A 144,179-nucleotide genomic window follows, 5' to 3' on the forward strand; every position below is an offset into this window, starting at 1 on the left:
AGGGGACAGAGCACTGGAACACACTGCCCAGAGAGCTTATGAAGTCTCCTTTTCCAGGGATATTCAAAACATACCTGAATAAGATCCTGCTGAACTTGCTCAGGTGAACCTGCTTTAGCAGGGAAGGTAGACCAGATGATCTCCAGATATCCCTTCCAGCTCCAGCCATTCTGTGATTCTGCATGTTATAATCTAGAGACCAGCTCTAATGCACCAAATAACACATATGCATCCTTGTTTGGGTCATGAAACTCCATCTTATGGTGATGGTCCTTTGATGGGCAGATGTAAGAGGTACCTATTTGTGCACAGATGAGGTCAGGTGCCAGAATGTGTTAGGCATGGCACCGGTACTGCAGGTACAATTAGTCTCAAGTATGTCTGAAGATGATTTTACAGAGAGGGCAGCAGGAAGACAAACAGGATACAAACTATGAAAGGTTGAGGGATTATTGCTCTGATCATAAGCCCTGGATTACTTAAAGCAAGTGTAGCATCTGGTTTAACCAAAGAGAATCCTAAAAGGAACACAAATAATGGCTAGGATATGTCACCACATTGGGAAACTGCTTGGAAAGAGACATGTTTTCTGACTGCTCTGTAAATGGTCCCAAGACTTGCATAAAAGCACTAGCTAGCATGACTAAACAAACCCTTTACTGGCAAAGGCAAACAAGATAAGGATTTTCTGTTCTGCTGCCATTGAGTCTTCAAAGCAGTTGTAGTCTTGACAAACCAAGTTTTGCTTAACCTCCTATTACAGATAAAATAAATATATCTAGAAGGAGAATAGATAAAGTTACTATATTTTAACTATAGGGGGGAAAAACAAAGTAAGAATAAAAACACATCACATACAATTCTAAAGGGTTTGTACTTCTCAGAGTCTGTGGTCTGGCAGCTTTTTTTAGGATTATAACTACTGCAAGGAAACAACTGATTTGTCTCAGAAAAGCAAGAGAGTGTAAGAAGAAAATGGGTAATACTTTGTATTGAATCCAGGCCTTTGGTCTTTACATCAGTGAACTACCAAGTAATACACACCTCTGAAACCATGCCAGCCTGCATTGTAGCTTCTTATCTAGCTGAAATGGAGCACTGCCATTGTGTTTTTCTAATGGAAAAAATACCTTTTCATACCTAGATGGCACCTCCTAAATTGATCAGGCAGCAAATGTAACAATGCACTGAATGGGCTGAAAAGGGATTTGGCAGATACATAAAAGGAAGGCCCAGTGTGGGTCATTAAAGTTGATTATTGGGAGACAGATCCCAAGATGCTGACTGTCAGGGAAGGGTCACCTTGCCTCGTAACCAAATTCCTTACATCTTTTCCTAAAATATTCTCCAGTGGTCAACAAAAGAGTCACAACACTGAGCTAGCCAAAGTCAGTCTCATGCGCTTCAGCAGTTTTGCTGCTGCCTTATCTGCTATTTCTCTAGCAGTTCATGAAGATGATTTTGAAATGCTGGGTTTCAGTTCAGGGCCTGCCTCATCCTCTGCTCCTGAAATATTTTCTGCTTTTTTGTTCCTGTTGGGATTTCTGTATGTTGCCTGATGAGGTCTGATTATAACATAGAACCCCACATTTATACAGGACAAAAATGCCTCCAAGCTGGCATTCAACATATGCCTAACAGTGAAGCAGAAGAGAGATGGTTTTGACATACATATGAGGCCAATGAAAAGAAATCGCTTAACTCACAGTTTAGTTTATCTGCAATTGAACTCGATTCTAGTAAGGAGGAAAAGAAGATCATTATTTAATGTGTCATAAAACCATGGAAATACCTGAGCTGGAACTTGCAATTTCTTTTTAGTATTTCAGCAGACCCATCTCCTAGATTACAGGGAAATTATAAAAGTGTTCCACCCTTCTGTTTTGCTGCCCTAAAACCAGGTTTCACCTCCACAGTGAAAATGTCTTCAGTAGGAGACCAATCCACATCACTCCATGACTTTTTCCCACAGGATCCATCTCAAGTAACCAACTCCTACAAAGGGTTTTTCCAGGACCTCCTGGGGGAAAAAACTGCCTCTTTTTTTTATTGATCTGTTTTTTTTAAAAAAAGGTAATCCACTACCATTTCCATATTTACAGTTTTGCAGTTTCAGAGTAAGCCTTGTTTGTTTATGAGTCAGAAGTTAATAAATATCCTGCTTTTTATGTACTCATAAACTTCCTCAGGACCTCTGCATGGCAAAGCTGACAATCGGCTGGTTCAGGGCTGAACTGGGAAGGGAATTAAGCAAGCTGGAAAGTGGATTTTCTCAAAAATCCACTGCATCAGGGAGATGCATATAAATAATTGCAACCTTATCTTTGCTATTAAATACAGAGGAAGTTTTTGATATTTTGATTTTTGATATTATCTTCTTTTCATGGAGACAAGGTAGTCACAGAGGAACTAAATTGGTGCTCGTAGTTCAAGATGCACAGGATCCAAGTTTTATCATAGTACCTAAAGTTTTTCCTGCACCTTGATTCCAGGTCAAATGTGGTGAAACTCTTGTTTGATCCTCCAGTCTTGAATTTGGAGTAAAATTGTGTTGTTATGCAGCAAAAGTGCTTTGTACAAGGCAAAGTGTCTCAGCACCAGAGACATCATGGCTCCGCTTCATGTTTCCAGATGTGGAATTCCTTCAGCTGGATCCAAAAGGAATGGGGAAATGGAAGAAAAGAGAGACATGTTTCCAGATGTGAAATCCCTTCAGCTAGGTCTGAAAGGAATGTGCGAATGAAAGAAAAAGAGAAATTTCCTTTATCTTCATTCTTCAGGGCAACAGCTCATCTTGGGATTTGCTAACAACCATTATTCTTCTGAAGGAATAGAAAAAGAGAGTAAAACTTCCTCTTTCCTTCACTGTGATCTTGCTGCAGTTTTCTTTTCTCCCTCATGCCCAAAGAACATAGAAATATTAATCCTGAAAGTAACATAACATATCTTCCACTCTTTTTCCTACACACTTTTCCATTCTATTCTTCACTGTTTTGGGGCTTAACATTAATACTAGTATCAGAATTTTCTTGAGTCTTTGACATGTAAGTTTGAAAAATGTGATGCCATGCTGAATTTCACAAATATTTCAAGTGTCACTGATTTGGTTCCCTTCCCTACATGTTTAGGGTTTTTTTAGTGCTTTTGGGAAGTGGCAACAGTGACTTGGACACCTTGACTCAAATCTTATCTGCTCTACCTTTGTGTTATCATCTCCCATATATTTTTCTCATCATGGTGACCCAAAATTCTCTGTGATATGGGACAGCTGACAGCAAGGAAGCACATGCTGAGAAATAAAGTGCATGAACAGAACTATAATCTGTTGGTCATACACCTCTGTCTTACTTATTTAGTGCTCGTCGTTTCTTTTTCTGAGTCACTTCTTGCGTTTTTCCTACATTTCCAATTCCCACTGCTGTGGGGGTTTAGGCCCTTTTGTTTTTCTCCCTGAATACTCTGCCATACTTTTTTCCCTTATATTCTTCACTTTGCAATCCTTTCTGCAGGGGTCCTTGTGCAGAAGATTGATACTCTCATTGCAGTTAATTACCATACACTCAACTCATGCACACTTGCCCACAGTGCTGCCTCTGATCCATAGCCAAAGCACTTCTTCATATTTCTCCATAGCCTGTCCTCTGCATTATCTCCGGACGGACAATCTCTGTCCCTCCAAATTTTTCTTCATAGTTACTATTCTGTTTCTTTCTCTTCATCTCAGACATTTTCTGGAGGTAACTGTGTGATGGGAATGAGGTGTTTTCATTTCATCCCTCTCGAGTGCTGTTGTTTGTCTGTGCCCTGAGATGCGTGGGATGGTTCTGAGCAGCTCAAGCTTTGAAGGATGAGACTGGACTCTTCAGTTTTCAATCTTCAGGTTGTTTGTTATTTCTTATCTACAAAGTTTTTCTTTCTGTCCAGCCAAGGTCTGAACAGCAAGGCAGCTAAAGGCACTCTGACCGCCCCTGAGGAGGCAGCGTCTTTATATACTACAAACATTGTATATAATATTTACTTTTATGTCCCAACACCTATCACCTGTGTTAGACAGTGCACTTCTACTCTAAATCAATCCCCAAGTGCCAACATCATCACAGAAAATGGATGACATGAAGAAGAAGGATGAGACACGCCCTGATTCCTCCATCTTGTCTCCATAACCCCCCTCTACCAAAACCCTAAAATCTATGTTTTCACCCTGTAAATATATTATTCCTGCACCATTCAAACCCGAGTGCCTCTCATGTCCTCATACACAGGTGGCAAACCACTCGATAGATCAAAGTCAAGCCACCAGGTGCTTCTGGCAACATTCCAGGTCTTCCAAGCCCCCCAAGAGTGTTCCCGGCAACTCTGGACATCCGGAGTGATGTGCTGAGTTCCCACACATCCCTAACTATTTCTTAGTAAGATAAGTAGGAATTGTCCCTGCCTGAACAACTCCTGTTCTTGTATCTGGATGAGCCACTGTTCACTCTGCCTCCTGAGGAGCTCAGGCCAAGCTCATCCCTGAGATGCAGGAGAGTCAGTCAGGGTTTTGCTTATGGAACCCAAAGCTCCAGATGTGGCTTAGGCAGCTGCTATAACCTGCTTGCTATAGGGAAGTTATTCCTGCTGGGGACTGGAGGCAGGTTAGCTAGACAGTGAATTTGCTGTTGATGTCAGAGCTCTGATAGCTTTACATAATTTCAGAGCTCTCATCCAGTGAGGAGATTCTCTGTGAGTCTTACAATCAATTGGCAGCTTTGACTCCTAAAGAAGCAGGTCCTTGTGAGAATCTTCCCTTATAATTATTCTATCCTTGTTCATTTCCCAAATATGAAATAATTAGGCTATGCTAATAAAAATGCTTTAAGCTGCACATGAGGAAATACCATGTCTTACTTCTCCTTCACTAAAGGTGTTTACCCCACTTCTTCACACCTCTCCTGCTTTGACCATCTTCCTTTGCATCTAGTCCTGAGATATAAGATCCACTGCTTATTTTGCAGCATCCTGATTTTCTGCCAGAATCTTTGTGTTTTAATTGATCCTATTGTGCCATGGTAAGTTTTTCTTCAGCTGCAGCTCATGAGCTATGAATCCTTTTTTTGCCAAGTGCAGAACTCATACTTTCGCTTGATTTACTGGCACTAAAATATTGTCTGATCAGATGTCTTAGCACAATGCTATTCTCATCTAAGGATGACATTTTTACCTTTCAAAGAAAAACAGAGCTTCACTTGAAGATAAAAAGGCAGAGAGCTGAAGAATGTAAACAGAGTCTAGATTCTCTTATCACAGTTAAAGAAGAAAAAATACCCCAAACTATTTTAAACAGAGGCCCTATATAAGGAAGTCTGCAAAACCACTTCCCATTTCATAGGACAGGATACACCAAAGAAATGATGCAACTTGGCACAAATAATGAAGATAATTTCAATTTTATTTAAATACAACAAGGACGTTTAAAGACATCTCAGGACATAAATCCCATTTTGATTACATTCTTCAGCTTTGCTTTAATGTTCATCTTTTTTTCTGAGTAGAAGGAGAAGCTAGAAAGATAGTCAAAACTTGTGGTTTGTAAAAATTATGAGCATCCTGTAAGCAGGTCTGGAAATTAAAACCTTAAATTTCTTCCCCCTAGAAGCCTGGAGAAGGAAGCCAGCATGTAATCTTCTTCCCTTTGCTTTACTGGAATACTTCAATCACTCATGACTGACCTGGAAGATGAGAGGTAATTTAAACTCAAATTGTCTCAAAAAGAACCAAGCAAAGAAAACAAAACTATATTAAAACAAACAGTCTGCAGTCACTGAACCTATCCTCTGTCAGACTTATCACCCTGGGGACACTGATGGATGGGTCAGAATTCAAACACTGTGGGCAGGGATCACTGATGAGAACAGCCTGTGCTGGCTGCTGAACAGATGGGCACCCTCCAACATCCACATATCCTCAGCTGATGGAAATCAGGACTTCTCTGCAGGGGTCAATAAAGAAATATCAACATTATACTGCCAGGAATCCAGCCTATACAATTTTCAATTTGGATTAAGCTCAGGATTCACAAGTGTTGAATCCAAGAGCAAGGCACGAGAAGTCCCTCAGGATTTTGCCATTTGCAAGTGCCTGTAAAAACCACACAGGTGTCAAGTGAACCTGCACCTATGCAAAGCCTAATGTCCTGCATACATGCAAGGTTCAGAGGAGAAAAGACAATTTGAGAGAACTGTAAGAATTTAATTAGGAGTGCAAACCTATATTCATTTTGCTCTTGAAGCACTTACACTAGACAGATGAGTCATGATATTAAAAGCCGGTAGCTGGTGTCCCATGGGGAATTTTTTAATGTTGAGGAAAAAAACCCATCTGCTTTCCATTAGGGAATAGTTCTTCAATGTGCCACAAAGAAGTGTGCTTGGTTTAGTTCATCCTTCTATACTGGTTTCAATTTTAGTCCTACAATGAAACTCTTTAAAAATCATTGTGTTAAGAGAGTAAGGGGAGGCAGTATCAGAAAACTCAAGGCAAAAAGAATGTATATACAAATCACAGGTTCTGCATAAATCTTATGCTTCCAGTCCACAAAGTGGAGAGAATTATTCAAGTCAAGGGGAAAACTCAATTAGGCCTACTTGATATACTTTGTTTAAATAAATCAAGCTGCCTCTTCATTTTTCTTCAATGTCCAAACACAAACTGAACGTAAAGCAGAGAATCAACTTCCATGTTCTAGAAGATGATAATAGAAGTTTTGCCAAGCTTTGCCAGCTTCTGAAAATTAGAGTGGATGGCATCTATCTGGAAAGCCTCCAGACTTCATACAGAATGCTGATCAAATAAATTCCAGAAGTTGAGTTGGACATTTTAAAGTATTATCCCTTGTTAATATATATGTATACCTATATATAGATAGAATTTTTAATATAAATATATAGAATATCAGCATAATAAATCTCCCAAATATTCCAAAATCTTCCAGAATAATCCACAGAAATATTTGTAAGGCTCAGACACAGAGGGAGGCCTTCAGTCATTCACCCCTGTTCTATGGTGTCATTGGACTTTAAAATGATCCAAGGACTTCCTCCCAGGTGTGCACTGCAACATCTGCAGGGCATGACATGCATCATGGCTCATGCTGTGCAGATTCTGGTGACATTTTCAAAAGTATCTAACACATGAGTTGGAGCTGAGAATCCAGATTCTTTAGGTAAATCACCTGTCTTTAAGTGGGAGATTCTTCAGACTGTGCCCAAGGGCACAAAGGAGGAAAAGTTGCTTGAAAAATATCATCTCCAACGTTGTGTGTGACCCTGGGCACAATTTGCTTCCAAATTATTTGAAGAGAAAAAAGGATATTTGCCAGAGAAATATTTTCAGGACATAGTTATACAATAGCAACTAGAAAGGTCATCATAGGGCATTGTCTGGTGTTTGTTCCTGTGCCTTTCATGGAGAAATCTTAAAAAAAAAGTTGGTTTCATATAGGTAATAACTCTGCCAATTAAAAAAAGAAAACTGAGAAGAGTCCTGTACACTGCCACCTTATAACTTGAGGGAGCTGATGCAGAGATCTTATTGCAGTTCACTGATAGCATCTTTGCTCCTTATGAAGCCAGCCAGATAGTAGAAACCACTGCCAAAAAAAAGTCCTGTCTCTCCAGGCAAGGACACAACCCTAACTGGGACAATGGAGGCAGGCTAGAGTGTCTGAAAAGTGAAAGGAGCAGAGCAGTAATCAAAACAAGTTTGTTTTGTTCTCAGCCTGGGTGTGTCCTCATTTTGACTGAGGAAGTAACTTCGTTTAACATCCCAATCAGCTGAAAAACCTCAGCTTTACCGTAAGTTCAGTTTTTCACATCCCGTTGCTCTTCTCTCACTCTCTGTTGCATTTTCATAACTGACCAGCAGTGTCTCTTCAGTGCTGTTCAGACTGCTTCATTTGATGACCAAGGCCACCTTCCTTGTGAAGAAACTGGTACCAAAAGGCTGTTTCTGCATGTGTGCCAACTGTGCCTGCACATGTTGCCTTCCCATTACTCCTCAAACACCAAACGTGGACAAACATGAACTATAGGCTCTCTGGGAATTTTAATGGACAAAAGAGCCTTGTAAAGCAAGCCAGGAAAAAGTATTATTACAGTGGATAAGAAAATAAAAGGCTACAGAGTCCTCTGTCCTTGTTCCCAGAGCTTTTATATCCAGTCCAAGCCCCACTGCACAGGGGGCACCACAGATGCTATGCTGACCTTTCTTCAAATACTTCTCAACTCATAGACATCAACCCTTCTGCTTTGAATCTGTCAAAAGAAGAAATTCAGCTCCAGATACACAAATCTTGATGGAGCCCATGTTTGGGAAGGCTGAAGTACAGTGGTTTTTACCGCTGCTATTTCTTCTCAAGGATTTTTGGAAACAATATCAGCAGGTAAAAAAGAGAGAAAATATCATCATGTAGTGCTGGTGTGAAGCTTTGCTGTGTCAGTCTCAACTCAAGAACAGGAGGGGCAGACTGGAGGAAGATGTTACTTGCTTGCTAATGTAAAGAAAAGATGAGAAATCACTCATGTGGAATTGATAGCACCGACTCTTGAAAAATGAATTTGCCATGCACACCCTGTAGAGCCCAGCCATTTAATCTGTTGAAAATTTGAATTAAACTGTCCAAGGGAAACTTCTGGGCACTGTTTGGTTATGGAACCCTTGAGAGTTTTATGACCAGTCAAAAAAAAAAAAAATTCTTTGTTTTCTTGGGGCAATGGAATGTGTATGGGGAATGTACCCAGCAGTTGTAGCTTTCATCTTCTACAGTGTCTCCTCAGCTTTCAGCTACTGACAGCTGCTAGAAGGGAGACGACACGTTATGAAGTTGTACTGCTAAACTTTTATTTCCCTCTACTTCTTTCCCAGGAGGAAAACCAGTCCCTGTACTGGGATGTGGTGCCTTTGGATGTCCATCCTGAACAGGGGATACAGAAAGGGCTGCTCCTGAAAACAGGAACACGTCATGAACAGCTGTACGTGCAACACCAAGGGCAGTACCCAACCCAGAAACCCAACACATTTGAAACACCTGACACACAGACACCTGAGGCTTTGCTCACTTTTAGATGCTTTTTTAGGCAACAACCAAAGCACTGCAGGTGGCAGAAATAATAGCAGTAACAGGTTAATCAGAGCTAGGTGGTTAAAAATAAAACCACCTATTTTGCACAGGTGTTCTGTCTTAAACAGGATGTGGGGTAAGCTGCAAACATCATCATAAAAGGCTTATTTTTTGGGTGGAGCTAAGAATATTGACACTTAGTGACTTGTCTATTAAACCTGTGTGGTTTCCTGAGGACTCCTTTTCTGTGACTTCTGAGAAGAGTGTACAGGTCATAGGATAGTTTTGTTTATGAACATAGGATTACCCCCTGTTTAAACTGCACAGATAATGATCAAGGGCTAAACCACATCAAGGCAGAGTCCTTCTCTGACTTCTGTGTCCAGAACTGAGTAGCTTATTTTTCTTGACAGTGGTGCTGCTCTGAAGGTTGGATATATTTCCAGATGCAAGCACCTTTTCTCTCTCAGGGTTTCAAAACTTCAGTTTCCTATTTTTTCACTGTGAACTGTGTATTAAACATAATCTTCTTCCTCTTCCCCACAATTCAGGCACTGCAAAATCTCTATACAAGATTGTAGCAGCAATGCAAATGAAAATCCATGATGATCCTTCTAGTCACAGGATCATCCACTGTTACCAGGAAGAATCAGTCTCTGAATTACAAAGTTTATTGTTTTAGTTTACTAGTGGTTGTGGTTTGAAATTATTTGACTGTTGTGCAGAAATCACTGTCATAAAAACACAAGCCACTGAGCTTTTGATACTCTACAGCAGGGAATGAAGCCAAACATATCAACTTTGAGCTGTGTACTTTTCTGCCCTTAATCTGATCTCAGCAGAGCAATGACATCCCTTCTAGAACATCTGAGCCATTGTGTCTCTGACCTGAAAGGAATACTTAATAGCAACCTTTATAGTGCTTTTATTGAGAACGGAGAGACAAGTGGCTAAAAGGGCTTTGAAAGTTCATCCTTTGGCCCTTCCTGCCACCCACCTCCTTTTATACATTCTCTAGAAGATATAATAAACATACCTGATACCTGAAACATTTATCAGATGGTATCATGTGATATGTTTGCCATTTATGTTGGCAAATCATCTCCATTTCTTCACATGCACAGATATAGGAGATACCTGCTAAAGATTGTATTGTTATTTCTTATCTTGCTCACGTTTTACTCTAATCCCTAGAGTGAATAGGACACATAGCAAAATATGTATATTTGGTAGCTGGGAACCTCTGAGATTCTCAGGTCTCAATATTTTGTAGTTTTGAAGAACTGGATAGCAATGTTGACTGCATAAGAAGCAAATTTCTGCCCACGGGAAGGGTGTGGTGCCCAGCAGCTTCTGGGTCATAGATGCAGAAAAAATGCATGTCTCAGTTTTGATCATCACAACCCTGTAATACTATTCACACACAAAACCAGGAGTTTGTAAACTACTTTACAAACAACCTCATGTTTGTTACAGCCAAGTGGATCACAGAGAATAATTTCTTTTGTTGTTTGGCCTCAAGGTAAATAGTATTGCTAATGGCAATGCTACGAAAATTCAATACATTGACAGAACAATTTTCCCTGTGAAGTACTTTATGACCTAGAAATTTGGCTGTGGAGAGTCTGATATGTCATTACCCACATTTCTACAAGGAGATGTGGCTGGTCTGAAGGGAAAAGTTGCTATCAACAGGTAATAAGGAGACTTCAGAGCAGCAAGCTTCACAAGTTGCCCAGAGACTTTTGCAGACAGCAGAAACACCAGACTTTTTTTGCAGACAGTGTTAAGGTACTATTAATGATCATAGCTGTGAAGGCCTCAGGCTCCTCTTTCACAGAAGGAATGACACCTTTAAAACCCCTCTCTGTGTCCAGATGAGGCCCTGGGTCTGAGGAAGGATGAGATGTGCTTTACTACTGACACTGCTCCCAGCCACATTTGCACACCCTCCATTCCCTGCTGTCACCCAGAAGTGACCTCTGTCTTCTGAGTTCAAATGTAGTGCAGTGTCCCAAAGCAGGGAAGGGAGTGTGTGATTTAATGAAAATTTGCATGAGATACGGTTAAAGGCTGACTCACAACTGACAGAAATTGTCTTGAAATATTGTCAGGAGTGTTGTCTACCTCAACTTCAGCAAGGTTTTTGACACTGTCTCCTGTAGTATCCTTGTAGATAAGCTCAAGAAAGGTGGGTTAGATGAATGGACCGTGAAGTGGATGAAGACCTGGCTGAATGGCAGAGCTCAGAGAGTTGTGATCACAAGAGTAGAATTCATCTGGTGGCCAGTGGCATTCCCCAGGGATCTATACTGGTCCTGCAGCCAGGAGGGATAACCCCAAGTATCAGTGCAGGCTGGGTGCTGACCCACTAGAAATTATTTGCTAGACCCACTAGCAGCTCTGCAAAGAAGGACGTGGGAGCCTCGGTGGGTGACAAGTTATCTGCCAGCCAGCACTGTGCCCTTGCAGCTGGGAGGGCCAGGGGTGTCCTGGGGTGCATTGGGAAGAGAGTGACCAGCAGCTCCAGGGAGGAGATCCTGCCCCCTACTCGGCCCTAGTGAGGCCGCATCTGCAGTGCTGTGTCCAGCTGCGGGCCCCTCAGTACAAGAAAGACAAGGAGCTACTGGAAAGGGTTCAGTGGAGGCCACAAAGGTGATTGAGGGAATGGAGCTTCTTTCTCACAAGGAGAGACTGCAGGACCTGGGACTCTTTATTCTGAAGACTGAGAGGAGATCCCATTAATGAATATAAATATCTCAAAGGCAGGTGCCAAGAGGGTGGTGGCACCTTTTTTTGTGGTATCCACAGACAAGAGGAGGAGAAATAACCATAAACTTATATACAATAAGATCCATCCCAATATGAGAAAAAGCTTCTTTATGTTGAGGGTGACAGAGTCCTGGAACAGGTCACAGAGGTCATGGAGTCTCCCTCTCTGGATACATTCAAATTCCATCTGGATGCATTCCTGTGTAACCTGCTCTAGGTGACCCTGCCTGGGCCAAGGGGTTTTAGTGGTTGATCCCCAGAAGTCCCTTCCAACCCCAGCAATTCTGTGATTCTGTAAAATTGATTCAGATGTCTGTGGGACTGGAGTGAGCCATAAGCAAGGAGAGGCCCTTCATATTGTAGACTTTTCTTGACTTTTATTGGCTATAAATCATTAAGTTTTGAATGGCAATGCCTCTCAACACTTGACTCTTTACACAGCTCTTATATCAACAAATATTTTCCCCAAAGTGTTGCAGTAATTAACATATAAATAAACCATGTCTTTTCAAAGCTGGTGACATATGTTAGCAAGTGTTTGCCAACACAAAGCTTAGCATGGCAAATATAGAGAGATTCCATTTCTTCATCTTTTCAGGCAGACTGTTGCTAAAGAAGGTCATTAGCAAGTTGCAGAACCTCCAGTTGTGATCCATATGGCAGGAACTAACAGCTATCAGCTACATCCATCCCACCAGCCTAACCAGTGCATGGGCAAGGATTTTCAGGAATGTAGGTTACAAGGTACAAGAAAGCATTACAGAGGTGTATCCATAGCTGGTGTAATTTGACATGGCTAAAATAATAGAATCACAGAACCAGAGGCTGGGAAAGACCCTTAATGTCATCAAGTCAAACCTTTAAACCAGCACTAAACCATGTCCCCAGGTGCCACATCTGCACATCTTTTAAACACCTGCAGGGATGGTGTCTCCACCACGTCTCTGGGCAGCCTGTTCCAATTCTTGAAAACCCTTTCCATGGAGAAACTTTCCCTGATATAAACCTCCCATGGTGCAACTTGAGGCCATTTCATCTTGTCCTATCACTCAGTCCCTGGGAAAAGACACAAACCCCCACCTGGCTATCTCCTGGCTCTCTCCTTCAGGTAGTTGTAGAAAGCAATAAGGTCTCCCTTGAGCCTTTTTTTCGGACTCTGTTCTTGATGTTGATTCTTACTTCTCTCCAGACTTGTTGCAGAGGATTTAGTCCTCACTATTAACATTGTAACTCTGAAGATTTACATCTTTGTCATGATGGATTAATGCAGATCGTGTCACTGAGCTGAGAGCTAGAGGTGTCCTATCTGTCAAACCTAAATCATCCTTGTAAAGAACTGCTCCATTGTATAAAATATTGCAGACTTCATTCCTTGGCATGGGAAAATATTTGATAAAATAAGCTAAAATACTAGAGTAGCAGTTTAAACTAGATAGATGGATTTCTGCTGTCCCTCTACAGTATAACAAACAAGAGTATTGAGCTTGATTACCAGATCTCCTGATGGAGCCATGGACAAAACTAGAGTAACTAAATAATTAGTTAGCTTTTGGTGGATGAAATTTTCGTTGTAAATACTTGTGGATATTCCTTCTACCTTAGCAGTCCAGTCCAAACAACTTGAAAGCCTCTGGAGTGGCAATTGCAAAGAAACTGAAATAAAAGTCCTTCATTTTTGCTCTGTCCACCCAACAGAAACCCATCTCAGGTTCATGGAGAGGTGTCAGGAGATTTCATGAAAGAAAAGAGTAGTTTGGGGAACATGACTGCAAAAGCACTGTGCTCTGAATTTTTTTCCCAATATCCTTCCCAAGCTGACTAGTATTTGTCATCCACCAATGGTACCCCTGCCTCTCTCCATATCACAAACTCTCAACAGTGAATTCCTTAATTTTTATACATTAAAAAACAACAACAACAAAAAACAAACAAACAAAAAAGAAACAAAAAAACCCCAAACAGTCTTAATTCACATACAAGCTATAGTTAATATATTTACCTCATTCTAAACAGAATAGCAACCAGACTACCTGGTGTGCTCTGCATCCACCTTAGCTTGAAAAAAGCCAAGTCTGATATCAGAGCATGAGAAAGCTGGGCTGGGTCCTCTCATACTGACTGTACCCCATCAAGCATCTAAAATCCTTAAACTCTAAAGATCTCACATGGGAATGAGAATTTTTGGGCCTGTCTACAGCCTTTCATCTCCTGTGCCTGATTAACTGTGTTCCATGTCTTGACAGAAGTCACTATCCTGATCTGTCACAGCCACTTGCAGAAGCAGTAGCTGAATGTACTAGATTATCAGACACTGAAAAAACAAGAAACCTAAAATACATCGTAGATAGAATTATGGTGCTGACGCATAAAATCATGGCTGATCACTTCTTTGCCTGAGGCATCATGGACACATGTTTTTGTCAGTAGAAACCAGATTCTTCTGTCTTGCTCTGGCTGGGTGCTCTATTGCAAGTGTGAGATTTGCAGGTATTCAGGAACTGAGAGCTAAAGGGGTCACTGATGAGGCAGGGATGCTCAGACATATTGAGAACCTGGTACTGAGACCAAAAACACAAGCTTTGATTTTAGAACTACTTGTTTAAAAAAAGCAAAAAAAAGGTAGCCTTCCCCTCTCTAGCTCTGAAAACTAACAAAACTACATATAATAGCAAAAAGTAAAGTTCAGGCTTGAGCAGTTAAAAATCCTTCAAGGAAAGGGAGATAATTCAGGTCTGTTTATGAATGATCTCTAATATCTCTTCCTACACAGCACTTGAGATGTTTTAGCAGCACAGAGCAGAATGCACCATTTTTGCCCCAAAAAAACCACTCAGCTCTAAGTCACAGGGATGTCCTCTGTCATTTTCTCTTTGCTTCTGGCCCTTTGAACTTTGCCCTTTTTTTCTGCCCACCACTACTTTTGCAAGGATGGTGAGCAGGAATATCCTGGTGCTCAGGGCCTAACCCTAAAAACGTCAGGCTGAAGTGAGCAGAATGCAGATCTCCCTGTGTGTGAGCACTGAACAATGCAGGAGACAGCCATGACCTCTTCTTCCCCCCACAGGGCAGCTACTTTTCAAAAGGAGAAAGTGATTCATTTCCTTGCTACTCAGCCTGATCACTTAATACTACATGTTTAGGAAACAGCTCTGGACTGTGAATCACAAAATATTAGAGGTGGAAAGTCTGAGCTGCAGAGGTAACATTTCAGACTCTCCTCTCAAACGTGTCCTATAGGAACAATTTGTTTAGGTGCCCCCCTGCCCTGTGCTGGGATTTCTGGCTTTACAAACACAAATATCCCAGACTGCTGCACACAGGATGTACACTGGGACCATCTGAGGACTTTCTGGTCATTTTAAAAGTGGAGCTTTAATGTGAATATGAGGCACTGTAGAGGATATACATCCGTTTAGGACTTTGGAAAAATGGAAAAATGAACTCAGAGGAGCATTGTGGCACAGCCAACTGTGAGGAGAAATAAGTGTTACTGACTGACAGACTTGTCAGGCAGCCAGGTATAATAAGGCTCTAGCTCCATGTGGAAATAATGGCTTGTGAGTGTTTATTTACTTTCCATTACTTTCAATTTTGATATTCTAGGGAATGTTTTGGATGACAAAATGCTTTAGAGTACACTCTTCCCTGAATAATGGAATGGATTCAATTGACAGAACAAATAAACTTGAATACTGAGAGCAAAAGAAAACATAAATAGGCAAGACAGAAAAGTGGTGGGAGGCAGAACAGAGAGACAAGGGAGGGAAATTGCATGCCAAGGTCACAGAGCAAGACAGTAGCTAAGACAGAAATAGAATTCAAAAGACTAGCTTGCTTAGGTATTTTTTAAAGCTTAACAAGTTATATCCTGTTTATTAAGCTTAAACAGATTTTTTTTTATTTGTTCAGCTGACTGCAATAGCAATTGTAAATATGAGTCAGGTCTCTTTTCAGATCCTGAATGTTTCTCTGTGCCAACTTATTCTAAATTAACAACTTATTCTAAGTATTCCCACTCATAGTGGGAGCTATGTTTTTAAAATCAGAAAGCAGCCAGTAAGAAGTCCCATTCTGCTGCCTCTGAGCCATCAAAATGCCCTGGTTGCACATAGAGATCCACTGACTCCAAAGTCTGTAGCATACAGCTTGCTTTGGGAGATGCATCTTCCCAAACTATTTGAGCAAAACCTGGGAAACTTTGGGCTGAGAGCTGAACCAACTCCATTCTGTGTTGATCCAACTCCCTTGCAAAGCCTCAGATTGAGCCAGGGCTCCAGGACCATCCTGAAGGGCCCAAGTCTGGGATGCTGCAAGGCAGGAATGCTAGAGTCCAATAAGAAAGAAAAATGCAAAATAGCAATGAGCTCAAATATAGTTTATTTCAAATTTTACTTTGATTTCAGATGGTTTGAGTTACACTGTGATCCATCAGCCAGGTATCTCTCTCACCTGAGAAGGGTACCAGAGAAAAGGAGGAGGTTGCATCTGTGCATACATCTGATGGAGAGGGAGATGGAATTCCTAAAGCTTGTTTCTGCAGAGAACAGGATTAAAATTGCATTTGATAAGGTTGTGTCTTACTCATTTTAGAAAATTTACACTGTGTAGAAATAAACAGACAAAAACTGGTCATCAATCTTCACTGAATCTTTTAAAAATTCTTCTTAGGTATTATGGATGGAGTGAGACCAAACCCTATCCTGTTAATCTCTTCCACTATCAAATATGAAGATATGCCACTCAGTTTACTGTGCTCACCAGTGCCACTTTTGATTCTTGTAGTAGCTGGTTTGGGTTCATGCTTTGCCTGATGCTACCTGCTGACTTCACAGGTTCAGCTTTGACTGTTTGACTGTATAGTTTTGGGTTTTGTTTTGTTTTCTTTTTAAACATCTTCAGTTGAAAAAATAAATACCAATTACTATGCATCATGGGCATATTTGGATTTAGAGCTGAAATTGAGGTGTCATGGGGGCACCTGCTGAAAATGGCCACACAGACCAGCTTTCCTGCACCTCAAAAAGTCCTTGCAGTTTTCTAAGTACTGTGAAACCAAGGTCTCAAAAACCAAATTTTTAGTGTGGTTTCAGTGGAACATAGAGTTTTTCAGTATATGTGAAAAATATCATATTGCTTCCCTTTAATTGCTGAGCCATGAATTTCATGGGTCTAATTTCACATACTCCCACATTAGAAAATGCACTGTATAATCTCTCTCCATCTCAGCTTCTCCATCAATCAACTGGGAATAATAGCAACTGATTTAGGAGTACTATGGACTTTAATTAATATGTGTACAGTATGTTGAGATCCCTGAAGAATAAGATGCTTTAGAACATCAAAGAATAAACAATGACATTCTTTGTCTTACGTCCTGGAGTCAAGAGACTTTAACATTAAGCTTCAGACCTATAAGGGATTCAGACAGAATCCCCTTACAGCACTAAGTAAAACCAAAATGTGCAGCTGCCAACAATTCTATATTTAAAAAAAAATCACAAGCACTTATTTCCTATAGTCTCAATCTGAGAAAACATTTCTGCATGTTTTCCCACTCCTTGTTCTATCTGTAATCTTACTATTGCTGACATTTTCAACTGCAGACTACTAGAGGATGATCCTCATTAGCTCTGTGATGTCAAGGAGTGATGCTTGAGGTTCTCACATTAACATCACCAGCACAGGCAATATATCTGATAAATCTCAGCTGATCTCTGGATGTCCATGAAGCCTGCCCACAGTTAGAATGGGAAGAATATGGTACATAATGTGCCCTAGAGCAGAGCCAGTGCAGCCAGCTTTGGAGCTGAGTGGTCACACTGCAGTGCCTTCCCAAGTCAGCCATCACTAGTGCCATCCTCCATTCTCGCCCTGCTGGTCCTCCACACAGCAGTGGATTCTGCTAGTGCAGCCAAATTTGGCTTCTGTTGAAGGTTTGTGAAGGTATTGGAAGACCCAAAGAACTTTTTGGTTTCTGTATCCTCACTACAAAGTGAAGAAGTAATCCTCTTGGAATTACCGGCAACCTGAAGTCATGACTTCCTTCTTCCACCCACCCATCCCCAACACTCTAAAGAGAAGTGTGAGATAAAATGTCATTTATCTCTGGAGAAGATTCTCTCTTTGAGAAATAGGAGGCAGGCAGAAAGCCTGAGTGAGGATCTCCACTATATCTACAATTAAAGCAAACCTACAGATCAGGTATCACACAGAAACAAGAACAGGGTGTGTATATATATATATATATATATAGTTACTGCTGCACCCATAGACACAAAGTGCAAAGTGCTCCAAAATTGTGTATTTTTTTCTGAGCAAATTATAATTATCAGCAGTTTTAAGTTAATTTCATTAAGTTAATTTCAAAGACTCAGAACCTTAAAGTTTTCCTTACATCTGCATCATTTATGAATACCATATAATTATAGATGTGGTTCGTTCTTCATAAACAAAACTACATTTCCCAAATCCTGTGAATATTAACTAAGATTTCTTATAATTTTCAATGCTTCCAGAACTTAATTCACTTGTCTTTACAAAGACTTTCCAAATGCTTAATAGAAATCACATTTTATGATCACTAAAAGTGTCATTACCCTTTGAAGTCTATAGCTGAGACAGCAAGTTTCTGAATTTTATTTTTTTACAAGCATAGGCTTTTCATTCATACTTCTCCTTAGTTTAGTTTTTTCATTTTTCTGCCTCCTTATTTAGTGTCTGCAGAGGCAGGGAAAGACATCCACAAAGCCAAAGAGACCACTGGAGGTGACAGAGGATTAGCACAGAGCATTTTTGAGTCTCAGGCTAGACTCTGGGCTTGTGCAAGTCAGCAAAGCTTGACTAGCCAAGGATATGCAGCTGGAGTTTGCAAGGCAGCAAAACTCTCCAAAGAGAGTACAAAAATACACCTGGCATCTACATGATGGTATTCTTCAGGGGAATAGATCTTATCAGTCTGGGGCTGGAATTTCTGAAGACAGAGGGAAATGTTTTCAGGAGTGAGAATGTGTTGCACTGGGAGCTTCAGTCTCTCACAAGACATTAAAAAATGCAGAAAAACATAGAGAAGAGTTGATTTTTCATCCAAAGGAGGAATTGTAAATCTGTAGCTTTCCCTTCCCTCCCTCTTTTCACTGCATTGTTGTCTCTTTCCACTCCCAAGCCCTAAAGTGAGTCACCACTTTGCCCTGCCCAGGTTGCTGCTCTGAGAGAGGGCTGTACTTCTTCCCCATCCCTAAACAGTCTCTCTCTTATGGCTCCCTTTCAGATGTATCTTGATTCTATTGAAACATTTGAAAATATTAGAGGGAGAGGACAGATGTTCTCATTTTCCTGGCTATCACCGTTTGGAGTGTGCCAATTTCCAAAACTGGGATTTCTGGATAGCCACCAGTTATCTGCACTCTGCCTGTGCCTCTGTGGTGTAAAATCTGCCTCCTGGTGACTGCAGGAAAGGTCAAGGACAGGGCTTGTCCTTGCGGTGAAATGGAGGCCACTGGAGCCTGAGGGCCCTGAGAACGGTTTGTGAATGAAAACATTAGTCAGATGTCATGACTGAGGGGAAAAAGGAAGGAACAAGACTCTTCTCTAGGCCATCACACGCATATGACAACAAAAAATTACTCTGCATTATTCTGTGGTTTTTACTAACTTTAAACCATGTTGTCCTCCAAAACATCTGTATGCTACCAATGACTCACAGAGTGAGCACTTGAAGCCATGACCATTGCAGATAATTGTGCTGCTGCCCTTTTCAGAAAAGGTTTGAAAAAGTTTTCTCATATATGAGATATTTTGCTGAATGCAAATCTGAGGGATAGTCTGATATTGAAGCTTTGCTGGAAGAATTTTTAGGACAACTGAATAAAATAGAAGAAATGAGACCCTAGGTCTTGACAGCATTCATTCACTCATTCATTCATTCATTCATGAGTTTTCAGGAATTCAGTTGTGAAATTGCTGATCTGCAGTATGTTTCATTTTGCATAAATAAACTTTGTTGTCAACGTTAAGAAAGATGGGAAATATGACAGTCACCTTTAAAAAGGGTTCAGGGATAAACTTTGTCACAATTCACAGTCAAATCAGTAGAAACAACAAGAAAAGTTGAATTAGTAGATGTGGGTGAACAGAGCCACCAAGCTCATAGTGGAAAACATGCTTCAGCTAAAATAATGGAATTTATTTTAGAAAGCTTTTCATGAGGCCCTTCAGTACAGTCTTAGAAAAAAAAGTAAATTTTCACAGGACAAAGGAACAAATCATCATCACAACTTGAATAAACTTAAAAGACGGAAAGGAAAACTTAGGGATAAATGTTAAATTTATATAACTGAAGGGAGCTCACAGTGGAAATCTACAGAGATCCATGCTCTTAAAGCACATAAAAAACAGTAGAAAGAGAGTGAAAAGCTCTATGGCAAAGACTGAAAATTAAGCAATGTAATGAAACCTAGAAAAAACTGGGGAGTTATAGTAAAGTCTCATAAGACTGAAGGAGAGGGGAAAATGGCAGATCTAGTACATATATCAAACAGTATCGAGAGAAATCATATCTGCACAGCAAAGGTTTGTACTTCAGCTTTACTCAGTCATGGTAAAGGTCTGGGAAATGCTGAGTGCAATACCCAATAAAACATCCCTCCAGTGCTCAAGGGCAGTCCAAATTTAAGCAGAGAGCTAGCAGAAGGGTACAGGCAAACATAAAGCATCTATCTCTATGCTCTATATAAATTCACAAGATATGAATTGATGAAAAGCCTTTAAATCTAGTGTCTAGTCCCGATGACCCCATTCTTTTCTTATTTACAATCATTGTGAGCAATGGGTTATTAAGGTAAATGGACTTTTGTTTTGACCCTGAGGGGTGGCTCTTGTGTTAAGTAACATGAGTAACAGCTGTTAGACATTTGTTCAAAGTCCATATCCCAAGAAAAATTACACTTAAGAATAGGACAACAATTGGATATTGACAGGCAGGCGTGATGACATAAGTTTTGCAGAATGAATGATTTTTGAGTATTCACAGTAACCTGGTCTTCAAAGGGTCGATTTTTCACTGGTATTGTAAATTAGACCCCCCATCAAGTCCCTCAGGCTGGACAAGCAGAGACACTGATCATTTCTGAGCATTTCACTCACCAGATGCATCATTACTGACAATACAATCTTTTAAATTGTTTTACAGACTCCTTAATTTTAGGATATCCCGTTTTCTTCTCCATTGCTAAAAGATATTTCTAATCAATATCCAGGTTTGTTGAATTCTTTTCCCCCTCCCATGCTGGATTTTACTAGCAGCATTTAGAAAATGCAGCTCTCTCTTTCCAATGATTAACAAGCACAGGGACCATTCTCACCATTTTGAAAGCAACTCACTGGCATCCTAAAATCTAAGTAATTTTATAATAAGGAAAAGATGGCCCCAGGCTCACAGTCAACATTTTCTTGAAGGGCAAGCTTACCTTGGAAGTAGGAGTGCATAATGCATAATGCACTGTTGGACCACAGGCTGAACAGGTGGGAAAATCAAGAGTGACAAGGAGCACAGCATGGGTACATGGACTTGGAAGGTCTCTTATCTTCCCAGTGGGGTGGACACAGGATCCCATACAGATTGAGCTCTACCTGTTCTTACACCTCTTCCCCTCTCTGGCAGGAAGGCACCTGTGTGTGGCTGGATTAGAGTCAAGGCTGAGGGCTGTGAGAGATGTGATGGTGCCATGCACACTAGAGAGTGGAGCCCACATCTCCAGGGTTTAGGTGACATGAAGGACAACTGACAGCAGAGGCAGTGCAGATTCAGGGCAACAGAATCATGTTAGAGGCAGAAAATGGATGCTCAGGAGCACAGACCTGCTCATGTTGCTGTGGCTGCTGAACTCAGGACTGCTCTGCCCACCTTTGGCCAGAGGAGACTTCAGGTCACTTCAGTCAGGTAAGCATGTGTGGATGGACAGCAACCTGACCTCTGGGAATCTCCCTTTCTGTTTTTCTCCAGGATAAGCATGGCCATTGAATGACTGTTTTGTCAACTCTTTAAGGTCTGCCCTTAATTTTGAAGAACAAAATATTGCTGCTGTTACAGTGAGAAGAGCAGAGGCAGCTTGGCTTCTGTTTTTACACAGACTGCAAACAGCAATTCTGCTGTGCAGGGCACTCAGCTCAGTGCATCTTCCTCTGAGCACCTTTCCGCCGGGGCTCATTGGCAGGCATCGGCTCCCTGCCTCCCTGACTGAGTTTAAAACTCCCTGGCACGGTCTGGAGAGCTGTAACTCAAAGGGCAGCTCCCCTTGGCTGGGGCAGTCGTGTCAGCCCCAGCCCCCTCACCTCTGGAGCTGAAATTATTTGATAAAAATGCCACTGCAGCAGCTATGGGCAGACAGCTCTGCCCCTCCCTTGTCAGTCACAGCTATCTGCCGGCTGCCTCTGCGCTTTTCATCTCCCTTGCAAGTTGGAGAAAAAGAAATAATACATGGCTCAGCTGTTTCTGTCTGTAGGCATTTAAGCTGGTAAGGCTCAGCTGTATAAATCTTCCCAGCTGTGAGAACCTCAGTGCTTTTATTCCCATGATAAAGCCTTTGGCTCTAAATGTGTTTCAGGGATATTCAAAGTGGAAATCTTTCTCTCCATCTGGGGAATTGCTTGGTGTCGACTGACAAGGAAATGGAAGGTCAGTAGCATTAAAAAAAAAAAAAAAAGCACCCTGGGTTATAGAATTAACTTTATACTAAACCTCAGTGTGTGTTTTAGGAAGAGAGGGGTGGGAAGGAGGCATGGGGGAGGGGAGGTTCGACTTGCGCAGAGCCTTTCATTGGAAAACTAATGCAGCCATCCCCAAGGCGCTGCGCTGCTAAGATCTGGCATTTTCCTGCTGCAGTGGAAAAGGAAGACCAATACTTTCCTTATGGTAACCTTTGCTGAATAATCAGTGTGGTGACATTGAAGTCAGTTCCAGTGGGAAATAATTGCTGTCGCTCTCAGACACAATATGGAAATAAGATGCCACGGTGACAGCGGCGGTTTTGAAGGGCTGGCAAGGAAATACCGATCAAAGATCAATGTCTGGCAGGCAAAATGTTCACTTCAAGTCAAGGAGAGAATAGTTTAGGCAGAGAGGTTTCTCTTGAAACTGATAGGGTTTGGGCAGAGAATGGGCAAACTCAAATAAAAACCTGGATACAAGGAAATTTTAGTTCTGCAGATTGGCTTGAAACCCAGAGCTGCACAGATTGCAGCTGAGCACAGGCAAATCCTAATCTGAAGGGTATTTCAAAGGTCAGCTGCTCAGATGGGTAAGACAGCATCCTTGTTATGGCGCTAGGATTTGGCTTCCACTCTGAGTTCTGTTGAACCTTTTCCCATTGGTAACCATGAACATGACCCCAGTCTCTTTTTCTGCCTCAGTTTTTCACGTATAAAAAGAGCAATGAGCTCTTTCCTTTCTCCAAGGCTGTTGTAAAGGTATCAAAATGCCCATTGCTCAGACAATAAAGTAATAAGCTGAGATGGACTTGAAGCCTTTTTGTTGTGCAGACTTAGGTTATTAAATAAATATGTCTCATTGTTATATAATTATAATTTTCTTTCAAATAAGTCACAAAGAGTTCTGTTTGTGGAACTGATATATATCAGTTTATACCTGGAAAAAATTATGGTCCATCCAGCTAAGTTTTATTCTTGGGTCCTTGAAAGTAGTCAGATTTTCTCTTTCTTCACCACCCCAATAAGACTGAATATCCTGGTGTGATCCATGTCCTCAGCAGAAAACTCTATGGGGAAGCTAAAGGAGTATCTGTCCCAGAGATAAAAAGTGCACAACTATGTTAATCTACTGACAAATTTGATTTTAAACATGTAGTTGAGAGTTTCCCAAGCATATAATAATCCAAATGACTGGCTTCTTATGTAATAATAAAAAGTAAGCAAATAACTCACCTAACTCTAAGGAGTGATATGTTATCAGCATTAAAAATACCTTAATGATATTTCTCCTCTGGGAATAAATACATGGTTTTGAATAATATACAGAGCTATCAACAAAGCAGAAGCAAATACAGCACCTACCATTTCCCCTGACTCTCATATTTCTAGGAAGTAAATGAAAGCAAACCAAAGCAAATCACTGTGATCATGAAAACATATGGCATCAAAAGCAAGGGGCTTCCACATGGCTTACATGGGAAACAGAATCTGCCTTCCATCAGCATAATGAGAATTTGTTTCCATGCTGTTCTGATAAAGCAGGCCTCAGCTAGGAGAATAAATATGTTGGTGTCTAGGGATAAATTTAATTATTTTACATTTTTCATTGGTTTTATATGACCAAGGAATGCAACTTCTTGTTTGCCATTAGCAGGACTTGGATGGCTCACAGCTGCCTGCAGTAAATGACTCTAGATAAGCAAGATCTCACAGGAATGAGCTGTAAGAAGGGAAAATAAGGGCAACCTGAGAATCAGCACACATTGTGTTGGCAATAACAGCCTGCAATAGAACCCCCAGCTGTACAGATCCAAGGGAGGCTGAACTGGGAAAAGAAGTGGATTCATCTGGCTGGGAAACCTTGACTCAGAGTTTAAGCTTCACCACTGATGCCTCATTTCTAAGACATTTAAAGATGTGTCTCATGAACTTATGAGCCCTCTTACAATCCTGGTGTTGTTTCATATGCAGTGCGTGAACCTTAAGTCTTGGTGCAAAATCCAGCCAGATCAGCTGGGAACCTTAGAGAGGTTTTTAATTTTACTCACCACAGAGATGGCCTGAGCAGCCAGTAAAGATATAGCTATTTCTCTCTCCAAAGGAAAAATAAAAAAAGATGTAATTCTCTAGTAAGACTTGAAAAGCTGCTTGTTCTAGCCCACAAGCTACCTTTATGAGGAACAAACCAGTCCACTTCTCAGGGCAGCCCACCCAGCCCTTTGCCTGCTTTGATCTTTTAGACTGTATGACTCAAATTCTCAAAGTCATTAGTACACACTACACCTACTAATGTGATTTTTGAAAATTGATTTTAGTGGGAAATGGCATCCAAATTCTGATGATGATGGAAGCTGAGTTCTTTTTGAGACAAAATATGGTAGTATAGAACATCTGCCACAATGAGGAAATGAGGCTTTGCTGATGGTTAAAGCAATACTGAAGGATAATCTTTTCACTATCATTTTAATTGTCTTTCACTCAGAAATTCCTATAGCACTTCCTGTGTCCATGTCCTTTTTTTTTCTCACCTATTACGTCAGATGAAAGACGACCATCAATCAATATGAGTCATGTGCCACAGCTTGTTTTTGCCAGCTCTGAGGAGGCTGTGCATTAAAATGGGCAGGAAGAAAATTAATGACCTATCGGGCACAAATCACAGTTGCAGTGTTTCAGAAGTTGTACAGAGAAAAACTAATTAAACTGACTGCCACATACCCAGGACAGGAAACTGGGAAATGTGCCAAAACAGTTCCCAAAATAGCTCCTTTCAAAAATGCAAACTTTTTTTTTCTCTTCTTTCCTCACTTCCCTCCCCTTTTTAGCCACTCTGACATTTATTTCTGCATAGAACATCCAGGCAGTAACTTTCTTCCATCTAGTCCCCAAAAAATTCTGCAGATTAGGGTTAGTGTTCCATGCACAGAGCAGCTATTCCTCATTGAAATCCATCACATTTCATAAAAGAGCATATTACATCTGATACATCTGATAAAGAGCCACCTCTCTACCAGCATTACCTGTGGATGGGCCTCAGCCTTGTCCCAGTGTGGCCATCCTCATGCTCTTGTTGAAGAAATAGGCAGCAAGATGGAGTTTTGCCAGAAACAGACAATGAAAAAGGAGATTAAAAAGTCAAAATACATCTCCTGAAAACTGGTTGGAGAGAAATGACACATGAAAGAAATTCTCAAGGAGGACTCTTCTTAAGGTCGGTTCTGTGCCTGTCTCTGTCCCAGATTTTGACTGGAAGAGTCACATTTTCTGTATGTCACTTCACAATGAAGAAAATCATGTTTTCTTTTCCAGTTAGGCCCTATAGCTCTCCAGGATAAGAAAATATCTCTAATTACCCATTTATCAAACACCATAGATTCTTTAGGAATATAAATTGTATGTTGTCCTTTTGTGGCTCCACTATTTCTTTATTTGCATTTAAAACCAAAGTATCATGGAAAGAAGCATCTTTGGTGTACATTAGAGAAACAGATGCATAAACCCTTCTAAATATGGCATAAGTGCTTTTGGTTAATTACAACCCAGAACTAGAGCACAGACATGCAATGAATGGGAACTTTAGAAGTTTCTCTTATATCCCAGCTGTCAGAAGGTACCTCATTTCCAAGCTCCTGTAGATAGGAATTCCATCTCTAAAAACACTGTAGTATGTCAATGTGTTAATTTATTATTCTGTGAGATTAATATGTAGTAGTGGGAGGCTGCATCCCTTTATCTTCAGCAGTCTTATGCTGATTTATGCTAAAGAAGCCCTACAGAGAGGAAGAGATATAAAATGCATGTTACACTGTAATCAACATTAAAAGGAATAAAGTACTTTGGTTTCTACTATCAAGTTTGGCCAATGATAAAATATTTTTCAGGAGAGCTGACAGCCCCTTGCTGCTTTTTCCCAGGAACTGATGGTTCTGACACTGGGGAGAAACTTCATTCACCCAAGTGCTGCATCATTCTCATAGAGGCGCAACACAAAATTCCCACCTGCATGACAAAAAGTTCCTTGAGTATTATCAAGCTAAGCTCAAAGTGCCAGGATAAAAGTGAGCAGCAAAAAGATATTGATCACAGGGAAAAAAATTCCAATAGCAATTTTAAACCAGTCTTTCCAGAAGGCAGCTGGATTCCAGAGACTGTGATACCAGCTACTCCATCCTTCTGTATCATGCCAGCAGATTTGGGAATCCTTAGAGATCTTTGATGTCAGTCTTTATTCACCACTCAGAAGAGATGTAGCTGGGTTTTTTCCTTTGTTTCCCTTGTTGAATTAATCTGTCAGTTCTTTTTGTTTATATGAAAAAAAAAAAGTGATTTAAGTGTGATCCCATTTAAGGATATATGTGCAGACTGACAATTTAGATGTTGTTCATCAGTTCCCAGATAAAATACTCAGAAGAAATAAAGTGACTTAGGATCCTGCTTCTCAGTTGTAATTAAAAAAATTAAGAATTTACATTGCAGTGGAAGTCTGAGCCAGCCATGAACCTAGATGGCTGTTGGGAGTTAATTTAATTTAGGTCTCAGGGTCACCTAGGCTTTTTTGAAGATACTCTAGTTATTTTTTAAATTGGATGAGATCCTGAGAATGGGCTGAGGGAAGACTGAGTAGTACTCCATACATCTATAGTCTGTGCTAAATACTGTGCAGTTTGGTCATTTCTCCAGAAAGTAAGAAATTTGTTAGACTAAGATAAACTCAACAATGTCAAAAAAGTTTGCTTATGGGTGAAGAGCAGTAGCAGTTTTGAGGATAAAATTCCTAATCCTTTATGCAATAGATCCAGGGCACAGTGAACTGAATGCCATTTCTCCAGCCTTTAAACATATATGCACTTAAATCAGCCTTCTGGGATATAGGAGTGTCTGTGCTGGAAGTTCGCCTGAAGTTTAAAGCACTAAAATAGCATTTCAGACGTAGCAGAAGTCAACTGACTTTAGAGAAATTACGACCATAGGATTAACTATTGCCCTGCCAAACTTGCAGCAGCACAGTATTCTCTGTTTGTCATAGAGGAGAGAGCTGAGGTGTGCTCAGAACTGCATGGTCAAAACAGCAGTGGATTTGAGCTGCCCTTTTGCATCCTAGTTTTCAGCATTAAGGAACAACTGCATCAGCAGCTGGGACCAGTAGGAGGCAGGGATGGAAATGTGTGCCAAGTACACATCATGTCCTCTATCTTCAGAAATCTGGCATATGCTTGCACAGACCCTTGCCTCCTAAGCTGGCCCCGATTTCCTTATCCTGTCCTCCTCATATGTGCTGGCTGGGATGGTAGTGGGGGAAACCTCAGTTAAGTACAGACCAGCAGGGAGACACTGGGCTGCTGCTGACTGTGAGCTGCTAATATCCCATGCCTGGAAAATGGTAATTATTATGTCATGCTTGTCTGCTTAAATTTTTGCTCTATTCATGGGTCAGCCCAAAAGCCAGAGCTGTGAGCTGGTTTATAGCTCAGGTCCATTTCTCTCTTGGCTGCATTTTGCTCAGTGCGTGTAGTTAGTTTCTAACTGATCAATCTTGTCAACAAGAAATTAGGAAGTATTTAGCTTCTCATTTCTCTGGGTATAATGATAGATTCATAGACATTAAGTACTTACAGCTACCTCATTTTAGCTTAAGCTGTGGCTAAAGCACCACATTTTGATTGTGAGACATAGGATTCAACCTCATGGCTCCAACTGTCGTGTCTAACTCAGGTATATATCTCAAGGGATGAAGACAAAATTAAAACAAATTCTACTCCTAATACTGTGAAATCTGATTAGTGCAGAAAGGGCAACTCTGAGCCGATATTTGATATGGTGATGATCACATTTAACCCCATTAGTCATTCCTGATTTGCTTAGCATGTGCATCATGCTGGACAAAAAGAAATATTCAGAGACCAAATCAATATGTTTCTTTTAACACTGGGTGTGCCCTTGGTTCTTTCAGTTCACAATGACCTCAAGTGCTGACATCCAGATTTGATCCAAGTTTTTATTCTGCTTTACAGAGATAAGCAGAACAGGGAACTCCTGATTCCAGCACTAAGGGAAGCAGGAGTTATGGCCATTCTGGGAATTTAATATAAGATATTTTGGGTAACACAGTGTATCCAGTGGCACCATTAATTGTTCATTGATCCTCTATACCTAAAAGGTTGCAGCAGGGTTGTTTGCCAGTATCAGTTAAGCAGAACAATGGCTGTGATTGGAAAAATATTGAACACTTTCTATGTTAATGTTTTGCCTTGTCACAGTTCTTTTTCTGCTGGGTTACTCTGTTCTGACCTGTCATGAAACACCTGTTCTTTAAGTGGTGTCTTTGCATGTTTTCCCTGTTAGTCTCTTTTTCTCTGTCTTACCTCTTTGTGCAAACATAGTTCTGACAGTGACTTTGGAAAACTTCACAGCTGTTTTTCTTATTCTGAAAAAAGTCACCCCACCACCCACAAAGGAACCCACTTGGCTTTTCTTTATGTCACTGCCATTGTGTGGGTCTGTAAAGAATCCTGCTCCTTAAAAACTGTGCAACCAGCCACTGTTGTGTCATTTTATTAATCTCTTTGTAATTTTGGTTTTGGATGAAACTGGATTTTTTTCTCTAGGACAATGATGCGGGGGAAAGAAGGGAGCAAAATTTTAAAAAGAGAAAAGCCTGATGGTCAGTAAATAATGAAAAACACTGACGTAGTTAAAAAGCCTTCATGAATCAATGAGTCACCCTGACAAAGGCATGTTGTAGAGCTAGGAGTCAGGGAAACATCTAGACATTTGGCAAATCTAATGAGCTCAAATAACAGATATATTTAGCAGTGCTGTGTGACATGAAGGATGATTCTCATAGTCAGGTTAACCCTTCAACAATGGCAGGCATAATGCCAGTCTTCTGAGCACTGACTGAATTACTGGGCAGGAAAAGTTATGTCTTCTCATGGGAAGAGATTGATGTAAATAGGTGTGTAAATAATCGCTTTCCTATTCCACCCTTGTTTTTGTGAGAGTGACATCTACATGAAAAGCTGTAGTAAACTACTCAGTACAAGGTTATCCAAGCAGGCTCAGGGGAAAAAATAAGTATTTGTTCTAAGAATGATGATGATGTTTTTACACCTCTCAGCAGAGCAGAGGCAAGGGGCTCCTTTTCTAATGTCATACAAAAAAGCCCAATCCCAGACTCAACAATGTCAGTTCTGTGGAAGCAGGCCAGGATCAGTAACTCTCTGTGCCACTTAAAGGTGTAGAAGGGCAGAGCAGAACTGTCAAAATCAGGCTTTATCATCTCTACAAATTGTGAGGACAGCACAGTTCCAGGACAAGTCTATCAGGGAGAGTCTTTCACTACAGACAGAAGAGTGAACTGTACTGATCCAGGAGTCAGGAGATTGAGATTAAATCTACCAGTAGCACAACAAAGAGATGGAAGATTGGATTCAAGTATTTTATCTAATTTATCTATCTTAAGAGACTTACCTGTGCCTCTTGCACAGTGAGGAAAACTGCTCTCTGGGGTTAGCTGAGAGCAGGGCAAGTAACACTCACAGATGTTATGTCTCAGGTTGGTACCTGGTAACTCGCAGTGTCTGGATCAGAACACAGAAATTTTTCAGAATTTAATTTCAGGGGAAAGCTTTGGTTTCCTTTCAGTTTCAGAAAGAATTAAGAAAATTAGATAAGAGAAATTCCCTCTTTTTTTCTATCTAAGAACATTTCTCCATTTCACCTCTAAGTGATATGGGCAGTATGCCTCAAAGGTCCTCAGAGGACCATTGAGGCCTGAGATGGTGTTTAGTTTATCTGAGTAAACACCATCCTCAGACACTCTGAGGGAGGTGGCTCTCTTTTAGGGAGATTAACACAATGCCATTTTACTACAGAAAAGAGGTTAACTCTGATATTGATAGTTCTGCTAACTGCTCAATTATTTTAACCCCAGGATAGGAAAAGTCTATGACAGACACTACAGAAAGGAGAAAATAGAAAGATTAGGAAATATTAAACTGAATGGCAGCAAAAGCTGTCTCAGTCTCACCAGTATTAATTGAAAGGATATTTCTAATAACTTTTGTTTAAGTTAAAGGAGACCACAGTTTTCCAATACTGGATTAGAATTTAGATTAAGTCTAGTCCTTATCACAACCTTGTTGTAGTCTTGACCGCTCAATCATTGTGCAGTTGGTTCCCTTTCAGAAAAATGGAGCTCACATTACTGTCTCAGTGATTATATAGCTTCCCACAAGGCAGAAACCCAGTGTGGTTCCCTCTGTCCCCAGAAAGGGTCAATGAGCCCCAGTCTGAAATCACAGTGTTGTCACCATGTTGTGTCTATTCCTGAGTGGATTGTTAGCACAGGATAACCAGGATCCACATTTTGGGCTGGCCCAAAAAGCTCTGACAGTGGCATTAATATTGCATTTCAAACATAGGCTTGCTTTGCACTGCTGGATCTGGCCATCCTAGAGACACCACAAAAACACCAATGTGTAAGCTGGTAACCAGGCTGCCTAAAATTTCAAGCATTTGCAGGGCATTATTTGTGAACACTGTCTAGAGTGAGAATGATACAATTCATTAGAAAATGAGTTTTCAGACAAATTTACACAGGAGAAAGAACTGACATCTCTTGAAGGAATCATTGCAAATTATTTATGCGGTTTAAGTCAAAATTGACTATGAAAGGTTGTTCCTCCCACAGCTGGTGGAGCGATTTATAGCTGATAAAAATGGTAGCATTCAGGCAGACAATGTCTATCAAAACCAAACAAATTTATTACAGTGTCTCAAAGCTTAATACTTCCTTCACAGAGCAAAACCACAAAATATGTGTGAGTTATATTAGTGGTATGTGTCAATGGCCAAAAAAGAAGGTTTTGAGATGGAAGGAATTCCATACAACATACCTTCTGTGCATTTAGTGAACATCAAAAATCAGCATATTCTAACTGCAATGTTTCTTGTTGCAGTTTTCTGGAAATACAGTTTGTCCTGAAATGTCAGCACACAGAAAGATGGAGGTAAGAGTACAGGACTACCCCACCAGCCCCTTTTCATTCCTGTTTTGTAATCAAACAGTAAAGTAAAGCAGATTTGTGAAAGAGAACAGAAACCTTACTGTTAGTATTTGGAAGTGCCAGGCTTTAAAAAGAAATCAACATACAACTCACAGTTGAATTATCAGTCCCCAATCTTGCCCTTATGATCTATGTATTTTATTAAAAATCTGTGAACCCCAAAGTCTATGTCTTAAAGGCTTGCAAAGTCTCCAGCAGATGGGGTTTTGTTTGTGCATCACTACTGGGCCACATTTGCTCAGTCTGGCATATATTTTTTCCTCTGCCCCAAAATATTATTATTATAATTTGTATGCTTAAGTGCCAGAATTTCTGATTTTTCTGAGCTGCTCTCATCACTAGAACGGGCAAAACTGGCTTTAAGCCACTTATATCTTTCCCTGGAGTCTGGAGACAGCCAGATGTCAGTCCAATACCTTGCATAAATTACAGCAGCCTCAGGAATGCTCTGCCTGGTTATCCACACAGACAAAGGGCTACTCTGGTGCCCAAGAACAATCAAGAAAGCAGAGTGCTTCAATTACATTTCTTTTTCTCCTGATATCTCCTTTGCATTAGGGGAACACAAAGCACAGTGTGGTTCTTAGAAGTTCCTGCTTTAAGTCATGAAGAGATTTAATTATTAGTAAGAACCATAAGAGGCAAGAGGTACCAATTTTGTGACCTTGTAGGGCTGGGACACAGACAATGCAGCATTGCTGAAATTTTATGAGCAAGAATGATATTTTTCTTTCTCCTGGTATCAAATGATACAGGAGAGTAAGCTCTGCTTTCCATAATATATTAAATATATGCTCTGACATCAATGAGGTATTTTTTCACCTAATGTATCTTATATCTCAGTAATTTAAGGTGCAGTCTTGCTACTTGTTCTGGGGACCTAAATTACACCAGCTAAGTGCAGATGCAAAATTATATCCATAATTTTATAGGTTTAAAAAATATATTTTGTGTTAAAGACAGACAATTGAATATAATATGTGTATATGAATGCATATAGAGGATGTAAATTCTGACTGGTTTTCAAGGGAGCATCAGTAAAACATTGCCAAAGGGAGAGAACTGTGTGATATAATCCATCTCAGACATTATTTCATGATCAAGGTAATTTTTCTATCCCTGTGGCTATATTTTACACAAATATTGCTAAAGAAAACTGTCCCTATTTGTTTCATCATGCTTCTGAATGTAAATTTTCATTTGAAGTGCCTTCTGAAACAGAAAGTGAATGCTGAATTGAAGGGCTTGTGTCTGCAAATGTGATGTGGGAGAGCCAACACCTGAGTCGCCAGGAAACAGCAATTACATCTGCTGTAAAATCACCTCCCATGCAGAGAGAATCAAGAAGAGGAGCAGAGAGATATGTCTGTGCACAGTGGTATGTGTCTTTAGCACACAATGCCTATTTTCCTTCTATTTATATCTTTCCATCTCTTGAAACTTCTTCCCTGTTCAGGTGGTTAATATTTTGTATGTCTCCTCCTTATTCCATGTCCCAGTCCTTTGACCTGTATCTCTTCTAAGAATTCTTCTTTTGCTATATGGTCCTGAGCATATACATTTTATATCATAAATATGACACAATCTTTGGCACAAAAAAAAATGAGGTGTAAAGATATTTTTTATTATTGTATCAATATGCATAATAAGGTTGAATTAAGATCACTAAGAACCCTTAAATCTCAATTTTTTATTACTTGCCTTGAAATTGCATCTATATTCCCTTTGTGTATTTCCTAAAAATATAATTTTCCATGTCTTTAAATTATCAAATGAGGAAAAAGGATAGACTTTGTCTAGAGAAATAGACATTTCTCTATTGCACAGAGAAATGGTGCAAATTTGTGGGACACCCACACAAATCACTGGGGAGTTGGAAATCTGAGATCTGCCTCTGCCACTAGGCTTAAAGCAGAAATTGATAGTGGTAGATGATTGTCATCTTTTCTATGAAGAGTTCAGAAGGAGAACCAGAAGCTTTTTCAGAGGGTTTTGCAGAGATTTGCTTTATAGCAGACTGACACATGAACAAATGCATTGAATGAAAATGTGGGCAGCTCTTGTGGGCACTGCCAAAGCCTGGCCACAAAACAAGTGTTAAGTGTTTCTAAAAGTCAAAACCTTACTCTGAACCATGAAGCATTAGAAATTTCAAGAAACAACTTCTCCACCTTTTTTCTTTCTTTTTTTTTTCCCCCTTTAACTACAACCAAACCAAACCACCTCTGGTTTGTTTGGTTTGTTTTGTTGGGTTTTTTCCCCCAGCTTCAATCATGAAACTAGCTTCTCTTTAGGAAAAAACCAACCAAACAAAAAACATTTGAAATAGGCACCTAATGTAGAGTATTAAACACCAGTTCATTAAAGATATGAAAAATTATTGGCAGCTGGAAAGCAAGCCTCCCTAATGGGATGTATCAGCCTGATGTTACCAGCTGGCTTACAGCCTCTGCCTATAGCAGTTGAGGGAGTTTGAGAAATATTTCAGACTTCAGAAAGTCTACAATATAGAACTGGAAGCATAGTAGCCTATTGCTTTTTTTGGAAATCATACACATGGCCTGCAATAAAAAAAAGTCCCTCACAAATATTAATATATTAAATTAGGTAAATGTTTATCAGATGTTGCACTTATTCAAGATACTTTCATCTGAAGCTTGAGATAAATTGGTCACAGAGTATAGTAAGGACCCTTCACTCTCTACAGGTGTAGTTTTTGCACATGGGGTTCTTGATTATTTTGTTTCTTGAGTTTTTCTGAAAAATACTCATCTGGATTTATTTTTACCCATTACAATTTACTAGAGCAGTTCTTCTTGGCACTGTGACTAGGTCTTGTGAAATTCTAAGCTTTTTATATATATTTTTTTAAGGGAGTAATTTTGTATTAGCAACAGTGCATTTAGATCTCTCTACAATCAGCTTCTAAGGCTTCTTTTACTCTTTTTCTGGGTATCTGAGACCAGAAAATAAAGAGATGTTAATTAGACATGCTTTTTTTCTAATTGGGGAACAGATGGCAAGACGCTCTAGTATTTTAATGGTGACTGAGGTAGGTTTTGGGGTAATACTTTTGTTTAAGTGCCTGGAAATTGTATAAGCACAGCTCAGTTGCTCCTGTTACGTAGCTGTCTGAGACTGACTGGCTGTCTCAGGACATAGTCACACATCCTCTTCCCGTTCCAGCTGTTCCAGCTGAGACATTTACTCCCCACAGCTGTTCATCACTGCATCCAAACTGGAATTCTTTACCACACATCTGATTTATTGGTGGAGAAGCTCTCAGAGGCAATCCCCAGCCTGCTCTTACCAGGTTAACTACCATGGTGGAAGTGCTGTGCCTTTTGTCTGCAATGCCAGGGAGCAGCAGAGATGGGAGGGTAAGAACATTCACTGCTCAGCTTGGGAAGAGGGATGAGGTGGGAGAGATAAAGCCACCTCTTTGGGAAGTGCTATTAAGGACAGGATGAAATGCATGTCCAGCCTCTGGGAATGACAGCCCACTGCCACTGCAGTGTGCATGCAGAACATCCAGATGCTTCTGTTTCACTTTTGCCCTGGAAAACATCCAAAATCTGCCAGCTAGTCTCAAGGCCCTTGCTTTGAATGAGTTTGGAGCTGTCTATATCTATGGAAAGTTAAACACATCTTCAGAGCACTGCAGAGCAAGATCTTGAGAATATTTTTCTTTCTGAAGCAGTCTTTTATTGTCATCACAGTGAGTGGAGAAATAATAAAAAGGTGACATTGGCAAAACAGACTCATTGCCACTAGATGATTTGACCAGCTCCACCAAGGAAAGACAGAGAGAGAGGGATTTCAAGGAAAAATAACCTTCACATTAGGGTATGAATGTGCTGTATTCCTCTTCTCCCTTTCTCCCTACTCCACTCCTGTTAATTTTAGAAATATTGAAGTCTCCAAAACAGAGGCCTGTCATTATTTCTTGGATGTAGAAGGCTCTACACATTGCAAGTGGCAGCTGAGCCCAGAAGCTACAGCTGTGCTCTTGGTGATCCATGCAGGAAGCAAGGATTAGAGACTGAACTAAAATATTTTTTTAAATCATCGAAAAAAATATATAGCAGATTTTAATTTTTGAGTGAAGAGTAAATTGTCAGAAAGAAAATAAAAAACAAAAACAAAACCAACCAATGAACAAAACATATATACTGCTCCCATCTGCAATTACTTGGCTGGTAACAATAAACATTTGTGTAGCATAGTCTTGCTAATTTCTGGTCTTCTGACATCTCTTTACTTTCTCCTCCCCTAAGGCACAAGGATGAATTTGATGACTTCTAATTTCTATGATTCTATCATAGCATCCCACAGCTTTCTAGCTAAAATTCTCTTCAGTGTGAAATGAAAGATTTAGAAGAATAAATGTACTGCACAGAAGTGAAAGTGCCAGTGTGAGAGCTAACCTAAGCTGAAAGTGTATGCCACAGAATTTTTTTTCATCAGCTATCAAACAAAATAAATTATTACAAATGTGAAAAGCTGAAGGTAGCGAGCACCAGGAGGACTATCCATGGTGATGGTTCTGTGCACAGAATAATTTTTGCCATTATTAGATTTAGAAAGCTCATGGAAAAGTCTATCATTCCTGTGGTTCTCAGACCACATTATTGGACTTTCCATATCTTCTCAAATCTGTTGGGGTGATCTGAGGCATGTGTGTGGGGGGAAATGAGAATTTGTCTGCTTTTTGCAAACAAAATAACTGGGTACTGCTTGAGTGGGCAGGAAAAGATCTTGTCCTCAAACATGTTCATAAGCTCTTTAGTAGTAGAAGTGTTTTAGTAGTAGGAGAATCAAAAGCAAATTTGTTCATGCCAACTATTGCACAATATTTTCCTACTCTTTTGCAACACTGTGAAAACAATGCCAGGAGAAGGTACACAAGTTAATAAAGTCATATGCCCTTCAAGCTTATCAATATGTACTTGGATCTGTATCATAAAGTTTTCACAGTCTTTATAACTTTCTTGATAGTGAATAATGTGTATTTCAGTCAAGGACTTATATAGGTGTTGTTCACATAACTTTTGACACAGTTGGATCAGTGTAACTTTGTACCTGCTGCAGTGATAAAAGCATTAATAGATGAAACTGCCCAAACAATGGAAAATAGTTTATGGCTTTTGATATATTTTTGCCTGTGTTATATTCTTGTATCACTCCTCTTTTCAAAAATTCTCATCCATATTTTTCAGATTGGTTTCCCAAGAGAATTTACTCAGTTTCTCTGGGGGAAACTGGCTGTTAAGGCTAAATCTGGTCACAACCCAGAGGACCATTTTCCAGCCCAAGCCTATTTAGGAAGGGAATGGCAATTTGTTTTCAATTACTTCACTCACTCTTTCTGCAATATTTCCAGTAAATGTAGGCGTTGCTCTTCTGGTGTGAGCTCAGCACATCATTCCTAATGTGGTCCTAAGAGAAATTTTATATTACTTACCGAAATATGTACTTTTCTTTATATGTTCTTCATCTCTCATATGATTATGCTGAATCATTGTAAAATGAAAAAAAATCTGATGAGCTATCCACAAAAAAAAAAAACCTAAGCAACATTAGATCATCACAACTGGTGCTGCTAAATCAAATGCAAATAGCCAGTTATTAGCCAGCAGATCCAAACCACTGCCAAATAGTTTTTGGTCGCTGTGTTTACACAGTGACAGATTCTCATGTTAGTCATATCCTTCTGAACAAATGTTTTGGATGGATTCTTAAATCAGTGTCCACAAGGAAATAGAGGGAGGCAGCCAAACTCAGTTGAACGGCTGCCATTGACAAAGGTTAAGCATTTACAGTCACTCTCTGCCTGAGTATTCTAAGGAAATAGTAGGGAGTGAAAAACAGAAGGCAAGGATGTTCTGTACTCTGGGCAACAATGCAGTAAGGGCGACAGAAGTTATTCCAAAATAGCCAGCTACTGGGCAAGATCCTGTTCCCGTTAACGTCACTGGTAAAACTCCCTTCAGCCTAAAGGGACCAGGATGGGGCAACTGGTCCTTTGGGTGACTAAGGAAAAAATAATGAGGTCTTGACTCTTCTCTTTTTGCTTCCACTTTTTGTTCATGAAGAATACCTATGGGACTGAATTAAACTAAGTCAGGATGTAAAGTATGTGCTTCCACCAGACTTTCAGGAAGGCTAAGAACATACTGCATCCTCTAAATTTCCCTGAAAAACTATAGCCGTTATCCGCATTTTTTTTCTAGCCACTCATAATATTTCTTCTTCCCCAATTAGTTTCACTGACAAAAAATCAGCTGGATTACAGCAATGGAAGAATATTTTTGGGTGAAAATAAAATTTAAACCAAGGTGGATTTTGTTATTTCAGTCCTCACATCACTCAACTGTAAATTCACATATGTCTAGGATGACTTTTTGGTCACTGCCCTGACATTTAAACCTTAACCCTCACATAAACCTTATGCAGGGCAGATGGATGGACAGAATTCACTGACATAATTCTGCTCTGACATCTCTATAATACATTGAATATACCTGCAGGTATCCCAAGGAATGGAAAGTCATGGACAACTGCTGCAGGCACACAGGACACAGGGGAGATATCCTTACTCACCAAGGACAATACAATTTTTAGGTTTCACTGTTTTTCTTCATTTTCTTTGTTTTTTAGATTAAAATTAAATCTGAAAGATTTGCAGCAACTCTCCTGTAGATTTTAAAAAAATAAATGCAAATTCAAAGTAGGGAAGATATATTTACTTAAAATCTAGAACCTTACCTGATTTTAGCCTATAGTGTTTCACTTGTTATCCTATAATAAGCAAGGGATGAGGATATATGCATAAGCTGAAAATATAAATCTTACTTGTAAAGTCAGACGGTATCTGAAAAAAGAAAAATTGTTTTCTCAAATGTCTGATTTGCTGTTCTTAAAGAAAGTATCACTGAAGATATATAGGCATTGAGCAGCACACTACTTTGGCCTTTTTAGGTTTGTAAAGATCATTTAGTTTCTATAAATTAGGGTATGCTCCAGCACACACTGTAGGCAATGGTAAGACCTGTGAACACATTTGAAGACAGCTTGGGCTTTTTGGGCTTTTAATCTCTGTGCAGCAAAGCAGAGGCAGAGTTCCTGTGAGGTACCTACTGCACTGTGGCAGAGATGAGGGCAGGGAGCCACAGTGAGACAAGGATCCACTGGCCTCGTGGAGCCACACATCTCCTGCTCCTTCTGGTTATCAGAGGTGGCACCTTCTTTAGAAAAAGAGGGGAGGGAGTGAGTTAAACATTCCATTTCCAGGCCCAGTGTTGTTCCAGACACCATTCAATTCTCATAGCATGTCCATACAAAAACCAGCTGATAGAAAACTGTGTGGGGCCCTCTGAGAAAGAAGCCTCTTGCAGTCAGCCAGACCTCCCAAAATCCATCTCATGTCCCATGAGCTTGGAGTCCACTTTTCCCCATTTCTGCCGTGATTCTGTTCTAGTGAGAAACAGCTACAAGTGATTCCTCAGCACACAAAACCCCATTCAAGATGGAGTGGAAATGTTTGCCTGGCCCTGGCCTTTAGCCTTTACAGAGAACTTCAAGTGCTTTTAGTGAAGGTCTAAAAACCTGGTCTAGTGGAATCTATCTCATGGCAGGGGTTTGGAACTAAATGATCTTTAAGGTCCTTTCCAACCCAAGCTGGTCAATGGTTCTATGAATCTGGCCCACAATTTCAACTCATACATAAAAAAACCTTCATTCACCAAGACTGAGATATGGCAAACAAGATTTTGCTGATATTGTAGTATAACTAACCAGGATACTACCTTTTTTACCACATTTCTAAGTTCTCTTGGATCAGTAGCAACATCTATGAACAGTAGTGATGGGAGACAAACTTGCCATATTTTGTTCAGTGTAATCCAGAAAAGGGTATGTCTGCTCAGACATGCTGAAGTAAACATTAAAGTTTTCCTTAGTTAAGGACTGCTAACTAAATTCACAGCTAGCCCAGGTGGGGCTACTTTTCATGTTAAAATGCTGAGTTGCAGAAATATGTATCTCAGCCATACAAATTATCCTGAAAACTAAAATCAGGGTAATCTTCTCCTGGCACTAAATCTGAAGTGGATTAAAACTATATATTTTAACAACATTTTATTTGTCAGGTTATTGGTTTAAAAATTTTAGAACAAAGGAACAAAGAACTGGAAATCTTCCAGAAGAAGGGATAATTTGATGATTCCCCATATAAATCTAACATTTCTTCATCTTTTATAAATGGAATTTTGCAGGTCATTAGTCCATTAATGTAGTTTAGCTATCAGTTGTAGAGAGTGAGAGTGTGTGTGTGTGTGTGTGTGTGTGTGTGTGTGTGTAACAAAAAGCATTAAAATGGTTGAGATACAGAGAAAATTGACTGCTGCATAGTCACCACTTTTAATAAAGATTTTTACTACACCCTTGGTATTATGGATCTATAATATGCAAATGTGCAGCATCATTAATATGCATTTGCTGCATACACCCTCCATAACAGAGTATGTTATGGGAATACAAATTAAAAACAATACACTCGACTCAGCTAAATTTTAATGGCCCATTGTATGAGTGATCCCCAGTTGGGAGGTACCTAAGCCCTTTGTCTTCGATGCTTCCCTTCCTTCCCCACATCCATTTTCTTTATTTGCTCTTGTTTTCATGGACACCTCCACAGCTGAATAAGTTAGGTCTCAGCATAAAAAGTAAAGTAATATGAAGATTCTTTGTTACCTTCAGCAGGGGTAGCTGGCACAAGAACTGAAAGCTGAGTCCTAGAAATTAGTTCAGCCAAGAGTGCCCATAGTGGGATAAGCTTGCAGCCCAATCTTCTGCAGAAATGTACCCTGAGGTTACTTTGGCTTGAATTTGCTGCTGAAGGGAGCTAAGGCATTGCCTAACAGAGGGGAGTCATTTAAGCACATCCCCTGGCACACTTCTGCTCTCGCCTTCCCTTCCTGGCTGCCTGTCCAGGGAAAAGAAGCTTCTGATCCCTTCCCCTTCATCCATCAAAACCTCTCTGGAGGGACAAGATCCCTTCACCTGCCAAACCAGACCAAGAGCTCTCTCACTGACTCACATATACCAGTGGCTTAAGTTTTGACAGTGGATGCAATCACTGGTCTCAAGTTTTGCCTTCTGACTATCTACCAGAGTCAGCACTAGTGCAGCAAGGACAGACATAACAATGAAGCATCTTTAAAGCACTGCAAATTACAGCCCAGCATTTTAGTGTCAACTGGTGTTGACTGAGGCTTGACCTAAGATGAGCCTCAAATTGAAGCCTTGAAGGAGACAGTTCACAGGCAGAGCAGACAGGGACCCTGCTGGCATTAGGAAAAGCAGATGCCACCCAAAATGAAGTTACCCATCCTCATTAGCCAGTGCATGCAGTCAAACCTTAAAACCAGCTTGCTGGTCTCATCAGTGCTTTTTGCCTGCAGGCTCTGAACTTCGTAGATCAGATGCACCTCCAACCACACTGTGGGGACAGTGTCATCTGACAGTGACTGTGAAAAGGAGTGGTAGGGAAGGTAACATTTTCCACTGACCCAGTTAAACATAGCAAAGAATTGGGTAAAAGTCCTTAGTGGATGTTAAGAGTTTAACACACGGCCAGTTTATCCTCAAGTATTTAAGGCTAATCTTATATATGCTAACATAAACTGAAAAATTTTTAAAAAACCACAGGCACTTTTACAGTTTCCTTTATTCAGTAATGGATTTTTATTTATTCAGTAATGGATTCCAATGTTATTTTCCTTTACTTAACAATGACTGTCCCAGAGCTTAATCCTTCCAAAATGCAATAGGGAGAAAAATAACACAGCAAGATGCACTCTGCTAATTGGACTTCCCAATATGGTGTGAGGGCATTTGTCACTCAGCCTGCTTATTCAGTGCTGCATATTCAAGCTGTTTCAGCAGGTCTAGCTACTCTTGTGGGAAATTAAGCTGCAATCAGATTCTGCAGTCATCCAGGTCTAGACTGTGATATTGATCAGAGAGCAGACAGACTGAAGGAACAAGGTTGAAATGGCCACTTTGTATAAGAGCACAGTTATTTGACAGAAAGTGATCTTTTGCAGATGCAAATCTGCTACGCGAGGTGAAATGTGGTTGACTCCAAAAGCTGTGAATTGGCTGGAAAGCCGTAACATAGGAAAGATTCCATTTATTTTAGTATGTCTGTCTCATGTCACCTTGTCCATGAATCTGAGTTACACCAAACCTTGGAGTTTGGTGTAATTCAGGATCTCTTTCAGATTTGTAGTCATTAATCACAATGTCTTTCATGGAAATTTCATCACAGATGTGAAGAAAAAGCATGCTGCCCTGACGCAAAGATTGCAGAATCTTTGATGAAGTTTCTCTGTCCACAAATTCTTTGGTAAGTCCCAGCTCGTGCCTACAACAGGAATCAACAAAGTTGAAACCCTCAGGAAAGCTATACAAGTTTCCATCATGTGACAGATTTTCAGCTCAAAGCTTTGTCCTTTATCAATACTTGATAACTACTGAACATGGGTTGTTGAAGTTCTTCATGCTTTGAACTAATTTTACCACAGCTATAAATGACATGTTGACCATTGAAGCAAGAATGGGATGACATAATGGAACCAAACATTTTCATCTGCCATTTTCAACTAGCTGATGATTAATTGTGAAATGTAATATTGATAATGTTCTAAGTGTTCCTGTCCAAAGCTGAGTGGGAGTGGGTATGTAATGTGAAAAAATATTTATTTGTATACAAATAATCCAGGCTAGAATGGGCAAAAGGCTACATAAAAATTACAATCCTGAACACTGACTTATAAAGCACAGATATAAATTCCAGAGGGCAAGTGATGACAGAGATAGAAATTACAGTTGTGAACTAGGGTATTATTAGCTCACAATCAGAAGTTCCTAACAGAAACTATAAAATCATTAACAAAGTTTTTTATTCTTAAGTAATATTTAGTAGTCTGAAGTAATATATTGTGCACTGTACAGGAAGCTCAAAGAAAACTGCCAGTGAATTGACACAGTCACTAAACCTAGGCTATAAAAAGACTATAGTGAGCACTACTACAGATGGAAAGGAAAGGACTCTTACTGAGGATAATAATAGCTGCAGATTTTAAGAAACCTCAGAAAATGTAACTGTCTAAAGAACTTCTAGTGGTACCTTATAAACTCTTCTGAGATCACAATATCCTTCACATAATGTTTTCATTTGTGAATAGGACAACCAAATTTACAGACATGCTTAAGCAAAACACATACAAAATAAAAATATTTTGAAATTTTTATTTCCTTTCCTATCTTATTTTTTATAAACCCCAGAGGATAAGCTAAATTAATGATTATTTTGAAAAAGATTCAAAAATGTTTTAAGTGCACTTGCATCCTACTCTTAGAAATATTTGATCCATTACTTCCTTCTCTGTGAAATAATGTCCGTGAAGAAAATACTTGGTCAGCTTTTGACCAAAGACTGGAAATAGCTCAGAAGATATTCCCTTTTCCATACCCCATGGTGCCTACCAGCAATGAGCACCCTGCTGTCTTCACAGCTGGAACTGCTAAAGGAGAGCCCCAGGATGACAAAGACCTTCTTCACAGAACCCTCCCTTTGGTGGGCTGCAGCAAGCATTGCTGACAACAGCTCCTAGTGAATTACTTTCTAGCTTACAACAAAAAGACTTTGTTCCAAAATTCTTTCCTAGGACCTACCTGGTACTAAAGATCTTTTTCCTCAAAACCAGCGAGTGCTCTACCAGACATAAGAGAGGAGAAATGGCCTGCACATCTCAGAACCATGAGTTTCTACACTGTGCCTGAGCAAAAGTTTAAAATTTCATATGACCATCATATATTTCTCAGAATAAAGGAAGCAAAAGGAGAAGTATTGAATAGCAAGCCTAAGAGACCAAGAAGTTCATGGCAATATCCACCAGAATGTCAGTTTAAGCCCTGCAACTTACAGCAAAGTAGACTTTTAGCAGAGAGATATTTCCCTTAGAGAGTTAAAAACCACTAAGTCCAAGATGAAGGAGACTGGTTCACAGCAAATAATTGAAAATTCCCCATGCTCTGGTCTAGATTCAATTCACCTGATTGCTGAAAAATAAAATAAACCATCACTTCATAGGATAACCTTGGTTAATCATTCAGTCTTCTACTCATAAGAGGAAGATGGCAGGTCACAGTGCTTGTCCTTAATAGCAAAAATAACTTCTTCATTGAAAATTCTGTGTCTCTATATAGAATTTTTCTTCAAAAGATTATAAAAGTTCATGTGAAAAACAGTGCACAGGGATGTTCAGTCTCGTCTGGCCGAATTGGCTTTGAAGCATTGGTCTCTGAGCCACTTGCTACAATTAACAGGTCCCTTTCCTCATTAATATTGGACCCAGCTGGTTCAGGCCCTGCAAGGATGGCTCATCTGGCACCCTGATGAGATCAGTGGAGGAACATAAATACAACAGAAGCCACTGCCATCAAAAAAGCTGCTTCTTCAGCATAAAAAAATAACTAATTTACATAAAAAAGTGATATTTCATTTTCTCATTCTATGACCATTAAAATAAATTGAGCATTTTCTTAATATCCAGAGGAATAAAAAAGGAGAAAAGCAAGAAGGTGTGGCACAGCAGTAGTGAGGACCAAATAAGACAGAAGGAAAGCTAGTTCAAGCTCAAACTCTTCCTTTTCCTTTTCCTTTTCCTTTTCCTTTTCCTTTTCCTTTTCCTTTTCCTTTTTTCTTTTCTTTTTGCTAAGATGCAAATATATTGAGCCAGAATGGTGTGCAAACAGAAAATTTCAGAAACTACAGATTCAGTATCTGAATCAGATACTGTTTCCCATCAAAGGATCTTTAGATGTTTCAGGAAAATTGATTCGATTCCAGTGCAACTGAGAATGTTATCCCACTCATCTGACAGAGAAAAGAAAATGACATTAATTGCTACTGGCAGAAAACAAGTCTGCATCAAAGCCTGGGCCAAACCTTCCAAATCTTGGTCTCTACTTGTAAGAGATTGTTACTGTCCATTCCAATGACTCTGGAGGCTGACAATACTTTATTTTCATATTCATATATATCTATTAAAAACAAAAAACAAAGAAAAAAAAACCCCACCAACTTTTAAAATCAGCTATTGGCTTCCTCAGGAAGCCAATGTTTTGACTGCTTTAAAAATTGGTCATTAAAAGACTTACAATAGGTTTCTTTTATCAACTTATTTCTTTGTAAAATAAGTTGATAAAAGAAACCTGTCTTGTTCATTAAGTTGACAGCCACTGCAACATTCATGCCTTCAAGACAACCAAGTTTTCAGTTTCTATAAATTAGTGAAGGGGCACCTCAGTGTTCTCACTCATGTTTCAGACACACCTGTTAAATAGTAGTGATTGTACTTGTGAGTTTATAATGCTTGCACTTCCTGTGGACGGTGGTGCCTCTCCTGCCACAGCCATGAGAGGATTTCCAAAGCTGTTCCAAATGTTTATTATGGGAATAAAAATTGTTATGCTGAGTGAAATCTTACATGTTGAAAAAGTCCAATTCCTCAGAAGGCTGTGTTCAGCCAACTTGACAGGCTGTGAGGGCATTTGTCCTGAGGCAAACGATGCACTGTCAGCCCGAGGGAGCCTGCTCTCCTGAAGTTTATCTGGGATACCACAGCAGATGAATCATTCTTCTGGTAAAAGCGTCCTTGTGTGTGCTATTAGGAAAGAAAACGGGACTCGGAACGCATTTAGCAGATCTGTAACTGGAGTTGAGTAATGCAGCCAAGCCCCAGATTTCAGCAACACATGCTACTCTGCCCTCACACTACTCGTAAACAACTTCTTTCCTTGCTGCTTTCCAGCCAGTTCACTTCCCTTTCTAATCCCAGGAAGTCACTGCCCACCCTTAAATGCTGAAAGATACATTTTAATCAAGCGGAGAACTGAACAGTAGCATAATTTTACTTAGAGCACACACCAAGCCACACTTCAGAGCTATTTGGGGAAGAAACCAACCACAGGCAGGCAGCCCCCCTTGCAGAGTTCAGGCTGGGTGGTCACTGGAGCCGGGGACAACACAGTCAATTCACACAGATGGCCACTAAGTCAGCCAGGCACATTTGGGGAATAGCCAAGGTGTTAAAAAGGAGATGCACACCTTCAACTCCCTGCAGCTCGAGTAGCCTAGACCTGCAGGAGGAAATTGATCTTTTTTCCTCTTCAGTAGCTCATCTGGGGAAAAAGTGCATTGGGAAAAATGCACTTAAGGCTGATCAGACTTTCTCCTGCCAAAATGTTTCTCTGTGTGTGATGAGACTGTCAATATTTAAAAAAATTCTCTCCATTATTTAGACCCAATATCACCTAGTAAATTCAATTTCTATTTACAAGAAGCTTAATAACTCCATTCTGTTGCAAATGCATCATTTTTCCTTACTCCCTGTACTTGTTCTACCCCTCAGTCCATATTTTTTCAGATTTCACACATATTCTCTAGGGTCTGTGTGCCATGTTTCTTGGTATGTTAATTGCTGTCAGATCAGAAGGAGCTGGGACAAACTGTACAGTACTCAACAGCCATTTCAGAAGATGGAGAATGAGGAAAATTTGCTTTGATCTGTTAAAGGCATACTGAGACACCAAGGATACTTGGTGAAGAGGGCAACAATCACCCTATGCTGATGAAGACCCATAATTCAAAGATGGGCTCCTATGCTCACAGAAGGCAAGGAGTAGATAAGGAACAGGAAGAAACAGCACTGTATTAAAGAGGGAACATCAAAAGCTGGAAAAAGATTTAGCAATTTGTGAGGGCTAATGTTTATCATTAATATTGTGTCTGGCTTTAGCTCTGTGGTCCCAATAGATTAAGAATTGCAAAACCTTCACCCTGAGTCAGGCTGAAGGAACATGAAGATATCAGAAAACTTCCTGACTTCCTACTTTTCATTTCATCTTATTTACTTCCTCTTCCTTGTTTTCTTCCCCCTTGTATGGCTGAGCATGTTATTCTTTACTGCATCATCCATGTCATACAGATGATGTCCATCCATAAGGCTGGGGAGGGAAATAACACATCTAAAAGACATAGATACACATTGCAGCTGCCATTCAACAAAGACACAGAGAGATGTGACAAAGTCCCCATCACACTTTGTCCTTCCATGCGTGTCCTCTCAAGGTCAGTAACTCCCACTACTTGCTAGCTGCAGCCACTGAATTTAAAATTAGTAAGCTTTGGGTCCCTTTAAATGTCACAGAGGGAGGCCCAAACCTCTTTAACCATAAAGATAACATCTGCCTCAGAAATGGAAAGCCAAAGAAAAAAGCCCAGACAAAACCAGTTGCATAAAACATGTAAAGTTTGCGCTACTTATTAAATACAAAATATAGTCATGTAAGACAAAAGCCTGTAACAGAAATTTTTAAAGCCTTGAAAATACAGTATTTTTTTGTATCTACATTCTCTGAATCTTATATTTTTACAGGTCTGTAAAAAATAGTTAACTCTAACATAAGTAGAAATGCCACAGATTTACCAGGGTCACTTGGAAAGTTAGCAGAAAGAGGTCACGCTTCCAATCACATTAATATACTAACGTGCCCAGCAGTAGATTATGTTAATTTTTAGAGTAATTTTTAAGATTTGTAATGCAACACATTACTTGATAGGATTTCTGAGCCTTCTTGGAGCTTATTAGTCTGCCTTTATAAACCAAATGTCAGCTTTATCAAAGTCAAACATTAATTATTAGTGACGGGCGAACCTCAGAAGGTTTAGAGGTTTGGTCTAGTTTGACCAGACAGGCATGAGACCAGCTGCTTTTGTGGGTCATTTTGATGGCAGATTGGACTCCTGATTCTGCAAATGCTACACAGTTATTGCACAGTAAGCACCCAGACAGAGCCTGCTGCCTTCTAGGAGGATAGAGGAGTGTCCTGAGCTCAGCAAGTGTGGGTCTGCCCTGACTCATCATTGTCAGACTGCCCCATCACCACTTCCCACAGCATCCCCTGCAGTGGGTGTGACTGGACAACAAAACATCTACAGGGAGCTGGGACTAGAACTGGAGAGGAGAGGAGAGGGGAGGAAAGGAGAGGAGAGGAGAGGAGAGGAGAGGAGAGGAGAGGAGAGGAGAGGAGAGGAGAGGAGAGGAGACATATACTGAGGTATACTACTAATGAGCCAGAGAAGTCTTACAAATATTCTAGGACAGACCTGTATAGATTTGTGTAAGCTAAATGACATATTAGGAGTCACAAACCCATGAGCCTGAACACAAATCAATATATTTGCAAGGGCTGTGCTTGAGTTGAAGAGCCCAGCCTCTTCTCAGGCCTTATTGGCTCAAGCAGGGTGACTTTTTACTCTAGCAGAGCATGCCAACATGGTGTAAGAGAATGGTATGACTTTGGGTTGAAGTTTGAAATAAAGAATACTGGATGTGCCAGCATATATCAGTGAAGACAGACCTGAGGGGGGCGTGTGTGAGGAGCCAAGCTTTTGGCCTGGAATTATGATTGCTTACAAGAAAATGAGAAAGTTTAACTTGTTTCTGTATTTCTGTGAGTAATCAGATGAGTTTTACTGCATGGCAGAGATTTACTGGGGAAACCTGTGATCACACTGAATAACCAGCAACAGGACTTCACCACCTAACGCTCCTCCCTGCCCTGTAACAATGGTCCTTCAGAGCAGAGCTACAAGGCTAGTCCATAACCTCTCTCACTTTTCTTTACTTTTTAACCTGAAGCTGTTGCTTTACATAACTATCACCATTGCTACTTTTGGGAGCAATAGCAGATGGCTCAGATCATCATCACCACAGCTCAGATTTCTTCACTGCCTAAGGGTGGTCTATCCCTTTCTCCTGTCGCCTGCTGAATTTTTAAGCACTGTATGAAGAGCTGGTAGATGAGAAAGTTCCCTACACTCACCCACCTCTTTATTAATTTTGAGGCAGTCTTCTGATGGAGGGGAGATGGGAAGGCATTATTTCAAACTAACAGTGAAAACTCACTGAAATCTCATCCTTCTGTTACTTTTTTTTCAAAGCTGCCATTGCATCGAGAGGGGAAAGTGAGCACTTGCATTTCAGCTGTTTTTTGAGAAAGAAGGACTGAGTCTTCTTTCATTTTGAAAAGAAACAGGCACATCCCTCCAGGGGATGGTTTTACCATGCATTAAAGAAAGCATCCATGTCATTTCCATTTCCTGTGGGGAAGTCTTTTCTCAGTGCTGCAACTTTTGAGAAAATTCCTGAGGTTCTTGTAACTTTCCTCATCCATTACATGGGGAACTTAAAGAAAAGGACACTTAGGTTTCCTTTCATAGTGAAAACCAGCCACCAGAAAATGGGCACTGGTGACACGAAGTGTAAAACTCCACAATAAATTTATGCCTAAGTAATAGAACAAATTGGTTGTGAAGCAGAATCTGAACCTAGTTCTCCCAAATTCCAGCTAACTCTATAGCTGCTGCACCAACTACAGAAGCAAGGAAAGATCAGCATCAATCTTCCCACATCTAATTATTGTAGAGAGCCTACATCTTCCCCCTTAGTGCTTGGAGATGGCCACTGGGGAGAAACATGGCTTTAGATGAATCTTTAGCTCACATCAGCCCAGCTACACTCGTGTCCCCATGCTAGAACAAGAGCAGGGGTTATGAGTAGCTGTGTCAAACCCATGTCAGATGCCTGGACACTATGGCAGTAACAGCAGCAGAAAGCACAAGAGTGAAGGACATTACAGCCATAAGGGGAGCAGCAGCCAGTGGAGGAGCAGGTGTGATTTCAATCATATCAGTAACAGGGACAGGCAGTGTGGAGGCAGATGGGCCTCTGACAGAGCAAAGGCAGCCAGCTGCAAGATGGAAAATGCTGCTGCAAAGCTGGGGAGACAGATGCTCTGATGGGAGTGGGACTGCAGCAGGAGCTGCAGCAGCAGGACCTGCAGCAGATGCTGCAGCTGCCTCAGAGCAGTGGGCAGCCAGAAATTAGAGATGCAGCTGCAGGTGCTCTTTGCTTCTGAATTCCTAGTGGTCACCACTTGCTAAATGGGAACAAGGGCTTTTACTTTTACACAATAATTTCTCCAAATTACTGGGGTGCGGCAATGCATGGCACTAAGATGAGACCAGGATTGCTTTTCTCAGTGATGATCAGCCACTACCCCACTTCAAAACAGCATTTACAGGCCATTCACTGGAGCAAAAAATACAATAAAGAGTTACTCTGAAAAATCCTACCTCTACCCCTTATGCTGTTCTGTAGCTGAGAGTATTTTATACCCCAGCTTTCTCTGTGAATGCAGACTCTTCTCAGCTGGAGGAGAACGTGACTGTGACACTTGCTGAAATCTTCATAAGATTGGATTGCTCCCAGATTTTCACCAGCTGTGCCCAGCCTAGGTCTTCTCTCAGCCTTGTGACAGGCCTTTGTTGAGCCCAGAGACAGACTATTTCATCAGATAAGTGGTAGAAATTATGCAAGCCTTTCCCAAACATGGCACAACATTCTGATAGTTTGGGACATATCAAACAAAACAAGACAATATTCAGAGCATGAAATTTTATCATGAAGTAGTTTTTTTTAATGTCTTTTCTCAGAAGCTATGCATTCAATATAAGCATCTGAACCTGCCCAATGAACATATATTATTCTGGTAGAAGAAAAGCTTCAACACTAAAATTGAAAGATTTTTGAAATTGGAAGGTAAACAGAAAATAATACTCTCCATGGCCTTGAGATCATGGTGAAGGAAGAATGGACACTACAGTCATGGTCAGTTAAAGATGTGCTCTGTTCATTCAAGAAGAGTCTCAGTTCTCTTTGAAAAAAAGGTGATATTTTCATTCACTATCCATTAGAACTATTTGAACACTTCTTAAAGATATTTATAAGTCTTTCTAGGCAAACATTTCCAAACTGTGTGTGCAGATGAGCCCTTGAGAAGTAACTTGATACCTCCTAGTTACACCATAATAATTGATATTACAAGCTCCAAATTTCTCCCTTTCCCTCTCCTTTCCCCCCCGCCTTCATTTATAACTGTAATTTCTATTCAAATGAAATCTTAAATATTCTGCCCTGACCTTTGCTGGAAGGAATTTAATTACCTATGGAGTTTACATAAATTATATGGCCTGTTTGTTTAAGATTAATATTACAGAGAGATCAATAGAGCCATGGAGCATCAGTATAAAATGGCTTCTTGCAAATGCCACCAAAGGTCACAAAATTCTTTCCAGGAAAAGGGGACAAGAGACATGGTGTGGCACATTCCTGTCGTCAGTCCAGTGTTTGTCACTGCTGCTGCATCTGCAGCCACTCAGGGATGATTTATCAGCTGTTGGAGGACACTTAGTACAAACACACTATAAGAACCAGCTGAGGAAAAATTAATTGAATGCAGTGATGACTACAATTCATCATTCTCAAAAAAATGGCTCAAACAGTGAGAGAAGGATGATACATTGACCACAGCTCAGATAAACTGCTATTTATAACACTCTTTGGAAACAGCCTCTTGCTCCCACAAATGCAATGCCAGTTTCCTTGTGGAAAAGGCAGCTTTTATTCTTGGTTTATGAGATGATGAGGACACACTCAGTATGCATAGTCAAAAGATTCATTAGAAATTACATGCTTGTAGCTTGTAGAGCTGCTTTCTGTGTGCCCTAGGTATGTTTACTAGAAAATCTGAATTTATTCTCATATTAGGTTGACAGATTTAATGCAGTGAAAGTGCAACACTGTCGACACTTCCTGGCTGATCAAGACTAGATGGAGTGCCAAGAAAATGTTTCCCCATGTTAAAAAGAAAATGGGTTGAGTGAACAGAGAAGAAGGAAATAGCAGAAGAAAGTATCCTACTGTTAGAGCAGTGATGTGAAAGGGTAAATTGGGTTTGTGTGGCCAGGTTTTGGTAGTGGGGGGCTACAGGGGTGGCTTTTGTGAGAAGCTGCCAGAAGCTTCCCTCATGTCTGGCCAATCCCTGGCAGCTCCAAGACAGATGGGCCTCTGGTCAAGGCCGGGCCAGTTAGAAATTATGGAAACACCTCTGTCACACACATAGAAGAAGAAAGAAAGGTATTGTGCAAATGTAATTGCATCCAGAGAAGACTGGGGTGAGAACATGTGAGAAGAGCAGCCCTGCAGACACCCAGGTCAGTGGAGAGGAAGGTGCTCCAGGCTGAGATTCTCCTGCAGCCCATGGTGAAGACCATGGTGAGGCAGCTGTGCCTTGCAGCCCATGGAGATCCATGGGGCTGCAGAGATCCACCTGCAGCCCCTGGAGGAGACCCACACCAGGGCAGGTGAGTGCCTGAGAGGAGGCTGTGATCCCATGGGCTGTCCATGGCAGGGACCTGCAGGCAAAAGGAGAAAAGAGCCCAGGCTGGAGCAGGTTTCCTGGTAGGACTTGTGACCTTGTGGGGGCCCACAGTGGAGCAGCCTATTCCTGCAGGATTGCACCCCATGGAAGAGTGACCCACATTGCAGAAGTGTGTGGAGAACTGTCTCATATGGGAGGAACCCACACTGGAGCAGGGGAAGGACTCTTCTCCCCAAGCACCAGCAGGAACAACCTGTGGTGAACTGACTGCAAACCCCACTCCCTGTGCTGCTGGGGCAGGAAGTCAGGGTGGGAAGGAGGGAGGGATGGGGGGAAGGTGTTTTTAAAGCCTTATTTTACTTCTCATTATCCTGCTTTGATTTTGTTAGTAATGAATTCAATTAATATCTCAAATCTGAGCCTGGTTTGCCTGTAATGGTATTTAGTGATCTCTCGTCTTAACCCTTGAACTCTTATATTTTCTCTCCCCTGTCCAGTTGCAGAGGGGAGTGATAGAGAAGCTTTGGTGAGTGCCTGGCATCTAGACAGGGTCAACCCACTACAATGTCCAAAGACTTACTACCTCTGAGTCAAACCATAGAGTTCAACCACAGCTTTCCACTGAGAAACCTCTGATTTTGACAATCAATGGTCCTATTCTGACCCTCACCAGAGTTAACACCAGATGCCAAACCTTTTTGCTAATATTGCTAATGTGAGGGGAGAATTTCACAAATGTCCACAAACTAGCAGCTCCCATTGTGACATCTTTTGAAAGAGACCAGTAATTAGTGTACACAGTTCTTAGGACCTCTAACCAATTAGCTCTGTGCCAAAATAGGAACTGAGCTTTTACGAAAATCAGTTCCTCACTGTGCTAATTAGCAGAGTTGGTTTTTGTTGGGTTTTTTTTTTAATCCGCAAGAGGTGGGCAGAATGATTTTAACTTGACTTTGAGACCTGCAGGCTGAATTTCCAGTCTCTGAGAGAAGGAAAAAGCAAAGTGGTACCCTCCTTTGTAGACTGGGATGGAATTCTTTGGTGACAACCATATTTTGGTTGGTATGAAAGTCTTTCTCAGCTCTGCTTGGGATAAACTTCTATTGGGAAGTGAGACTTACCAGCTTTATCTCCAGGGTATGAATTTTTGGGGCTATAATAAACATGGATTATAAACCAACTGGAAAAGTTGGGTTTATTGCTGTTCTACATAATAGAGCACAAAAGCACTTGACCAAGGACTTCTGCTCTACAAAGCAGTACAGCATGCAATTCCATACATAGGAAGATGACTTGAAGCTATATAATCTGGAGCTTCATTCTGAGTATAGTTGGATTCAGGCCTTTGGTTTGATCCACTGTGGAGAGGAGGCTCAGAAGCTGAATTGAAGTAGGATAAAACTTGGATGTTTAAAAGGCCCCAAAAGCCAAGAAGAGTTTTGATGTGGAATTTTGCTCTGAACAGCATTAGCAATATTACCAATCTTCCAATTACGATGCAAGCCTCTTTCAGCAAGCCTGGAGTCAGAACACCACGCTGAGGGAGCATTCAAACAGAAATGATACATTCAGGGCAACAAAACTCCCATTGTTTCCATGTCCTATAATAAAGCCTGTAAACCACAGATGCGATCAAGGCCATCTTTTGCTGGGCACTGCACATACAAGCAGGATGAGACAGGCTTTCCTCTGCTCACAGACCACGAGAGAGGGAGGGAGAAGGGTGAGGATGAGGGAAAGGGACTTGTCTCCATGCCCAGCTTGGCAGGAGCAGAGCCCAGCTCTGCCTTCTCACTCACAGCCCAGCAGAGAGGGAAGTACTTCCCACAAGTACCAGCTGCAGCTCAGATGGATGTTTTAGGTTACAGTTACAAAAGGAGGCACTAATGGGCAGCTCTGTTTGCTGGCTTGGAGCCTAGGGGTGCCAGAAGAGGTCTGTCCACTCACACCAGCAGATGTGCACACTTACAGCGTCGCTGGGATTTTAGCAACCAGGATGGGCTGCACCTGGTCCCTTGTACAGGGACAACTGGAAATGATCTACCAAGTGTCTGTCAGGCAATGGGGGACACTGATTTCTGGTGTAAAACTGCAGTTCATGTAATTAACTAATGAGAATATCTTTGATTTTTTCACCTATGTCTCATTTGATGTCGTTGATGGTGCAGGTTAAGCAGAATATGAAAACTTCCATGTACATTCTGTGCCACTGCCAAACTCTTACTGGTAGTCACCAGCCCTGGGGCAGGCTGCTAACACTCAGGCTTCACCACAGACCTGTGTGGATTTCTACCTTTTCTGAGCCGTGACAATTGTACCAATACCAGCCCATTTGGGCACAGGCAGAGGTGAAGTGTCCCAGAAGCCTGGAGGTGAGGGCCATTTGGTGAGTGGACTTGTGTTAGAGCATCCCACTCACAGGCCAGGAGGCATCTCCATACCTTCAGCATCATCTCTGAAGACCTTGTGGCCATCACTGAATTTTGAGTGAGCCTTTGGCTGGCTTTGTGCTTTAAGGGAGGGGATGGGTGTATAGGATAAGAATCATCATCTTTGCATGAACAGCAGAGCATTGAAGCTCAGCCTTGAGATTCTGCATCTTTCTTTTTTTTTACTTTTGGGGTTTTTGGGGGTTTGGGGTGTTTTTTGGTGGTTTTTTTTGTTTTATTTCATTTGGTTTGGATTTTATTTGTGATTCCTAAGACAAGACCATGATGGGGAGCAAAATGTCTTATCAATAGTTTGCAGTGGTAGTGACACAGGGCTTTAATTCAGGAGGATGTATCCACATCCTTTTTATTCCCTTAGGGACTATGTTTTATTCTAATGTGAAAGATACAGAAAATGTCCAGAAAGCCAAACACTGCTTCCAGGACAACTTTAAATTAAAACTTTGATTATGCAATTATTCGATGACCTATGAGAGGGGTAAGAGGCAGTTACTGGTTCATTTCTCTTGTGAGTCAGGATACCACCGCCAGAAATATTAAAGTAGTTTATAGGTTGTGTGATTCATTCTACAGAGGAAGGAAAACCCTTGAAAATAAAATTTAAATGATGATGTAAAAATTGAGTTTTTATCTGTGCATGTTACATCAGTGCAAATCTATGCAAAGAAACCTGAAACACAGCTTGGTCCCTTTAGGCATTTCTAAATATTCTCAATTAATAATAATTGAAAATCTTAAATACTTGAAAATGTATTAATGTATTACAGACATTGTCATTCTTGGCATAGTAAAAATTAAAACCAGCATTGAACATAAAGCATATTTTACCACATCAAACCTTAGCTATGATTAAGAATTCTCATCATTCCTTCACCAATAATTTCAAGTATTAGCCCTAGGCAAAACCTTTCTGGCATTCTCCTTATATTACCCATAACAGAATGTCAATTTTAGTACCTAGGTCCTTTCATGTGCCTTTCCTTGAGGTGAAATCCTTAGCTATGAAGGGGCTGTGGCACTTCACCCAGTTTTCCAATGATCTTCATGCAATTCTAGCCTGTAACCAAGCAGAGCAAATGTTTATGCACAGAGCTGAAACAAATCAGCGCTGATGCCACCACTGAGAACTGAGTGACCTTTGGCAGAGGAGCCCAGCTTCCAAGGTTCAGCAGGCAATGAGGATTAATTTTATGGTCTGGACAGAGTCCTGAATTCCAAGCATAGAAATTGGATGTTTGTAATAAGCTATTTACAGTTGCAGTTCTATTATTTTTATTGGTCCTCAAGGACCCACAAACAATGCTGTGCATTTTGGTCACCGTCTCCTAACTCATTGTGTATTCACTGTCTCCATAAATAGATATTGCTTGCTGGACAGCATCCTCCATATCTCTCTCTCTCAAAACAAGGAGCCATTGGGTTAAGAATTACAAAGGCTGAGAGTGAAAGAAGAGACACAGTTTTCTCAGCTCCCACATGGAGTGGCTATAACTCTGTCACCAGAGGAAATGTTGGGAACTATAGGAACAACCACAGCATTTTTAGTAACACAAATTTACAGAATGTCCAAAAGAGGAAAATTCTGTCAGAACTTAAAGGATAAAACACTGTAACGAAATCTTTTCATAGTGTTGTTGTCAAAGCCTTTCCTTATTTCTCTCTGGTACCTGAATACCACAGACAGGATATTCAGCACATTTTATCGTTGCTTGCAATTTTCATTTAATGTATGAAGCCCAGGCAAAGCTCTATGGAAAACTCATTCTAGATGTAAAAAGTATGGTGGTGTATGAGGTAAGAGTCATTTTTCCTGCATGCCCAGCCTAAAAGCTGCAGAGTGAGGGCCTGCAGAGACACAGATCTGGAGTCTTGGCTGAAGTTGACATTATAAACCTGAACTCTGCCAGGCAACATTTTACAATCATTCGGCTTTTCTTCCTCTGTGAATCTGTAGATTCTTCCAAATGCTCAGTATAGGCAGTACAGATTTATCAAGCACAAGGCTGGGAAGCTTCAAATATAAGGAATGTCTTGGATCCACTGCAGTTTGAATAGCAAATTTGGTCCATATACTGCTCTTTGAAACTCTTGCCATGAACCAGTCTCACAAAGTGACTGATAGATCTATTTTACTGTAATAATGTTAACTACATGTTAAAGCAAAAATGGACAAGGACTGCAGCAAACACCAGCAGAGAAATTGTAGATTAAATTAGAAAGGGAATAATTTTTTCCACATTTTCCAATTAAGTCACAGGGGACACTAAGCCAGAACCAGGATGGGTACAGGAGTTGCTGTATACTCCAGTCCAAAGTTGCGTCATCATTATACTGATTTATCAGCATGGTATCTTCTTGGAAAATTACAGGAGTAAAAGGAAAGAAACAGCATGGGAAGAGTCCAGCCCCTCAGTCAGTAGTGTTCAGAGGACCAGAGAGAGAAAGCCACAGTCAATTATTAACCAAGGTCAATATTTATGGCACAGGGAATCATTTTAAGTGTACATTATTCATGTAGGGACTTGTAATGAGCACTTCATGCTTGAATAGAGAATGTATATACTGGGATAATTTTAATAAGAAAGCTCATAGGAAACAGGATATATCTCCTCGGAAATGGTCAATGTGTCTGTCTGTCTCTCGCTCTTGTTCCCAATGAATCAGTCAATACTTTCCACCATTACAATTCATGATCAGAAATATCCTTCAGCTGGAAGTTGGTAAGAACGGAATGAGATGTTTTAGACTTTGGTTTTGAAGCTCCTATTTATGCAAACTGAATCCAGACTGTAAATTTTTCTTGAAAAATGGTAATGTAACCTAAATTATGTGAGGAACTCCAGCTATCCATTCCACATACCCAAACAGACAGAGGCCACTGCTGGGAGCATTTTCATTGCTCAGTTTGATGAAGTTTCTGAATCACACTTCCACTTGCTCCGTGAATCCTTCCTCCTCCTGGAGTGTGTATCAAGGATAAGGGTGTGATAAAACACTCTTGAACTAGGAAATGACAGCTTTGCTGTGACAACTGCTGAAGAAACAAGTGGCTGGGTTATATGACAGTAACATGTGAGCCCTTGCATTTGGGATTTGGCTTGTATTCCACACATTCACACAGCATCAGTCATTCACTGAGAGCCTGCTCTTTATGCTGCTGCTCTCACACACACAGAAGAGTATCACAGTATGCTGAGTCAGGCTTTAAAGGAATTTAGGCAAATAAAGATGCTGAATGGCTTCTAATAGGATTTCCAAATATGCCTAAGCACACAACTTCTGAAAGGCACCTCTGAAAACTCCATAAGGCAGTTATGTGCACCTCAAAGTGCTTGAAAATCTTATCATTGAAAGCAATTAAATTTCTTGCACTCTTTACCTGTGATTTTCAAGAGGGGCTGGAGAGTTTTAAGTGTTCTGGACTCTTTAGTTGTTGTGTCCTTTGAAAATCCCAGCCTAAGACCTTATCCATTGCCAACAACATCAAAGAGAGGAAGCTCAGCGAAGTGATTTAGAAGTTGGTACTAACAAGCACTCTAAATCAATCCAAAACATGTCTCATGCTGGGTGACGTCTGCTATTGATCAAAGGGACAGGACAAGTCAAGTCAAGGAAACATGATTGGGAAAATAATAAAACAGCCCCAGTGAATGTTTCAAGGTTTTTCTTAGCTTGAACGATGGCACTAAAGTGCACTGCTGGCTGAGAGGTGATCATCTGTGGGATACTCCCTAGACAAAGAGGAGACAAGGTATATTAGAGGGACAGTAAAAATGAATTTCCCTCCTCATGACCCCTTTTTTCAATCTACAGTTTATTTATGTTCTTAACATTAAGACTATACACAACTAATTCCTTTCTGACAGATGATACATTGCTAACATAGCACCGTAGATTGGTACTCTGCAAGGACCTGGCAAAGCAGTTGGTGAGCCTGTGAAAAAACTGTGGGAGATACTGCCAGTTCACAGACCTGCTGATGGAGTCAGATAGCCTGGAAAGTGCAGAGAAGTTGGGAGACCTGCTACCAGGACAGGGCTCTTCTCAAAAGGAATCATTATCCAGGTCCATCTTACATAGAGGAGGTTTTTTTGCCTGAAGTCACTGAAGACACCTTCTGTCTCAAAGGAAGGTCAGCTATTGTTTTATGCATGCTGGGTAGTGTTGTGTTGCTTCTTCTTTTTCTATCAGAACTGAAAATCTGGTTGAGAAACATCCTACTGGCACAATTTCTGAAGGCCACCCACACATCCCTGTAACTTAAACCTCTGTACTTAACATAGGGGTAAATGTCTCCCCAGGGAAGAGGGGGGAAGGACCATGTTGCAGAGTTACAAACATCTGCAGGGATGGAAGCCCATGAAGCATGTATGTTTTACAGAAGGAACTCAGGAGAGGGGGAGAGAAAAGATCTTTGTAGCCTGGAAGGACAGATCTTCATTCTCCAGGGGCAGGTGAGGAAGGGGATGCAAGGTCATGACTGAGAAAGGTGAGATGAATAAGGGCTGAAAGTCTCCTGATGGGATGTGACTGCAGACTGCCCTGGAGATTCCATCCCTCTAAAAGGGCTGGGAGCTGAACAACATTACCCTGAACTGGGAGACACTGTGAACAAGGCCAAACCAGCAGCCCCCCTGCCTCAAGTCAGTGTCTTCTCCTTGGCTACAGATTGCAGCCAAACAAGGATGCAAATTGTAGCCAAACAGTTTGCAGAATTGCTGCCTTTTTTTTTTTTCCTTTGTTTTCTTTTGTATTTTTTAATCACATAAAGTAAGTAATGAATTTTAAAATAACATCCTTAAAGCTGATCCAAGCTACTCCATTGCAGCTGTAAGAAAAACTACCCTGGTCCAGCTGGCCTGCTGCAGAATAACTCCAGACAGCTGGAGACATGGTTAAAGGAATCTAGTCCTCCACAGCTGGGCGGCCGAATGAAAAAGTATCGTGTGATGATCTCCAAGAGCTGCTACTACAGAGGAGAGAAACCCTGGAGACAAGGGAAAGATAGTCTTTGAGAGGTGTAAAATTCTCACAGTCAGCCAGAGAAAGTAGTTGTGTGTGCAGGAGAGCCAGCTCAGCCTGACTTCCTATGGATTTGCCTGTGGTGGATTCGTGGCTGTCTGATCTGAAAGAGATGCCAAGTGAAGCTTTTATCAAAGCCAGGGAATTAGAAATCTCTCTCTCCCAGAAGGATTCTCTTCTGATTCTTTCCCCCAGTGAATGGATTAATAGTCTCCATCCTACCTGCCTGCCTGAGACTTGCAGGAATTTGCTACTACTTTGCATGACTGAAATGAAAAGAGCAAGTGGGTTAAAAATGCATCCAATTGAGGAAGAATACACACAAAGAACGTGATACTCTTGTTTAGAAAAACATGCTGAAAATATAGTTGATGTGGAACATGCCATCCCCACAACATATTTCCTCTTTAGCCCCTGAATTTTCTTCCTGGTCTGGAAGAATTTTTTTTTTTTTTATATAAGGAGTGGGAGAGGAAGGACAGAGCTGAGCATTAAGGGCACTGAGGACTTACAGCTGGCAAAACCAAACCATTATTTTCAGCTACTCTAAAGAGCTCTGGATAAGTGCAATCCTGCAAGCTGCCTGCCTGCCTTAAGTAACAGGAGTTTCACTGGCTTGCATCAGCCAGCCTCTGGCTCTCCTTATGCTAACCAGGCCAGCATTATTGTATTACATTTAATGGAGCTCCTTATGTCATTCCAGCCTTGCTTCCTTTTTCTAATCCGTGTGCTTTCCCTCCCTCCCATCACCTCTCCCTCCTCTCAGCTGGAGTATGCATACGTGTTCCTCTTCCCCTGTACCAGACACCACTGCAGTGCAGTGCTTATGATTACAAATCATCTCATTAAAGCCAGACAGCCACTCAGCTGGATGCAAATCACTGACCTCCTTCATTTATGAATGTCAGATTTTTCAGGGTGGGAAGGGAGGGAGGAGCAGGGTGGAAAGCGTTCCATTAAATGGCATCCATCAACCCTATCACATTTATAAGCTAATAAAAAGGCTAAAATGAAGTTCATTGGGACTGGCTGGATCTAGTAGTACCAGCTGGTTCTATGAAATATTAATAGAAACAAGACACGTCTCTGTGTTGGAGTCAGTTAGGTGAAAGGATGATACTCTTATTGATAAGTTACTGCCCTGTCCATTCTTCTGAGTGACATCTTCAATTTTCCTTCTGGTAGTGTTAATCCTTCTCTGCAAGTGACAAGACAAGGCTAAAACACAGGAGACTCTCCTACTGAAGAATGAAGACAAATATTTTACAGGGTATCAAAAAGATAGCCTCAACTGGCAGGTCACACCTACTATTTTGACCTTTTCCCAGCATCTGTGAACTTTGCTGCCTTTGTGTAATTCAAAGGCAGAGCTTTGGCTTTAACTGGTAGAGGGAGACATGTCAGGGAAGGTGTTGAACCTGAATCCTGAGGGAAAAAAATGCAAACTGTAATGAAGAGTTCAGATGATGAAAATGCTGTTTAGTAGCATGGCAGAAGAGCTTGATTCAGGATTGATCAGGATTGATGAAGGTTTTCCCCATTTTGGTCGCCTCTCAGTTCAGCAGGTTCTTGGACTTTGAATTAGGAATAAATATGAGCTAAAAAATTCTGCTTTTTGCTGGTATACATAGGCAACCTGGACATTCACATATCAAGGCAATTAGCTCAGCAGATCCAGACAGATAGGGCCAAATAGCTTGAACAGAAAAGCCAAATAATAAACAGGCCTGCACTAATCTCAAAGATCTACAGATGGTCCTTTCAGGTTGCATGAGCACTATAGCATTAGAGGAAGGAGAGTGTACCAAATGACGTCTGTCCTGTGGCAGAGCAGATCATCTCCATCCATGTTAATATCAATTAAGCACTTCTCACCAACACTGAGAAACATTCTCATCTAGCCTGGGCCAACCAGCCAGGCCACTGGGGGTCTCTGCAATCATTGGGGACTATCAACTGTAAAAGAGAATGAAAACAACAAAAAGAGGAGATCTCTTTGAGCCACTGCAAACAAGAGTTTCACAAAGGCAGAAACATACACCATAAACTTTTTGTTCTATCAATGTCTCCTCCCAAGATAATGGCCAGTCACAAGCTTTTAGAGACAAGTATAAATGCACTAGAGCATATTCCTTGGCAGAGCCAGGCAGATGCAATGATAAATTAGCTGGCTGGTGGAAGACTACCCACTGAGTAGAGAACAGGTTGTCAAACAGATTCATTTATGGCTGTGAGAGTGATCAGTTGGGTTCTGAGCAGTTAGTGGAAATAATTATATCACATAAACAGCATGTTTCTTACAAAGAACAGATATGCCATTGACTAGGTAGCAGAAGCACAACTTGTCACTGAGCAAACATACACACAATAAATTTGAAGCTCAAAACCAAATCCTTTAGATTTCCCCAAAACAGTTCAGTTCAGAGGAGAGCTCAAGCATAAGCAATGTCAGTCAAAAAGGTAGTAGTTGCAATGGAAGTCTGGTGAGAGGTTTATAGCAATATATTTATATGTTTGTTTCACCCAGAGGGGACAAGAGCCAAATGAGTCTTCAAAAAACAGTAGCTATTGCACACGGAGACATCCATTTGCCAAGTGTCATGCTGCATAACTGCTTACAGCCAAAAAATATCCATTACTACAGTGAACAGATGTGAGCAAGAATAACAGGAAAGGAGAGCTGCTAAGAGAAGTTCTGCAGTGATATTCAGAATGATTCAAAGTACAGTAATACAGGCAGGGAATCTCTCCAGGTAACAGTAAACTAGCTGTATCTTCACAAACAGCTTCTATTATTTCCACATTTTTTGACAACTGCTGGTATTTTAAACCATCTTTCAGGAGCAGTTTGATGGAGTTGGTACCCCTGCAAAGACGAACACAGGCAGAGGAAGGAGATCAACATCCCTTGAGCTGTATGAAGGGCAGACAGCAGATAACATGGCAATCTGCACTGCCTTATTGTTCTGCCCTGACTTGAGTTTGAGAAGAAGCAAAAATGGATAGGTAAGCATAGAACTGGTAGATCATAGACATTCTGGTATTTGACAGTGATGGAACACCTGTTTTTTTGGAGAAGATAGAGGATCTATTTGTCTAGGTTAGGCACAGGAATCCCACAACCTTTTTTGGTCTTCAAAATCTCTTTATCTAAGAAAAAAATCGTTATGAAGTACTTTGCAAATTAGACATGTGCAAAAAATATTTATGTGAAGAACTGCTGTTTTGAGACAGCCTGTAGAAGAGGTTGAAGAGTTTTCTCCTCTTCAGACTCAGCAAGCTGCTTTTCATAAAAGAAAATTAAGATTAAAATGTAATGCAAATAATCATGTGAATACGTGTGGAGTCTAGCAAGTGTTCACTGTCTGTTTTGTTTTTTCTCCAAGGACAGCCAAAGAAGTCAGACTCTACCTAAGCTACTATCTGGCCCCATCAGCAGAGTATGTGTGCTATATCCAGTGGCTGTGTCAAGGAAAATCTATTAAACTAACAGTGACAAATAACCAAATCTCCCCCTTCCAAGGAGACTGTAGTCAGTCCTGCTGGTGTTCTCTTTCGTCCCAGAAACTCTTGAGTCCTGTGCTACAGCTGCCCAGCTTCAGTAGGAGCTCTGGAGCATAGCCTAAACCCAGCTTGATAATTGGGGATAATTAACAGCATTTCCCCAGTCAGAGGAGGGACTTTGAGCCTGGATCATTGACCACTGACATCCTGGATGAGTGCTTCAGCCACTGACTACTTTGCAAAGTGTGGCTGAGGAAAGAAGGCTGTGGAGTAACAATAAGGAATTGGCCAGCATTTCAGAGGAAACTCCCAGGAATTGTTAGGATCTCAAAAAAATGAATGCAAGCATTTACCCTTGGGGTAGTGTCCCAGCTTTGGATTGGGAGTGAGGACCCTGGAGACATACATCTTGCCCCTGCCCCCCCAGCCCTGCAGCTCTCTGTCTCATGTTTCTCTCTCAGCTACCCACTGTAGTTCCCTGCTTAGCCTACAGCCTGCTTTGAACCCCACCCTAAGCACATAATCTCCTGTAAGCTGTGTCCTTAGAGAGCTGCAGTGCTCACCTTATGGTACAACACTGGACAGACAAGGTGGCCACTGGACCTTACCAAGCTACTGAAAGTGGTCTCTGTTGGCAAAGCAAATTGAGCTGGGTCCCACAGAGCTCCAGAGCTTGAACCACTGGTCTCTACACATGCACATGCATTCATCTTTTTATGAGACAAAACCTTTTTATTTTAACTCTTCTTCAGCAAATGCCTTTAGGTAAAAGGGAGCATTCCCACCAAATGCTGACCTAATATAAAATTCCCTGATTGAATAACTTTGCTGAAGGAGAAACTCATAAAATCACATCGTGCTCACTTTGGCCCGAATTTTTTGGTGCTTTGTCAGTCATTTACTATTCAATTCTCCCACTGAAGCCAATGAACTAGAAAAGAACATGCTCTCCATGAGTACCTAGGCTACATTTAACAAAGGACAGACAAAATAAAAGAGGGGAGAATCTACATATTTTCCAAATTGTCTGAATGAAGATTGACCTGAAAAGGCTGGGCTAAATGCATTTATGTGGCTCCTGATCCACCGGGCTTATCCAGACTGTATTGATTGCCAGAATTTTGAGCCAGCAGAGGAGAAATGCATTGATCTGCTGAAAAGTGACTGGAGCCTGTGTATCATGCTGAATATCTGCACATGGAATCATAGCCTAATTTGGGTCTGAGCCCAGCTCCAGTATGCTTTTCAGGTGAATTTCATCCAAGAAGGGCTTGTACAAATACACACCTGGTAGGGTACTCTATTTTTGTCTCTGCCTTTGCTTAGCTGTACAGAACGTGCTTGGCTGATGCAAAACCTGCTGAAAACTCTGCCCAGGGTAAAAGAATGTTCCTGCAGTAGATATTTCCCTTTGTTTTCTGTATCCTCTCTACTTTTTATTTGGGCTATACCCATCCCCCCTTAGTCCTCTATGAGGTAATATTTATCTGAATTTGTTTGCACTTTAGTATCAGATGATGACCCTCTCTCCTTCACATCATCAGCTGACTGCCCGTGATGCCAAGTGACACAATGGGTGACAGCAGAGCAGTTACCAACAGTTGCATCAGAAAAGGCATGTGACACCTGCTCTCAGGAATTAAAAAAAGAGTGAGCTCATACTGAAGGTGACTCAGCAACGCTTCTTTGCTGCTTGTTATAAAACAGGCAGGCACAGTTTGATCAGCCCTACAGCCCTTTACTGTAAGAGGATTTGAAGAATCTTTACATGAGCCAAATGACAGAAGCAACCTCAGCTTACACAGACTCAGGGTATTTCTGTCTGCACATTTTTATAACCCCATGCTAGATGAGACTTGCAGTTGCACTCCCTGATGAGTAAGAATCTGAAAGAGCATGAAACAGCTGAATCATTATTCATCTTCCCACTTCAAGAATATAGAGAACAGGTGGGAAGGAGGAGGCTGCTGAAGGCCAGCTACACATTTCTATTCCAAACAGAACACTGTTATCCAGTTGCTTGAGATTTGAGAATTAAACATAGGCAGTGGATTTTTTTTTTTTTACATTTCTTCTTATCTTGATACAATAAAATGAAGAAATCATCTCAGTGATTGCTTCATGTACAGTATATACACTCCTGCACTTCCCAAGTTTGCATAAATAAAAATCATATGAGCTGAAACTGTACTTTATCCAAGCTAGACCTTTACATTATATAAATTCAGCCCTGAGGAGAAGAACTCAGGGATATTGGTGGAGGAAAAATTGGACATGAGCCAGCAACGTGCACCTGCAGCCCAGAAAGACAACCCTATCCTGGGCTGCCTCTTCAGCAGTGTGGGGAGGGAGGTGACTCTGCCCTCTGCTCTGCTGTGGGAGACTCCAGCTGCAGTGTCACATCCAGAGCTGGGGCTCCCAACGCAAGGAGGACATGGACCTGCAGGAGCAAGGGCAGAGGAGGACCATGGAGGTGATCAAAGAGCTGGAGCACCTCTCCTGTGAAGACAGGCTGAGAAGGTTTGGGCTCAGTCTGGAGAAGTGAAGGTTCTGGGGAAACCTCAGAGCACCTTCCAATACCTAAAGGCCACTTATAAGAAAGACAGGGGCAGACTTTTTAGTGGGGCCTACAAAACAAGGGGCAACAGTTTTAAACTGAGAGAGTAGATTTAGATTTTATATAAGGAAGAAATATTTTACAGTGAGGGTGGGCAGAGACTGGAAAAATTTGCCCAAAGAAGCAGTGGATGCCCTGTCCCAGGGAGGCTGGATGGAGCTTTGGGCAGCCTACTACAGCAGAAGGTGTCACTGCCCATGGCAAGAGAATAGAACCAGATGATCTTCAAAGATCTCTTCCAACACAACCCTTTTCTTTTGATTCATAGTTTCTATGATTGTTATCCTTTATATTTATCCTTTATCTGATCTCACTGGGGACTATTTTACCATTGGTGCAACAGAGTCCAGACTAGTGTCTCTTCTGATCACAGGGGTTGTCACCCTCACTCCCACCTCTCACAGAATGGGGAAGATGATGGAGTGTTGCTTAATCACAATAGTTGAAGGCTGAGATCTTAACTGGGTCAAAAGTGTGGGAAGACTGCTTCATACACTGTCTCCAAGTACTGTCTACCTTCTTAAGTATGAGACAGCATTAAATTTGCCTTATTTTAGTCTTAATACAGAAGAAATGCACATTACCCTCCTATCTTATTCTTTACTATGACTTACACCTTTTTATGCTTCATTGTCCAAATTAAAAAAATAAGCATGAATTAGAACTAATTGAAGTCTCAACTTCTGCTGCTGTAACCTAGTGCTATAGGTTAATAATAGCTGAGCTCTCAGAAAAGCCCTTAAAGCTTCTAAAATACCCCCACCCTTACACATTAACCAGACAAAAATGAAATGACAAGGCAAGACAAAAAATTTCCAAGCCTCCTCATATCTCCATGACTAATATTACTGCTGTTGTGGAAAGATCAGAGGGAAAGTGAATAAAAAATATAAATTATATTTATGCCTTTCATCCATGTCTTGTTTGTTTTCTCTTTATCATGCATTGTATTAATGAGGAGGATAATAGTTATTTAATATCCCCTTCCAAAAAAGGCACTCAACCAAAGCATATGAGGGCTTGAAATAATTAGGATGATATAATTGGGTACATTATAGAGGGCATGAAATTAACTGTAGTTAAATTAACTCTTCTTTCTCACATGAGCATAAAGGAGAATTGCCGAGAACACATCTTTTTCATACTAATTAGAAGCAGAGTCATGTAGTATTTTATCTGCCTGAGTTTTAACTCTGAGTCACAGGTGTGCTTGTACATTCTTCTGTTGAACACTACCTCTAATTGTGGTCAGCCTTTGTTTAAATCTCCTGGACTCTCTTCTGCCTATAAGCAATACTGAAATTAAAGCTTGCTGCATAGTGCTATAATCCCATTTAGGTCAACAACTAAATTGGAGCCTTTCAAGAACATTTAAATGTGTCAATGATTCATTAGGCCAGGACTAGAGCAACATTCCTGTTTCATGAGATGGAGCATTAGTGACCTTTTTTTCACAGTAGAAACACTGGTATTTGATCTCCTGTTAATTCTCTCCCCATGGACCTGCTCGGCCACCCTGGGGTGTGTCTGAGCCTGGTTCCCCTCGATGGGCTGATTGTGGCCCCAGCACCAGGCTGATGCTCTGGTGTGGCTCAGCCTGTCCCAGCCCCTTGGACATGCCCAGGGCCTGGGGCTGCCCCCTGCCTGCCCTGCTCATGGCCAGGGCACTGGGCTGGCCCCTGGCTGTGAGAGAGAGATACCTGTGCTGTCAGAGCCCTGCAGGTACCACAGCCCCCACTGCACCCTGACAACTTCCATCTCCAAAGCAGAAATCTTCTTTGAAAGCCAGATGCAAACATGCTTATGACAGTTCTGTTCCTTCCAGAAGCACATTTTAATATCTTGCTCTTAAGTGCCTCATTCCAGCCAAGAAATAAAAATGCAGATGCTGAAAAAAAATTTACAAATTTAGGTTGAATTATTTTCAGCCAAAAAAGAAAATGGAAAAACAGTGAAAATAGTTGAAGGCTCCTGTCAAATTTTCAGAATGAAATGTTTTAATTTTTTATTTCAAAGAGACATTTATTACTAATTTTTTTTTATTTTATAATTGCATTTTATTTTTAAAACTTTTCCTTTCAAGACTTGACTAATTGATGACTCTTCTCCCTAAAAGTAACAGTATTTCAGAGATGCCTGTGCCAGGATCCATGTGTAGGTGTAGCTTTACAACTTTTTTTTGGATGGGAAAGCAGAGATAGGCTAAGCTCATAAAAGTCCCACAGAGGCCTGAAAGACCTCTAGGAGTTTGGGAAAGCCCTGCTTGTGGAACTGATAGTCACAAAATAACAACTTCAACTGTTCTTTTGTACTTTTTTGCCCTGTGAAATTTCAAACCATTGAAACATTATTTTTATTAGTGTAAAGGGATACAGCTGGTCTAAACATAGGTTAACATCAGAAGTGAAAATTTAGAATGTAAAAGTGAAGGCTTATTTGCTCTGCAGATAGGGAGTTGAAAACAGCTGTTTTATATGAAAGCACTCATTACCTCATTTGTAATTGGTATCATTGAGAACAACATGCTGTGGTTGTCCAGGAAGGCTCAAAACATAACCCAGAGTGAGTACTTGAAATCCAGCCACCCTGGACCCATCCCTTTCCCAAGAGGAATTTAACATTAAGATATAAAGTGGTGATTTGTAAACAGGCAGAAATGCCTTCAGCGAGGAAACAGTCAATGTGGGGGAAGCCCAGAGTGTTCCACCCTGATTTGATGCCAATTTTCGCCCTATTAAGTGAAACAGTGTTGTTGTTGGATATGAGGACGAGAACCAGGTGACCTAGTCTTGTGCTCTTTACCAACCCAGATAATTGTTTCATTCATATACATATTTCAGAAAAGAAAGGTAGAGGTGCCATTGACTCCCTCCACCCTCTACTACCCTCCTTCCTCCTGGGTAGCACCAGCATCCTACAAGATATGGCAATGTGCAGCCTTTCTCCCTCTCCCTCTCTCATTTAAAGTCAAATTGTTTTCTCACTCTCTGAACTTCCATTCCTCCATTTTTTTCTTGCTGAAAGTGCACATTCCTGGTGATCTTAGTAAGCCATGGTACTGCAGAGGTGTCTGAAAACTGTATTCAAGGTCCTTCCTCCTCAGTGTCACTTCTAAAAATGGTCTGAAATCAACCAACAGCAATATTAGCTAAAATAACTTGGATGAGAAGAAACAATTAAAGAAATCTGGACCAGATATTCAAATAACAAAGTCTAGATTACAAGAGAAGGGCATACACAGAAAGTAAAAGACAGCAGTAAAATACATTCATTTCAGGTGAGACTTCAGGTGAGTTAAAAGTGCTTGGCCAAGTCAGAAAAGAGGCAAATGAGAAGTAGAATCAATGGGAAGCACTTGGAAAAGGGATCAGGAGCAGGAGTAAAGGTGGAGCATGGCAATTTTTGGAGTTAACTCAAGAATGTGAAGAAACACAGAGGAGATCCTGTAAGGACAAGAAATGAAGGGACAAAATTAGAAACCTGGGCATCCATCAAAAGTAGCAGCACTGAATGCATGAGGAGGGGAGAAAGGAGGGAGGGAAACTTGAGCAATTTGTCAGCTTCCAGCTGTTTGTCAAATTTGTAATTTTGCAAAGGTGTATTAGTATGCAGCACTGCAAAGGGATGACAACAGGTAATGTTTGGCCCATCTGCTACTTTTCTTCACTGGCTTTTAAGAAAGTACACTGTAACTTACACAGATTACATGAAAAGTGCTTCCTTTTTTTGTTGGATTTGTTTTGTTGTTTTTTTTTTTTTTTTAAGGGTAAATTAGAGGAAAAGGGGGTATATTATTATAACTCAGCCTCAGATGCTGAGGAAGATGATATCAAGCAATTCCCACCACTCCTTGTTAGCTACCTGCAGTGTGAATTTTATAAATATTTCAGGTTTTCTCCCCTCTGGAATGAAGCTCTGACTCCTGTACATCTTGAAGGTACTCCCCATTTCCTTTTTCTAAGCCAGAAACATCAACATGCATGGAAGTGTCTGGCAGTGGTAGATCTGAGACATATATGGCAGCATTACGGTTTGCAGTCAGCTGGGGACACAGAAATCAAAATAAAATTTCAGTCCCTTCCAAGACATAAGACTGGGGAAATGTTAGGCAGCTGAAAATAACCTACATCATCACAAATACACATGTACAAATCTATTTTACAATGTCTGAGCACAAAATCGCTTGAAAGCTTTTAACATCTCCCCCAAGACTACACAATGTTTGATTTGATGATCCATAGGTTATCTAAATATAATAATATCTTCTAAAAGTCAGAGATCTACAATATGCAAACAGAAAGCTGCAGAGTGTCTCCAACAATAAGATTGATGCCGTGCTGACTTTTGTTTTTGCAGAACCTTGGCCTGGGTATGAAGATCATCACCTCTCGTGACTCTCTTTGCATTCACTTGATTTAGGCAAGAAAAATCAAGCAAAAATCCCTGAAAATCAAAAGGTATCTGAGTCTGTAAATCAAAATGTTTTTCTCTTTAATGTGCTTGAACATTTTTAGGATAATTTTTATCATGCTCACAGATGGCAAAGCTTTTTCTTTATCCTGCACTGTGACTATTTAGAGTGAATCCAAATGAAAGGCAAAATGATGAATTGCAATGTGAAGAGGTAAGTAATCCCAGAACATGGCTTTAACATGTTTCATTCGTCTGTAAGAAAAGTACCCATCACTCCTAGTAGATCTAAATTCTTCTGCAGAAGTCACTGCTAAACTGTCCTTCTTTTCATATTTAAATCTCAGAATGTGATAGAACCTTATAATCATCATTTTCCAGGAAGAGAACATAAAGCACAGGACTATGAAAAAACAAAAGTAAAGTTATCTGGAAAAGACCGAACCACTGAAAAAGAGGTATTTGAATCTTGGTTCAGCACCCGCAGAGTAACATTCAGCCTTGTGGAAAGAGTCTACAGCCAATCAACATGATATAATATATTGATTATAATCACTCATATTCCAACAACAAACCTGAAAATGAAATTATGTTTTGCTGGAAATCTATCACTGTTGACAAACAAAGCTATTATGTGTCACAGATAATTTGATGTCTAGAAGAAGGACACCAACTGCTCATGGGCTAGAGAAGATCCGTGACTTTGCAATGAGGTAGGGGGAAAGCACTGGCAGATTGGAGTCCCCACCTCACCCATACTAAGCAGGTACATTGATGTCTGATTGAAAGGCCAAACCCTTCCCTTTTCTCCCAAGGATGATTGTTAAAGTAGTTACAAGTTGTAGTAGTTTTTTGCAATTGAAAAAACACCACCAATTTTCTGGACTTGAAAGTTTGTAGAGCTGATGCAGAGGCAGTAGTTACATCTCCACAGGCAGTTTCTTGCCCTTTCCAACATGCACTCACACACCTTGTGTTTAAGTGTTGTCCTGTTTCAGGACAGTGTTGATGTTTGCATTAGCCAGGAAGGACACGGCCAGGACCTGGAGGCCATTCCACACCACCAATCCTCATTTTCCAGGAGTGGGGGAAGGGTCCCTTCCAGGTCGGCCAGGGTACTGTGCTAGTAGACAGGTACTATTGGGCTTCTTTTGGCAGAGTAGTGAGCATATCAATCCCTTACCTCTCTTACATACATTTGTTATTAATGTCGTTGTTGTCAGATTAATATTGTTGTTAACACAAAACTATTTGTTTTCTTATCTCATTGGTGTTTCCAGTAAATTGTTCTTATCACAACCTGTGATCTTGAACTTTTGTGCCTCCAATTCTGTTTTCCACCCCACCCCAGGAGAGGGGGAGGAGGGAGTGAGCAAGCAGTGCATGGTTTGGAGTGGTTTCAGGAGGAACACTAAATTGGAGAACACCATTCCCAAGCTACAGCACCTATAAAGGTATCCAAAAGTTTTTTGCTGAGTCCCTGGGCTGAACTCATCCACTCTGGAAAAACAAGGCCAGTTCTCAAGATTAAAAACCACACAATGCTCACAATCCAGTACTCAGGCACTAAGTCACCAAGAACTACCAAAACACAAAACAACACATAATAGTTATAATATAATCGTGGGGAAAACCCCTGTTGATTTATAGCAATCCTATTAAATTCACTATTAACTAACTGTATAAGATGTTATAGGACATGCATATCTTAAGCACCTTTTATGTCCCTGAAATGGGTCAATTAATTTTCAGACCCCTACCACAGACATCAAGAGAAGGCATCCCAAACTCAAAGTCCAAATAAAAGATCCAAGAGAGAAAGAAACTCAAATACTTTGATTTATATTTTGATTTATATTTTGATAATTGTTTGAGGTTCCCAGGCTTCATGACTATTTAAGAGGAAGTCACATTCCCATAGAACTAAAAGCATCCATGGAGAGCTTTCCATAGATGGTGGAGTGATGTGTTACATATACATTTATTTTCATGGAAGTTGAATGCACATTCATCTAAGTCATTTCTGTTATATTCTCTGACAGCTTTTGAAAATTGCCAGGCTAGTTTTTTGTATTTGATCTTTCAACATTATTGGAGGTTGTATAAACAGGAAGCAATGTATAGCTTCAGCATCAATTAAGATAATTCTAAACAAACACACTGTCACAGTGCTGTCAGTTCCCTGTGGTGGGCATGTTCATGGACTAAGATCACATTGCAAATCCACTTCCAGTGGAAATGGCAGCCCTGGTGTTCCTCCACCTATCTGCAGCTCTGGCTACGTTAGTAGCCCAGGCCCATCCACACCATGGAGTTAAATACTGCACAGTGTGGTTCATGCAGATTAATAATTGTTACATTACCTGGGGATGGTGGATGCTGCTCTGCTTGCCCTTAGGGCCAGAGAACAGGACTTGACCTGCTTTATTTAACAGTAGCCTGCAGCTCTTATTCTGCTACCAACCACCACAGGATGGACCACATAAAGCAGATGGGCAGAGGCCAAACCATGCTGAGCTTCAGGAACTCTCTGTGCTTTCCTGGGTTTATCAGTGCATGTTCAATAAGGAACAGCAAAGGGAAATCAGGTTGGGATGGAAGTTGGTGGTCATTAGTCCAACATCATACAGTGGCACATTTATTAAAAATGCATGTTTTTTAATTCCCTTGAAGAAGTAAGTTGCATAGACACTCTGAAGATTGATCTCCCAAATAAAAATGCATAAATGGAGTATCAAAAGACATGGGGAGGCAGACTCCATTACATTTCTGTGCAGAGACTACAAACCCTTCTGTAGTCATTAATTCCTTCCATTGTTTTAGACAATGAATAAATTCAATATTTCAACTCTGAAACTGGTAGGAAGTTTCTCACAGCATTCAATGAGCTTTTGATTAGACCATTCTTTTAGCTGTTCAGGTCCTGTACATTTACTATGTCTGCAAGTGTGTAACATTGGCTTCTCATATATCTCTGGAGGAGAAGTATCTTTCCTGGCATTAATTCTAAATGTCAGACTAAGACTCTTTATGCCTTCCCCCACTAGGCCCTTACAAATTGGTTGTATATGATTATATCAATAATTTCCACAGCACAGGCCTCAACAACATTCTGCAGGGGGACTTCATAAGTGATTGCTTTCCAAGAAAATCATGAGGCCTTCCAATCTAAATAGATGACTGGAAAAGAGCTCCACTTACTCTGTGTGGGTGCTTCCCAAAAGACTTGGGTGGACAGGAAGAGACAGAGTGTGATTTCTCCCAGTCATAAATCTTGTGCAGACAGGATTCTTCTTTCATACCTCCTGCAATGAGCAGTCTGGAGAGGCACAAAGGACTGTCTTGTAAGCGAGAGACTGCAGAGATGCTCAGACTGCCCAGATTTGCACTTCTGTGATCAGGGCCAGCCCACTGAGGGTACAGATGTGTCATATGCGTGTATTGTGCACAGGAACATGAGTAAAGATATTTCATGAAATGCTTTAATCCAGGGAGGCAAAGGTAATACTTCAGCCTACCTTAGAATAGAAACTTCAAAGCAGGAAGATTTTCTAAGCAGTTTCTATTGTCTGCTTTCCCTTATTCTCAACCTACTGAGTCAACCTCCAACTACAAGTGAGGAACACACTACACACTACAAGTGTGCAAGCAGGTCACAGTGAAAGGGAGCTTGAAAATACTCTCCAGAAGGAAATATTTGATTTTAATTTTTTCCCTAGAAGTACTTTTATAGATTCATGGCACTTGATGATTAAAAATGATGCAACATGTCAGATGTGGATATGTCTGTATAGTGTATTATAGTGTATTACCCAAGAAACACACAAAAAGTATTCCTACACTCTGAGCCAACCAGAAGCCATTCAAACCTGGTTATCCCAGCTCTGGGCCTTACCTAATCCACTTTTCAGAAGAACAAATCAGCTCAGGTCCAGCACTGATATAATTGTGTGTATCCAGCTTTTGGTTGCTCTACTCAGAGCACAGGCAAAACTAACTTAACTCTGCTCACTGTGTACCATGTATCCCTGCCCACAACAGGGCCATTTGTTGAATACAGAAAATGTTTGGACCAGGGTAAGGAATGTTTTCACTTATAAGAGATATAAAAAAAGACTGTTTCATAGTTCAGTTGAATTTTTTTCTAGTAGTGACACATCCTTCAGGAAAAACAATACAGTGAAAAAACCTGTCGTAGACGTCTTTTATGAAAAATCCTTTCCTTAGAATTTTTCCTCCTAAGAAGCTGAGAGGCCTCAGGAACAAAATGAACAAAATGTAAACATTGATTATCTGCTGCTGTGGAATGCAACAGGTGGATCTGTGATTGGCTCATGTTGGTTGTTTTTAATTAATGGCCAATCACAGTCAGCTGGCTCAGACTCTCTGCCTGAGACAGAAGTTTTTGTTACCATTCTTTCCTATTCTATCCATAGCTAGCCTTCTGATTAAATCCTTTCTTCTATTCTTTTAGAATATAAAATATCTTCTATTCTTTTAAATATAATATATATCATAAAATAATAAAACAAGCCTTCTGAAACATGGAGTCAAATACTCATCTCTTCCCTCAACCTGAGACCCCTGTGAACACCATCAATAATTCCCTTTTTCTTTTTTTGTGTTCTGTGTTCCTTTCACCATAAAATGTGTCACTAATTGAAAATGGAAATTAAAAAAGGTGATTAAATTTCTAATATCTTTAACCTAGCTTTGGGAAAAGTCAGGATTTCAAGAGCAATTGCTTTGAAGATTGCCCTTAGAGTGTGGTTTAAGACTTCTTGAATAAGTGTGTGTGGGCATGCATGAGCAGCTTTCTGAGTAACTGTTTAGCAGGATGTAGAATACAGATATGCTGGGAGTTAATTTGGCAAATAGAGACTGTGCACTAAGTGTCCCAATGGGTGAACAGTGGAATAGAAAGTTAACACTCAATTGCAGCCTCATACTTTCCTTCCAAAAGCCATGTACATCATCTGGAAAGAGTCTGTATACACCTGTGGTCAAACATAAGCTTGTTGCACCTTGAAACTTATGTGGAATTCAGAGCTCATCTGCTCAGTCTAATATCTCATCACTAGTTGTTTCTTAAGAGTCTCATGATAATCTCATTGTATAAGTATATATTGATGGACTTGAAGAGTGCTTCAGTACAAATACAGATTTCATTTAAATGTGATGCTTCTGTTTATTTTTTAGCTGCTTGAAAACAGAATCAAAATGTAGGACTGTTAGAAACTGAAGGAAAAAGGCTCTGGTATGAATGCCTTATATATAAAACAGTAGATTGATAAATCCAGCCAGGGATAAGAGAGTTCACCTCTGAAGCACTGGACTAAATACCAGGCAATCTGTGTTTGTTTTTCCTGGCTTCCAGTGAAAACTTAAGCAGCAGTCACTTGAATCAAGAACTTACCAACACAAACATGTTTGCATGCATACTTACATGATTACTATCTTTGAATTCCGTAGACAGGCATGGGAATTAACTGTTTGCTGGATCAGCACCTTCACTACTATGGTTTACACCTTACCCATGTTTCACTACTTTTGTAGAAACAAAGGCAGCATATTGCCCTACAGACACAAAACAAAAATATATCAACTGTGACAAAGGCATTAAGCACAGACAGTAGTGAAATTGCTGATTTGCTAGTTTCTGCCATTTAAATTAACATGCAAAATTTTCCCAACTTTTCTCCCTGATTATATGCTATCTGTGTTTTCTCTGTGTGAAGAATAGAAACCCACACTGTTTACCTTGTGCAGCTTCTTCATGAACACATGATCTTGGTTTTGTAGGCAGTATCACAGCAGTTCCCAAGGGAATGTTTGTATGCATAATAGTATTTATCTATAATCCCCATAGCATTTTTTATCAGATCAATGCTGAGTATTTCCATAAGATCTCTAGTATAACACGATCAATATCATTACATAGCCCTATGTAAGGAAGACATTTCTTCTTTAGATTAAATGAAAAAGCATTTTTGCATTCTGAACCATGTAATCGTATTACAATGAGAAGAAATTTATGCATCAAAATCCCATTACTGTGACTGAGAGGAACACAAATAAATGCTCATGTATCAATCATTACTGTAATTGTTATTATTATTCAGGCTGATTTATAGAGGACTATTGCTTTTGTGTAGGAACTTAATAATCAATCAGATTTGCCAGCCAAATAAAAGGACTCCAGCCTCAGTGAGTATAGAGGTTAGTGGACAAATTCTCCTACCATGGACATGAAAAGGTATGGTACTGGAATGTTTCTCACAAGTGGTTGACATAGTATTTTAACCATAGACTGAATCCTATGGTGTCTGTTGATTATTTATAAATATCTTAAAGTTCCCAACCCCACACAGGTTTGGGCTGCCAGAGACAAAAGAGTGTAATACTGCTTAGCAGTTGAGATATGAGAAGCTTCAATGGAAATATATAGATCACAACAAAAATCATTATTTATCTCTTTTAGCAAATGATAAAAAACCCAAGGTTTCTGAGGAAGGACAAGAAATTTAGCCTACTTCAATCATTACCTTAACTGCTTTCCAATTCTGATTTTGGTAAAAAGGAGATTAACAAAATTTGGTCAGGTATATTAAAATATACTGAAGATGTAGAGAATTATCAGGGATGAGGGTACATGCCTACAAAGAATAGAAGTGAATGCATGGTGCTGTCTGTAGTCACCAACATCATTGTAATTATTGCAATGAACTTGACACAAAATGGACTTCTGTGAGTACACAGGATAACAAAAAAGGTACTATGATGTATAACCAGAAAAAAAAAATTAAATAACATCTGCTCCAAATCTTGGTATTGATTTTCTAGTGGTTCCATTAACATGATACTTCATATAAACACTCTACCACTCTAAACATTTTGGGAGTATAAATAATTTTACCACTGTAATCCTGGTTGACAAATCTCACATGTTTCTTGTATGGCCATGAGTCAGTACATCTCAATCAAAGTTGTTGTGTATTTTGACAAGGGAGGCTCTTAGACACAGCACATCTTCCTTGTGTTTACTGCCACCACATTCTGAAACATGATAATAGCCATTTGAATCAATCCTGGGTGCAGGCGTGGGGCATGGACCACAGCATTCCTTCATGGTGCCACACAGCTCCTGATATACATCAACAATCCATATCTGAACATGGCAGAGCTGTTTTGAAGAGGGACATAATTGATTGCCTTGTTCTATCATAGTTGTGAAACCTTGAAATTCTTTTTTTACACTCCAGATTTCTTTCACCTGGTGGCACAATAAAATTGATACAATCTGCATTTGAGAGTTATAAAGGCCTAAAGAATACAAGTATGAGGAGGAAAAGGAAAGACAAATCTCAGGACCAGTAATCAGATAAGACATGTTTTCTTTACACTACCAGTGACTTCATGCCTGACTGCAAAGAAAACTTGGTCTAGTGAAATGAGAACAGAAAAAGTCTGCTCCACCTGCATGTGAGATTTTCAGGTGAAGACAATCTCAACACCACTGAAGGCAGTAGGTAGTCTGAAAAGCCTTTTTGTCTACTAAATAAATCTCAATATTTTGTCTACTAAATAAATCTCAAGAATTATCTGAACAAAAATATTCTTCTAAAGCAGCAAAATTCCTTGCTTTAAACCAATTAAAGTCCATAGGATTATTCCAAGTGAAATAGGCTCCGGCCTCTGTCTTCAGATAGGCAGTTGTAAATAAACGGTAGGTAATTTCTGAATGAACAAGAACCAGAAAACCTTGGAGACTAAGGCCTGGATTTACAGACACACTTGCTCCCTGCCAAGAGCTAAGGCATGACTCCCAGCAGCCAGTGCTGCCCCATGGCAGGCTGCCCACAGAGGCTGTGGCTGCCCCATCCCTAGAAGCGCTCAGGGCCAGGTTGGATGGGGCACTGAGCAACCTGGTCTAGTGGAAGGTGTCTCTGCCCATGGCAGGGGGCTGAAACTGGATGATCTTTAAGATCTCTCCCAGCCTGGATGAACTTTAAGATCTCTTTTCTGTGATTCTGTGGTAACATCATGAAACACGACTTTCACCATTCCTAGGCATCAGTCCTTTTGGGTGAAGTGATACAAATTTGAAGCTGCCTTTCATGTTTACACATTTACTGAGATTATTTTCTCACTACCACAGTCACTGAATCTGCTCAGTTTTATGTAAAATGCATGAATCTTTCTCTTCCAAAGCTGAACAAGAAATGTCTGTTTATCCTGGTGGTTAGGACAGGTGCAGAAAACTTCAGATAGTTCAAACTGAGCAGAGGAAGGATTTAAAAATGGAGCCTATATCTCAGACAGTCTTACAATTGGGCACTGGAATATGACCTGGGCTATAATTCCAATGCCACTTATCAAATTAATAAGCTTGGGAAAATGAGGGATCAGGACTCAGGGCTCCTTCACCAACAGGTTCCCGTTCTGTAGCTCCATCCTTTTTTGCAGAGCTCTAACAGGAGGGATACAAAATGGTCTTATTCCAGTGCTCCTGTGACAAGTCAATATTACCAGTTTGAGCCCTGGCAAGGTGATCATTCCCTACACCATCTGCCACAACCTGGATGGATTTCCCACGAGGAAAATAGGCAAAGGGCAGAGGACAACAGCATCCCTGCCCCTCCATTCCCCCTTCTCAAAGGGGCACAACAGCTGCTGGGCTTCACACTGTGGCTGCAGGTGGGTGACAGCTGCCAGAGGAGCCCCTGAGGGGTTCCTCATCTCCAGGGACTGGGAAGGAGTCTGAGATTCAGTCTTCACAACTCTGAATTGACAGCTGAGTTCAGGAAGGAATAGGAAACTCCACTGCTCAGCTCACAATGCTGCCAGTGAACTGAGGTTTTGGCAGCTGGGGAACTAAGACCAAAACCTGGAAACACTGATTGATTTTAGGCGTTTCAGAGGTTAGGTGCTACTGGAAAGAAGGCTATCAGAATTGCTCTCCTGGATTTAAGCATTCATTCTTGCAACCTGAATCTCAGTCTGTAATCTCCTTTTTGTTTCTTTTTTTCTTTTATAATACAAAAAATCACAAAATTACTGGTTACAAGGAAAGTAACACCACATTAGATTTTTTGTTTCAATTGTCAGAAAATCTTTACCTGAAATACAGTTGAATCCACTTAAATCAATACATGTGAAGAGAATACACCTATTAAAATCAGAAGGTAAATTACAAGTATAACTCAACTTTACAAAAGGAACAAAATCTCTAGAAGAATTTTCGTTTAAGTCAATAATAATGATGAGGATAATAGCCATATCAAACTCTTCTGAGCTAATAATTCTTAATAGCAAAAAAACATTAAAATATACTTTCAGTGAACAAAGGTTAAGCGCTCAGCCAATTTTAAATGTGTTCTCAATGGTTGGAAATCAATGTGTACCTTCAGGCAGATATTGTATATAAACATACATAAAAGAAATGACTAACACAATATTATAACTTGAAAGTGCCCAGTAGGTGTGTCTTATCTACAATGTTATCCTACTGCAAAATCACAGGCACAATTTGTTGACTAGGCATTGACTGTTGAGCAGCAGAATTTCTCAACAGAGAGGTGTTAAACAAGGTTCAAACCCTGAAGGCTTTTAACAAAAAAATTGCCACTGAAGACAGCATGAAAAGATGCTGAGGAGGGGATGGTTCTATCTCCAACCTCTGTGTACACATGAAAATACTGAACTTTCTCCACTGCCTCCAGTAACACTGGACTCAATGACATTTTTCCTTCCCTGCTTTCAAAGCTTTTCATAATCTTACGGTCCTTTCAGCAGTACACAGAGTCAGCTTCCTCAGAGGGAAAGTCTCTGAAGGATGAGAAAGGTAAATTTTCTTTCAGGAACACCTCAAGAACTGCCTAGACACTGGGAGATCCCAGGACTTCTCCTCAAATGCAGTCCAGACTTGCAGTTCTCTCTGACATTAATAAAATCTTAGGGGAACTGTCCTGAGTTATTTCAACTATATAGCCTCAATGAGAACCATCCTAGGAAGGAGGGATATCAGATATTTGCATCTCTTCTAACAGCTTACTATTCCTGCCATGAATAGAAAGAAAAATTTCCCTCCTTGTCTTCAGAGAAATTACAAATTGTCTGGTTTAACTGCTGCAGAAACACTCAATTGCAGTTGAAGGTGCAGGAGCCTACAGATGGCTGATGGACCTGCTAAGGTGAACTGGGCTGTACTGGTGGGACAAATGGTTTCAGAACAGGAAGGGCAGGCAGGGAAGAAACAAAATTTTCTCCTGAAAATAAGGAGAAATTCCCATTTTACTTAAGAAAGGAAGATTTTTCTGTGGAGGGAATGGAGGCTTGAGAGTAGCTGCCCTGTTTCTGAAGTGGTGCTTTAACAGCTCTCTCACTTGACTGACTCATGATCATGGGTCGTTTCTTACATCAGTGAATAAATTGGACTCTAAAGCTCATGGTGCCTCTGGGAAAAGAATTATCATGGGAGCTCCTGCTACTACTCCTGAGGCCACATCTAACAAGTTTTTTAAATGGTGATGGCTCTTTCATACAGAAAATGGATTTAAGTGTTAATCTTCTTGTTTTCTTGTCCTTTAAAATCATTCTTTACAAAGCACCCAAAAAATTAATCACAAAAAACCTTCCCCAAATACCTTTTCTGGCCTTAATTTTCTATCACTAAATCCAATTTTATAGGCAACAAGATGTTATTCAACTAAGTACTTAAAATACTTAGGCAATCAAATAAGGCAAGTTCTTCATTAGTAGCACTGAGACCAGTTATAAAATTTTATTGTATATCTGCAGTTGCTGGCATGTGATGTTATAAATGTGCAATGAACACATCTTCAAGACTACTGCTGAAGCAGTCAAGTGAGTAAAGAAGTTGCAACCACTAAAAAATATCAGAGTAGTGAAATGTACCTCTCACTAAAACATAAGAAGAAGCCTGCCTAAGTAGATAGGAAATAAAGAGGTAAATGTCCATTATACTGGCATCTGCTAGTCAGGTAGGTCCATGAGGCACAGAAAATATAAAAGACATGGTGGCTGACAGCAATACTCCCAGTCAGACACAGCTGGACAGAAATTCTCTCCAAGAGTGGTGCCTTATGTGGCTTTCAATAGGATAAGCTAGCAAGAACATCTGACAAACTTGTCAGGTGTCAAATTCACAACTGGTGTGAAAGTGGAGAAAATTGCATTCCCTTCCTCTGCCTTGTACCTTTGTATCACCAGTCAATCTCCTGTGGGCCTGCTGACACCTACTCCATCACTGCACAAGGGAGCATAAATGGGTGCAATTTAAATATCAAGGCTTCAAGAAGGGGTGTAGGCAGAGGCAGGCTGGAAACATCTCTGTCATCTGTGGTCTCACAAATTATCTGCTGTCTTCTCAAGATAGAAGTCATGTTTATTTTGCACTTCCCTGTGCAGTAATAGAGTAGAGATGAGGGAATTTTAAGAGCTAGACCATTAGGAAGTCAGAAGTCAGATGAAATACATCAAACTTACACTCACCTCTCTTTCTTTGCTGGGAGAGGATCTAACTTTCCACACTTTCAGCACTGAGAACTTGGAAAGCATACAGCTAACTAGGCACTGGGGAGAGCAGAGGTATTTTGATTTGTTTATAAAAACTGTCAAGCACCACCCACACACTGTCCTCAAGTGACCCAAATATATTCTTCTGCCTGAAGATGAAGCGTTGAGATATCTACCAGCACACAGAGTGCAAAGTGTGTTTTATGCTCCAGCAGGATAGATGAGCAACCAACACAGAATAACAATAATAAACACACTAGCCATAATAAAACTCTTGAAGTCCTTTGCTCCTGAATAGAAATAAGCCTTGTTTAACATTCTAAAATATTGGCACAATGGGGCTTGGGTTTCCAGTTTTTTGATATTTTTTTTCCCAGGCTTATTTTGGCTAAGATTCAAAGCAGAAGAGCCAAAATTATACAATACACAAATACAAAAGTGTAGCAGTGAGCTAAATATAGATAAAAACATAAAACAGATAGATGGGCTGGTCTTTAGGCATTTCTAGATATCTAGATATTTCTATTCAGTGTATTTGTAGCACAACCTTGCACAAGGCTGTGTGCCTATTGTAGAGAAAATATTCAAAGCATTGGTCCTACTTCATTGTTTCAAAAAAAAAAAAAAAAAACATGTAGTGGAAATTCTAATTTTTTGTTGTTTTTTTAATCTCTGATCTGTACATTTTTTTCTCATTGTTCCACAAAAGCAACCTTGTCTTCTGTCTGACTGAAAACAGTACAAGAGTTAAATGAGCCTCCTGAGAACCAAAAGATATATAGTAGGAAACAAAAAAACCCCAAAGAAGCAGGAGTTGGAAACCATGTTGAGGCGTGTGCGACAGTATTTTCCATTCTACAGTCACAACAGAGGCAAGGTGAGACCAGGTGATAACAGCATTAAAAGAGCTGCCTGAAACAGCGAACAAGGGAAAACATATGCGGGCATCAAATTCCATGAAAAAAAAAAAGTCTATTGCCTTTGCTGGCCAAAAGTCAATTGGGAACAATTGGGAACATTTTGTTGGAGCCTGCCAAAATGCTGAGCAAATGCTGCACCAGAAAAGTAAACAGTTTACAGAGCACTGGCAGACTAGAACTGAGGAAGGGAGCTTAGTAAGAAGAGAGTAAAGCAGGTCACAGAGCAGTGATTAATGGGTGCAGGAATCTCACATGCAATCATACACCTGCACAACACAGCCTGGAAAGATGGATTGCCAAATGGCCTGTGAAAAATTAGAGCAGGGGAAATATGTTTCAATGTGAAGCATATATTACAATGGAGCAGAAAGTGAATTCTGAATTTTACACAATCTGGACTTCAGAGGGTGCAAAGAAAGAGGACTGTTCTTGAAGGGGACAAAAGAGCTATCAGCAACTTACAGACACTCTCGTTGGTCACTGGGATCCTGGCTTGGCTTTTACTTCTCTTCCAATGGTCTCTACTTCCCAACTGCCTACTTTGTGAATGGTGAAAAATCCCTAACTTAAATTCTTGGTAACAATATTTTAATAACAAGAATGGGTAAAGCTTAAGTTGCACATGGAAGAGTGATGGATTTTTCTTCTAGTTTGGCCGGAAAACTAATTTTTAAAGCTACTCAAGGCATAGGTTGCATGGAGTCCTATGAATAGCTTTGCCCTTACTCAAATTCTAAGGCTAATTCTTAAGCTAATAAACCTTACTGCTAATTAGAACTCTACAGTGATAGACATGACATTTCAGATGGGCTTCTTACCAAATTTAATAGCTTATTCCAGGGAATAGGTAAAGATATTTGAAAGAGGATATCCACATGGTAGTCTTATTTTTCCAAGAAAAGTAAGACAATTAGAAATAGTCCACAAAGTTTTGGGAAAATGCAGTATTACCTTTATTTTTTTGGTCATAAAGAAGTTCTGTGGTCTTGGACAACAGTACACACCATGCTCATCCTATTCAAATGCAATTGGACTAAAGCCAGAGCACATCAAACCTGATTCTTGGTGTCAAGCATTAAATTCAGAATCTCAGTGCGCCTTTTTTTTTTTTTTTGCCTAATGAAAACCTCTCCATCATTTATTTGTAACCATTATAGTCACAAAGAAAATTAATGAAGGTGTAATTGAAAAAATTATGCCTGCAAAGATCAGGAGGCATCTAAAATTACACTCCTGGGAGGTGTGAACATCTGCTTTTAATTCTGCAACCTGTTGATGTTGTGAGCAGCAATAATACAAAAGCACTTTGTGTTTCTATGTGTGTGCATCTAAGAAGGTAAAGGAAAGGTAAAGGCTGAAATTTTTTATCACTAAAGGAAGACCTTACCTCTGCAGACAAAGTAGAATGGAAAAAAGGTCTCAGTGGCTATGGGAAGACAATTTGACCCACTTTCACACAGGACAAAGTAGAGTGCATTAGAAACATTTGGGCTTGAGCAAGAAGAGCCCTAACTTGCCTTAGTGTGACTCTGTGTGTGCAAACTATTTGTTCTATATTTGAAGGAGTTTAAGTGATTTATAAGCCTCTATGAGCTCCCTCCACCTGCCTGGATGTCTCCTGATGAGAACACAGAAAAATCCCAGATTTTTTAAACAGGTTCTCTCAAAGCTGAGAAAGCTGGCAAGCGTATGGACCACATTTTCCCAAAAAGACCACCAGTGTAATACCAGTAGCTTTTCCTGTTCCCCTACAAGCCAGCAGAAAAGGGATGTGAGCCAACTCTTCTTCTTGGTCCCAGAGGCACCGTAGGCAGGACCCTGATGGTGCTTTTTTGGCTGTTGCTTCCCCTTGTCAGGTACGTGCTCATGGCAGCCTTGGAGACTCCTGATCCCTTTCTGCCACTAGCCAGGAGCAGCATGACTCATTATTGACTGCACCACTCACGTTCCTTCCTTTCCAACAAGCTCAATTAATAAGGCACCAACTTTCTGCTTTTCTTTCCAGAGCAGGGATCCAGACCAAAGACATTTTTCTGGAATGTCTACATGAAGTTTGTAGCATCTGAAGGCCAAAGGACTTTCCTATGCTCTGTGTTTAGGGAGAACAGATGCTGCATGGAAGAAGGGTAAGGAGAACAGAGAAATGGAGCCAAAGGAGCTCAACAACTCAGAAAATTTAATTTCCCTACATATTTAAATTGCTAAATGTGGGCAGCCAGGACTGAAAAATTTGCTTTGTGCACGTGGAAGAATTTGCTGTTCCATTTTGCCAGTTGTGCAGACAGAGACACATGCAATATTTCCTACAGGGTTTGCTTGGCTTTTTTTTTTCCTTCTTTAACAATCCATTTTACAGGGCAATTTCAAGAGATGGCTGTGAGCACGCCAGAGAGGTGCTATATCAAAACAAAGTACACCTGATTAATTATCTAACAAGGGAGATGTTTGCACAGCCAGTACCATTCATTTTTCATATGACAATGCAGGCTTTAAGTGTTAGCAACCACTAAACCAACACTGCCAGAAAGATGTAGTTGCCATCCACACAACCTTTCCTTTCTGTCTCACACACATGAGGGTTCTGCCAGGGATGTCCCAAGTTCCACCCCTAATATCTCCTTTGTACTTGTTTCAGTGACTTGTGAGCCATTTCAAATAAGGATGTAGATTTTTAAAATGTCATTAAAATGTGGTTCAAGAAGATTTAGTAAAAACATTTTAAAATATTGCTAAATTATTACATTAAGGAACAAATTCCCTTTTCTCTCATCTTCATCAGATTCACTCTCCACTAATGAATACAAAGAATGAATTTCTAAGGAATTTATATTTGAGTTTTAAAGGAGGTTCAACATTTGGATTTGGCTATAACTTCAATTTCCTTTCATGAATATTTTATTTAAATCCTGTATTAATCACAGAGTCACAAAGATAGCCTGCCTTCTGCTTCTGCTTGCTCTCATTGTCTCTCACAGAAGCACTTTCTCTCAACCTTAAATATCGCTAATTAAAAATTTCCCTGAAGCCAACTGATACCTGTGTGATTAATGGGCTGGCTAATAAATAAAATGCACCATGCTACTTTAAGACCATTGTACCATAAAAGCATAGAAAGTGTGCCAGTGGCCTCATCATCTTGAAATATGTTTATTAAAGCAACAACACAGAAGTCCTAAGGGTCCTGAATTTCTCCACATCATTAATAACCAGATAAAGCATACACTGAGAAACCTACTTCAGTTCATTATTCCAAACAAGGAAACTATGAAAACAAGGGGAAAAGAAATCAGAAGAGTGAAGAGAAGCACAGGGCTTGTTTCTCAGATGAATAAACCACCATCTCATGCTTGGTGTGAGTGTGAACAACAGTGAAGGACTGGATGTTGCTGGGACAAAGCCTTTCACTCCCAGATTTCAGTTTCAAATGTGCTCCAGGTTGCTGAACACAGTGCCTGTCTGATGGGTCTTGTTTGGGTTAAACAGTCTAGGCAGCATTTTGAGACAGCTTGAGGCTCATATCCAAAACCAGGGCAGCTTCTGCAGAGAAGGTCATGGGGACTCAATTACAGCTTCATCTGTGCTTAGGGAAAATCTCTTTCAGTGAAAGGAGCTCAGGGCAGGTAACTGCACCAATATCAGCTTAGTCGGAAGTGGTGCACAGATGTTTCCCCCCGCAGAGGTAATATCCACCTTATGGTAATAAATAGGGCAACACTGACAGATCAGCTTGGGTTAGTCACAACATGTCAGTAACATCTACTCAGGAGCAGATCAGGGAGAAGAGATGCAGCCCTTAACAACCCCTCTGCCACCCTGATGTGCTAAGCCCAGTGTAATGGAACTCTAGACAGGCTGGCCCAAACACCTTGCAGGGCAGGCAGAGGTGGCAGAACCAGGCTCACATCTCCTGTCTGGAATTTTCTGTGCATTTCAGTTCTGAGAGAAACAGTGGGTTAAGCCAGATGGAAACACACACTGATGCTCTGAAAGAGAGGAGAGCTCTGCTATGAACTAAAGCTCAATATAGCTGACCCACACTGCACCAGTGTAAGGTCGAGAGTCTGTGAGAAATAATGGGCATCAACCCTTGCATCTCACCAGCCTCCAAGGCAAGCAGCCAGGCCTTGTTCTATCACATTCAAGAGCACTTTCCCTGGTCAATCTGTTATATGAGTCTGCCTCCATAACCTCAGTGCTTAGCACTCTGGATCCAATGCTGAAATTACATTTATTCATGCAGAGTTTTCCTTTCCCCTCTGCCATTTTTTTCACAATAAGCACTGATTAATTAGTAGGTTCCTCACCCTTTGTTTAGCCTAGGCCTTTCCCAAGAGTTGCTTAACTCACTAATATACACCATAAAAACACACCTGTATTTCAGATTCATAAGAAAACCAGCAAAATCCTCTATGCCTTTCTCACCAAGGATACATTCAGCTTTTTTCCTTCACTCAGGGTTAGGAAGTGAGTTAGGCAAAGAATGGTCTCAGTCTCACATTCTGCTCTGTGATTTGGCACTGATTAGTCAAAAAAAGAGGAGGATTTGGAGCTGACTCTGCCCTTTAAATAGAATTCTCTCCCTCTGCCATGGTTGCAACTGAGCACAACAGCCAGCTAAGTATCTATTGAAATAATTCAGCATTACAGAACCCACAAAACCCACAAAAGCAGTTTCCATCATAATTGCCATTTTTAACCAAAAAAAATCATTGTGGATATCAACAGTGGCAAGAGAGGTATCAGGTAGTATCAGCAGTCATTCCTGGTTGCCTGTAGCCATTGAAGCGAAGGTCACTTTCTTCACAACAGCAAAATCAGGGTCATCAATCCATACACACACATCCATGTGACATGCCAGCCTACTATCAGCACCAAAACCAGACATTGTCCTGGCTTGTGTCAATGAAATGGACCCCATGACTACTCTTCATTGAATACAATTCACTATCTTACCCCTGGTTTCCTCTGACCCCTTGAAATATTTTTGTTTTCGAATATTAAGTCTCTTAGTGAGGTCCAAGTGAGTAGCCAGATTCACCCAAGGCTATTTAAACTCACAGTGAGCTGGCTTAGGTACTACACAACAAATAAAATTGGCCTTAAATTAGGCTCAGCCACCCAAGGCCTGGGATGTCTCTCCCAAGGTCCCCATCATGCAAACATCTGTACCTGAGGCAGCTCTCTGGGTGCCTCCTGTAGCCAGAGGACACCAAACCAGCAGAGCCAATGGTCTCAGGGAGAAATACTTCTCATTGAATGGAAATGACATCTTTTGGCTAAAACAAATGCAGTTCTCCACTGGCTGACTCAGACTCTGCTCTGAGATAGCTGAAGTGAGCTGTTCAGTTGTAGGTGCCTGTGTTCTCAAAACAAACATCAACAAATCCTGCCCCTGAGTATTTACTTATTTAATTTATATAGCTGTTCCACTGAAATGACCAGCAATAGTCACAGTCAAGGTCACAGATCAACAAGTTATTTAAAATCTAGCATGTTTACTCCATCTAAAGCTGATCAAAACTATAATAAAAATAACTCCCACCTGTTTGCACTTGTGTAGGAGGCCTCTGGTTGCATATAAACCACATGCATCTTTACTGACCTCATCTTGGGTACGTCACCAAGACTTCCAACAGCAGCCACATGCACACATAATTCTCCAGGCTGACACACATAATTGCATGAGATGCATCTGTAAATACAAGTCATTTATTCTGCATAAACATAAGTTTCAGCTGAAGCCCATTTGATATTCATGCAGCAGATTTACATCCTCTCAGTGGTTCGTGTGGAGCTAATAATATAATGATATAACACACCTGCATGTTGGGACAGCTGTAGTTAAATGAGGCAGAGGTTTTCCTCAGCTCCTCAGAGTGGTTTAGGTGATATCAGCTTCGCATGAGGGAAAAGAGGAAATGTTATATATGTGTTGCCATAATCTGGGCCCTCCTCAGAGGCTTTTGAGTTTCCAGTGGAAAAAATATGTTTAAAAAATTGCACAGTAAAAAAAGCAATAAGAATTTATTTGTACCTGCTTTGAAAATAAATAAAAGAAACAGCTGTATGAAACTAAGGGTGTCAAATCAGAAAAGACTTTGTCAAAAAACTGAAGTGAAAGGAGTCATAGGATGCTTAAGAGTCCCTTTAGCATTTTCATTGCAAATGTAGAAAGCGATCTGGAGCAGCAACAGAGCACATTTCAGGAATGCTTTGTATCATCCTCACAAAAATAGTTTACTACACATCTGCTTGTTTTCATCTACATGCTAGCAACATAAACTTCCAGCTTCTGAAGAGGATTGCATAAAAAAGGAATATAGTGGCTCAGGTAAAATCATGTAGTTTAAATAATTCTGTCTTCTTACTGATGTACTTTAGGGTAAAAAATATTAGGAAACATTCTAGAACTTACATGTTTTAAGACTATTTAAAAACAAATAATAACAACAACAACAAAAACCCAAACAAACAAACAAACAAACAAAAAAAACTAGGGCAACAACTTCAGGGACCAAGTTGCAGAAAATACTGACTGTTAGAGGAATGTATACCTGTGGCATTGCATCAATTTTAAGCATCTCCTTTGCCAAAAAATTTAGTTCCAGGACAACTGAAATACTGCAGGTAATCTCATCAACTTTTGATGTTTAGTTTGCAGAACAGGAAAAAAATTATTAAAATAAGCTTTGTGATGCTTGAAAATAATATTTTAATGTCATAATTGATATTATACATTTTTAATAAGCTTAAACCAAACGAAATTATTTTTAGTATTTTTTAACCCATCTCAGTACAGTTGGAATTTGTACAGGAGTTACCTCCGGAGACAATGCTGATTTTATTCTGTCTCCAAATCAAAATGTAGCCAGAGCTCACCACCTCAGGCACATTTCTGCTGTTCTCTCATCTCAGTTCCCAATACTCAAATCTCAGAATCTGTTCCACTTTGCAGAATGTAATGGCATACACTTTCATCTTCACTGTTGCACAAGACAACTGGTGCTACCTTGCTTGTGTTTAAACTTAAAAATCCTCTACAAGGTGAAAATCATCAGAGTCATCACTGATACATCTATACAATAACAGAAGCCTCAATGCTGTGTGGTTTCAGAATGTGCCTTAGTCCATCCAGATGATTGAATTAGAGTAGGTATGAGATATGAGTAAAATTTACATGTTTAAGATTTATTCTGAGAATCATTGTTGCCAAATCCCACTCTTTATGTTGCTGCTCCATTGCTTATAGGAATTACAGGGGGGAAATGCATTTTTGATGCTGCCAAGAGAAGAGATCCCTTCACTTTCTGACATGCAATGGTTGCACAAAATACCTCAGATTGCATTTAACCAATGAATGACATCATAAACTTGAATCAGACACTGCTGGGAGCACAGCAGTTTTTTCTTATGATCCCTCAGTATGAGTTGCTAAACAGAAACATTTGTGTTGGAGTCACATTGTGGCTTTTGTAATACTCAAGACTTTGGAGCAAGTCAGTGAAAAGCTATTCATACACATTGTGTCTGGCTCACTATCCCACAAAGTATTTTAACTCTAATCCACAGACTAATGTTCCTGCAGTTTCTGAAATAGAAATCTCCTAATCCTGGCATCTGAGGAACTACTGCATTCAGATAAAACTGAGCTTGTTTTCGTTTTTTTTTGTTTACAAGTGTAAATTTCTTTGTGAATTTCTCAAGGTGTTGTAGATCATGGAGGGAATAAATTTTCCCTCCAAAATATTAGTTAGTTTAATTCTTTAGCTTTTTTCTCTCTCCAAGCTTTTAGTTTAGATGAAATAAAGACCTTTTAAGGGTACTATATAGAAGTCCAAAGGAACCACCGTCAGACATGGCTATGAGCAGAAACAAGAATTTTAACACCATTTTTACTCATAAAACACTTCTTTATGAGCTTGGTTCAATCTTCTCTGTTGAAAGTGTGAGAATTCATTCAATTAATAATTGCAAAAGAACAATTGCAAGAATTAAATCAGGTTTCTAGCTCTGCATTGATCTCCTCTCATGGAGCAGTGGGATTCTCCAGCACAGAGGTGATACAAACAGCTGGCACAGAGGAGAAAAGAAAATAACGTGTCTTAGTAGTGGATTGTCTCTATAATCCAGGGGATCTAGTACAACCACAAATAAGGTAAACCCTAGTTAAAATCCTTAATCTAATAAATAAGGGTTTTACACAAAGGGAAACAATTTTAATTAAAAAGGCAGAAAGACCAAATCAAGAGAAGCTAGAATTTGAAATCTGAGTCTCAACAACTTACACCCAGGAAGAAAATGTACTGGACTAATGATTTTTCATGGCAAGTTCATCCTTCAGCCCATATCTCCCACTTGCCTTTCTTTAACTCCTGGAATATTATCATGAACCAGAGAGGCTTTCCCTAATAAATTGATATTAAGACATTTCCCAGTAGAAGCCTAATTTGTCAGATAATATTGAGCAAACTCTAGTTAGCTGAAAATGTGTCACATGTGGCTGGATTCAGCAGCTGCCATTTATTATATGGTGCCAATAGCACTCAAACAATGAGTAGAGGACTGCAGGTCTGACTGATCTTTTCTCTGGCCAGCATCACAAGCCCCTTTTCTCATTGCACAGCTACCCAGACGTGACACAAGTGGCCAGAGTTGACTACTTACCACTCCTGCTACTTTTTCTATCCCTGTGCAGCATATTGTGGTGCTAGGGAAGAGCTTTGCTCAGGAAGATTGTAAAACAATGACATTGTGGATAATTCCTGAGTCTTCTCCACATCCAGACAATCCATAGGTGAATGCAGAGCAGATGACCAAGTGACCTATGTTTATTGCTCTTTCCAGTTGAAGTTAATTGAAGGTTTTCAATCAGATATCTGTATCTGGAAATTCTTTACATTCCTGTATAGAGCATTAGCCCTTCCCTGAACAACAGGGTAGGATGCTGTGTCTGGTCTCTGGAGTATGTGTAGGCTCCACATTTTCCCCTGGATGTTCCCCCTGAGGAGCTGACTGGACTTTGCCACAGCTGCTTTCTGACCTGCAAAGCCACATTCATTCACTTCAAATCCAGGGTACAAACTTAGGAGAAATACACACACATCTCTGTGCACTTGTGTCTTGTTCTAATCAGGCATCAGACCCACTATATATATAAAATATTTCAGAATGGCTATTTCTTCTGTCACTGCCAGCACTTACATTGCTATTTGGATGTAATTGCCAGTACAACTGCCTATGCTCTTCAGCCTGATTTACAGCAGCCAATAAGGAAGCTGACAAGAGAGGAGATGCTGAGATACTACAGCAGGATGTCAGAGCAGAGAGCTATCAATGCTATCTCTCAGAGATAAAGCTAAAGGAATCAGCTGGTACTGGAATACTCTTGCATTGTGTTGCATTAAAAAAACAAAAAGTTTAAAAAATAGAATATTTTTTTTCTTCCCTAGAGTGTTTATAATCTATAGAGACAAACAGATGTTATCCAAATTTATGGATCAGGAAACTTGAGTTATAATTGCCATGAAACTAATTCACTAGTTTTAGCAAAGGAAGGAGAGAAAAGAGAAAACTAAAAGCAATGTATTTCAAGAGGGCAGACTTCAATAAACACTGTAAATTGGTGGGTGAGATCTCCTCGGAAACAAGTTGAAGTGACAAAAGAGTCCAGAAGAGTTGGCAATTCTTTAAAGAAATGACAGTGAGAGCACAATCAGAAGCCATGCCAACATGAAGGAAGGATAGGAAGTGTAATCAGAAAACAATTTGGCTAAACCATGAGTTCTTCAATGACCTGGAGCTAAATAAAATGTACAGGAAGTGAAAACTACACTGAAATACTAAAGACAAATGTGAATGAATGACATAAATATGTGGGGAAAAATTCAGAAAAGCAAAGGTACAAAAAGAGAGGAAATCTGCAAAGGAAGCAAAAAGCTTTCTGTAAGCACATTTGCAGTAAAAAGAACTCTGAGGGAAAACAGTGGCTTACTGCTCAAAGGAGAGAACAAACTCCTGCCAGATGAGTCCCAGAAAAGTGAAATATTTGGCACCTTTTCTATTTCAGCCCTCACTGGAAAGGTTAACTATGACTAGAAAATTGATAAAACCAAGGGGCAGCAACTCAGGTTGCAACAGAGGAAGATCAGATTAAAGAATACTGAGGGTTCCAATTGCCAGTTCAGTGGGACATTGGGACATTTAGGCCAAGATACTTAAAGAACTTAAGAACTTAAAGAACAGGCAGAATCAATCTCACAGGCATTAGCAGATCTCTTGGAGAATTCATGCAAGATCTGCAGGGTCAGAAAAGTGAAGGAGTGCCAGCAGACCACCTACCTGTAGGAAGGAATAAGGGAGGAGACAGGGAATTACCAGACTAACAGCCTACCTTGATTCCTGGAAAAGTACTGGAACAAATAATCCAGCTCTTTCTAAGTACCTAAGCAGTAAAAAGGAGAGAAGTGGCAGCCAACATGTATTTGTCAAGATGAAATAATGTCAAACCCACCTAATTCCACTCTAAAACAGAGTAACGAGCCTTGTGGGTAGAGGAGGAAAAGAAAATGTCATACATCTTGACTTTAGTGTGGCTTTTGACACTGTTTCACATAATATTCTCACAAGTAAGCTAAGAAAACCTGGCCAAGATTAAACTACAGAGAAAAGGCAAGCTAAGACATCTGGAAATCTGAATTTTAAGAGCAATTTATCGATGATTTGGTGTCAAAATGGTAGGATTGTCCCACGTGAAAATCACAGTGTTCTGTCCCATGTCTGGAAAAGCTCAGTATTTTTATGAATGATTAAGAAGAAGGGATAATAATGTGTTTATTGCATTTACAGATAAAATCAAGCTCAGCAGACAGTCTGTAAACACACTGAATGATAGAATGGAAATCAGAAAAATTGTGGCAAGTTAGAGAGGTAGTGAGGAAAAATGAGGCCAAATTCAACAGGAACAAAAGAAGTGTATTCACATAGGTAAGAACAACAATTGATTCAAATACAGGACAAAGAACTGTTGTGGAGATAAAGAAAGTGATTAGGGAATCACAAACAATATAAATCAACAATGTTCCATTGTTTTGGAAGAGACAAACATGATACTGGTGTGTACAAGTAAAAATGTCACCTGAAAGATCCTCCTGCCCTACTCAGCCCTGCAAGGCTGCATCCAGCTTCACTGGCCAGGCAGCAAGAATGTAATGTGGAGAAAAATGTGACCCAGGAGGACAGAACTGGGATTCCCTTGGAATAGGGCAAGTCTGAGAGGAGACATGAAAACATTCATTAAGTGCTTGTGAGGAAAAAGGAATAAGCTCTCCTTTTATGCTGAGGCCAGGATGAAACAGATGGATTTTAATTGTAGCAAGAAATCGAACATTAAAAAATTATTTTGACAGACATTTGCCAGAAGTTTTTCAGGTAGAGGTGATCCTAACACTGAATAGACAGATAGCCTAAAAGGTTTCAAAATGTTCCTTTTATCCATCTTTTCTTTTCATGGCACATGGTAGATTTTAGGGACACAGGTCACGGATGATTAACCAAAGTTCACAAGGGCATCTAAAATCAAGCAGAAAATTGAAAGCTGACCTTAACAACACCAGTTCAACAGTCTTTACCTCAGAATATCTTTCCTCTCACTTCCTCTGCCTCAATAGATTGTACATCTAAAGTATGCAGTAAATGACACATTAAATTTTTTTTCACTTAGCAAAGAAAATAGTATCTGGGCTGATTTTTTCATTCCTAGTTTTGCTGCCTCTCTTATGATAATATGTGTTAAAGAAAGATGATATCAAAGCACAGTTGCCTGCTGGAAAATATATTGCAGATACACAAATATACCATTAGACTTCTGCATATTTAATCTGCTGATTAAAGGTCACCAATAAAATGACTTTTGACACAGCCCCCAAAAAAGCTCAGCTCCCTCATACAGCACGTCAATGCAGAACAGAGAAATGACACATCCAGTTTATTATATCACATTTACAATAAGGAATGGATTATAAGTGACAATATTTCTTTTACAGAAATAGCAGATGCCATCTTTTTTTATTAGAAATGCTGTGAATAATAATTAATAGCCTCTTTTGCTGTTAATAATATACTCATACCCAGTAAATATTGGCTAAATAATTAAGTAAAGAGGTTTTTTTTCTTTCCAATCCCCAAGCAATTTGCTTAATTTGATAAATTTTAATTGGAACAGTGAAGACTTGGTTAATATTTAAAAAACAAACAGTTAATCATGTTCTTTTGCACTGCCTGTATCAGCTCCATCAGAAGCACCATGCTGTTCAAGAGGGACAGAAACACCAGAATTGAGGCACCAGAGATACCAAATGCTATCTTTGAAATATGGACTCTTAAAAAACACATAAGTGCTTTTCTCTTTCTGGAATGCACTGGGGCCTAAAATACTCTCAAATCCCAGCCCATTCCTTGAGTGTATTCTTGGCACATATATTCTCTGAAAGTTGTGGGAATTGAATATCCAACTGTTTAGATGCCTTTGTCAGTTCCACTGTGTATTAAAATAACTGTAATAACTGCTGATTAGGCCTCAAGTGGATAAAGGAAATCAGATACAGAATGCCATACATATACATAATATCCTTACGTGCTTCCTGCACAGTTTAGTATTCTCCTACACTTTTAATCTAAAGTACTTCAGTTTTAATCTGAAATAGGAGTTATCAGTAGCACACATAAATCATTTTCTACAAACAATGTTGGCAGGGAAAGGTGTTTTCAGTCCTCTGCAGGTCTGTCAAAATATTTGTAGAAGTAATTCACACTTGAAGTAATCAAACCTATGAACATTTTGCAATTCACTTCAAATAAAATCTCTATAAATGAAAGACCAATTTCTACCCTCATTTATTTTTTTTTTCTTGATCAAGGTGCTTTCAGGCAGTAGGTTGTATGAGCCACTAAGACTAAACCTAGTTCATTATTATGAACTCCATGGTTTTTAACGATTGCCTGAGCTTTGAACATTTTGGTCCCATTAAAGGTAAGAAAAACCCACTGTTTAAAATCCTGGATGACTTTGAAATTTCTAGCCAGCTCGTCTGAATTCTGTTGAGGACCTGACTCCGAGTATGTTCATGCAAATCCTATTAAAGTCGGTGAAAGTCGCGAGCATGTCTCTGGGGCAGAGTGGGACCCCCTGCTATCTAGTCAGTGCAAATTAACAGCTGGGAGTGGAAGGAATGTAAAAAAGCAAAATCTCTTCACAGGGCCACATTGATATGCAAGGGATTTGCTTGTCAGGGCGAGATGTGTGATATGAAGTGAATGTTTATTGCACGCTGCAGGGAGCATCCAATAGTAGCCAAAAGGAGATATCTACAGTAGATCTGGATCGGAAGCTGTCTTAAAGCCAAGGCAGAGTGAAAAGCCTTTTGATAGAGAATACCTTTGTGATCCTACTTATTCCTTGTTAGAGGGGAAAACAATTGCCAGAATTTGCAAATTGAGGAAAGAGTGGATCTTGATATTTTGCCACTGCTTGTAACAACTATTTTGCAGTAATTTAAAGCATGCTTATCTATAGGTGTGGGTGGATGCAAAAAACTCCATAAATTCCAGCAATGTTCCCATAGGAGCTCTGGGAGAGGGGAGAAAATTTTCAGAAGTGATGCGGACTTTAGTCTGATAAGTCAGGTAAACTGTCGTGGCCCCTGGCCACAAACACCAATTTGGCTGATACAGACATTCCCCTTCTCTTACAGAGGGACTAAAATTCTTTTGTTCACCTGATTCCTGGAAGAACACAGTAAGGACTTTTTATCTGTGTTGTGTTTAGAGTGGTCTGTTAGTGTCTTTCTTCTAGAAATACAGAGCAGGACGTTATTTCCTCTTCCAACAAGAACCACAGGCATCTAACCAACCCCTGCTTCCTTCCACTCTGCTGCTGATCTGCATCCATGTGTGGTACAAACACAAAGCTGCTGCTTGCTGCTGTGAATGCTACTGAACCTCCTCCCTCTGAGGGGGACCAGTCCAAGGGCACCAGGTGCTTGCTCAGGGATGGAGACACCAATTACAGATTAGCTAAGGATCCTTTTCTCTGCCACAGTTCCTTTCTTCACAGCAAGCAACCATTCAGATGACCAACACTGCTCCAAAAGCTTTTTCTAGAGTCAGCTATAGTACTTGGTTGGAATTCAAATTATTTGAGTCATTAAGTTAGTTCCATATTTTGGTGAGTTACACACGTTACTGCATAAATCACGTCTGCAATACTAACACGAATGATAATTTGAATGATCCCCTGCAGATCAAGAGTTACTTTCCAAAAGAAATTTGCAAATTACATTTTCTAATGGCCACATCAGGGAATTTTGAACTATGTTCATGAACCATTTGTGAATAGAAAATGAGGAGCTTCATCAAACAAATCACTCCTTTTGAGTTATTGCCATGCTCTTGCTGGTAGCAGTGCTACATCCAAAAGCAACACCCACACACTTCCCAGCTTGCCCAGTAGACAGCACAAACAAAAGCCAGTGGGAAAAGTGCAAATAAACACAACTGAGACAAAATGAACTGTCACACACAGCACAGGTGATAGACATAGAAGCTGAGGATTCTGAAGCTTTTTCTCCAGCGTTGGTCCATGGGATGATGTTGACTGTCAGGCCCTGCTATGCAGGAGGACCTCCAGCTCCAGCTGACAAGTGGGAATGGCTCCACACTGTCCAGCAGCTGGGGAGACACAGCCAGCTGCTCTCACTGCCCAGATGGCTGGGAGATTGCAGCTGATCATCAATCAGCATGTAACCACCTGTTTCTAACATGGCATTCTGAAGTGAGATGTCACACTTTGTTTCAGGACCTCCCCTGTCAGCAGACCAGCCATGAGGAGATGATGCTGCTGAGCACTGTGGCTCACTGGTCATCTGGTTTGCCAGCACTAGCTAGAAATCACAGTGCTCTGATGCAGAAAAACTTGAGGGGATCCAGTCTGTGGCCTTAAAGAGTGAGATGTGCATCATCCTATATGCCACACAGTATCAAATGAAGGCAGGGCTTGATTAGAAACCAATTAGAAAACTCATAAAATCACTAAAATTTTTCTGCAAAACCATTCAGAAATGAATGCATGGGCAGATGTGAAGTGCTGTGTGTTGGCAGCCCAGAATCAGACGCCTTGTGCTTGCCAGCCCTGCAGCCCTGAGTCCTGAGTCCTGTTGGCTGGAGTCTACCTGGTCAAGTGCGATTATCTGCTAACACTAACAGGAATTTAAGGAAATAGCTACCCAAATGCCACTAAGGATCAGGACATACAGGCTGTGGCTTGCTCCCGACTCCAGTAAGGAAAACAGAGGATTTGTCTCCTCTAAGTGCTGTTTCTCTTCTTCCAGACTAAAAAATCAATTTTTCCAGAAAATGCTGAGGTTATGCCAGTATATATTATCAATCCAGATTAAATACTAATTATTTCTTTCCCACTGAGCATCTGCATTTGGGCTTCTTCCCTCCAGTAATGCTGGCTAACATGTCTCTGCAGTCTACCTCAGTTTGGATGTGTGTCTGCAAAGGTGGAGAGGGGTGATAGAAACCTCGAGCATCAGCATGACTTTTTCCCCTGATCTCAATAGCAGGTTTGACTTGGAAAGCAGAACTTGCCAGAAGATGCTGACCAACAGCACCATCTTTTTTCCACTTTCCTTTGGCACTAAGTTCAAAGTGAAACTTAGCAAGAAATTGCAGCTGTGTCCTTTGAGCCCTGTGACTCAGCAGCAGCACGACAGCCTTACACATGAGGAAATATGTATGCAAAAAATACTTTCTAGGAGGTTTGTGCCTAATGCTGGGAAGCAGTGATGCACTCTGGCTCCAGGGAGAGGTAAAAGGTTGATTGCCACCCACTCAATAACCATTTCCTTCTGCGTGATCGATGGAGCGTCACCAGAGCCCTGTCTGGTGACAGGTGCCTGTTAGCGACCAGAGCCAGAGGATGGGAATGGCTCTGTAATAGATGCTCATGGAGAGGGAAGCTCTAAAGAGCATGGCAGCAGTAAAAGGGATGCAATAGGCTTCCTGCTCAATGGGGAGCAGGCAGTAGGATAACAGGAGGGACATTGATTGAATCGGAACATTTCTTTACACTTGGAGCCCCGACCGCAGCACTCTCATCACACTGTGTAAAGTTTCTTCCAGTGCATCCTTGGTGACATCTTGACACACTGATTTTAGCAATGCTCGCTCTGTAATCCCCAGGGGAAGATATCTGAGCCCTGAACAGTGTTTTTGAGTAATATCTTCCAACTAAACCCATTTTCCACTTCCCTCCCTGCCAAGGTCACTGAGTTTCTGATCTCAAAAGCAAAAGCCTTACAGGAAAGGTGAGTGGAAATAGAAATGAAGGCTTGGGCTGCTCCTTTGGGGAGCAGCTGGCACAGCTCAGCCTGTGCAGTTTGCAGGCAGCATCAGCTCACATCAGGCTAAAGCTTTCCCATGTCGGCAGAGCAGGAGCACGGCAAGGAGCCAGGCTTTCCTGAGAGACACAGCCTGCCTTTGTCTGCTCTGGGGATTGCACAGTGAGACAATATTCTCACAGAATTCTCACAAGCTAAAGCCCTGCTGCTCCTAGATCCACAGGGGAGAATGGGCAGCCCTAATGAAATGGAGTTATTGGTGGCAGGGGAAGGGGCTGGGTGTGGGACGTGCCTGTCCCCACCCTGGCTGCCACCCAGAGTGGGGCAGTGAGGAAACCTCTCCTCTTGTCCTGGGTGAAGGACCTGCCTCTCCTCCCACCACTGAGGAGTTAGGAGATGACAGAGCTCCTAAAGCAAGAATATTCAGGTGCTTATAAGATCTTTCCTATCCCTGCATCAATTAAGATGTTTTCTTAATGTACCGCTTTAAATATCATGGAATCATAGAATGGTTTGGGGTCAAAAGGACCTTAAAGACCATCAAGTTCCAATCCCTGTTCTGTGAACAGGGTCACCACAATATCCCCCCATGCCAGTCTGTGATGCTGTTACACAAACCTACGTGTCCCTAAAGGCACAGCCAGGCTGCCTGCAGGAACAGAGCCCCACACACATACCTGCAGCTCCACGGGCACGGGGTGACTGCAGAAGTTAATCAGCTTCAAAGCATGCGACACGGTAATCAGAGGTTCACATCAGGACAAGGAAAGAACATCAGTGCCTTGCATGCACAAATAAATGACCTTTGAGTCCTGTGTTCTCTGTGCACTCAGACACAGACCAGACTCTGTTCCCAACACCTCGGTGCAGGCACGTTCCCCTGGAGGAGCACTCGGGGTGAGGGCACCTGGGCCCCTCTGCCACCAAAGCCAGACAGCTTCAGCTTCTTCCAGGGCAGCGGGTGCAATTTTATGGCTCATCTCTTATTATGTCACCCCCCCCCCCCCCCCCAAAGTGCGAAGAGCTGGGTTTTGGTGCTTATCTGTAGCATGTTCACAGGGCCAGGAAACCCTGCTATAGTTTGCTTTGACACATATATTTCATCAAGCCATCAGACAGCAGAAACAACTAGGAAAGAGGAAACGACCTGAATTTTGAATAGGACCCCACCATGAGGAGCTTGAGGTAATAAGAAAGGCTACTGTTCCACAAGAACACAAAATATCAAAAACAATTGTGAAACAACCAATAAAATAAACTACCCCTCCATCTGTAAATATTTGGGGAGATTATGTCCAAACTTAGGCACAAATTTCCTCCATGCAAAAATATGATAAAATACATCCACAGATTAATCCAAATCACACACATACCCAGGGATAATGTGAAGGCACAGACTAATGTACATGTAAAACACAAAAAATCTATGCCTTATTGCACTCATAATTTGAATTTTTCACATGAACTGCTCAAATATTTTTGTACATCTGCTAAACTGCTCTGGAGTAACATGAGAGTACACTATGCCTAATAACTGAAGGAAAACCTTGAAGCTTCATCTTCCAGATTTTTACTCAAGGAAGTATTAGTCATTATATTTGGGCATTTTTTACCTTTTCCAGAGAAGTGGTTACAATACTCTCATTTTAATCAATCCAAAAGGAAAAAAAATCCTAACCTCTCTGAAAAGAACATCTTTGCATTAATCACAAAAAAACTTTGTTTAAACTGAATTTTTTTTTTTTTTTTTTTTGCATTATCTCCCCCCTTTCAGAGTTCTTTTCAGGGTTAATTTCTAAACAGAAACACCACATTCAACTGAAAAGTCAAAATGTTTGCAATAGATAACTCCTAGAAAAAAAAATGTTGCAATATTTAAAGGAAATCCTTTCTGCTTGATTCCATAAATTTGACTCAAGTTTTTAAACTGTTTTATTCTGACCAATTTTTCTCCTGTTTCCATGAAGGAAAATTGTTCATGGACATTTACTAATGGCCATCTTTCATAACTGTAAAACTTAGCTGTAAATGGAAGTAAAAGAATGGACCCAACCCAAACACACTAAATAATTAGATGTGTTGTCTAACTCTGCAGTGATTCAGGATCTTATCAAAAGGGATTTCTGAGCACAGTTTGCAACAACTACCTCCACTGCCAGTGCCAAATCCTTCCAGTGAGGAATATATATATAAATAAATTTTAATTATACAGACTTGCATACTTGCAGGTGCATTTTTCATGAGATTTTGAAGAATTACTTTGTTTCCTTTAAAATACATTAGAAGGAAAACTGTGTTTTGATTACCAATGTAATATGTACTCCCACAGGCTTATAGAATATAACTAAATATATAATATTTTACTGCATATCTTAAATTCTTAAATAAACTGAATCTGCTGTAAGCAGATAGTTTTGAAGATTTTTTTAAATCATTATTGATACTTTTGAAAAATTCAGAAGATGTTGAGATACTAAGGAAATATCAGAAAGTTTAACTGCATAGCTTTTTTTTTTGCCTTTTTTTTTTTTTTCCTACTCTAAAGAGTTTTTTCAAAAGCCTGGAACATGTTACATTGCCTGGCTGAACTGAGAGCACGTTTTCGTGATCTTCACGCATTGTCAGCCAAATCTGGGAGTAGAGGACTGCAAAGGACACCACAGCTTCAGCAAGGAGCTTTGGGACTGGTGGCTGTAGTGGGAGTACAACCAGCAGCCCTATTGTGGGAGCCCTGGGCCAGCCTGGGCGCTGCAAACCAAGGCACAGAGCCAAACAGCCCAGTGACTGTCTTCTTGCTGTCTAATGCAGAGAGCTGAGGCAAGGAGAAAGGAGGGGGGGAAAGGAGAAAAAATGTTAGGAATATTTATTTGAAGTTACACTATCATTCTTCTTTATGAACAAAATCCACTGAAATTCCAGAAGAAAAAGGAAAATATATTTTTTCTGCAGAATAACCTGAAGCCCAGAGGCCAAACCATTGGCTGGTATAAAGACCCACACCGACTTTGCTGGAGCCCAGGTGATTTATTTCAGGGTCCTGCTCCTCACTGGGTACACTGAGAACACAACAGCCCAGGGCTGTACCTGCACCCTCCACCCTCCCAGCCTGGCTTCCATCATGTCACAAAAGCCCCATAAAAGCTGGGTTTTGCAAACACCACCACCCTGGGCCAGTCACGGGCAGGAGATAGGGCACTCCTTTCCCCCAGGGTCACGGCCTTCCAGATCCTGCCTCTCACTTCTAAAAAGTCATAAAATGAAACATTCATTGAAGTATCCCAGGCCCTGCCTGGGAAGAAAGATTCAGAGCCTGCCTCTGGGATGCATCCACCCCCAAAATTAGCTCTTGGAAACAGCTCAGGCATATTAGCAACCTGTGCTTAAAGGAGTTTGTCAGATGAGGGCAATGGGAAAGTGCACAGCCCTGGGAAAACTCTTCCTGTGTGATTCTGGCCACCCCTTTGCAAGAAACCTGAATTTACAAGGGAAATAGATGCAGAGGAAGGTACTGAACTGACTAGAGAGATAGAGAGCCCATTTAATCAGAGGAGACAAGGGGTACAAGTTTTGTTTAGCTTTACTGGACAGAGGTTGACCCAGAATGTGTTTGCTGTATCTAAATATCCCAAACTGATAAGCTCCATGGAAAAATTACTCAAGTAATGGGATGATTGTTGGCTTAATAAAAGAAGCAAGCTGGCTGTGAATGCCCTTAAGGGAGAATGGAGGTTCTCTAACCATCAAGTTTTTGACAACATTACAAAAGCTATGAGATTTTTCCTAGCAAGTTGTGGAAATTTTGACTTGAGCAGAGAGACTGAAATATTTATTTGAAGTTACGCTATCACTCAGCAACCTCCCCATCCCCTCTAGACCTACATCATACAAAAACCAAACTGAATTTTGCCACAGATTTAATATGGCTTTCTCTGAAATGTTAATCCTATGAACGCGTACATGTGGTCTGATCAATTTTGGGTCTTTAAATGATTTACCACAATCTTACAGACCAGATATGGTCTTAAGTAAATGAATGTGTAAATTGTTTCTTCAGGAGCAGGACTCCAGACCTGGGTACGCAGATCTCTGTGCACAGAACAAACTGTGGTGGCTGCAGATACAGTTTATTAATCAATTATCTCTGTTTATTGGAGAGCAGGATCTTCCTGCAGCTGCTAAACCAAATGACATGCAATGACAATTATGTAAACTTTCATGGAACTCCAAAAAAGCTATCAGCAGTTTCCTGGCTGTTATTTTTGAGCTGATCTAATCTGACATATGGTGATTCCTTGAGTCATTTGATAGTGTAGAGAGCTAAGTAAACCCCTCTGCAAACACCCATAAAAAGTGGCCCTGCAGTTTTTGCTCCTTTTGGAAACCCAGAAGCACATTGCTGCAGAGAGTCAAACATGAGGAAGGATGAAATCTTATAGCAGATCTTGACCTTGGGTGCATCAAACCTTTTTAAAACAAAAATACTTTTTCAGGTAAACAGCCTACTTTTATAAAAGGAATCAGCCTTCTGCAGAAGAGCATGACCCTTCATCAGAAAGTGCAAAATCTAACAGACAAAAAGTTTCCATCCTAACATAGGAATTTTGTCAACAGTATACTTGTTTAAAAAGCTCCATTTTCAGCTGTTGAAGATCAAAACATTTCAGTTGACTTTTCAGTGAAAAAGTGACACTAGTGATCCTTCTTCAAATGCTGGAAATTTATTCTTCAAATAAATTTCATCCAGACATCTTCCAGGGACATATTTTTATTTCTGTCTTAACTGGACTTCCGTTTCTTGCTTTAGGTTATGTCATTTAATCCTCTAAGAACTGTTTAATCCCATAAATCAGCCATCTATTCATGTAAAACTCCTAACTTTTACACTTCAGAAAAGAATTGCATATCCAGACCTGTTTCTTAAATATCCTGGAAACAAAAACCAAGAGAAAACCTGTCCCAGAACATCAGTTCTGCAGCTGATACCTACAGAATGAAACTGAGATTAGCCTAAGAAATTTGTATTAACTAATGTTAAACTGCATATATTGCTTCCTAGTAATGCCACATCTAAGTTTAGTAGAAAGAAAATGCTTTTAGAAATCTGAAGTAAACAGAAATGTTGTGTCACAGTGATGCAGCAGCTCCTGGACAGACCTGAACTTATCCTGCTTCACTTCCTTCAGCATCTTAAAAATTCTCTGTGTTTAGATGCAATTCCTTGCATGCATAAAAGCAACATTGCTTAAATTTTCTGTTATTGACTTACAAGCCATTGAGCCCACTCAGAATTATAAGGAAAGGTTCTGGGATGTGAAGGGATTTGGTTCCACCAGCAGCTGTAGCTGCTGACTGTGTCCTGTAGCAGTTGGCACATGGTAAAAAGTGAGGAGAAGGAAATGGCCAAACCAAAGAGCAGAGAAATGGACACTGCTGTGAGGCTGATTTCGTGCCTGCAGCTGAAGCAGCAGAGAATATCAAATGTCAGAAGGAAGCTTATCCTCCAAAGCTTTTCAGCCCCATTTTGCACAACAAAGAGATCTGGCTAGTTCAGATAAGGGGTGGATGAACATCCCAACTTTCAGTTGCTTATTTATCTGAGGCACTCCACCCTTCACTAGGTATCTCCTTTCCTAGAATGATTCAAGCCCCTTGATTAAAATATTGTGACACATTACCAGAACACCTCTCGGTCCACTGTGCTTTGTCTGTCCCATCCCCAGAGAACAATCACAAAACCTGGTTCTGTCCTCCCAAGTTAGCAAAACTCCCACCAGCCTCAGTAGCGCCAGAACTAGGCCTGGGTATGTATTTTCTATCCATACACAGGTTGTCTTATCCAGTCATTCTCAACATGTGAGGATATTCACACACATTCACGCACACACACACACACCCCCCTTTCTTAAATGAAGTTTTTGTTTGCACAGCTGTGCTAACACCTTACATAGAAGAAACATTTATTCTGGAACAGCCACTTGTCACAGTAAATGAGAAAAGTGTGTATCAATGGGCCCCATGAAGGAAAGAAAGGACAGGCACAGGTCTTCCCTTCCCTTGTCAAGGCACAGATCTTCCCTTCCATTTGAAATGCCTCAGTCAAGTTCTTGCTTCTCTCCTCCCATGTGTTCAACCAGTTTTAATTTGCTGATTTAGGAGACCCTGCTTGATCAAAGAGCAAATCCCTGTATAGCCAGTGTGAGTCTCTAAAGAGCAAGTTCATTCTTCTTAGGGGTCTTCTACCAATCCTCTGGAAGTGCTTCCTAGGCTTTCCTCAATGATCCACATGAAAAATCTTTCCTGCTCACTAGCCTTGAAGAGACCTTCCAAAAAAACAACCCTGACTTAGTGACATGTTATTCATCCATCATCTCCACCAAAAATAAAGCTGCTCTCAGGAGGGCCAAGCTGCCAAACTGTTGCTCAAGCTCAGTACATTAATTAATATTGCTGTTCTGTACATGGCTAAAAATACAGAGAGGGCAGTAGTTCAAATGTATATCCAAATGTGGTTGTGTTTTCTCTACTAAACTACAAATTAGTATCCTTAGGTGAAAAATTCTTCCCAGATTTACTCCACCATCTGTCACCCTGAAGGTGGCAGATCCTTACCATCTCACCTCCTCACCTGGCATCTGGCTCCTGCCAGGTCCCAACACTGTTAAAGAGCTCTCAGTTATTTGAAACTTCTAAGTGAATTAGTTTCTTACCACATTTTCACATCTTTGGATATTTCACCTCAACATATCATTTTAGCATCTATTTCTATGTCTTTCACTTGGCTGTTATCCAACCAATTTAGCTTAAATAATAATTTAATTTTGTTTTTACATATGCAAATCCATTTGTTGTATTGCTTCTTTGGAAGATGCTACACATCACTAAGTTTCATTCTATGACATCAGCACAGTTAAACTTCTCACCTAGTTTGTCTCCCTCAAAATTCCTGTTCATCTTCTAATGAACTAAGACTTAACCAGCTATATAAGGGTGATTAGAAAAGTGTATTCATTTTTAGCAAGGTCAGAATGCACAGCTGCAATAGAACACATTGTTCTGTCCATTGCAGTAGAAAACTACATGACTCCAGGAATTTCAGACATTAACTGGCATTTTTCTAAGACTGATAATTATGACAGCATGCAACATGGAGAATTCCCCTAGACATTGTCTGCAGATAATCTACCACTGTGGATCTTTGCACAACCCTACGACCTGACCTGAATATGGTTCCCTGTTTTCTCTACATTGACATATACAAACCTGTCATTTCAGCAGTTTGCAACTGATCAATTAATAGGTCACTCAGACTGTGATGTAGTCAAATATTAACATGAGATCAGAGTTACCTCCTCCTGTCACAGCAAAACCTTTGCAGCGGTGACTTAAATGGGTGACAAAAAATTAACCAGCTCTGCTGGCATCTCCATGAGTGAACATCTCACTCTCAAATGGTAAAAATTCACTCACCCTCTGGAATATCACAGCATCAATCTGTCACATATTAGGGCTTTCTCCTCCATGCCATTAACATACCTCAGACTCAGAACTACACCAGTAATTAAGAGGCTTGTTGAGAAAAGGGAAAGAGCTTACTCAGCACTTGTTGGTATATGGAATTATTTCTATACAATGAGAACGATCCTTTTCTGGAACCTGTGTTCATTCTAAGCTTACTTTGCACAAAGAGGCAGAAATGTGAATGTAGATTCTTTCCCTCAGAGACTGGACTTTAAGATTTGCTCCAATTTCTTCCCCTCAAGCCAGATTGATTTAAGCTCCAACATTGTTGGTTTTCAGGAAGCCAAACTGTTCTGAGTCTGGACCTGGTCCAATTAAAAAAGAAAAAAATTAAATTGAAGCTGTAGGTCATGGTTTGTGCTGCAAAACCGGTGCCAGTGATTTCGTGGCAGATAGTCACACATCTGAGTCAGATCTAAACAAATGTGGCTAGATCATGGCAGAAGGGCTCAGAACCACCAGAAGAGCTTTTTTTTTAGATTAATCATAAAAGCAAAGTTCAATCCTTGCTTCTGCAGGTACATTAAAGCTAGTCCCTCTGTGTGCTCTTTGTTGGTTACTAACTATATTGCTCTTCATAAATCTCAGCCTGGTGAAAAATGCTGGATTCCCCAATAGACATTGGCAGGGTAAAGGTATTTTTTGTTTCCTAAGAACCTGCAGCCCAGCTGTTCTCTGCTTTTTGTGGGCCTTTTTTCCCCAAAGAAGGAGAGATTTCTTTTTATTATAGAGTAAAATTTCCCCTCAAAAATTTCTCATGTTTTTCATCTCTCTTTATCACTTGTTTCTTGTGGAAAAACTTAGCATACCACTGTCTGGAAAAAAAGCCACCTACCTTCTTGCTCATGAAAGCTCAGTATCTAAAAGTTTATGAATCATTTTAATGAAAAAATAAAAAAAAAGTACCTTCCAAAGAAGTCACCAGGAAAAAAAATCAACTACTGTGTCTGTGGAGGGACCAAGGCCACCTTTCACCTCACAGACTTTCCAGAACTAGTCCAAGTTTCTTCCTCAGTTCACCATTTTCATTGCAGATGCAGCTGTGGGACATCAGACCTGGTGTTTCAAATCCTTTTGAACTGATATAGATACCATTTCCTGCTGATATAGATATCTTTTTTAAGCTGATGCAGGCAAGATGGGCTTCAAAATGCCCATTGGAGCTTACCGACACTCCTGCAGTCCTCTTGTTCTTTGTGAAATTATTGCTTTTTGTGGAAGTGATGGAAATTTAGAGACAAAAACCCAAAAAAGGTAGAAAGAATGTGGCAATGCTGCTGGGTGAAAATGGGGAGTCCTTACTTTCTCTGGAGGCTACAACATCTTTACAACCAGACTTGTGAACACAAAGGGCAGCTTGGCTCAGTCATTCTTTCAAAGGGAATTGGTAAACCCAAGTCCACAACAACACGCCTCCCCAGAGAAATCCCAAAGTCGTCTTCCCAAAGCCTTCTAGTTTCCAGGGCCATGCACAAAGTCAGTAATCATGGCTGTGACAGACAGAGCATGTAATGAATGACAGAAATTAGCCAGAATGCATAAAGGGCACAACAAAACCCTCCCAGCTCAGCGTTTGCCCAGTGAGTGTGGCCATCAGGAGGCAAGAGCAAAGACAACAAACCAAGTTGTACAGCTCCATTCCCTATTCCCCACTCCATGGTATCAGTGGAAGGCAAATTGGACACAAGGGCCAGAAGGGAATTGCAAACAGATTCTTCTAACTCATTTCCAGCCTCATCCAGGAGTGCATGAACACAGATGAAGAGCCTGTGTAACATCTATGATGGCTGTGGAAGATGGCAGAAAGGAGCAAGGTTTGGTGACTACTAATATTTCGTGTTGCAGGCAGGGAATGCAGAGTGCAGCTCAGATAATCATGGTAAAAGCTACTTTAAGAAACTTTGAGAAAGTCATGATGCCAGATTTCAACCTAGGAAGTCAACAGGTATACAAGAACAAGGAGAAGATGGCATGATTTAGTACATGGTAAGGAAAGACATCCTGGGTTCTCTGTGGAGACATGCCTGTGGAGATAATCTCCAGCCATCCTGAATGATAATAAAACACATGCAGAAGTGGTCTCTGCACATCATTAATTACTGAGGAGAGTTTGCAAAAGATGCTGCACTTGGGTACTCAGGCCAGTTTCTATTCATGGTGGAAATAAAAAACTATTTGCTCTATTACAGTATTCAGCTGGGTGGCAGCTGGCCTTGGGGTAATGATGAAAACCTCTCTCACCCTGGCAACAAATTCACTTTCTTAAAGTGACTATGCAGCTCTAAAACAGCAAGGTTGGAAAAGAAAAAAATTTAAAGTAAGGAAAGGTCAAAGCCCTTTCAGGATTATTCACTTTTTTGAATTACAACATTCTTATTCCCATAATCCCAGTCCAACAATTGTCCAATCCTCTCCTCTTTGTAAATTAAATCCCATGAAGAAAACTCTTTTTCCTTTTCATCATAAAAACATAGGTATGCAAAAGTCCTGACCCCACGAATTAGGGGTCAATTATTATTTCTTAATGTGTGCTTACAGACAGGCAAGTAGACGCTGGACAGACCCCAAAAGGCTGTGGATTGTGTTCTGGCTGCCTATTACAGTCATTAAGTAGGTGATTCATTGCCTAGCATTTAGTACTGCCAGACTGCGCCTTTCTACGCAATAAAAAGGGAGAAAGATCTTCAACATCAAAGTCAGACACTCACAGCCAGCCATCTGCCTAACACTTTGACTTATGTCCCTTTATTGTGCATGGATCAGGGTCTGTGGTGGTGTACTCTGATCTCCCACCAAACATCAACACTGTTCTAGGTGCTTGGGTTCATACAATGGGCCCTGCTTGGCAATAAAACCACCCTTATCTAAGCTTGGCCAAGCACAGAAAGTCATTTCAAGCAATATGTGAAGGAAGGATGGCAATACTTCATTAGGATTTTTAGGTTTCATGGCACAGGCAGCGGGCTGCCAGCCCACAGCAACGTGTGGCACTCCTCATTCTCCCACCTGGACTGATCTCAAGGTGCTTTGCTTAACTGAGTGAATGTTGTCAGTCCCGTTTTCTGGAGAAAACAAAAATGTAGTAATGTCACCAAGATTTTGCAGTGAGAGTCAAACCCAAATGGTTGCTCCCCAGAGTCCTGCCTAACACCATGAGGAAGAACTGTAAACTGGACTGCCACCAGCCTCTGAAGCAACACTTGGAGCCAAGACTGCACCTCCAACCTCCACCCCAGCGCAGTGCAGCAGCAGCAGTTAACACATCCCCTGACATGTATGCAGGGCTGTCAGAGCCACAGGGCTGCTGTGTTCCTCTAGGTTCAGACAAGGCATTAACCCTGGAACAGAAGCAGCAGGTGGAGGTGCTTGCCAGAGCCAAGGTGTTTGGCAAAGCCACTCATCCCTTGGGAGTTGGAGTGCATTGTTTCCTGAACAAGCCCAGCCGTGTTTGCTCACTCAATTGTACAGCTGCAGGTTTGCTTCCAGCTCTCTCTGCTGTCACAGACAGTGTAAGACCTGCCAGGCTTCACAAGGTAGACATGAGACCTGCGTGCCTGGCTCCTGTCTCCGCCCTGGTACGTCGGGCAGCGATGGGACAGTGCCACAGGTGACACCAGCAGAGCCACTGCCGTGCAGAAAAAGCTTTCATGCATCACTGGGGACGTCAGTGGCACAGCCAGGCCAGGAGGAAAATAGTGGCAACACACTGTGTGTGTGTCTCAGGATTATTCCTGCACACTTGATTCAGATTTCCTATTGCTGAGGTCCAGATGAGGGCATGCTCTGGAAGTAGGAAGGGATGTAGCTGTCAGGAATAGTTACAGAAAATAGGGGTGGGCTCTGGGGATGAGGGGGCCACAGTGGCTTGACATTCCTGTGCAGCAGAGCCTCTGCATAAGACATCCCTGCATGCAGCCACTCCTGCCAGTGTGAAATGGCAACTCTGTGCAAGGTCTGGGCAACTCATGGAGCAGCTACTTGTGAAGTCCTTTAAAAACACCAGTGGTTTTCAAGTGACTTGATCAGCTTAATACAACCTGAAATATTGACATAGCTGAATACTCCACTCAGCTGAGTATCTAGTCTGTGGCTTGCTTATGAGGACAATATCTAGCAAATATTGTTACAACAATAATTTATTTATTCCTATTTGCTGATTTGGAAATTTTGAGCCTGACTTGGCTTCGTTTTCTCTTTTCTCTTGTGAAAACATACAGCCAGTCAAATAATTGGTCATGTTCACACAACTCTGTGTTCTGCTGCTGTGTTTATTTGAGAATCACACATGCACACATACTTGAGAGGGAGATAAAATCACTCTGGCTGAGAGGCTTTATCTTGCCTATCTGTTCCTCAAATAGGTCCATTTGACTTGGAAAGGAAGATGATAATTTGATTTCTAACAGAAAATGTCCTCCTTTGATCTGATGTTTTTGCAGTTAGCCATTCCCCAATAGATCTTTTCTGTGTGATGTTTTCCTTTTGTTTTCTTTCATTCCTGTCTTATTTTACAATAACATATTTGAGAGAACCCACCCTTCTCCCAGGGAAACATCATATCTAACCCATTTGCAGTCAAGCATAACTAAAATTCACAGCACTGCCTCCTACACCACCCTGCATCTTTAGAAGGTAAAACACTATCTGCCTGTGCTTGCATTTAAGCCAGCAGATGTTAGTATTACTACATTTCAAAGGACCCAAATCAATCCACTTCCTTCATTGTCCCCCTCTTGCAAAAACCTAGACAGAGAAGCCTGAGGCTTTGTAGTTTTTGAAGTGCTCTAATCTGGACAGATCTTACCATTGCTGTCATAATTGATTAAGCTGTTGCCAGCTTTCCCTGCATCTCCAGAGAGCTGTCATGGTTCACATTCATCAGGGCATGCTCCAAAGTTCACACACTTCCACAAGGCACAGCTCAGTGAGAGTCGGACATCATTGGAATAATAATACTTTGCACTTGCATCTCACCTTTCATCACAGGCACAGCACAAACACTGGGAGCCCATTTCTGCTACCCTTTGTCAAACCCTGTGGTACTGTACAGCAACCCTCTCTCTATCTCTAAAAATGATCCATGGAGCTGTTTGCAGAGCAAGATACACCAAGGACAAGTGAATATTTACCAAAGAAGTGGCATGATGCTTTTGAGAGAACAGTGTTGCTCCTGTTCTAAACTAATGGAAAAACTGCATGGCTTGCACTGGTCTCCAAAGGGTGACTGAAAGCTGTCCCTCAGACCAGGCTTGCTTGTTTCCCAAAGTGGGTACCTGCAAAATTGCCTCTGGCAGGATCAGAGTATTCCCACATGGGATTTTGTGAGTCATAAACGTAGGCTTTTTCTGCTTGCAGACAGACGGTGAAGGAGCCATGCAGGTAGGTGTGGATGTACTAGGGAACACACTAATGTTAAAAACATTTACAGGTGAGTTGGAGCATCTTCTTTCAGTCCTCCATGAGCTTTACCAAAGAGGCTGCAGATGACTCATTGTGGGAGTTAAAGCACAGCGTTCCCAAATTCCTGCTCAGTGTCTAGTCACTACAAATTCCCATTTTTTGCTAGCCCATGGAATTAATTAGCTATTTATTTCTTTTACTTACTCACTAACTTCAACAAAAGCACATATTAAATGTAGTTTAAGAATATCCTAAAATGTTAATTTTATATGTTCCAAACAAATAGGATATTCATCCAATCTGTGTGCACAGTCACAGATTAGTGGAGACACAATTTTTATAGGTATATTTAATGTATCTCTTCCAATTTCTGGTGTGCTTCTTTATATGTTAACTTTATACTCCTACTTATCTGTTCCTTCCTTTTCTTCTGACCAAACTGATACAGTGAGAAGACATTACATGACTAAAATAAAATAGCTCACTAAAAAAAGGGCAAGCTCACTTGGAAGACCTGGAGCCATCTCTACTCCTACCAGCTGGAGTTTCTCCCACATCTACAGCCATTAAAGTTATGAAATGTTTGGATGTTTTACTAATTCCATTAAGAACCAGAAAGGCTGTTCCCACCATGACCAGAAAATGAAACAGCAGCAATCACACGGGAAAATGCTCAACTTTCCAGACTCAGCAGTTTTATTAGTGCAAATACCCTCCACACAGCCACACGTTTGCCTGCTTCCTTACTCTGGGCCCTAACTCAGCCTGGGGTGGCTAAGCTGGTGCTACTAACCTTCTTCTCCAGCCCATTTCACCTGCAAGAAGGAATGGCCCACTGATGAGGATTTTGACCAAGGATTCTAACATGTTTGTTGGGGTTTTTTCTCTCTTTTGTGGATTTCCTTAGCAACTTTGGGCAAATTGTTAATTCTGTCTGTTTCCCAGTTCCCCCGCTATGAAATGGAAATAATAGCACTTGAATGCTGCAAAATGGGTAAAGAAAGTTCATTTTGATGTGTCTGGTATGTGATGCTAATAAAAATCTTGGAAACACCATTTCCCAGGTTCCATCACTAGCCTTGGTCGAATTCTTTCCTAGGACTTGTCTAACAGCAGCAAATGCTGATGTGACAAGCATGGGATTTATTTGTGGTGTTGTATGTGCTTTTTCCTTAATCACTCAGCTCCTGGATTCATGTGATTCTTCATTATCTCACTCCCCATTAAAATAAAGCCTAAGGTTCATAGTCAGGAAATTGGAGTGTAAGGGGGTGGGAAAGGAAAGACATGAATGCCAAAAAGCATGAATGCAAAAGGGGAGCACCTGGAACAGCCCAATATTACTAATTTTAAAAGTATCAAGATTTCTAAGCTGATAGAGGTTTAATTAAGTATTAAAAAGAAAAAAAATAACATTTGTAAGTGCAGAGCTGACAATACGAATGTTCGTTCTTCCTGTTTCTTCCCCTTCAGGTGCTGTTGCAGTAAAGATCAGATCAGCACAATTCACTCCAATTCACCAGCACAGGCACCTAAATTACAACTCCAGCACCACCCCAGCCTTTGAGAAAGTGAGACAGAGCTCCTGCTGTTTTGAAGCCAGCTCACACAGCGCTGTCTCGCTCGCTGGGCAGCAATGTGATGAGTGTATTAGCATTTAGCAAAGGTGTGTAAAGTCCTGGTCCCTGCCTGGAGGAGCTGACAACGTTGCAATACAGAGGGACAAGAAGAGGAAGCCACATAAAAAGAAAAAAAAGAATTAAGCAGACATGTTGGTTATGCATTCTTGCAACCACATCAAGCCTGGTCACTAGGGAGGAAAGGATCGTGCCCTTGGATGCAGTTCCCACTGCTGAGGCCGGGCCCTGGCAGTTACACCCAGCTCGGCACAGACGGGCCCGGCTTCCCGGCAGCCGGTCCGGGCCCGGCCCACCTTCCCTCACTGGGCCGCAGGAACGCAGCACTCTGCCCCGGCCCGGGCTAGCTGGGAGCCACACGGGTAATTAAAGCACTGGCTGGCTCAGCCCGTGAAAGCAGGCACGAGCTGCTACAATCTGCTAACATCTCCAAACCTTGTCATTAAAAATTCCTCGCTGCCGCCTGTGCCAAAGGGGATGGGTAAAGTCTGCAGGTCCCTGGTGTTCCCATCACAAACCTCCTTCTTCCTACAGCACAGCTGCACAGACCTCAGCCTGTCCGAGACCCCTGTACCCCAGAAGCACTGAGATCCTCCTGTCCTACCCAGGGCTGGGGTGAATCGTGTGTAGTCCCAGCCCAAAAAGAACAGACAGCTGCATCTGGCCTGGGCCTCATCAGAGAAGGGTTGCCTATTATTCCTAGAAAGCTGTAAAATTCCCAGGCAATCACACAAAGGAAAGAAAATCTTCTTAAGAGCCAAGGAGGAAAGTCAGACATGCAGGATTGTTGAGGGACTTGCTCAAGGTCACACTGCAAGTCACTGCTGGAGCTGGACTGAGACACAAGCACTCCCAGTCCCCAGGCTGTACTGTGACCTCCCTTAGACCAACTCAGACCAAGGCAAATCAGGATAAGAAAATGATCAGAATAAGCAAATTTTCTCTAATATTAGGAATACCAGCACTTCCAGACAATGATTGTTAGCAAGAACCTGTTCCTAAAACTGTACAGAAAAGCAATTTTCCTTGATTGCTTGATGGAGTTTATAATTAACAGCACTCCAGTTTCTTTGGGCATTTCAAGTCCAAAATAGCAAATTTCACAGTTTAAGTCAATTCATAGAGGCACAAGGGCAATATAATCTGATTTTATGTAGCAGAAGTGGTCTCTGTCTCTCAGGTATTTAGCATTCCTCTGCAAAATCCCATCATGCTGCCTTGTGGAGCACTGCACATCCTGGTCTCCCTCTGTATGCTTTATTCCTTTCCTAAAGAGAAAAAGTAAATGGGGCAGATCTGCAGCTGACGTAAATCAGCATCTCCCTCCTGAAGTCAATGGAGCTACACCAGCGGGCACTAGCTAAAGATGGGGCCCAGTGAGTTCAGTGCCACGAGGTTATGAATCATTGTTATTATGTGGCGCTGCATGTAATTGCCTGATCCCTTCTCCCCATCTCCCCAAGGGGTCCGGAGCAGCTCTCCCTCTAATGCTGTCAGCAGCAGGGGGAGAAGAGAGTGTAATGTTCAATTATCTTTTGCATGTTTTTCCAATAGTAAATCACAGCAGGGGATGTGACCCCCTGCTAATTGGAAGTCATGTCCTGTGGGGCTCTCTTCTTCCCTTTTGCTCCAGTGTGTATCTATTTGTATTAAATACTAATAAATGGCACAAGTGCAGAGAGGTGGTAGATTTTTGTGTCGTTGTGGGTCTAATGATGATTTCTCTCACAGGCCTGGTTTCTTTTCTAGTTTCAAAAATGTTCAATTATGTTTATGCCAGGTTTTAGTGTACAAGGCTAAAGCTGATGGAAATTCCTTCAGCCAAACCTGACTTAAGTCAACTGAGGGCTCCCTGTGTTACAGGAGGATAGTGTTTCTTTCACTACCGTCTACCACAAGGTCTGAAATCCCTCCATGGATGCTTTTTGTTTCAGAAAGGGCGAAACTCAGAGATGGTAACGCAGGAGACAGGAAGTGTTTCTGTGTAGCTCATCAGCAAGCCAGTTTAAATTTTCAAAGGGATTTAATCCGGGCGAAATTCAACCCCGTGGTCAATGAAGCACTTACATCCTTCCAAAGCTCAGCAATAAGGCACCGAGGGGTGAGATGGACAGGCAGAGATTTCCTGGGGGGAACATGCAGGCTGTGACACCCCTCCAGCAGTGCAGGGTGATGGGTGTGCTCTGTGTCACCCCAGCCTGGCACAGCACAGCTCCCTCTGTTTCAGAGCAGGGTCTCCAGAGCTCCTGGGGCTGTGGGGCTGCTGCTTCTGGCACTGTGCACTGAGCACTGCCCTCCCTGTGCTCCCCTCATGCCTTGGGTCTGCTACTCAGGCTTTTATAGCCTGGCCAGCCCATGGGATATGAGTACCTGACCAACCTGTTCTGCATCACGTCCCCAGCACTGGGGTGGCTGCTCTGGAAAGAGCACTGGACCATAACCCTGTGTGACCTCCCAGCAGCATTACCACCAACCTCTTCCTCCACCCAGCTCCAACACATCAGATATGCTCTCATCCCATAACCCAACCCAGCCCTGTCTCATGCATGGAAGGATGATACCTGAGAAGCCTGTTACATCACAATGCTCTGAGACACAATTAAACACCTTTGAAATGTACCCAGCACCTATTGCATCATGAGAGATGTACCAAGAATATGATTAGAGAAGGATAAAAGGTGTTTCTTTAATAACGCATTAGCCAACGTGTTTAATGAATGTGTTTTAAATGCCAGCTATAGACAGGACAAGGTGTATTTCAACACATATTTGCTGATCAAGGGAAATGTCAGGAGGAAGTCTAAAGGGAGCAAATGAACTTGGTAAACAGGGGAATACAGCCCACAGAGAATACAGTGGGAATTAGGGCCCTAATTCAGCAAAGTATTTAAAGGCAGATTTTTAAAAATACCTAAGGAGTTAAACATTTAAGCACTTTTAAAAATTTCATCCACTAATATGTAATGATCTCTAAGTCTGTGTTCAGAACCATCCCTATTCATTCAGCAAAGTAAGCAGTACTAAAATGCTCTGCTGAATCAGGACCTAAATCAAATTCAACAGGCTAACCCAGAAATTATCTAAATCCTATACAAGCTACTAAAGAACAATTCATCCCTCAGCCCCTCAGCCCCATTTTCTGGTTCTGGAACCCTCTTGTGAAACCACTTTTCAATATTTTGTTAAATTCAGTGGGTTAGATGGACAAAAAATCCATAGCTAAGTAATCATTTTGTGTCAAATTCTGTCAGGCCTTCTAAGAAGACTAGAGGTTTGAATTTCAAAGAGCAGAATCAATAATCAACCACTGTACAACAATTTGGGATTTATAACACAGAAGTATCCACATGACACATAAAAATTATGCTCTATAAAAATTATGCTCTATAAGCATCTCTTCTCCCATTTCATATCTGATTAGGAATACAAGTCGCTGCTGCTTCTCAAAACTAACCCAAAGGGAATCTTAGAGGAGAAGGAAGTGAGAGAAAGCTCAAGTACCACAGGGATGGCACTGTGTAAGAGTACAAATCAAATCTAGTGAGTTGTACCCTGGCAGAGAATTAGGGCAAGTCAGGGGTTTACATATTTGTCTAATTTGGCTGGGCAGAGAGTGAAGAAGTCTCTGCACCAGAATTCCCCCACTGCAACTGGCTGGTCATAAGAAAAGTTTAAAAACACATTTTAAGAGGGAGCAGAAGGGATTGATAAGGTGAAGAGACCCTTGACACTCTTTAGTTCTTCACCCCTGCAGTGAAAGCAAAAGCAATCTTGGTGATATCTTGAGAGAGTGAGATGATCAGATACTGGTGATACTATTTTAAAGCATCTCCAGAGAAGTGGCTGACAACCCACACTGCAGTGAAAATCTGATAAGCAATGAGTACTGAGCAAAGCTTCAAATATTAGAGTTTGAAGTGTAATGAACTTCTTTTCACCCCAAGGATTCTCTGCCCATATCTGCAGAGCATGGAATGCCCTGGCTGCTGGACATGCTGCACGAGGACCGTGGCTTTGTCAGGTCCTCAATGCGCTCTCGTCTGAAAGCGTGCACATGCGGGCAGCTGCTGCAGCAGGAAGGTGTGATGGTGTGATGGCATCCTGTCCCCCTGACACCTCTGCTGCATCTACGAGTGACAAGCTCTGCCACTGCCCTGCTTCCCCTCCTTGCAGCTCCCACCCTGCGCTGGCAAGTGTTACCCTCAAAGCTGAGAACGTTTGTTTCAATAAGGGCAGTACAGGAAATGTTTTAGCCTGCTCTGCAAGAATAACCACTTGGCAAGTGGGAGCCCCCTCATGTTTGTCAATAGCCCCAAAGGTGCTACTCTCAGTATGCACAAGTGTAAGAAATGGGGCTACACATCTTTTGCTCATGTTACTTGATGGGGAAGATTTGGGGAGTAATGGGAATTTTTGGTGAAAACAGTAGTTCTTTCACATTTTACTTCAAATCATCATATGCTTTGAGCCCATCCTGTGATACAAAGATCAAGCGCAGCTATTCGATTAGATGTGTGAAAGCACCATGTTCCTGAACAAAATTGCACTGCTAAAACTAACCTGCAGTGCTGTGAATTGTGCTGACCAATCCACTCATCAGGCAGCAGAGGGTTGTTGATGCGATTGTGTTTTTGCTGCTGCTGCCTTAACAGTGAAGGAGAGTGAGTGATATTGGTGGTACAATTGATATTACAAAACATTTTAGGCTGAGGCTCACTAAGCAGCAGCAACACCATGAGATACTGTTGAAATGTCATTGTCTTTACCAAAAAAATGTTTCTGTCCAGAAGTTCTGACTGTTTCACTTCAGGAAGAGTCACCCACAGTCACTCCTGCAATGGGCTGGAGTGGGCAGCAGGCAAAGTTGGAATGGGATGCTCTGTTGCAGGACCAATAACCTGCTGATGGGCAGGGCTTCAGTCCACTCAAATGCATCAGGAAAAAGGTTATTATTTACAACTTCTTTGAGAGCATATCTTGGACCAGAAAACTTCACACTTGCTGTCTAGCCTTTCTTAACAGCCAAGCAAAATCAGACAGGCATCACCTGAGATTTTCATCACACTTCTCATCAGATTCCCAGCCACCACGACAAAGGTCCAGGGTGTTTTTGTGGCCTCATTCTATATTCGTATGTGGAATTCTATGGATGCTAGTACAAAATTCTAGTTTTTAATGTAAATTTTACTGTGCAACAGCAAAGTGTGATTTTTATCCACACTTATGCTCAAGAAATCTCTTACGGCTTAACTCCCATGCAGTGACAAGAAACCCAAAGAAGTGGAGACTGCCTACCATCTCCAGACCTCCCTACCATCTCCAGACATGCTGTGTGCAGCTTGATCTGGAATGTCTATGATAGTCCTTCTTCATCTGGATCTGGCTCTGCTGATTGCCTGTGCTCAAGAACTACAGGCGACCATCCCTCAGCTCCACCGCTGCTGCAGAACATGTTGTTTCTTCCTCTTCCAATTCAGCACCATCGTCAGACCTATTTCAAAGCAAGTACTTGGACTGTTTTGAATAACCTGACACAAACTAGGCAGTGCCTTTCCTACAGAGCCCTCCATGGGCAGCCTTTGCTGGAGACTGTCTTTGGCAGAGGGTTAGTGGCAGACAGGCAGAGGACACTCATGAGTTAAACCACAGATTTGCAGCCATCTGTGGCTGGAAGGATGCTGACAGCTTGTTTCTGTGCTTAGCAGCAACATAGAAACTTGTGGAAACCCTTTAAAGAAAGCTTGCCCTGGTCTTTGGTGATCAGCATCAGAAGCCTCTCCTGCTGGTCTGCCCACTAGGACTTGTTCCAAATGGGTATATGTAAAATTACAGTAAGAGCAGGACTGTTAGCAGCTTGTCAGAGTCCAGTGGTACAGTTACAACAGGCTAAGACCCAAAAAACATCCAGGGACATCTCAAAGTTTAGGGGAAAAAATTAAAATGCTCCATTTCTGATGAGAAACAGAAATGCAAAAAAGAATCTGTGGGGCATGGAAATGGTGGGGAGAAAAAGAGGAAACCATGAAATAAGCAAATGTTTGAATATTACCAACTACTTAGAAAGGATTCTAATGCTTCTTCATATCAAAATTTGAAGGCCTGTCCAAATGCAGATTTTCAGAGTCTGAGTTGGAGAACAGCATCTGCTGACTTTTGAGAGCCTGGAAGAAAAACCCTGGCACTGTCAGCGCCCCAGTTTAAACTGAGATGTTTGAATTTGCCAAACTACCAAGAGCGCAGTGATGGGGTGAACAGAAGCTACACAGCCTGGTGTCACACCAGCTCCATTTCACTGCATCTGTGGTGGCATGGTGTCAGAGACTCTATAATCTCTAGAAAGCACAGCCCTCCAGCCTGCCTGAATGAGAGAAGTGCTCCTGGTCTGGAACTTCCTGATAAAATTCAGGAAGCAGAGAAGAAACACACAGGTTTTCACAGGAGTCTCCTTGGCCAAAGCCTGTGAAGTGAATCTGCAGCTGGCCATTTTTCCTATGTTTCTTCCTGAGGAGCCTGGAGGAAGCAAGGAGTCCCCTGCTGTAAAACTCCATGTACTTGGTGAGCCAAAGGAAATCCCAGAGTCAAGTACTGGGAATGCCAGGATCAAACCCTGCCTCTACCATTGACTGTGGCCTTGGGAGGTAATGCCACTGTTTGCTTAAGTTTCTGCAAAACACTGCAATGTCTGAGTTACCATTTCTGAAGCACCTGGGCAATAAAAAGTACCATGTAAATAGTTATTCCCACAAGTTGAGCATTGCAAAGCTGGACTTAAAGGTAATTGGTTGCTGCCAGCTTTGGTTTTTAAGCGGGTTTCATGTTTGTTTTGCTACAGAAATGTTTCTTTTAGTGGCTGTGTGTAACTAAAAGCTGTCAGGTTCGATTTCATGTCTTGAGCAGAAATTAGGAGTAGGTTGTATGTGTGCTGTGAATCTTACAAGAAATCTAAACTGCCCATTGAGACACTACATGAAACTGCATATATTGGAGTGGGCATTTCCCCTGGAAAAGTGGGAGGAAAATACCTGTTGTACTCTGGTGATGTTTAATTTTTGTGCAAATGTTCTTTGGGCTTCCTGTGAATGGGAAATCAAACATGATGATGTGAAAAAGAAAAAAAAAAAAACCAAAACCACCAAAAAAGAAAAACCTGCCACTCCCCCTCCAAAAAAAACCCACCAAAAACACACCCCAAAAAACCCAACCCAAACACATACACACCCTGAACATAAAAGAAAGAACTTTGATTTTGTCAAAGCACTTTACATTTCTGGTGCTTTCTGGCAACACATATTTGATGAATAACTCAGCAAATGGGAATGAAGAGGCAAATTTAATAATGCAAACAGATCACAAAAATATATTGCAAATGGAACAGGCCTGCAGGAAGGATTAAGAAACAGAGTCACTAGTATGGTAACTACTAGGTAACTACTGATTTCAGATCATTAAGAGGAGATGCCTGAAAAGGCCTTCTCTTCCTGAAAGCAGTAAGTTGCAAAGGATTTCTGTAAGATGAGCCACTTTCAAAGGTAGGCATGCAGGAGCTCAAAAGGTAAATTAAAACCCATGAGAATTCTTTTAAAGTAAATAATTTGAGGATTTACGTATTATATTTGCTTCAGATCTCAGTGTCCCAATATTTTGAGATAAGACATAGACCTGCTTCCCACGGAAAAGTCTTCTGGAAGTATGGCCAGGGGACTGTGAATACATCCTGACACTCCTGCCTCTGGAACTGGTACCTGGGAGTACAGGGATGTCCTCTTCACTACCAACACTATTTAAAACCCAATCCAGGCTGTGCAGCAGTGAATAAAAATTCCAGGTTAAAGAATCTCAGCAGATATTTGTTATCTTTTAAGCATCTTGAGTTGAGGATTTCTTTGCAAGATGATGACTTTAACAGCTGTGAATTGCATTTTTCTATCAAGTTCCCATGCAGCCTCAGCCGTGCATTTCATTTGCATTCACCATGAATAAAGAAACAAGAAACAAGTATTCTCAATCCTTCTGTGTTTAAAATTTTTAGCAACCCTAAGACACTTTTTTTCTCACCAATACTCCTTTTGGTTAAAGATTTTATTAGGCTACACATAATATCTGTGTTGTATGTACCAGAGCTACGTGTGTCAAACATATTTGCTACCCTCATGTTGACTAAAGGTATTGGAAAGGCTGATCATGGTCGCATGTTGGGCTTTCCTCTTGGTGAGCAGCAATCCTGGAGTCCAGTCAGTGGAAGGAGTAATTTGTGTGTAGGTTTCAAGTTTTTATATCTAATTTCTTCATCTTGCATCCCCTCCTTATCACTGTGGCTGAAAAAGGGGAAGGCTTTCTTGCAAATTCTACCACAGATGTATATGAAAGACAGAGAATGCTTGCTCCCCTTCATTTAATATTTTGTCACCATTTCCAGGCTTTTGTCCTTTTTGACATACTTGGTGCCTCATATCATGTAGCAGGTACAAGGAAGCAGCAACTCTGGGAGCTGGGGGTGATGGAAGAGTTAAACAGGCAGAGACCAAACCTCACATTACACTCACCCAGAACAGGAGAAGACAGCCAGGTCTTGCCCTTTCCCACCCAGCAGCACTCCTCACATCAGGTCTACCATCACCTGGAACAAATGGGTCTGTTTGCTAGACCAGCAGAAAACAAATATTTTTTTCTTGCATGGGGTTAATTTCCACATCACCTCACTGCACCTTCACATGACCTGCAGACACTGTGAGGGAGGGGCAGGAATGTGTGAGTGGGGGCAGAGAGGAAAAAGGAGGCTGTATCAGGTTAAATTGAAGATAAAACTGCACCCCAAATCCCCAGTGACACATCTAAATTTATCATGGCAATCATCAGAAGTCTTAATGGGATGCTGAATTACTGAAGAATCCATAAGGCTTTTCAACATAGAAAGAGAAACCTGAATGATTGAGGAACTTTAGCAAAAAAACTTCAGACTCTATATCACATGAGAATATTCTACAGTGAAATTAGTGTTTAGTGGTTTATTTTAATATAATAAAGATAATTTAATTTCAAGCATAATAATAATCAACATGCAGTATATTTATAATTAAAGACTGAAATGGTATTTAAATGGGGAGTAAGGATGTATTAGAAGAAATATTACTTGTAAATTAACCCCATCATTAGGATTTGTTTTTTATTAACCTTTTAATGTTTGATAAGTCTATGATACTGAAATAAGTACTATTAATACCAGTTACAGGAAATGTACCCCATGTTACATAGGGTACCTATGGGTCTACTTCCTGCAACACACATAATTTGGAAGATTTATGGATTTTAAAGGAAACTAAGATTTGTGTTTGAGTTAGAAGAAAATGTTAAAAGAAAAATCTAAGTACTTTTATGTGCGATATTGGTTTTTGTTATGTGATAACAAACTGTTAAAATCTCCATGTATGAAGCTTGTAATGAAGAGTAATGAAGAGGGTTTATCTTGTAACTTGTATTTTGTGCTGTATAAGCAAATAATATTTTTACCATCCTCTGAATATCTTTCATACAATTGTAGAAAGCTGAACCTTACTAAAGGATATGCATTTGAATATCCTAGATTTGTCTCCATATTTGCAAAAAATGTGCAATATAAAGTAGAACTTGAAAAGTACTTTAGTAATATATACAACATTACTGATAACTTTGCCAGAATATGTACATTTTCAACAAGTATGTTGATAATGTAAGTGCAGGAAAGAGCTAAGAGGATAATGTGTTTTATCAGCTAGATCAGTCAGAAACAGGGGCTGTAACACACCTAGAGAGTTTGAACTAATTTTAGAAATTAGTTCATGTATTGATATTGAAAGTTAAGCTGAAACACAAATTTCTGCTTGTGCCTATGCTAGCCCTATTAAGGACAGCTCAAGTATCTCTGCAGATGCCCACACCTGCACTCTAGACTAAGCCAGAGTGACTTTTGAAGGTAAGGTTAGGAAGAGCTCCAAAACATAATCTCAGCTCAACAGTAAACTCTGCAAATATTGAATTCAATGAGACAGGAGCATTAGTGCAAAAATGAAGATGTGCTTTTCAGAATCACAGCCCACAAGAGGAACTTGAACTATTAAATACTCCAGAAGCCCATCAATAACTTGAGAATTAAGCCACTGAGGGTCTGATTGCTTTTATGGCTCTGTGGCCAAAGAACATGCAGTTTGAAGTTCTGAATCTGCCAGAAGGGAGATTCATTGCCATATTGTCCCAAATGTTTGTGTTGCAAAACATGTCCTTTCCCAGACACACACACAATAACGTGAGACATAAACTCACAATACTTATGCCATTAGTCAGATAGGACCTTGATGTCTGAACCAAACGTTCCTTTACTGAAAACTGGGCCACTCTTGCTAAATCTGATAGAGAAAATATTTATGAAAGGTGTGAGGAGTGCATTAGTTAAGATATGACTGGTGTTAGCAGAGCAGCTCTGACTGACATGAGTAATTAATTAAAAATACACTGAACTGTCTCACACAGGCTGAATACAGATTTGAGAGGGGAGGTCCAGGCTATGTCCATGTTTCTCCTACCAGCAGATGGTACTGGAATCCTGTTGAGGGAAGACCACATCCCCTCCCCTCTAATTTTCACCTTTGTGGCTCTGTTGGGAAAAACCCAGAATTGCCATGGTAGGGAAAAAAAAAAGCAATTTTCCTTTGGCAATAAACTGATGACAAAGTGCTGGTTCAGCAGAGCAGGAGAAGGAGTAGGGGACCTGGCTGCAGATGCACAGTACTCCCTTCTGGGCTTGCAGTAATAGTTTGACAGTAGAAACCAGTTTCCACATTGACTACCTGTTTCATTTATCAGAATTATGCATGTTAAAAAGATAAAACTTTTACCAAGGCTTCTAAAAGTTGGGGAAGTCCAGTGAGAATAAAAAGCTGTCTAGAAACCGTGTACTTGTTGGAATAAAGGGTCGGTCCACTGTGTATAAAATGAGGATGAGGTACACTACCATCCGTGTCACAGCTGCATCTGCAGTTCTTAGCAGTTCTGTAACCTTTATTGAAGAAGTGGACCAGATGAATGAAAAGATGAAGAAATTTGGCTGGGGGAAATAAGAATTTGGCAGCAATGCTGACATGTAGGTGAAGTCTACACGAGACATCTGTGCTGCTCCTACTAACAGTGGCAATTCTTTGTTACCAGCCCCATGAACACTTTTCTCTTGTGTTAGCCTCACCTTTCCCTTCCCTTCTCTTCCCTAGAGGAGAAGCAGTTCATGGAGTGGCTGGAGATTCTGAGCTTGTTCAGCCTGGAGAAGAGAGACTGAGGAAGGACTTCATGGAGGTCCACAACTTCCTCATGAGGGGCAGCAGAGGGGCAGGCACTAATCTCCTCTCTGGTGACCAGTGACAGGACGCGAGGGAAGGGCTCAAAGTTGTGTCAAGGGAGGTTCAGGTTGGATATTAGGAAAAGGTTCTTCACCCAGAGGATGGTTGGGCACTGGAACAGGCTCCCCAGGGATGTGGTCACAGCCCCAAGCCTGACACAGCAAGAAGCACTTGGACAGTGATCCCAGGCACATGGTGTGAGTCTTGGGGATGGTCCTGTACAGGGATGGGAGCTGGACTCAATTATCATTTTGGTTCCCTTCCAACTCAGAACATTCTATGATTCTATAATTATTTCTTTGGAGAGGGCAAAAGCACACTTTGAAACCTGTTAACTGTACCTCCAGTAGGAGAAGCGACTCTGCATCCAGTCCAAAGGTCTACATTATAGGGTTTTCTTGGTGTGAATCTCAATAGGCATTTATAGTTTTGCCTGCTTATAGGCATAACTCCCAACAAGTTCTGAGGATTTAGTCCTATGGGCTTTAGGTTTTTGACATGTAAAGCTGAAATTAAAATCTTTTTCTTCTTCACTTTAACACTATGATTTATTCCTTAGTGTGATATTATAAATTATGTGGCACCAAGGACTAACAGGGAAGATTTTAGACAACATTTATTCTAATGAGTTAAATAGTGCCAGGGTAATTTCCAGACAAGAGAGCTTGATTATCACCACTGTTGATGGTCCCTAGCACAGTTAGGTTCTGTGCCACGTAGTATTCCCTGAAAAAATACCAAAGCCCAGTTTAGAAACTTGCATGGACCAAAGACCATTTCCAGTAGACATTTTGGATTCAGCCAATCTATCTGGTATGATAAAATAGATTATTTGTAGGAGATGGGGCAGTTGGGCCCAGTGCCAGAGAATGGGTACACTGCGTACAATTTCCTGCCTGAGTGTCTATCCATGAGTGAGGGAAGAACAAAGAAATTTGTTAGTGGTTCTAAGACCATATTTATCACTGTCATAGGCAGACACAGAAATAGATGCGCAAGATGCGGCTATCCTTAAGCATCCTGATGTCATATCTCTGTGACTATGTTTGCACCAAGTGAGAAGAGGCCAGGACCTGCCCCTGATGCCCAGACAGCTGGACTGCCCCTTCCCTCCCAGACCAGTGTCCCAGGTGTTGAGCCATCAGCCCAGACTGCCCCCAAACATGCCAAATACCACCCAGGGGATCGTGGGAGTGAGCTTTGTTCCATGATCTGACTCTTCATGTTAGCTGCTGCTAAGTAGTTGTTTGTTCTGAGGCACTTTGCAAATGCAGACATTGCAGCAGGGTGAACACTTTTACTGAACACCTGTAACACATTATTCTACATTCCATATTTTCCTTACCTTCAAGACATACATCAGTTCAGTGAGGTGCCATGAGGTCCTCACATCTTCACCTCATTATGAATCTCCCCAGCCAGTGAATGATGCAGGTGGAAAGAGTTCAGGGCTCCACAAGAAAAATCTCTTGTGGGAAGCAGGAGGCAGAGGTCCCCAGCCACAGACTGCATTTTTGTTGATTCAGCACTAAGAAAACTCTTTCTGTCCTCATTCAAGGGATGCAGATTTTTTTTTAACATGTTTAAGTGCAGAGCTGGAAAATAGGTCAGGTAGAATAAGTGTGACAAGACAGGCCACTCACGGGGAGGTGGAAAGTTCAGCTATTATAAGTACAGTTGTGACAAGTTTAGATTTGGCATTTGCTGATCAGGATCTCTCAAACCTCTAATAACTTCAACCTTCTCCTGAAAGGACGGTGTGCTTGTATTTGTCCTTAAAACATTTTGTGAAGTTAATGGTAGAAAGTAAAGGATTTATTTCAGGGGCTGAATATTCCATTAAATAAGCAATTCTAAGGTACTTATAACAGCATAATATAGTAGTTTCAGAAATTACATTTAACATTACAGAGTCAGTTTTAGGGCTCTTCATTCTTAACTACAGTGTGTTAATGAGAAAGATCTGATTAACAATAAAGCTAACAACTGTGTGTGATGATCCATGCCTATTAAGACTTATTAACATAATGTAATGGAACATTTTAAAATCATAACATTATTTATTATGTACAAACTTCTTAAACTTAATTTGGTACAGAATTGAGCAATACTAGTGTTGGTTATTTTATTTATAAAACAGTCCTCAGCTTTTAGAGAGATGTCAAAAATAATTAGAGTTAAGTCCATACTTTTAAATGTCTCCTTAATATTCATACCAGTAAAGCTGTAAATCTTGTATAATCTATATATCTACAAAAGCCAATTAAAACTGCAAATTTCAACCACAGCAGTTACAAGCCTGATCACTTACAAACTAATAGATGGTAACATAGAATTCATGTATTTCTGCTGTCCTTGCATCAGACCCCACCACACATCCACAGAGCCACACTCATCCAGCTCAGCTCATGCTCATCCCATAGATGACCTTCAACAAGACAGACCTGGTGTGATATTGTCGTTGCATTACAGAAGTTTGGCACATCTTTGTCACTAAGTCTGACAAAAGGAACAGAACACTAACACAGGATTTTGAAGATGTCAGTTCTAGTCCCTCCAGGGTCTTGTGAATCATAGGCCAGTGATGTTTAAGGATCCCAGAAGGATTATTGCTCCTTTTCCTGCTGTGATGCTCCAGGGTGCTCAGGTACACCAGTGATGAGGGTCACAAAGCACCCTCAGTGCTATAGTATTTTTCATGGTCAGCACCCCAAGTCCCCGTTCAACATTTGTACACTTAAGATTTATCCTAATGCTAACAAAGGTATTCACCTTGAAAGGTGGAGAGGGATTTTTGCAAGGGTACATAGTGATAGGACAAAGGGGAATGGCTTTGAACTGCAAAAAATATTAATTTAGATTACATGTTAGGAAGACATTCTTTACCATGAGTGTTCCAGACACTGGAAGAGGTTGCCTGGAGAGAAGGTGGATGCTCCATCCCTGGAAGTGTTCAGGGCAGATTGGATGGGGCTCTGAGGAACATGCGGTAGTATAAGGTGTCCTTGCCTATTGCAGGGTGGGTGGAACCAGATTATTTAAGGTCCTTTCCAAACCAAACTATTCCATAATTCCATGATCTAAGATGTTTGGGTGGCCTCAAAGTAATCTGAGAATTCATTCCAAATTCAGCAATTTGCATGCTTTATGTACTAAAGTCTACTAACTCCTGGCAAGAATTTTTTTCCTTTTTCCCAAGAGGAAGATGCCAAAAACCTGCCTGTTTAAAGAAGAGCCACCCCACATGCTCTGAGATTTTCATCATAAACATGTGTATGGCCTGCTAGTGCCCCCATACTACAGAAAACCCTACTCCAACCTAGAATAGAATCATAGAATCATCAAGATTGGAAGAGACCTTTAAGATCATCCAGTCCAACCATCAGAGCAGCACCAGTATAACCCCTAAACCACTAAACCACATTGCCCAACTCCAGATTCAGACACCTCTTAAACACCTCCAGAAGTGGTGACTCCACCACATCTCTGAGCAAACTGTTCCAATGCCTGACCATCCTTGGAGTGAAAAAAAATCTATTATGTAACCTGAATCTCCCCTGTCTCAGCCAAAGGCCATTTCCTCTGGTTCTCTCACTTTTGGTATGGCCAAAAGACCAAACCCTACCTCACCACTCCCTCCTGTCAGGTGGTTTTGGAGAGCCATGAGGTTCCCCTGAGCCTGCTCTTCCCAAGACCAAAGAAACCCATCTGCCTCTGCCACTCCTCATAAGAAATGTTCTCTTGTCCTCTCATGAGCCTTTTTGCCCTTCTCTGGACACACCCCAGCCCCTCAATGTCCTTTTTAAAGTGAGGAGCCCAGAGCCCTAACCCTAACCCTAACCAGGCAAAGCTTCAGATATCAAAACAAACTTTCAATCTCATTTAAACATCTACAGGCATTTTGCTGTGATGCTCAGGGCCTTAAGACTCTCTTGGGAATAAACTTTTGGTACAAATTTCACCATATGTGTGTTGTTTACACAGGAAACAATAGCTATGACAAATAGTGCAGTTAATAAAATTAATAGGGGTTTTTAGATTTACTTGGGCATTGCTTTGCAGGGTTGTGTATCTAGGGAAGTAACAGATAGCAGAGTAAAGTGGGTGTAAAACATTGGTAGAAAGGCTACATTTTGCACTTCAAAATCATGCTTTCTCACTTGGTATTCTTTGCATTTTTAGTGTATATTAATAATAAATTATTATTTAATTTCTTCAAGATAAAAATTAGGTATTCTGAGTTGCAAGGAAAATTTGATGCATCTCCTACAGACATGAAAAATTTTGTGAGATACCGTAGCTTTTAGTGGTCCTTGGCTTTTCAATGCTTCATCTCACATGCATCAGACTGTGAAAATGCTGGGGGATTTTAAGGGTGACAGGAGATGAGGGGATTCTGGTTTTGTTTTGACCTCTTCTTTTGAGGTGGAGATTTGTTAATTCTTATTTTGCATATAATTTCTTAGGTTTTTTTAAGCACAAAATAAGGAAACAAGAAAATCTAGTTCAGTGTCTAAGTTTTACCTGTTTTCACGCTTTTAAAAATCTTTATTCCATACAAACCCTGTGGGTAAGTTTCTCCCTGTGGATCTCCTCAACTCTTGCCTGGCATCCATCATGCATGGAGAGTTTTACCTTCCCTTACATCTATTTGTACTTTTATTGAACTTTCCCAGAGTGTGATTCCTCTTTGAGGTGACCAGCACACCCGTAGGTCGTGTACAGAATTTTCTGTGTCTGTATTGCAGGTTCAGTAGAATATGAATATGCAATATGAAACCCTGGTAAGGCCCACATGGTATCAGCATGCACCACACCATAATCCAGTGGGCCATCACATGCACAAGCACATATTTATCCATTAATGCATGTGTTTAAGGACTGTGTAGCATCTGGTCCTTAATCAGAAATTGGAAATGCTGCTTCTTTCTGCGCACCATCTCTTAGTGGCCATTCAGTCACCCATCATTTCCTGAGGGAGCAGTTGTCAAATGGGCCATGTTTGGACCAGAGGGAAATCAAGGCAAAGGGAAGGTCCACAACAAGACCTCAGACATGTCAGGGTTAACACCCTCTGTAACACCATTTGGTGTCTAATGGTTGCAGTGATTTTTAAAAGCCCACCATTCTTCACCATGCCCGCAGCATGAGATAAAAAACAGTGCAGAGACACCTTAAAGGATGCAGACATCACACAGCATTTATTGGGCTGTAGAAAAATTCCGTTCCCAAGACATTTTAGGCTTTGTACAGAAGATTTGCAACCAGATTCAGAAACATTAAGGCATTGACTTTTAACTCATTACTAGGTGACTGAGGCTGTCACAGAGTTGTGCCACACCAAGTGGATATGCTGGCTCAATCTTTACACATTCCTTTCTCACCCAAGGACAAATGCATCCAGAGCCATGTGATTGCAGCTTTCCAAAGTTAGTGTACTACTGTGGAACATGAACAGTTTTGATGTGCACTGGAACCTGTCTCAGGATGAGGAGACCTCACAGGATGTGTCAGGTACACTCGGCAGCAGAAGTTTGGAAAATTCTGGCTTATAAATACTGGCATTAAGATCAACTTCTGGGCAAGATCATTTCCCATCTCAGGAAGTCTGATGCCTATAGAGGAACATCCTAGATGGCTGCATGCTTATGAACAAAAGTGAGCCCTTCTGAAGGGTCTCTCAATAGGGTCTTCTCCTGGGCAGCATTTTGTATCTCTTCTTTCAAGCAAGGCCGTGGGGTTGTGAGGTTTGTTTGGTTTTTTTGGTTAGGTTTTTTGGTTTGGTTGTTGGGATTGGCTCTTTGTTTTAGATTGGTTGGGTTTTCTATTTTTTGGCCATTGACAGCATGTGATTTCATTAGATGTGAGTAAAATTGTGAGCTTTGTGTCTTCCTCCTGTGAACTCCCCTCCCACTTACTCATTTGCTTCCGAGAAAAAGAACCTGAAAGAGGCTGCTTGAGATTTTTCTTTCTGTCGAACTGAAAGTGAGAGAGAAGCTGAGAATTTCTGAGCACAGCTGTACTTTCCCAATCAATAAGAGCTGATTGAGAGCCCAAAATGCTCTGCACAGAGCTACAGCCCTGCATTTCCTGTCACTGCCCGAGGTGAAACCTTCCATTGCCTGCTGCGATGATTCATTTCCAAAACTTCAGTTAAATTATCACAACGGCAGGTGACCTCTGATTTTCACCCATGTCTTTTCCCCACCCTTGGGTTCTTTTATTGTTTTTCAATTAAAATGTGACTCACTGTGGTGGAATTTTGTCAGAGTCCATCAACCTGGATCCTCTTCCTCTCCAAACCTTGCTCCTAATACATCTGTCACAAATTTTATTTTAAGCCTCAGTATTTGGTACTGTCATTTTGTTGGATGTGTCTGCAGCTCCAAGAACTGAATTCAGAAGGACTCTGTTGTGCCAGGTGCTGCACAAACATAATGAGATCTGTCCCCAGGAGCTACTTTAAAAAGTCCTTTCTGTCCTTTAATGATAGCCTTGCACTCTGTTTTCTTCTGTTTGTCTTGCTGGTTCTCTGTTGAAAGCAGAAGCCTGGCTGCAAACTTATCTTTTGCTACCATTGCAGCAAACCGAATTGTCTTACTGGAGATGGCAGTATTTCTGCTTTAGTATCAGGCATCAGGACATGCTCCCATCTTTCACTCTTTAAAAATTAGTCATGATAAAATGGCATGATAGGTACAATAGAAAAATCTTTTAAGGTTAGAGATCCAATAAACCTTCCTTCTTTTTTTGATTCAGTGCAATCCTACCTGTTTTAAGAGACTTTAATTACTAATTAACTGTGCTGTTCATTTGCTTCATTATATTCATCCCTGCTTTCTTCTGGGATTTCAGCATCTGTTGGGGAGGAAACCTTGGAAGAAAGCCAACAAAACATGGCTAGAGGTGTTAGTGATGCTCTTTTCAAGTCAGAACTGGAACCAGGGACACCATTTGATGGTTAGTTACCCCACTGTGTTACTGTCTTGGATCACATCCTGGGAATGTGACACACCATGTGCTCATCAGAGCTTAGAAGTCCTAACAACAAACTGCAGCACATTAAGTAAAAGTCAACAGACTAAATGAAAATTTTTTTTTTTCTTTTAAGCACTATCTTATAAATTTCCCACTCTGATTGAGACTACAGAGGAGCCCCCTTAAATTGAGCACCCTTGGGTAAACTCATCCTCGTAAGCAAAAGCCTCCCACTTTCTGTATGAAAAATTATCTCCACTTCAAGAGATAATAGGCAACAGCCTGGCCTACAGGCAGCCACATGCTGGTGGTGGAGTTAATTGATGCAAATGGCTCCAGGGTGTTTTGCAGAGGATCTCCAGAGGATCTTCACTCTCTTTACCATCCACATTGCAGCACAGCTTTCTTAAAGAAATAGGTTACTTTCACAAGACCTTCCCTAAGAAGGAGAGTCTAAACAAGGGTGAGAAAGTCATCACCAAACTCTAGTACTCAGAATTTGAGACATGAAGTTAGGTGTCATTATTGTTAGTCTCCTACACATTTCAGTCAAGCTCTAATAATATGTTTTCCCACATAAAAGTGCAAATGCTCCTGTGTGTCAGAGCTTATGTTTTTGCTTCAGAATTAACTCAGGTGAAGCTGTTCTGTCTTCCTCCTTCATAGAGAAACCCCAAATCTGGGGGCGTATTTTTCATTTAGAGCGGGATTACCAATTGATGCTCAGGATCCCTTAGCGAGGGCTGGCACTCTCAGTGCTGAAAATGCAGTCACAGCATTTGAATGCTGAGTTCCCCAGTGCTTTCCCACACCTCTCTGTCCCCAGAAAATCACTCCAATTTACATACACTTACCTGGGCGGGGGTATGCCTACACCATCATCTCACTTCCCACAGCACTCCTGTTCTGGATTCACTGATCCTCCATATTGCACAAACATTAATTCATTCTCAGCCTATTTTTGGAAAGTACCAGGTAGGTCCTTTGAAAGAAAAATCAAAGTATTTTGTCTTATCTATTCTGCCCTGGGAATATCTCCCAGCAGGAAATATGGATGAGGATGTACCAGGCTATTGTTCTTCTGCTCTGCAGAATCCTCCAACAGCTCCCTACGGGCTTTGCAAACTCAAAATCTCCAGATTTGCCATGTCATAAATACAAGAACAAAATGTATAATCTCAGCTTCATTCCATGAGCAGACCAAGCATCAAGACTGCAGCACAGCTCAGAATTTGAACTGAGGAGGGACCCAAGGTTTGCTAAATGGAGTCTAGTTCAACCACATTTCTGTAATAAATACCTTAGTGTGTGATTGATAGTGGTTCTTTTAATGGATTCCCAAACTGGAATCTTGTCAAATAGAAATATGACATATTCCTTAGATGATGATTTTGTGGAGGGGAAATGCTGCTGGTACTGCCTCACAGTTCAGATATCTTTGTGGTACTGTTCTTCAGCTGTGATTTATTTTCTGGTGCAGTATATAGACCATCAGGTTTGGGAACAGAAGCAGCAGCAGAAGCCAGAGAGCTCTCTTACATGGATAACTGCCCCCAGTGTTATTTTGAATGTGGATTTCCTTCTTACAATCAGAAAGGATTTTATGCATTGTGGGTCCACTAACATTGCAATTGGAAACCTCCTACTGTACTGAAAACACAACCTGTAACAATTGTCAATCCACCTTTTGAGAAATTACCTGCAAGTGTGTGCCATTCCAACCAGCTTTCATGCCCAGGAGTTCCCCAGCTGGTGCTGAGAACCAGACTCAAGAAGAACCATGAAATTCAAATCTGGGAAAAACATGTTTAGTTTGATGTTGGTCATGATAGAGGGCAAAACTCTGCTGCAACCTAAGGTGAAGAGGTTGCAGTAATTACTCTAGTTTTAGACTGCAGAGTAGTCTTGTGTATATCGACAGAGGTGGGGAGGAGTGGAAGATCCTCTCCTAACCCTAACCCTCCCAGCTGAGGATTGTGTAGGCAAAAGTCGGTACCTTCAATGCAAGACACAGTGGCCACACTATTTCTGCGGACTTTCTGCAGTCTGGATTTTGTCTATGGACATACTTAAGGGTTAAGGTGAGGAATTTTCTCAGGAACTCACTGTACTTTATGTACTCACTGTCTGCTTTATCTAAACCCCTTATATCTGCATATTTGCCTTGGATGCCTCAGAAGGACAAATATTTGCATGAGATTTCTTCCGATTTTTACTTCCAGAAAAGTCATAAATAGTATAAGAATTTCAAGAATGGCCTCTCTACTTCTGCTTTGGGTTCTCTGTAGAAGGAGGAAGTAAAATCTCCTAATATGTTTGATTCAACATAATTTTTTTCCAGATCTTTTTGTGAAAGTAGCTTGTTCATGTTTAACTGTGGAGAAGTTACAAAACCTGCAAGAGGACAGCACAGGCATCAGAAATGTTGGGTAGAAGGGAAATAATTCAACTATCCTACCATTAAGTGTGATATTGGTGGAAGACTCAGGACTTTCTTATACTCTGGAATCACTACATTGCACTGACATAGATATTTACTGTGTGATAGCTATTGCTGGAGACAGAAGAGAAATGAAAAAATCTCTTCCTAAGTCTGCTCAGAGTCCTGTTCAATGGCAGAATGTTGATCCATGTGATCATCTTGTTTAAGTAAAAGTTCTCCCAGCCCATTTCAAGCCATGTGGAGCAAAATATCACTGCAGTTGGCAGTTCTGTACCTCCAGTGTGCCTGACCCACCAGCGTGGCCCCTGACTGAGCACACACCAGAGGGGCCAGGAGCTTTGCTTAGGACAAAGAACCATTTACAGCTGCTTTCCTCAGCGGTGTATCTCTGCTTTCTGATGTCAGCGGCATTTTTTCCCCTTTCTTTCCTTTCACCAGAAAAGCAGTTACATCTGCATCAGGGACAGCATTACGGGAATGTGACTTGTTAGTGCCAGAGGTATTGTAACACATCCTCTACACTGCAAATAGGATGGCAGATAAGGATTCCTCACGTCTGGGGTGGGCTGCATATCTCCTTCACACTGGCAGAGCAAGCAAACAGCTTTGCTAAATGACAGTTGCTGGATCCAACAAACCGTTGGCTCCGTCCCTTTTCACATGCTGTAAATATCCATACCAGAAAGCCCACAACTAACCCATACTGAATCCTTGGCAGATAAAAATCAAAGGAGAGATACTGAAGTCTGATGTCTTCATCCAAAGCTGACTGAAGTCAATCTTCTAAAAGATTTGGCATTTAAAGCAATCCCTAAATAACCCTTTCATCCTGGGGATGTTAGCTGGGGCAGAAATCTCCCCAAAGAAAGTTTGATGAGCAAAAGCATGACGCTATATGAAATTGATGTTGCCTTTCTCAGATTGCGTCCACAGAATCTGCAAGACAAGCTGAAACCTACATATCTATTGTCAGCCACATAAATCGAGGCTTATTATAAAATAAATAAATAAAATTAAAAGCCTCCCTAGTTAAACTGCCCCTTTCAAATTCTCACTGGCAACAGAAAAGTCATTACCAATCACGCACTGATGGGAGCACTGCAGATCATTTCTAACATGAATTACTGGCCACTTTCAATGGCTTGTGCAATCAGTGGGTTTTCTAATTGCTTTGGGGATTAATAACACAATAGGAGGCCATTTCACATTGGTTGACAATTATCCAACTGTATAAAGAACAGGTGATAAATTAATAAATTATAATCAGCCAGTTATTAAAGCTTAATGGCAGATGGCTATAACAAGAATAAAGAGAGACTGAGCCTCACAAAATGGTATTTTGATAGTATTTTTCAATGCATTTTTAATGAGAGGCATATAAAATGCATAAAACTTATAAATCATTTATAGAAGAACAAACTACGGAGTTGAATGGTCCAGTTATAATGCTATCATTATATTATTAATATCACAAGATCACACAGCATCCAACAAATCTGACTGGCAGCCTATTCTGTCGGGTGCTGCACAGACCGGGAGGGCTGCCCCAGTGCTGGGGAGCTGCACGGCCACAGCTGGTGCTGGGGGGCTGCCAGTGGCACGGGCAGGTCCCAGGACGAAAGTTCACTCACCAGCACAAGTTCTGCACTTGAGTCCTCTGTGTCTGTGGAACCCAGTCTAGGGCTCTGGAACGTTAATCCAGACGTGTGTGTATTTTTAAGGCATTTTGGTGTGAGCACTGTGAGAGCACTGTGCTGTGAGACCAGGAAACATCCTGCATGCAGGTGGGGGAATGAATGTGCAAGACCTTGTTTGCCTGTTTGTTTGCAGGGATATGACATTTCACAGCACAAATGACTGTGCATGTAAGTATTTCTTGAATGCTTTTTTTTTTTTGGTGTGTTAGTCTCAAAATACAGTCAATCAAATCAGTCTAGGACATCTTTTGTTTTCCTGTCTCCTTTTGCTTTCTCTGGGGTACTGAATAGCCTATTGTTTGTATTTTATAATCCCTGTATACTCTGATGAAATTCTCAACCTTTTTAGATCAGTAGTAAAACACTTATTGAGTACAGTTGAGATATAATTTCAAAACTTGTCATAATGTGCTGGGTTACACGTCTGCATAATACAATTTCTTCCCCTGTACTCATACAGCTAAGTAACACCTTGGGGTCCTGGTCCAAATCCTATTAAGAACAGATAATAGTCTCAGAATCCTGGCTGGTTAGTGACTGGTTCAAATTCACCCCAGTCAATTGCAAGTTAGGGTTTTCCCCATGGAAAATTTGGTGCTAGAAGGACACTGCTTATGGGACATTAATACATATCTGTGCGCACAAAAAATTCAAGCTCTTCCACCTCAAAACTCACCTCAAACAAAGTCTTCCTTTATTCCTCCCTGCTGAATGTTAGCCAGTGATTTAGTAAGATGTATTGAATATTCCAGCTCCCTAGAACCAGATGCATTGCTCACAAAAGAGTCATCATGGATAATATCCTCCCTGTATTAAACCAGGGATCAAGAACTGAATAACCTCTGGAAAACAAGTTAGGCTTCTTATCCTGAACATAAATGCTTTGTCACTGCAAGTCTTTAAACATGCAATTGATAGCTGAGGAGTCAGCCCCAGACATGATCTGCAAGTGCAACTGACCCTGTCTCTCGGCATCCCACAGCTGCCCTCCCTCCCCTCACCCACTAACATCATTGGCTGCTTGTTCCTATCTCCATCCTATACCTGAGGCTCTGTAGAAGGAGGATCTCTTTGGTTTTGGTGCTTGTACAGCCCTTAGAGTCATGAGGATTGGCTGGTCCTTGAAAAGGAGCCTTTCCCACAGAACAAATCAGAAAATAGGGACGAATCCTCAGGAAATATCTTGGGAGAATCTTCCTTGCATTGAGTTTGCTGGAACCAGCCTTCAGCTGAACGCAGGAACACCAGTCTGGCACCTTTTCCCAGCAAAGACACTCACACTGTTTTTTCCTCAGCCAAGCAAAAGAAAGAGTGGCTCCTCTGCACACAGACTGGCAGAGGCTTTTGGGGAGTAGCTGACAAGAGAGAGACTCTCACAAGGTCTGAAGGGGCAGGGACAGTCCAGAGGCATGGCCTGGGCCCTGGCTGTGAGCAGAGCATAGAGGGGTGTGGAAAGGGGTGATGCTCAAGGTACCTTTGGCCCTGAGTGATCTCTCTTCAGCAGAGCTTCTCCTCATGCCTGCTGTATGGTGCTTCCCTCAGCCAGGTACTCATTGCTCTCCTGACCTCCACTTCCACATGTCCATCCTGACCCTCCACCTCCACATGCCCTTCCTCTTTCATCAAAGTGGAAATTGATGCATGCTCAGCCTCATGCTAAATGGAAAAGGAGCCTTATCAACAGAGATATGTAGGCAAGAATCTTTCAAAACATTTAAAATTTCATGGCTATTAAAAGAAACACAAGGATTTCCCCATTTCCTTCCCTTCTAACACCTGTTTTCCATCTTCTAATAATGGTCCCTTTGCTCAGCAAGAAATAAAACCTCCACTGAGTCACGGGACTCTTTCTCAGCCCCTTCAATGAGTTCTCAGGGTCCAGCTCTTGCAAGCACAAGAAAGTACCTGGCTTTCCCAAGAACTCAAGGTGTTCCCAAGAACTGCTTATGTAGCAAATGGGTCAAGGGACTGTCCCTTAGTGAAGGTGCTCCAGCTGGGTTGGGAACCAGCTCCCCATCCCTACAAGGGGATGGACAGCCCTGATGGAATGTGGGGGTGCTGGTGGATGAGAGGCTGGGCACCACCCAGCAATGGGCACTTGCAGCCCAGAAAGCCAAAGCTGCCCTGGGCTGAATCCAAAACACCGTGAGCAGAAAGGTGAGGGAGGGGATTGTGCCTCTCAGCCATGCTCTTGTGAGACCCTCAGGTCCTACATCCAGCTCTGGGGTAGTCAATACAGGAAGGACATTCACCTTCTGGAGTGAGGCCAGAGGCCACCAAGATGATTAGAGGGCTGAAGCACCTTTCCTGTTGGGAAAGGCTAAGACAATTTGGATTGTGCAGCCATGGGGTGACCAAATTGTACCGGTACCTGAAGGGAGCCTAAAAGAAAGAGGAAGAGGTACATTTCACAAGGGTGTGTAGTGACAGAACAAAGGGGAATGGCTTTAAACTTTGAGAGGGTAGGTTTAGATTAGATATTAGGAAATATTAGGAACAAATTCTTTCCTGTGAGGGTGGTGATGCACTGGAACATATTGTCCAGAGAAGTTGTGGATGCTCTATCCCTGGGAGTGTTCATAGCCAGGCTGAATGGGGCTTTGAGCAACCTGGTCTGGTGGATGTCCCTGTCCATGGCAGGGGGGCTGAACTAGATGATGTTTAAGGTCCTTTCCAAAGCAAGCCATTCTGTGATTGTATGAAAAGAAAAGCAATTGATCTTCTGCAAGCTCTGAGGAGCACAATGGGATCAAAACCCTGCAGTTTCCCTGGCTCTGAAGGAGCTTCCAGGTGGTGGAGAGTTTATGAGGATAGCACCCTTACTCCCAGCATGCAGATATGCAACAGGGCTCTGAAGGCTTACAAGTGAGCAGCACTGCACTCAGCTGGTCCTGTAGCCCGTGGGATGGCCAGACAACCAGGTGTGTCCAAACTGGCCCCGTGCCACCCTCAGGTGTGAAGAGCTCAAATGTTTCCACATTCTTCTGCTGCCACATCCCCACTGACCTCAGCCCCACACCCCAATAATCCACCCTCTCTCCAATAATCCACCCTCTCTCCACTGAGCTGTCCCTCAGCTGTGAGCCCTGCTCTGCAGCACTGAGCAGGCTCATGCAAAACTCTACTTTTCCTCAGTCAAAATGTGCATTTATGAGTAATTTCTCTCTCCCAAGTATAATTTTAAGCATTTTTAGATTCTGTCTCTGCAAAGATGTGGGAAAACTGCATCTCCCACCATTCCCACCATTCCCATTAAAGCTGTCAACCTACAAAGAAACCTCCATCCACTCCACCTTTTCCCTCTCCTGATTCTAGGCCCTTTGACTTATTATCATGATGCTACATTTATCTGACCTTTATTGAATATGCCATCTGCCATGCTAGAAACTTTAAAGAGCATTTAACTCTTGCTGTATCTAATTGCAATTTTCCTCGCTGTTCTCCAAATTTAGCACAAGATCATTTGGAAACACTGCACCTTTCATTTCAGCTAAATCACAAAAGACAATTAGATCAAAAATAATAATAATAATAACAATGATTTTACTTTTTAAGGAGTAAAATATTAAAAGACATAATGCACCCAGGATTTCAAGAACTAAATCCCTGTAGGTTTAAATACCAGGTAACTCTGTGTTATATTTTTACTTGTAAATGCAAGTATCGACCCCAGGCCTTCCTAAATGTGTTTTATTCTTTCCTAGACCACCGAGATACACAATGGTCACAGTGAGTTGCCTTTTTTTGGTCTCCCTGAGCAGCAATATCCTCAAAGAATTCCAGCCAGTTAATGAGGCATGCCCTTCCCTTCCTGAAACCATATTAGATATCCTTAATTAGGCCATGCTTTCCTAACTGTTCCTCCCTTAGTATCTCAAAAGAGGAGCTGAAGACTTTCAACTGCACAGATCTGCAGCTTCCTGGTGCATCCCCAGGCCCTTTATAAAAATAGAAAAAGAGATCACATTACCTCCCCCTCAACCCTAAGATACCTCTCCCCTGAAGGAAGCAAACTTGTAAAAATAGTAACTACAGCTTCTCCAGTTTCCTAACCAGAGCAATACCAGCCTAAATAGATGTGTATTTTTCTTTCCTCAGCAAGGATGAGCCTTGGATAGGTTGGAAATGTGTTTCAGATGAGCTTGAGAAAGCAAGGGAGCACATTCCTCTGCTCATCCAGAGCTCATCTTTCTATTGTTTATTCTGTTCACCTGAAACTTTGCAAGATAATTTTATGGTTTTTTAAGATAGAAGTTTCTTCTGTTTTTCTTGGTTAGGATTCTCAGTGGTAACCAGAACTGAAACATACCTTTTCGGATCATGCAAAATTTGGCCTTGAACTGGAAATACCAGAAGCTTCTGGAATTTCTCGTTTTCATTTTTTTAAAGATTGACCCAGCACAGATGCTTGAAAGCCTCATGATTTGTACTTGCTGAGTTTAGAACTGAGGTTTGCAAACCATGGCCTAGCTAATAAATTCTACCAAAACAAAGTGATCACAGTTTACTCTTCCAATCCTGCCCTGGAATAAGCCCAAATCCGGCCCTTCTCTGCCTGCAGTGGCAGTACTGCCCATGCCTTCCCCATCACTCTTGGAAAAAAAATTTGATTTTCAAGCAGAACAATTTCCTCTATAAAGATCACTGTCTTGCCTCACCTCATCACTACACATTTTAGGGTAGCAGCATTTTATTTTATAGCTCTCTCCTCTTTATTTTCTTGATGCAGGTACATTTTTTTTTTTCTCTTGGTGGAACTAAAGATGAACATACCATTAATTCTATACAGGCCAGCTCAAAAAGGAGAAAAAACCTGAAGTCCAACATCAAGCAAGTGTGAAAGGTGTGTGCAGGACCCAAATGGAGCCCAAGTCTTTCACAGTGGTCAGACATGGACTGAGCTCAATCTCCCCCAAGGTGTGGAAGCTGTTACATCTGACTGCAAAACTTTACAGGCTCCACAGCAGCTGCAGAATTGAACATCTGGCACACAGAGATGGCCACACAGATCTGGGACTGGGGATTAGGGGGTGTGAAAGTCTGTGCTAGTGGCCTGAACAAGATGCTGCAGTTCAACACTGAGAATGTGGCACCCAGAGGAGAGGTGGAAGCAAGACAGCTGCTTCAGGGGCAGGGCAGGGTTTCTGCCAAAATCAGCTTCCTGTTTACTGATGACTGTCATCATTTTATTCAAATTACGCCAGTAGGACTGAAACAGTCACTTCAGTGCACAATACCAGCAACATAAAAATTATTGCCCCAGAGAGCTCCAGATTTTGCCAATGGGTGACAAAATTGACCTGGAGATAATCTTGGATGTATCTCAGCTCAGCAAATATTTGGCTTCAGGGACAGAAGCTACTTCCAGTATTATGAAAATTATAAGAATTTGTTTACTCTTCAAAAAGCCTTGCAAATAACCTTGATCTCATGTAACACTGGTGATTGTCCTGATTCAAGTGATAGGTGAAGTGGGAAATACCCAGAGATTGCAGCCTTTCCACATTTTTACAGATCTCTGAAATTCAAGTAGATCTCTACAGTCCCATAGAATAAGAAAATATAATTAATAATAATTTTCATAATGATGGTCCAGTGACAAAGACATAATTTGTGACCTTTGAGAAATAATCAGTGTGTCTGAAGCCACTGAATATAGACCAGAACTAAAGGCAGACCGAAAGGTGTGACTATTTCCGTGGGAGACATTCACATCTGCCTCTATTTCTTACAATCACTGCCATCAAAACTATCTTTTGATTATGTTTGCACATAAAGAATAATGCTTGCCCCCTTGTCATTTCTTCAGATCAGTGTGAGAGAAATTTTAAAACTTTCTGCAAATAAAACACATCTCTTATCTCTGGCTTGCTTCTTTGTTTCTTCTTTTGCTGAGGACTGTCTCCATGGCTAGTAACAAGTCATGCTTTCCTTTAGGAAAACACAGACGGGACATCATAATTTAACAACACAGCACAGTCAAAGCATTCCAGTTTTACCTCAAGGTAAATTCCTAAAGGTCAATGTCAAATGTGGGTACAAACCTGACCCTGAGTAAGGTGAAGAGCCTTTTATGTGCACACATGCTGCATGTCTGAGTGGTGCAGGGTGTCCATCTCTGTGAGACTGCCTGCCCTCCTGCTTGCCATTCAACCCAGTGGACTGCAGCCCTTTGCAGAGGAATTTCCCTGAGTTTCATGTCAGAGAAAGCCTCCTGCCAATATCTGGAGTATGCGTGCACAGCTGGGGCTGATCCTTGGTCTCTGCAGCTGTACCCCCACATCCCTTGCTGCCTTTTCAGGATGGTTGGGTACAGATAACCTCCTCTTCACTGCTTGGGTTTGGGTGTGGCCTGAGGAGAGCTTTTCCACTCACATTTAGTGTGTTACACTTTAACTTTTGTCATTGTTCATTCTCCTTTTACTGCCACGGAGGGACGTTTCTTTCACTTCAGCATTTGCTCACATCAGAAAGAGATAACACCATGGGAGGCAATGGGAGGCAGAGCTGTCCCCAGAGGTCACCCCTCTTTGCAGGGAAGGGGGCATTATTGTCTCACCTTCCTCCTGGAACTCAGCATCCCTGCTGTGCCAAGCAGTGCTGGGTGTCAGCTCCACCTGCGCTGCTGCTCCCTCTCTGCCATCAGTGCTCCTGCTCCTGCTTCCCTCCTCCCAGGGGGAGCAGCAGAGGCCAAAGGGACCTCCAACACCAAATCCAAAGCAGGATTACTTTGGTGAAGCACTGGTGGGCCAGCTGGCCACCCTGTGCTTGCCACAGACATGAAGCCTCAGAGCCATTCACACATCAGATCTAAACAGCCCTCCTGTCCTTGGTACCTGTGGACCTATCATCACAAGACTTCACAATATTAAGGAAAGGCTATTCCCCCTTTTTCACAAATAAAAACTGAGAATCATAGTTCAAACACCTTAGAAGTGGTGGGTTTACTATATCATACTGATTTTAGTACACCATTGTTAAGTGGGAAATCTCAAAGACTCATACAGAATCAACACCTCTGATTACAGCCCAGGCCTGATTTTCTGAATTATGAATTGATTGTTAGAAGGGCACAAATAGGAGTCAGGTCTCCACACCCCTTCCTTCCCATCTCACTCTTCCTCCTCAACTGTTAAAATTTTTGCAAGAGCAGGAGCAGTAAAACTGAACCAACTGAGGGGAGTCACTATGGCACGTAGCAGGCACTCTGTGCTGGAGCCCTGAAAATCCCATAAGCCATTCATTAAGTGGGAGTGAAGCTGTTCGTTCCAGTGATAAGCATTTATGAAAAGCCCACCCTCAAAATCAAGTTGGAAAAAGCATTATGCTTCCCTTCCTGCTCTGCTCTGGAAATATAAATGCCTCCTTTGATATGTCACAGGCATTTCCTTGGAAAAATTTAAGTGGTAGTGAGGAATTCCCAGAAATATTTAACTTCAGACCAAAAATGTATCAGAATAAATAGCTTTCTAAAGGCAATTTACATCATGAAACACACTTGAATTTGTAGATCACAGAGCTGTATGAATATTGGATCAAATGTGACTCTATTCCCTAAGTTTACCCTTAAAAAGCGTTTGTTTAACAACAAAAAAGAGAGGCATCCCTTACATACAGTATTATTAATATTATAATTACAAGCTGATGCAGAATATTAAAAGCAAGATGCATCCTTCTAAGAAATTACCCAACAGAAGTGATTCTATGGGAATTCAATTACCAAGCATTGGAATTGAGGTTAGGGCTGAGGTGAAGGTTGCTCGTTCTCATTGTTGTTAAGCCTTTTATTTTATAGTGAAGACATCAGTTTGAGATGTCTGAGCATGGAAAGACATCACAGGAGTTTAAACTGTCACATCCAGCCCCAGTACAGCCTCACTGTACAGATGTGAGGGTGTTGGATGCTTGTGCAATGGTCTGGCTACAGACAGGAGTCCTCACAGTTTGTGTCACACCAGGGCTTACTGTGTCACTGCTGCTGCAGCATTGACCCCTATACCTGTAGGAGAGAACCTTCTGGGGAAGAAGCCACAAGAAATAAAACAAGCACACCAAAGCAGCCAGCTTGCCCCACAAAAAGCAAAGCTTGTGTCTGAAAAGACAGCAGCTGAAGCTTAAAGTGTGGCTGAGGATTGCTCCTCTTCACAGCAGAGCCCTTTCTCTCCTGCTCAGCTCCCATTTGGGTCACATTTACTTTTGTAGCCTGAGCCCTCGCTGGTTTTTAGACTGTGGTTGTTGAGACTGAAACAAGAGTCACTGAAGCAAATGGCAACTCCCTCCCCT

Source organism: Melozone crissalis, unplaced genomic scaffold (genome assembly GCF_028551555.1).
Source record: "Melozone crissalis strain CALT ecotype California unplaced genomic scaffold, PUWL_Pcris_2 ptg000002l_1, whole genome shotgun sequence".
In the NCBI taxonomy this organism is placed as follows: domain Eukaryota; kingdom Metazoa; phylum Chordata; class Aves; order Passeriformes; family Passerellidae; genus Melozone; species Melozone crissalis.